Source organism: Pipra filicauda, unplaced genomic scaffold (genome assembly GCF_003945595.2).
Source record: "Pipra filicauda isolate LSUMZ 115617 unplaced genomic scaffold, ASM394559v2 scaffold233_size1220752_pilon, whole genome shotgun sequence".
Classification (NCBI taxonomy): Eukaryota; Metazoa; Chordata; class Aves; order Passeriformes; family Pipridae; genus Pipra; species Pipra filicauda.
In genome coordinates this window covers 1,009,614-1,153,792 of record NW_024104347.1, presented here as the reverse complement: position 1 = coordinate 1,153,792, position 144,179 = coordinate 1,009,614, and the positions used below count along the sequence as shown (strand labels likewise).

The following is a 144,179-nucleotide window of genomic DNA, read 5'->3' as shown; positions in this document are numbered from 1 at the left end:
CTCTCTCTCCTCACTTTCTAATTGCCTGGAGAGCAAGAGCAAGAGCAAGAGCTACTGCCTTCATCTCAAGCAGCCTTGTGCTGTGGGCTCCACCACTGCCATGTCACAGATATTTTGGATATTTTGCAAATTCCTGACTTTAGAAAAATGTGGAAACAAAGTCTCTGGTGAACACATAAGTAGTATTTTTTTTGTACTGGGGATGTGCCTTCGTTAATTTTCAGGTGTCTCTTTATGGCCTGGCAAAAGGAAATTCTTTTTTTCATTGCGCACTGGGAACTTAAAGTGAGAATGAATTTCTTTGAAGAAAAGGTAACAAATTAAGAACACAGAGAATAAGGATGCAAAGTATGATAGTCCAAAGTGGGAGAGATAAATACTTCTTCAAATGCTATTGTAGAACTATTGCAGAACTAGAACATCCTCCTACTGTAAACCGTGAACAACCTCTTTTTATCAGAGATCCTAGTTTAAGGGAAACTAAGAACTTTTGCTAAAATATGAGGCATTGTTTTCCTATTAAAAAAAAAAAAGGGAGGGGAAGGAAGGGTTAGAAGGTGATGTCTTGCCTACTGAGGCTGTGAAGACCCCAGCCATGGAGGTTTTCAAAACCAAAATGGACAAGGCACTGGGCAACCTGCTCAAGCAGATGCTGCTTTGAGCAAGGGTGGTTGATTGTAAACCTCCAGAGGTCCTGTTCAACTTCAACTATCCTTTAATTCTATAATGACATTCACAGTTTTGCCAGTTGTGTGGGATAAAAGAAAGATGACCCCCAGGCAGCATTGAAAACTGTTCCGGATTAGACCAACAGAGATAATATCAGCCTACCTTACTTGCTGGTAGACCTTACCTCTGAGAACTCATGTAATGTGTTATGATAAAGTGGCTGGTCTAAATGCATTTACAACTCTAAGGATAGCATTTCTTTTCAAAATTAGCTTTTTTTCAGTTAAGGCTCTCCTGCCTATTACACAACAAGAAACATACACAAAAACCTCTAATTGTTCAGTCATGGAAAAGTATACAAATTAACCTGAAAAATGTAGAAATAGAGCTCTCTATAAGTACAAGCGTTGTGTGTGTGAAAGCTGTGAAACAGAGCATGAAGAAGATTGAAAATTGGTTAAACATAGGCTTGGCACTGGAGGAAGGTGAAAAAATGAAGGAGGTGAAATATAGTCATCAAGGCACAATACTAATGTTTTACATAGACCACAGTGTTGCTTATCTTTTCAAATGTTAAGGTGTTCTGAAGATTTCTAAAGGCAATCTGTTGAGAAATCATCTGTGTCACTGTTGCTGTGTTCAAAGACCCAAAAGCCACTCAGAAAATGTGCTGTGCATGCATTGATAATGTGTCATCACCCTCAAATGCTGTACAAAGATGACTGAATTTATTGTGAGTGCAGTCCTGTGTTCATTCTCCTTAAATATGGATTTATATTCTGATCACTTTTCTTAGGCTTTAACAAACCACTTTGGGCTACCCTATGCCATGTAGGTACTCTTCTGTGCGAGGCATGCTCAGTATCAACCTGTCTAGACGAGCCCTGTGACTGTCTATGCAGAACACTAGACCCTTCAGGAAGTAACACTTCCTTGGGCCATGCCAGGCTTGGACACCCAATTCCATTACCCCTCTCCAGGCACATAGAAGAGTGTGTAGCTGTGCCTGGAAACTTCTAGCTTAAATCCTATAAATGGATGCTCACAAGACCAGACTTAGAGCTTGTAAAGGAATTTTATTTGTGGAAAGGCATGAAAAATTAACCCACCAATAAACAAATAATACATCTTATCTGAAAAACTGGAACCAAGAAAAAATAGTGATTATGGAAGAATTTTGGAAATTAGGAAGAATAGAAACTTTGGAAAGGAAAAGGATGATCTGGTAATTAATTTATATCTTTAGATTTGCACTTCTACAAGTTTTGGCAGTTATTTCAGCAGAAACAAACACAGAGCAGATATTTATTTATTAATTTTGGGGGGGTTTTTTTGTTTAATATTCTATGGACTTTGAGATGATGTCTGTTAATAGTTATTCAACCTGTGACCATTGTTTCTTTGATCACTTTGTTGTGGGTGGATGGTTTTTTATTTCTTTTGGGTTTTGTTGAAATGTCACATACCTCTGAAAAGCAAAGCTTCAGTGTTTAGAACCAAGCTTTCAAAACTGGAGATAAGATAGCAGGAGCTTCTTTGACTGCTTAGGTTTAGCAGCATCAAATACTTTAATTGTTGCAAATTATTTGCTCAGTTGTCATAATGCGAATAACCTTCATGATCTCTTTCTATGCAAAATGATCAAGACAGATGGTGACATCACCAACAAACTTCTCTCTGAAAGGTTAATCTGCTTCATAACAAGGAAATCTCATTATTCAAGAGCTGTCATTCTAACTCCAAAGCTTGTACCTCTAGTAGGGGAAAATGCCAAGTTACACATAGACTTATAAACTTTAATCACCTTTCAGAAGAATGACTTCTTTCCAACAGGTTCTTGCATTGCTCTTGCCTATCTGTTGCAAAGAATTAGTATTTTAATATTTTCTTGTTGCAACCTAATTAATTCAATAATCTAATTTAACTTCCACACATTTAGACAGAAGTCTAATCTGGGTTATAAAATTCGATCTATCTGTGCAAATAGCTATTTTTCCCCAGATAAACAGAAACACGTACACTATTTCATTGAGAGACTAACAAATTACACTGCAATGGTGTAGGAAGATAAGAATGACCCTCACCGTGACCTGCTTTATTTGAGCAACCTCAGTACTATAAACTATTCCACAATACATTCAGTCTCGGAGATGCATTGCATCGATGCTTATGTCACAAACCCAGATGCACATTTTGCAAGAATTTGGATCTGAATGTAGTTTGTTGTTGTTTATTTACTCTGATCAATAAATCTGTAATAGTTTTACCCTTCTCATTTAGCTTTTAGACTGTTGAAAAGATGGTACCCTCACCACCATTTCTTTTATTGTAAGAGACATGTTTGCAGGTAGTGTCAAGAAGATAGAAAAGCTACTCATAGATACCAGGTGGATGGATGGGCAGACAGGCAGCCTAATCAAGCTGAGATCATAGGCACAAGATACTGCCCTCCTCCACCATTTTCTCACCATGCTATCCCTCATAAAGAACTTCTCAAAATACACAGCATTATAGCAGTGGGCTCTGAAGTCCTAATGTCCAGCTTTAACTTTGTTTGATGATCAGATTAAAACATCTACAAAGACTATTTCTAGAGGTGAAATATCTGTATAAGAATAGGCTGATGAAGTGCTATAATATATATTTACATATTTATGCATTATACACATATATACATGTTAAAATAAAGTTACTCCTGTTAATCTGTCTCAGTTTTATTCTTTAATTACCATCAGATATGCAATATGTACGCACTATGAGATTGTTTACTGAATACTAGGACCTTTGTTTTCCTGGTACACTGTGATCAGGTTTAAGGCAGGGAAATTTTGCGTCATTTTTTTAAGCTCTGCCTGACTGAAATCTCTGTGTTAGCCCATCATTTCTGTCAACATCGAATCAATGTGTATTTGAATTATTTGTGCTTTAGAAACCCTCTACAGTATTAATTAGATACTTTGGCTTCCTTTAGCTGCAGACACTTTAGTACCAAATCAGCCCCTCTCTGCAGTAGATTTTTTTTAAACAGGATTTTATAAGGTAATTAGAGGATCAATTGAGAGAGTTAATTCCTGTCTGTACTTTAGAAATCCATTCTAAAAAAAATCTTCAGTTTCCAATCTACTTTTACTATCTCAAATCAATTTTAAATGGCCAGCCTAAACTCTGCATGAGAAAAGTTCCCTGATCTGAACATGACCTTCAAAGTGAATCATCATAAATTAGTTATTGTACTTCAAATGTTACTGCTGAAAAGATTCTAGATACTGCTTTAACTAGTATTTGTTTGCTTATTTGCTTAAAATTGTTGTATGTTTCAAGGTGAGCTTGGCCTTCTAAGAAGTACTATGCTTAGTACTACCACAACTTTCCAGATAAGGGGCTGGGCTACGGTGTTATTTGAATGATCTATTAAGACAGGAACTGCAAAGGCCAGAATTGCTTGTGAGGGAAGCAAAGGCCAAGTAAAGATTGGAAGGTTGGTCTAGGTTTTGTTTCCTTTCCTTTCTTAAGACAAAATCCTGAAAGACCTGGTGAGAGAGCAAAGACTTGAAAGGACTTGAAGAAGGTGTGTGAGGTAAAGAGAAATAGAAGTTCCCTTTTCCAGCAATAACAGAGCTTATCCCAGAAGATACAGTTCTTCCTTCTTAGCAGAGAGTGGGAGATTCTCTGTTTCATCTAAGTTCTATTTTCTGTTACTAAATTGAATCACAAGAGAGGAAGACCAGAAGAAATTACCTGCTGTGGTGGTCTGATGGGGCAATATAAAAATGCCAGATGCTGTTTTAAAAAATTTCAGTTTGGAAAAATGTTGTGGGGAATGTTTCTTTCAAATAATACATGAAGGCCATAGATTCAAGCATACTTGGTGGTAGTAGGTGGACTGATTGTGAAGGTTGGTAGACAGGTGGCATGACTATTGTGTGTCAGTGTAGGCATATAAACTTCTGGATTTATCAAGAAGCAACCAAATACTTTATTAGATAAATAATTTAAACATAGCTATTTGGTACAATATAATTTTTTTTTAAAGTGGTTGTTGTTGGAGAGTTTTATTTGTGTGAAACAGGGAATGTGTCCTTTTTTGGTTCTTCACCACACCAGATTGAAGAAACAAGTACTTTCATCTCCTGGCCTCATTTTTCTGCTTATGAAATCTCTTAGCAAACCTTGTCCTACACTCCAATTCCCAAGCTGCATCTAAAGCAACATGATTTTAGCAGAACTAGTAGATCCCATTGGATTGTGGTAAATTGTGAATATTTTACCTTTCTAAACATTGTCATATGTTTCAAGCTTAAGGAGCAATTGTCCACATGTGACACAACATAATAATCAATGGGTTTGTATATGTTTGTGGCTGTTTTTTTTGAATAGTTACCTTGATCGTGATTGAATGTCCATGAAAGTAAATGGAAAGCTGTTATTCCTTCTGGGGACTTTTTTTTTTCTCTCCTGGGGCTCCTTTAAAAATACTCATTTAAAATAATTTTCCCCACTGGGTCATAAGGAGAGAGTTATTCAGGGATAAGTTTCTCAACATATTATTTTGGCTAAATGTCTCATGTTTTCTTTTGATTAGATTACAATTTTTGACATGCTTAAAAGCTCCTATTCCACTGCTTAAAGGACTTATAGCAAAAACTTATCTGCTCTTCAGCATGAGCACTGAAGTCGGAAATTCTCATGGGAGCAAATTGATTTCTGAGAGGAGTAACAAGTTCATCCTGAAAAATTTTCAAGAACAATGGACTCATTTGTATAACTACTAGCATCTAAAGAAAACAGTTCTTCCACACCTTCCCATTCCCTAGGTAATAATTTCTGCTTTAAGGGTGTTTAAGTTTCACAGTGTTTTCTTAGGGCTTGGATACAGACGTATAATCTTCACTCACTGCTCACTCACTGGAATTTTCTTTGTAATCTTTTTTTTACTGCTATTTATGAATATCTTGAAAAACACTATTTGCATTATTTCAAATTTGCTTGTCATTCAGAGTGGTGACTACTAGGCCCTGCTCATTTAAGGAGCTGTGTTCACATGGTCAGTTTGACAGCTTCATATTAGCTCTGTCCAGGTCCAGAATCAGTTCTTGTCCTAGTCCCGAGTTCTGATACTTGCAGGCCTTGCCCACACTGTTATCTCCTGCTCCAGGTGGACTTTGCACAAATTGAGGCTAATGCTTGTAAAGTGCAGAGTCTAGATGTCAAACTGGAAAGAAAGCTTATATTTTTGCTTTTTGTCAAGTTGCAAATAACACAGACTTGTTGCAAACTAAGTTTCTGTAAATAGAGTCAACATAGATAGTTTGGGCTTGTTATAGGGAATTGGCAATGATGCACAAATATTTATACTTCCAGCTCAACTGTTCAGTGACTGATACCACTTTGCTTTAATTCTACATGTTGTTAGAAGTCAAAGTGAAGGGAAACCTGAGTTTAAATACTTGTGAATGGATAAAGACAAGTGGAAAGACGCAAATACCACTATTTATAGAGCTGCAGAGCATGAAAGTTAGCTAGGGTTACCTACAGGCAGCATGTGCTAAAAATTTTGTTAGGCTGGTAAGAAATTCAGCAGGTAGATAATTGTAGTTCCCTCTTAACCTTAAACACTGGGTAAAAGCAGAAATATTTTCATTAGGGATGTTATAGACCACCTGTATAGGGATTTTTTCTTCTCATGATACAGTGCCATGGAAAGCATTCAAGGATTTCTTATACTGTTAGGAAAATAAGCATTAACAATCTTTATTACCTTTGATTCATGGAAGTACTATTGCTATAAAGGGACCTCAGAGAGAAAGATTTGCCTCATACCAACCATTTCTCATTTTTATTTTCCACTAAAATTATTTTATGCCATGAAACCTCGAATCCATAATAACAGAATTTAACTTTTCGCTGTGTGTTGTGTGCAGGATGTATTCCACACCTTCCCTATGCTTGTCCCTCAGAAAAATTTTCATAATTACTGTTGCAGGAGGTAGAATTTCATTGTCAATAAAAATTATGTAGTTAAGAAACAGTCACTTAACCGCTATGTTAGATGCCTCATTTCTGAATAGATGTTACCAAAACATAGCTTAAAATATTGTTACATCTGGAAATCTGAATGCCACTGTAGGCATATTTTTCCCCCATCCTAGAAAAACATTTGCCAAAAGATGAAACACGGTACAAAGTGCTGAGTAGACTTGGTGGTGCTGAAAGAAAAGTGAGATGGGTAGTCAGTTTGGCATCTCTGAGTTTACAGATCATCTTTGTCAAAAAAAAATGAGCCACAGTAATATGTATAGGTTGTCTAATTTGACAAAGTAGGTAATTTGAGCAGTTGCCCAGACAAGAAACTATTCCATGATGCTCATCGTGTATCATGCCATCAGGACAGATGATTGAAGGAGCTAGGCTTGACACCACTGATTAAACTCAGGCATGTCCAGTGGGGAATTAATTGCATATTGCCCAGCAGTCTGATGTAGTGAGAGAAACGGGCAAAACTGCTCTGTAAGACCTTCTAGCAGTCCAGTAACACTTATGAATAAGATGCTTAGAATTGTCTGAAATGTGCTAGCTCCAAACTGAAGTGGGCCTTATTTTCCACAAGAAACCAGGTCATTTCTACTCTAAGATCAAAATAAAATGGTACTTGAGATGGTATGTGTACAATATACTAAGTTTGCATACACAGTTTATCACCTTTCTTAAGGTATTCTGGGCTCTGCTAGTGAGCTTTGTGGTAATGTTTCCTTGGCTTCTCATTTGGTTTTCTCACAAGCTGAAGTATTTTACTCCTTCCTTGACAGAAAAGTGCAGAATATGTGCAAACTGTGTATTTTACAACATCCCTACCTTGTCTGTCTGCAATATTGACTTGGTAATAAACCAGTGCATTGGGTTGTCCCTTAGCCATCATCTCAAACCCTGCATTACATCTTCCTCTTAATATAAGCAAAGAACTTCCCAAGACAAAGGTGGCACTTAGATTTCTTGCTAAATGATACTGCATGTCTAATGGGACCATGAGAGATAAGCTACTCTTAACCTGAGCGTAGATTCCTACCTTCTCATTTCTTGCTGCGCTGAACTTTGTCTAAAACAACGTGCACTAAAAATATTTGAATTGCATCACAGAGAGAGCCTATAAAGCCTGAAATAATAAAAGGTAGTGTGTATGTAACAATACACATACACAAAATATAGTTCAGTAATAACTTGGGAGGGGTTCAGCATTAATTTTCTGCCTCATGGAGTGATCTCTGCCTTTTTCTACTTTTTGCCTTTCAGTGTATATATAAGATGCATGTATTGTTGTGGTTTTGCTTTCCTTTCCTTTCTTCCTTTCATTTTTTGCATGGAAACCTGAGGTATCTGGGGTTATGGCAGCAGGCACAAGGTAGCATCTAATTGGTATTCTGCCAGGGCTGGAATAAATATAATCTTGTAACTCATAATTAGCTGTAAGACACTTATAAAACTATACTCATGTTGATGTAAGGATTTTTAATTTTAACTCTTCACAGTGCTTCTACCTTAAATTCTTCTGCTTCAGTATGTGCTGTGGATCTCATACTGGGTTTTCCCATGAACCATTTGGCAGTTTCAGGCCCTTAGGGTGTAATCCAATAAACCTATGCTCTCCTCTTTGTAGTAGGATTTGCATTCCAGTGGTCTGGGCTTATAAGTACAATTGGTCGTTAGATTTCAGCAGAGTTTCAGTAAATTCTTAACAGCACAAGTATATACTCCAATGTATTATACAAAAAAATTTGGTCTTTCTATCAATATGCCTGTGTTTATTAGACCTGTGATTTGTTTAGCTGCTTTGGGGTTTTTTTGTCTGTTTTTTTCTTTTTGGTTTTTTTTTTTACTAATCAGTGGTGCAGTCCCAAGCATGCCTGTAGCAGTATACATACGAAAAAATTTGTAACCTTATATCCTATGCTAGAGATAATGTAGTGAAAAATGTACTTAGATTCATACAGTGTATAGGTAAGGCTTGTATTTTACTTCTAAAGACAAGTAAAGGGAAGCAGGTTTTTAAGTATTTCCTCAGAATCCTATTACGCTGCACTCATTTGTATCACAGTAAAAAAACACCTAAAGCAACCAGCATTACCTGCTAGGCAATTTAGGTTTTTACCCCAGCCACGGCTTGCGTACACGTGGAAAAACATGAAACTGTCTTCTGCTTGGATAACTCTCTTCTAATTACAATATGAAAAGTAAATTGTTGGGTGACTTATTTTGTTTTTCAATGAACCAAGAAGCTTAACATCCTGCTTTGTATTTTGTAGCATGCTTTCTATTATACCTGCCAGATGGGTTCAGATGTCTGTAGGGAGCTTTGGAGAAGCTAAAAACCTTGGCAGTGTGGAAACATAGAAGTAGTAATGTAATGAACTCCTATCATCTATATTTATTTATACTTGAGAGTTTTTTCCAGAATTTTCTCTTGCTTTTTGGTATTCAAGCATTTAAGCATTTGTGTTGTATTTTTCAGAAAGCATTCTGAGTCATCTTCTGTAAATGCTGCTGCGTAAATTATGTCTTTCAATTGATTAACAGTTTAAAGCCTTCTTTCCTTCAAGCAGTTGCTACAATTAGTAACACCACATAAAGACCTTATCTGTAAGCTAGGATAATGTGTTTGAAATAAAACATTAGGTTACTCACTTGGAGTTAAAGTTTATGCAAGCTATTCTGCTTTTGGTCAGAGTACGTTCTCAAGCAGATGAGATCGCATTAGTCTGTAATTAATGAACGTATGGTGCTTTGAGACCTATTGAGGAAAAATAGCTGTAACAACTTCTCGCTATTCCACTTGTTCACAATTAGAAAATCCAGCATCTTAGAATTAGTCTGGATGATTTCACTAGCTATAATCTTGATGTGGAACATTATGAATGAGAGCTCCAATCTGAATGCTTTCAGAGTTCCTACTATAGAGATGATTAAGGAAAGTGTGTCTGTTTTGTAATGACATTTAAAATGCATTTTTCCTTGATTATTTTACAGGCATCAAGAAGAAACACTTCTATTTTCCAAAATTATGCAAAACTCTTCTAAAATCTGCTGTTTCTCTTCTTCTTTCCTCCTTCCTGGTCCCACCACTGAATACATTAAAAGTTAATTTAATGGAAAAAAACCACAAAGAACAACTAAAACTCCAACCTTTCTGAAATTGTATGAATTTTGAAAGTGTTTAAGAAAATAATAAAAATAAAAATTGCATCAATGTAATAAAAATTACATCATGGTTGATAGTCAGAAGAGACAATTATTTGTATCTCACAGTGCAGTTCTAATTTTTTCTCTGCCATAGTTCCTGGTCACATTTAATCTCTGGGGATTTTTATCTTTGCAGTAATGTCTAACATTTTCTAGTAAGTTTAGTCCTGCATTGATAGGTGGAAATTCCTGTTTCTCTAGAACACAATTTGACTTTTTCAATCACTTGCCATTTCTTCTTTGAGTTCAAATATTCAGGGGGCAAGCAGAACTCTTTATTCCTGGTTAAGAAAGTAAAGATACTAAAGAATTAACTGTGCATACCTACTACTGGGTGTTCTTCTGGATCCACTTTCTTTCTGAGCCTAGAGCAGAATTAAAACATCCGTATTTTATTTTCTGAATTAGGCAGCAGGTTAAATACCATCAGCAACTATTTTCAATTCACAGTAATGGGTCCAGACTGAAAAAGGGAAAGACAGCACAGTGGGTAAAAAGACTTTTATGAACAACTCATCTGAAGGGTAAGCTGATATTTCCTGGTGGTAGTGCATATGCTGGGTCTGAGGGAGTGTGGGAAATGTGTGGCTGCCTTGCAGACATTTTGCCATGCTTTGCTTTTCCTTGGCTTTAATGGACTGATCGTCAGCAGGTATTGGGTTGAGCTTTGATGCCTTAAGGATTCCACAACGGAGCAGTTGTCTATTCAAGGTTGAAAAATATATTCCTACCAGTTTTTAGGTGCATTAGAACTGAGAGTGTAGGGTGCAGGTGTGAGAATGCACATCACAACATTCATCATGGCACACTGCATGACTAGAGTCAGCAGCAGCAGGAAGTCATTTTGTGTTACCTCAGCAGGCAGAAGCCACCTGTTCTGCTTGCAGGCTATAGAAAGTTACAAATAGATCCTCCTCAGCTGCTGTAATCTGTTGCAGAAACAACAGTGATGATTTACACTAAAGGCATACTGGGTAAATTCAAGGCCTTAGCATAGAGTGTGATTTCTTCCTTAGAAGAACTGGAATACTCTAACGCTTTCTAGGCTATAAAATTTGTCAGTAGACTTGACCACCATTTGTTGTGAACTGGTGAGCTGTCAGACCAATGAGAAACTACGTTGTTAAATATCAGGTGGTCACATGGCTTGTGTTTATTTTAGCTGGTAAAGCATTTTAACGGCACTGAATTTTCAAGAAAGAGGTCCAGTCTAGTGCAATGCCCATCAAGTCTATCTGTAGCTATAGAAAAAAAAGGTATCAATTGCTTTGCCACAACACAGTATGTTCCTCAAGTTTTCTATGTTTTCTTGGCTCTATCAATTCATACATCCCAAGGTCAGTATCTTCACTCTTTTTCATTATAGATGAATATGTCTGTGACAGTGTCTTCCACTTCTTACCTTTAGACATATTGATTTTTCATGGTGTTAATTTCACAGTCCTATCAGAAGGTATCAGGCACAGATAAACTAATGTAGGGACCCAAGGGAATGACAATGGGAACGTGTTACTTCTCCTGCCCTCCTGGGATTGAAAACTCTGGTCCTGGAGAAGGCAAGATTACACCCTCTTGGCAAAACTCACTTTAAAATTCTTAATAGAGTTATCTCTGCGTCTTCCATGGCTCTAATTCAAGATGGATTTCTTTTTTCCTCCTAGCAACTTTTCAAAATAGTGGAAAGAAATGGCCTTCTCTGGTACTTTTCATTGTACAGCTTATATCATTGGGCTACATATCATGATTTCCAGCTCTGTATATGCTGAAGCGTTTGGAGCTCTGAATGACATAAATATTTAATCTAGAAACAAAAAGCACACTGCTTCCCCATGCATATTTATGGAACTTTTCACCCTGTGAACTCATCTCACAAGACTTTGAAGAACAAAGGAGGACTTTGGTATTGTGACAATAAACTGTGATATAGTTTATAAAACAGAGAGTAATTTTTACTAGTTCAAAGCTCTATCAGACAAAGCATGCCTTTAATTTTAAAGTAGAGGAGGAAATGCTCTTTTTCAAAGAAGAGGAAAATTAATACACATATTCTGCTTTGTATTCATCCTTCTTGTGAATTTGGATTGAATGTAGCCCAAATATCCTAATTTTGATTTCTCTACAGTAAGACGGTCTTTCTTCAGTGCTGAAACGAAGAGGTTAAAGTGTCATAGCACAGTTTCCACTATGTACTATAATGACCAGAACCCAAACCTGTGGAGCATTGCACTTTGTTAGTGTACGTTCAGCCTGTCTTTCTCTCTTGCAATTCAGCCAGACGTGTTTATCAGTGAGATAACTGTTCTCTCAGATATTTGTGCCACGCAAACCACTGTTTATACCTATTTAGCATACTGCTATCTATTGTCATATAGTCCCGAAGGACGTTCCAGTAGAAGCATGTCATTTTGTGCAGTTGGGTGTTGGTAACTGCAAGTACTTTCACCTAAGACTAATAAACTTCATTTCTGTTTAAACCAGAGACTTGAAACTTCAGCGTGGATTTCTTTTGCTCTCTTTTTCCTCTATCCTCTACAGGATTTACTGAATGATTTCATCATGTAAGTGAGTGGAATCTGGCCTTTTCTCCCAGAGCATCTGTGACATCCACAGTAAATGCTGAGTTAGAAACTTTGTAACTTCCTTCCTTTACACTATTCTACAGACTGAATACAGCATGGAAAATTGTTCACAGGTGTGGGTGAGCATAAAACTGGAAACATTAGGAAGCCTTAGGGATTTACACAAATATATACCGTGACTCTGTAATGTAGTACATAGTTTGAATTGGTATGGTAGTTGTCCTGTAATGCTCCAGTACTAATAAATGCCATTCAGGTTCTCCATCATTGTAAAGATGCAAGACAAAGCATGTTTGTTTGAAAAAAAGTGTCAAATATACCTTTTCAGTTACACTGGTGATCACTCTCTTCTTTCCCATCAGAGTGAATTTTCGTAGAATATGTCTACGAAAACAGTCCCTGGAGCAAAGATCCAACTAGACCTTTGACAATGTTAAGAAGCTGATCCTCAGGGAGGTATGGATGTAGAGTAGAAGCATATCATGTTGATTCTCTCAAAGACTCTTTCAGCTTCCAAATAACCTGGGACTCTGTCACAAAGCTGTTTGGTTTTTTAGTGAAGATGATATCTTTTTAATTGCTTCAAATTGGTTCCAGTTCCATGAACCTGTTCAATTAGGCCTTGAGCCTGTGCCAGCTTTCAGCACCCACAATATGCAGCAAGAGGTTTTCAGTTCATTCATGTGATTTGAAGAATTACTTTCTTTCTTTCTTTGTCTTCAGCCTGACTCATGTTAGTTTGGGTCAATGCTTCTGCTCCTGGGAACACTTGATGATCATTCACGTTTTCTCTTCCTGTCCATCTCATTTATCCAGAGGAGCTCTGTGACAGTCTCTTCCTGCCATAGCTCTGCCCGTGTCTCTGAAGTGACCTCCCGGGCTGGGAATTTGAGCTTTGGAAAAATAATAACCATTTCTCACTCTGTCACAATTCTTTTTTATCAGGCAGCATGTTCGCCATAAATGGTGTAGATGTTGAAAATAGTCAATAAGGAAAGGTGGCTAGGAACCCCTAATTCATAACCACCTTCTTAAATTTTCACATCATCCTCTCTATGTTTGTCATCTAATGTCACATAATGTGTGACATAATGTCACTTTGAATGATCATCACTGTACAAAAAAAGCCTCTATCCTTCACTGTTCATACTTTACAAACTGATTTATATGTGTCCCAAGGTTTTTTTTGTATAATCTCGCTCTTTGGACTCTTTTGGTAATGAAGTTGGGTCATGGTATTTGATCAGGGTGACTGGTGTCTTGTGGTTTATGACTGGGAGGAGTGAAATACATCAAATAAAAAGAGAATCCATGAGAAAGATATCAGGCTGGAGTGAGTGGCATGTTGGTTCCTTGTTCCTTTATGTTTGAGTTCTGTCTCCTATGCAGGAACTGTGGGATAGCTCCTTTATCAAAGGGACAGCAGCAACCACTATCATTGCTTCAGGGAAGTGTCTGTCCCCTTTGGTTTACGGTCCTGCTGTCTGCTAGAGTTTGTGTGTACAGAGAAACTCCATTGGTAATGAATTCTGTGTTACTAGTCAATTACTGTCTTTCTAGAGAACTCCTGTTCCTCTACAGATCTTACTTTTAAGAGAAATAATTTGTCAGGAGGAGGAAGAGGGTAAGGAGGAAGAAAGAGAGTCACACCATCATATAGCCAACCATGGGCTGGATAACTTGGTAGCTGTAGACACTTTATCCAGTTAAGTGTTGTCTGACATTATTCTGCCAGATCATTTTCATTTATATTGCAGTATAGCCTCCGATAAAGATGTCCAAGGACTGGGAGTATGCTGCTAGAACGGAGAGCTGATACACTGGTAATAGGTTGTGTGTCAAAAAGAGAATCTTACTGAAATTGTATAAAAACTTTGTAGGTTTGTGGGAAGGAAAGGGGAATAGAGAAAGCCTTTACACTATGAAGCAGCTTCTTTGTAAACCACTTATATATATATATTTATTTGGTTTTTTGCCAGAGGTGCTTTGCAATGCCATGTTCTGTCTCCAAACTCCCTTCAGCATGGAATGTATAAGCTGTAAGGCAGAAGGACATATTTCATATGGTTTTACATTCTTTGATAGGCTGAATCTCCACTGTGCAGTCAGCAGTACCTTTCTTCCTGAGATAAAGAGTAAGATGAAAGGCAAGAAAAGCTCTTGTTCCGATACCTCAATAAAGAGTTTTTAAAATATGAAGAAATACCCTCAGCACCAAAATGTCATATCTTCCTTCCTTTATTAGATGTTTTCCATTTTTAATTAGTAAGTCTCTGTGAAACCCAGTGTCACTTTGAAATTGACCCTGACTGTGCAGTGAGTTTGAACCAGATTGCCTCCAAAGGTTCCTTTCAATCAAAATTATTCTAGTATTCCAAAGCCAAACAAATAAAAGTATTCTGTTATTCTAAAACAAACAAAACCTGACCCAAATGCCTTAGTCATAATCCTATCTAGTAGTAGAAAGCAGATACTTATTCCTCTTTTTGCTTTATGTTATTGTGAAAAAATGAGTGCTTAGCCTAAAATTTTGGATATCTAGAGTGTTTCCAAGGATCAAGAGGCACAAGATGTGAATCTATGAAGAAATCTAAGTCCAGAACCTAGGGTCACTTTAAATCTGGTATTGTAGTGTTATATCTTGTCAAGGACAAGATTCTAGGGAAAGCAGATTATTGTTTGAAATGTATGAAAGCTGTTGATTCTACCTCCTCATACAATTTCTACATTGTGCAAGGGATCAGGTAAGCAAACAGGCAACTTGGATTGCAAGTCTGCTATGTCTTCTCCATGACCCTTTCTGTGAGCTGATATGAGTGTCAGAGGAAGAGGTAAATCTGTAGCTGTATCTTTCAGCATGTGGGACATAAATTACGAGCAGACTTTCGAGCACATTTCTCTAGACTGTATTATTAGTTGATCTGATGATGGAGAGATGTCGGATGGACAGATCTGGAGATGTTACAGTGGATATAATTAGATTTAATGAGCCATGAAGAAGACAAAGGAAATATGGAGAAAGTACTGGGGAAAGCTTATTCTTTATTCAGTACATTACAGCATCCTAGAGAACTTACAGCTTACAGTGGTACTTGAAGAAATGGCAAGGCCAAGAGGTGGGGAGTGAAGCAGAATGACAGTAAATCACTGAGATAATATGCAAGTTAGAAAGGTGGGTGCAAAGTGCACGTAACAAATTAGAAATATCTTGGTTGACTCACTCTTTAATTGGCTACTAGGGAGAAGTGGGACTTTATGGGTGTTCAAAATCAAGCTGAGAAGTATTTGAATCAGTCCTCCAAATACCTCCAGGTGGCTAATACTTCCCAGATTACCTTAGTCTGCTTCTACATTAGCATCTTACATGAAATGATTAATGCCGAGTTGGAATACACATCAACAACAAAGGAACAGTGTTAAAAGTTACGATTATTCTTAACCAGATTGCATTTTGAAGCATCTGGAAAGTGTTCATCAGGCTTACCAATGGCTGCCTTTGCTACTAACTTGACCACTGTGTCATCTGCCTTGCTTCTCAGTAGAAAAAGTGATCATTATGAACCCTACGTATGCACATTTTATGATGATCCTAGAAACTCCTGGTATGTTTTAATTACTTTTATTTCCTGAAGAGGTTAAAGATGTAATTCCAAAAAGCCTATTGGTCCATTGAGAGCATGGTATTTCCAGCCCTGGGCTGCACTGTATAGGCAGCACACTGCACTTCTGGTGTCTACTATATTTGCTTTTAGATCAGTTTTTGAAAATATTTTCAAAAGGGTGCTTCTGCGGTAAGTAGTAGAAAAATGAGGAGTGGGAAGAAGCAGAATTTAACTGTGTTTCTAACACACTAAATTACTTGTCTACAGTTCTGCATTGCTAGGACCTAGTGCTCTCATTTTAGAAGGCAAATGTGAGAATGTCTCTATGCAAGAACAGTAGTACTTAATATCCACTTTGCACAAAGGTGACCAACTGTGTGAAATGAAGCCAAATATAGCCTGAGCATCTGCATGTACAGTTTTTATTTCCTACCCTACCCAAGAAAATCTGACCTGGGAGTGAATAAAGCTGTGCTTTGTGTCTCTAATTCCTTACTTTCTTTTCCTGTAATATATAATTTTTCTTCTGAAAGTTTGTCTGAACTGTTCTTCTGCTTGTGATCCTAATGCTGATGGATGATGACAGAACCATATAAAATTTTGCCCAAACTTTTTAATACATAGTACGTAATCTATTACTAGGGTCTATATGTTCTAGAGTCATTGCCTTTCTTTATTTAAAAATAACATGAAATCATAGCTTTTTGAGAGCTACAAAATACTACCCACGCCTTTTTCAATATCAAAGATGTAGTATGAGTCACCGTTTCATTTAATTCAGCCAGTGACACAGTGCTGTGTTCATGCAGCCTTGAAGCGGGCAGAGTAGTGTTACTCAGTCCTTTAACTAAGTGCGTTGTGAGAAACATGACAGAAAGCCTTTGTAGGGTGACTGGTCAGCTGTCCCGGAGGGCTCTGCTTAGGAAGTGGGAGACAGGCATCAGTTAAAGGAGAGGGTTTGCTCAACTTTGCTACTGCAGCCAGTTGATTTGGTGGAGTAACCAGAGATGAGATTCTGAAAAGGAATTACAAAAATGAAGTTGTAGAGTGATGGTCTGGCCACTGGGATAACCGTGGACAGAGAAGGTCTCACCTGCTGCTAAAAGAAATATTGAGTTCTCAGGTAACATCCCAAAAAGGGCACTAGTGGCTCAAGACAGGTGAGAAGTATTTTCACAGTGTCACTGAAATCACGTGCTGATCAACAGCTACCCTTGATTTTTATCCTTTGGTTCAAGAGCTAGATGCAATCTCCTGCCACTGGTGCTAGCATCAGTAATGCAGATAGTCTGCTATCTGATAATCTAGGCTATGTGCTATCCAGCAATCTACATGAGAGTACAACCCCATCTGATGTACACATCACCTCAGCATTCTGAAGAGAAGTAACATCCAAATGAAAAATGTGACAGTTTGAAGAGCTTTTAATACCTTGCAGGAATAAAAAGGGGAAGCACTGTATATATAACACCAAAAAATGATGGGATTTCCCTCCTGACTTTCTGATCCTTGTGTGAAAGTTTACAATGTATCAAGGTGCATGTCTGCATCCCCTGTGCTCTCCTCTGTAGGTCCTGTTAATATTCAGTGTTGTGGATGATGGGGCCAAATGTCCCATCAGGCAGCTTGCAGATGGCACACAAGTGGGGATGTTAACATGGGAAGCCACCCTGTGCTTCTTCTGGAAGCCATCTGAAAGGTGCATACTTCTGACCTGCAGCTGGAAATGCTCCTGGCTAGGCTAGAAACTTCAAAGCTCACCAGGAGCCCTTGGCATTGCAGGACTTCCTCTGAAGTATCCCCTTCAAGCTCTCATCATGGACTTCCATGAAGACTGGATAGTTTCCTTTAACTGTAGACAATTCAGCATCAAATCAGCCCAGTTCTGCAGTAGATTTTTTTTAAACGGGGTTTTATAAGGTAATTAGAGGATCAATTGAGTCAGTTAATTCCTGTCTGTACTTTAGAAATCCATTCTAAAAAAAATCCTTCAGTTTCCAATCTGCTTTTCCACTTTTAAATCAATTTTAGATGGCCAGCCTAAACTCTGCATGAGAAAAGTTCCCTGATCTGAACATGACCTTCAAAGTGAATCATCATAAATTAGTTATTGTACTTCAAATGTTGCTGCTGAAAAGCTTCTTGATACTGTTTTAATTAGTACTTGTTTGTTTAATTGCTTAAAATTGTTGTATGTTTCAAGGTGAACTTGGCCCTCTAAGCAGTACTAACTTTCCAGGTAAGGGCCCTGGGCTACAGCTTTATTTGAATGACCTATTAAGATAGGAACAGCAAAGGCCATATTTGCCTGAAAGAGGAAGGTCTCATAAAATGCTGTGTTTTCTTGGCAGCTTGTTGTTGCTGGGTTGGGGTCAGATTTCAGGAGAATGGACAGGGAGCTTTCCCTGAGTAGGCTTGGGTGAAACCAGGAGCTGGGAAGCAACGATGTGCTTCCTTCCTCCAGTACAGAAACCCTAACTACTGGCTGAGAACATCAGCAAAGCTGTGCAACACAGCTGCTGGCTATCCCCTGCCTTGTGCCAGTTTTGAGGGCAGCTATGGGCAACATCTGCTTGATGAACATTGCCTTCCTGTTCCCTCAGGGTGTCCAAGAAGTTGCCTTGAGGAAGTTTCAAATCTCCTCCTCGTCAAGCAGCTGCTTATACTGCTCCATCAGCATGTGTCCACCAGCAGAATGACCTCCAGCAACCTGGCCATCTGCCTTGGGCCAAACTTGCTGAACCCACCCACTGAGGACCTGATCCTGCTTGAGGCCGCACTAGTGGTGACTGTGCAGGTAATGCTGTCTTGAGCAGCTGGCTGCAGCCTCCCCAGCCCATCTGAGCTTGGCTGCCCAGAGGTCCCTGGCAACCCCCTCTTTCCAACAAATTCTGGTGTGGTAGCTGCCTGGAAGAGCTGCCCAAAAGAGCTGCCCCAGAGCCACAGTGTTCTGTGCAGAGACAAGGCTCAGGCATGATGGGAAAGGCTCACTGACACGCTTTCAGGCACCTGGACTGAGACCATAGCTTTGACGTGTGCAGGTGAATGTGCTGATGGAGTTTTTCACAGAAAACTTTGAAGGCATCTTTGGGGAGGAGATGGCTGCACTGGAGGAGTCATCAGGGCCCACAGACAGACACACAGGTATGAGCAGGAACTGAGGATTGTCACATCCTGGGACTTGGGAAACCAGAAATCTCAGAAGAAGACAATTGGTGTAGGTTTTGCTTTATGTGTTCTTGTCTTCCAAGAAGTCACTTTGTTGCAGATGCTTTTCCTTTCTAGAGCTGTGTTTGGAAGAGCAAAGTGGCCCTGCAGGCAGAGCAGACAAGGACCAGCAGGCAAAAACGTGTCTGGATGCATCTGCCTCTCTGCCAGACATCCTCAAAGAAGATAGAGGAGACAGTAGTAGAGGTTGAAAGGGCAGAGGTATGTCAGCTCCACAAACTCTGGGACAACATGTCCCAAAGAAGCAGGAAGTTTCTGATGAGGCTAAGTAGCTGCTGTGCCTTCTCTTGACAGTCCATCTCTTGAGCCTCTGGGGTTCCTTGCCCCCTCCTCAATGACACATCGTAATGGAAGCTGGACGGGTTTTTTCTCGAATGCTTTAGGCAAGTGCTTAATCAAAGTACAAAATGTCTACAAATTAAAGATAGAGGGGAGTAGCTGCCAACTTGAGAGGGATTTCGCTCAGATCTTACTTCATCCCAGCTTCCTCAAGTCTATTTTGGGGCAGGTGGACTGTGCAAGATGTGAATGATGCAAAGTAGCATCTTCTCTGTGAAGCTAAGGTGGCAATTTGTCAATCGGTCACTTACTACTCCAAGTTGTCTCTTGCCACTTCTTACCTTCAAAATTTCTGGTTTAGGCACCTCCAGCTTTGCCTCCAAACACCTCCAGGAGCTCAACAGAGTCCCTGGTGCAAAGAGAATCACTGATGATCCTTTGAGAGTCCAGAAGATAAAATGAGCTTGCATTGGTTCAAATAAGAACTGACTCCTGTAGATCATGGCTTTGCCTATCTAATCAAACTTTGGTGGTAAAGGTTTTCAGGTTGCCCTGGGAAATTGAAAACAGAAGAAAAAGACATAAAGAAGATACCTGGCCAGGAGAGAGGGAATGGCAACAAGAAAGAAAGAGGAGGAAGAGAGAAAAAGGAGGACTAGAAAAACACAGGAAGGTCTGGCAAAGCAAGAAGCCCAGGTACATACCAGAATGTGCTGCCCATCATTTCCAACTCCCAACACTGTCCTAAGTCAACCCAAATCACTGACAAGGGTCAGAAGGGATGGTGCTGGGCAGGGCTTGGAAAGAGCTTCATGGCAGCTCCCCAGGGGCTTACCACTAAACCCTTCTGTGTGGCACAGGGGCACTGTGCATCTCTGCGCACTCACAGGTCTCTAAGGGCACCCCCCCATGGGGATAAAGCCCCAGAGCTGGCATAACCAATGCCAGCAAGAGCTCTCTATTGGGCCATAAACAACTCCTTGTCAGCTGTGTTACCCAAAGAGAGGGAAACCAAGCCACACCAATTCCTGACTTTGTGGGTTCATCAGTGCTTTTCCTGTCGCCAGACTAACCCCTGTGACTCCTGGGCCTGCCCCCTCACCCTCACAGTTGATGTTTGCAGTAAAATTATCTTTTTTTTTCTTCTGACTATGTCTGACATAATATGTTTTGGCCTGGGGAGATGTTATTTGGTGATGACTCCAAAGGGAGTGGTTTGGGATCATCCCTTGTCCCATAACCCTTGCCAGCAGGCATTAAGGCTGAGTTCAGGTGCTTTAGAAGTGCAACCAAAGCACAGAACCACACAAAATGGCTGAGATTGGGAGTAATCCATGGAGATACTCTCGTCCAACTCCCCTACTTGAGCTGACTCACCTAGAACAAGTTGCCCAGGACTGTGGGTGCTTCCTTTAGTGCTGTGTCAGCGTAGCAATAGCTGTGAGAAAGACACTAGAGACCATAAGATAGGTAGAATTTGATGGTGGAGATCATCAGGCAGGAGAAGCCCAAGGAAAAAGCTAGGCCTTTGATTGAAATTCAGCAGGAAAGAAACATGCCCTGTAAGCACACACTGAGGCATGAGACCTTGACTAGGGCTGAGAGATATGTCAGAGGACTGATAGGAGACCCAAAGTCCCCAGAGTGGTGGCTGCAGGATGGGTAGGTAGGTCAAAGGAGCCTGATGGCATCCCTGCAAGGCCTTATCCGTCAGTCCAACAGGTTCCTTCCTCTGTCTTACGCACTGGGAAAGATGCTGGAGAGTTCCTGGTCCATTGCTGGACATGAGATTCTCCTCTCCTGTCTCCCAGGACCTTTCTCAGCTCTCGAACACTTCCCAAGGACAGCCCCAGCAGGTGGGTGCATGTCCAGCATGGCAGGACACAGCAGGACACAACAGTTGGCACTGCAGGAAAGCTGGCACCCCAGAGAGCCTCCCAGGTAGGGGCCGTGATGTTTGTTATAAATTCTCATCAGGCTGAACAAAGACACCAGACCACATGTCAGGAAATTCCTGTTCTTTATTGTGTAGTTGCCGTAACTCCGGCAACTAATCCACTATTTGAACTCAAAAGGTGTTGGCTAACGAGCCCTTAAATTTGTACAGTAGAGTTCCACTTCAATAAGCTCTCAGCTCCTGACAAGAACTTTGTCAAAGCTGCTAGCTAACAAGCACCAACACTCTTCCACAAGTACCCCACTGCCACAACAAACTTCAGTATGGAGTATGGAGTAGAATATGGTAGCCATGCAAAGCAAGGGAGGAGAGAAATAAAAGTGGAGAGGGGAGGGAGGGAGAGAGAGAGAGGAGAGAATATCACCAATCTGTAGATCCCACGTTGGTCCTTCCACGTGGATAATGGCTAAAATTCCTTCAAATGTGTATGTGTTATTTATAACCAAGACTTTTTAAACCCCAAAAATTGACATATTTGGCTGCCTAGAGGATGATTCTGCTAAAAGAACAGATTGTGGGATACAAAGATTTGCCTCATTGAATTTATGAATATCAAGTGCAGGAAAATCTGCTTTGCTCAGAATTTGTAATAAATCAGCATATGTTATTTTGTCACATTTGAAAAGAGGAAATTGCTCTTAAACTGTTAGCATGGAGGGCCTATACATATATATATATATATGAGTATCTGTTCAAGAAAGATTTTCTCTTCTTGTATGAGTTTTTTTCCGGTAATGTCTAGGCTTATCTCTTTAAAGTTTTTATTTCTATTACAGAAAATTCTGACAGGATATAATTCTATTATAACTGAATTGTATCATACCTTTCTTGTGGACTTTTTATCAGTGAACCAAATGACTGAAGTTAAGCTTGTTTAATTTTATTCCTTTTTTAATGGAAGCTGAATGTCGGCTGCTCTTATACTGTGTAAGTGTTCACCTACGGGTTTTAAGACTGTGTGGCCAATGAACATCTAAAAATACTACAGATGAACTTTCCTGACTATCCTACATAGATTAACTCTGTCTAAGTTTTTTTTTCCCCATCTAGGAATTTGTGCCAATTGCTTGCATCACATTTGTTGGCTGAACCCATAGCTGCCAATCGCGTACCTCATAGTTCTGCTGTAGTTGTTTTCCAGTCTCTTTAAAATCTAAGTCAAGTTATCACAGACATACTAATTCCATCATTCATTCTGACCAGGCCATCTGACTTAAGAGGGTATATGTGCAAAGGCCTATGGTACAAATGTTTCCAAGTAAGCAAGCTCACAGTGGAATTGTATTGATGTTATGTGGTACACAGCATTGTATGTATAGACTGGCAAACTCTCATAAAGCTGCATATGGACCAGGCCTGGATTCACTGTGTTCTGTTCTTTCAACAGTTCTTGCAGAGCTTTTATATAAATCTTTTCTTCTCTTTTCTCACCCCTTAAATTCTGAATTTTTGCACTCCACAAATATTCCTTTCCACCCCCACTTTCCTCCCCTCCCCAACTCCCAGTGCTGTGGATGGAGCTCAAATTCTCTCTCCTATTTTTATTTGATAACTTGAGGCTGCAGTACATAGCACCTTATTTGACAAAACATCACACTTGAGCACAAGCATCCAGAGTGATACCAGCAGGGATCTGAAAATAATGTATGCTCACTAATTTCTCTATTAGTTGTTAAAATCTCTTCCCATTACCCTGTCCCATCACCCATGGTATTTATTAAGAAAAACTCAAAAGTCTGAAACTTGGAAGCAATCCCTTAATGATTTTACTGCTGGCTTCTTGTGCCAGTTTTAAATAGAGGACAAAGTAAAAAAAAATAGGAAAGAGTGCTCTTTTGCAGGTCAAGGTAGCAGCCTCTCTAACTTTAGACTTCAGTAACTTAATTTTACTTTCCTTAGGTAGATGTAGAAGCTCTGAGTTCTGGCTCATGTGCAGTTTAGTGGTTTCTTTTTATTGTGCAGTTTTTTCATTTAGAAGGTCTTGCATCCCCTATTGCTTGCCACTTTAACTTTGGTACTACTGAATTAAGCAGCAGCCCAGGAAAAGGTCGCATGGATGTCATCATTGCTCCATCCCTGGCTCAGGGGAAAGGAGTGAGAGAGGGAGGATTTAGAAAGTTATCTCAAGGCCAGCCGTGGCCTTGTCTGTATCACTGCTGTGTAAACTGCTCCTAGTCTGTATTAATTTATACTGTAGAGACACAGTCCCAATTGATCTTGGTGCTGCCATAGGTGTGACAAAATCCTCTGCACCATTAAACCTGACACAGGTCCCAGTGGGAAGAGCAGAGTCTCTGACATGGCTTCCCTGTATTTCTAGTGTTTTACTTTCAAGCTGTTTCTCAAATGCTTACAGATCTCTTCCAAAACTGTATCCTACCTCAGCACCATGCTTTGAATCTGGAATGAAAACTGAAAAATATTTTGCAGATTGTTTGAAGGATAAGAACTTGAGAACTAAGGTTCAAATTGCTCTGGGTTTTTTGAGGGGCTTGTTTACAGAAGCTGAGCCATTTGCCATGGCTTTGATGGTAAAAGTCTTTTCAATTTCCAGACTACTCTGTAGCCTATCAATAAATTAATGGGGAAAGAACTGAGAGTAAAAACCCAACAAGCCTGTTGGGTTTTTTAAAGTATTCAAATGAGAAAGTTACAGCATCCACAGTCTTGTGCTAGGCATTCCAGCAATCCATTTCCTGATTCGCAATGACAGAACCCAGCCCTAATAAAGTACTTCCATGCAATTAGAGTAATCTCATGAAGATTAAACTGTTCTTTTCTCTGAAAAACACTGCATTTATCTCATCAAGGATTCTTATCACTTAAATATTATTGAAAGGCAAGAGTTTTGCCTCTTTTGCTGATGGAAAATAACTTGAGAGAAACATAGGCAGTCATCCGCAACATGCCAGACAAAGGCTCACCTGCATTCACAGCGATGCTGGTTACACTGAGCTACCAAAACCTGTGCTGGAGGCAAGGGATTATGAACCTGTGGCTTCCACCAGAGATTTTAAAATATTTTGGCAGAACTGAAATGATAACAACTATAATAAAAAGAATAACTATGAAGAGTTACAATTCAGAAATATGTTTTGTGACCATTTTATCTAAAGTACTCCCTGTCTTCTTTTCACAACATTTTAACTTGCTTTGTGATGAAAGGTATTTAAAAAAAAAAAGTACAATATACAAAATAATGTGCTCCAGTGGCATAAAGTAGTGAGCATGGACTTTGAGACTATGTCCCTTCACTCAGTGAACTGCTAATACTCGTCCATTTTCTTCCTTGGATGCTGTAATCCAAAGCAAGTCTGCACTCATGGTGATTTCACCACAAATTTTTGCTGCACTTGGGTACTAAGTTGCAGCAAAGCACTGGACTTGATCTCTACTAATGACTCCACAGATAGTTGGAACAAGTCACTAAATTTTGTCTTCAGCTTATTTGCTTGTGAAAGGAATATAGTTCTGAGTGGTGAAGAACCACTTTTGATTTGGTAACGCCTGCTGCAAAGCATGAACTTGTTCACGCTAGATGCATAAAGATGCCTTTGCCTGTAACATGCTGTGGTGCAATATGTGACATTGGGAAATAAAGAGGAAAGTAAGGTCTAGAATTGAAAATCCATGTAGTTTATGTAGACTCTCTGATTTAGAACTTGTTAATGACAACTGATGTGTTTCCAGTGATCCATATGATATATAGATGAGAATTCACCTGTGTACTGTGAGGCTTTTGAATCACTTAAATTAAAAAGGTAGCCTTAAAATTAACTGTAGTGTATCTATGTCTCGTAGTATTGGATTTTTATGAGCTTCTTATCCTATTATTCAAATACTCTTAAAAATTTGGTAAAGAGAACATGCATAATAGAGCATATAGTATTGTACTACAGTTCTTATTAATGGTGATCATTTGATTCTTTGAATCTACACATTGCACAGCATTCAGTCACGTGTATGAATATTTTTCAGCTGGGAGAAGGGATTAGGAGCAAATAGAGGGATAAAATTTCTTTATTTTGATATGATTTCAAGAAATTATGTATAGTTTTCCCCTTGTTCCATTTGATCCATCGCGCTAGTGTTTTCTTTGTTGCTAAAACATGAATTAGACCATAGGGACAACATCTTGTTTTCAAAATGCAAATGAATGATGCAAACAGGGCAATGCTGTCCTGGTAAACATCCTGGTGGATATGCAGCCTCTTTCTGGAGATGAGATGTGAAATGTTGCATGACACCTTATGTCTGTGTATGTGTGTGTGTGTGTATGTCTTAGCTGGGGAGGAGAAGGAATTATTGTTCCTCTTCCATGAGGAAATTGGAAGTGTTTTAACAGGCTTTTTTATAATAATTGCAAAAAGAAAAACAAGAACAAAATCCCTACTAAATTGGTGATTTGTCATGGTTCTTAACCCTGGTCTATTTGTTTTCATAGCTCCAAGGAATTTTGCAGAACAAGGCTGGAATGTCCTCTGTGGAAGGGATTAATTAGAAAAATGACATTAGAATGAATCACATGACAAATACTCGAAACACAAAATGCTTATGTCTACAACCATTCATTGTTTGTCAATTCAGATCACATCCTTTCCTTAGATCGTTTCCTTTTCTGCTGGTACTAGATGTATACAAACAATTAGCACTTTGTAATGGCTTTTAGGCCTCTTGGTAACATGCTGAGTTAATTGCTGGTTTGTTTTGATGGCCACCGTGCTGTGCTGCTATCTTTAGATGAAGAATTATGGTTATTTTTAAGTCAGAAGCTTTCCCTCCAAGGAAAATAGTTCAATATTTTTTTTACCATATGTATAGTTAAAACATGTTCCAGCCTTTGATTCTGAAGCTGTAACAATGCTTATTCTCCAGTACCAATTCAGTAGAAGAGCCACAGCTGATAATCAACATGGTCTTTGCATAGTGCCCAGGGAGATCAGCTTTCTGGAACCTTTCAAAGGCACATATTACCTTGGATATTTCTCTGGGCTGAGCTACTCTGAAATCTCTTTCTCTCAATTTTATTCCAGGTGTGAGAGAGGTGGTTCTTTCTCTTATATGTCATGTTCTCTGGCCTTTCTGCACATTTGGATGCTTCCCACAGGAAACCTTCATGAGAGAAATCTTACTGTAGCTGTAGTGAAAGCATTTTAGTTTTTCACTGTTGTTATGCTTGTCTGTGAAGATGGATGTCAGTAAATAACTGGCCCTTTAATTGCTCCTTTGCTCCCCTTAAGTTGAGTAAAGTTAATGACTAAAGGGTTTGGAAAGTTTTGCTTCCAAACTGGCTCTCCATAAATCAGAAATTTTTAGAAATTTCTATTCATGGGTTCATCATTTCAGGGCATTCCTACAGCAGCTCAAGGAGAGTTTTTGCTCATATAAATAGAGTTTCATTATTTTAGAGTTACTTTGCATCTCCTTTTTTTATCTTAGCCATTTCTGCTAATTTCTGGAAATCTTTATCTGAAATAAAACTCATGTCTTGTGTTTGATCTCTTAATGATGCTGTTGTAATGTTGTAGCATCATTGTGGATAGCAACAACTATTTAGAAAGAACAACTTTTATTTCTTCCATGTGTATTTGTTGTTTTTTCACTATTCTGCTAGTATTATCCTCATTCTGTTTCCAGAGAATCATCAGTCTGGGTTAGCTGAAGAAACACTTTACCAGAGCCTCAGTTTTTGAGAACTTGCCAAAGGACTCATCTTAAATGAAAACTGTTTTAAGGTGTTAACAGCAAGCTTTTCAGAAAAACAAAGTTTTTATTTAGATCTATAAATAAGGGCCATGCTTTTAGATTTATTCAGTATCTACCACAATGAGTCCTCTTGAAAAGCTTGCCATCTTTTCTGGCACCTAAATGAATGCTAAATCCTTGAAGAAATTCATCCCCAGTTATGTCTATTAAAATCTTTCCAATTTAGATGATCAATTTAGCAAAGTATGATAAATAGTTAATCAAATTTACGTATTTCACTTCAGTATTGAAATGAAAACGGGAAAACTTTTAGAGAAGATGCATGACTGACTTTTGTTCATGAACAGTATCTCCAAGAGGTGTCCATGAATTAGTGCGGGAGCTAGCCAAAAGAGTTAATAGGGTGATGTCACCAACAGTCACCTATGAGTATAATCTCACACTTGTCTATCACTATTAAACTATGATGTGAACTTACTCATTTTTGTCTTTTACTATTTTGTGATTATACAGGATGCTGTTGGACAACTATGAGATACATGGAAAGCTCAGATTCCAAATGCTTTAAGCACTGTGCAAAAGAGGTTGTTGCAGTTGTTATTTTTAGTGTAGGAAGAGATTTCATTATTAAAGGATAGTGTTTACAAGTACTGATCAAGGTATGGTTTAGGCTCGCTTATATTATATGCTGTATAAAGAGTTAGAAATATTTTTCTCCCAGAATTTAGGGTAGAAATGCAAGAGAGATGACAAGTTTGAAGATGCAAAGAAATGCTTAGATGATGATGATGATGAGTATATTTAGCACATCTGTAATCTAATATTCGTGATTCGCTGTAAAAAGTAAGAGACAAGAGAGGAATGGACACTAACATGTGCCTTTTTGCAACCTTTGAAATGAGAGTTTTAGGGAAGTCATTGGATGTGGATAAGAATGTAATACTCCAGTTATTAATAGGTTGCTCTTTTCAGCCTTCACATGTAGAACGACTGAAACACACAGTAAGATTATTTTCATATTTACTGGGGGAGCAGTAAAAGTCAGCAATGCAGACTCAGAAGTTACATTCTCCTTGCTCTATATGAAATTGGAGATGAAAGGTTGGGCAGGCATAAGTCAGGAAGGAACTGACTGAAAACAAGAGAAATAAGTTTTCCAATTGTCACAAGACCAAACCATAAGGAGTATCACAAAGGTACAGCAGATGACATGCTAAAATAAATAACATAGAAAAATACGGCATTCTTTTGATATTCTCACGAGGAACATGTTAAGACTGTTTCTCTGAGCAAGGGATATGGCTATCTGAATTGCTGATTTAATTGATCATGATTTTTGGGCCTCTATTCTGGCAGCAGGAGTTTCATTTCCTTACAGTCTAGTACTCCAAATAGGCTTAATTTGGGTACAATAAAGTTATAGTTGTACCCTATAATAAAACTTTCCTTTCAATTTATTTTATTAATTTCTAAAAATAATCTCTCTTGCTTACACATAAAGTTCTGAATTCAGCCCACTTGCAAAAGCGACATGGAAACTAGGTAGCTGCTAGGTCATCTTGATAATAAGTCTCATATCTCAATAGACTTAGAACTTCAGCAAAATTTCATTAGCATGTAAAATGTCATTTACGTTCCATATTTCCACAGAAAGCATAACAATTCCCAGTATTCAGATGCCCATTCAGAGCTCATTTGCTGTAGTTTCTCCAGTGCATATATCGTGTTAATATGAAAGAACAAACTGCAGTTTTGAAAAGTGGCACTTACTGTGAGCAATAAGAGTTTGAAAGACAATTAAAGTAGTTACATAAAGTACTATGTGTGACCCTAGGGAAGAGTAAGAATAAGGTTTGGGAGATATATCAGCTACTTTAGAACAATTACTTTAAAAAAATAACTATTTAGAGTGTTCTCATTGACTGCTATGGCTTATTCTAAATTGATGAAATGAACCTGAAATATTTTTGATTTTCTATTATTTTACACCATTATTTAAGTAACCTCTGCAGTCTGATTTGTACCTCAGTTTTACAGTTTCAGCATCTGTTTTTTAAACTTTAAAAAAGTTTAAGTAGTAAAATCATCTCCAGGTACACTATTTCCTTCATTCTTTAGTATCTCACTACAACTACCCCCCTCCCCTCACCCTCAGTTGTTTGGGTTCTTTAAGGTTTTTTTGTTTTTTAATTATTTGAACCAGTTTCTCTGGCATGACCTCAATCTCCTCTGTCAACAAATACAAAAGCAACAGAGGAAATGATGACAGCTCTCTGATTCTCTACTTGGCTGGACACTAATCTTGCCACAGAATAGGCCAATTTCAAGACTTCTCTAAAACTGTTTGTCCAAAATTTGTGTAAAAAAATTTAACGGGAATGGGTCCAGTCTTCCCACTACACCCATCTGTTCATGCTCAATGTGAAGTCCAGATATATAGTAAATCAATCCAAAAGGACCTATACAATCAAATCACCAAACCTTGGGAAAACCAGGAGAAATATTCTGATAATGTTTTGTTCTGTCACTGCTTCATGAACACTTTATTTTTTTTTCATATTTCTAGCCTCTTTTTTTATTATTTTTTATTTTTTATTTTTTTAGTTCAGCTTAAATTCTAAAGTATATTTTAAACTACATGCCTCCACCTGTTTTAATTAAATATATCAGTTTCTCCTAGCTTTTTGAGCCACTTATTCACTGAGAGACCACAACTTGATGACAAGTGTTGCATGCTGTTTTTTCTGTATTGAGGCAATCAGAAGGGGTAGTCCCATAGCTGAAGGCATAGTCTAGAAATGAGACACAAACTCCACTTTCCAGAAATGTTCTTTCAAATTTTTGAACAAGTCTTCTCACCTTTTCCTTGCCCACCCACAAGTTAAGAAAAAAAAAAGGAATAGTGAGGGATTTAATTGCTCACTTCTTTCATTTATCTGAAGTGTCAATTTGATGCATGGGTATTTATAAAGAGTGAGATTTTTGTTGACTTGGGGACCTAGCCGGAGACCATGGAAGGAGCTGGTTTTGAAAAAGCTGAACGTTCAAGCTTTTTATAGAGTGTTGAAGATTAAGTGTGTAAAATGGCTGATTTCTTAATTTTTTTCCAAGACACATTGAGCTGGTTCTGTGGAGGCTATTAAAGAGTAATTGTAAAGTATCATTATTTACAAAGCCAGGCTGGCTTTGTACAAACTATTTGTATTATATCCATGCTCATGTCTGGCTTATATTACCTTTAATAAAAAGACAGACATCCTCAGGATGTAGAACTAGAAACCCATATATTATGCTTAATGCACATATTTTAGAGTCATTATGGTATATAAAGAAATTGCATGGTATATAAGACCTCAAGCAGGGAAGTGATTTCTCAGGAGTATTGCTGGAAAACAGCGTTGACTTAATGTAGGGTATAGAGGAGATATGATATCATACACTAGAAACGCTCTATTCAGTGTTTTACTTACAGTCCCCAAGTAATTCTAGCTTTGGGATCCTGTCCCCTAAATGTCCTATCTAAATTAGATTGTACTTTTGGTAATTAGTTTTCCTAATGCAATATAGCCAGTTCTCTCTGAAATTTTCTTTTGATGCCTAGGGACACATTATGTCAAAACCTGATGAGTGCTCTAAGCTTATGTATGCAAAGACGACTTATAGTCAAGGCTACTCCTCCTCTATACCAACACAGTGAAGAAAGGAAGGACTAGAACTATAATCTTTTTGACATCCCCAGCAGGAATCCAAACTTATTTTTCTGCCATTATAGGATTAATGTCTTGCAATACTATGAACCATGGGCATTTATCCACAGTCATTGAGTATGGCAAGTGTTTTCCATTTCCATCTTTCATTTGTTCTGATGAATCATCAACATCTGCGCTCGGGACTGGATGCATCAGCCATGTGCACCGATCACCAAAAAGTAGCTAGAATAGAAAAGGGAAAAAAATTTTAGGATTATTTTACACCCAAAAATTGTATCTTTGACTTGACGAAATTAATTTTGTTTATTTTGTTGAGCTACTTAGAAAAGCAAAGTGACATTTTCCAAACTGATAATACCTCATGTATATAACATGTGACTAACAAATATTTTGTCTGGGGCTTCTTGCAGTGACATTTTCCAAACTGATAATACCTCATGTATATAACATGTGACTAACATGTTGAAAACAATCAACTTTCTTTGATGAAACCTAGGATTTGGGGTTTTTTAAATTTTTTTGCTCCCTAAGGATCTTCCCATACCCCCTGAAAGGCTGGAAAAGTCTAATTAACCAAAACAGAACTGAAGTTCTGAGTCCATCTCCTGAATATGTTAAATCACTTTGTTAAATTATTTCAGTTGCAGCTTATTTTATTATACTCCTTGAGTATTTATCTAACTTTAAAGCATTACACAGAGGTTAATAAGATATTTCTCTACATGACTTCTGATGACAATGAAATAAAAACCCAAAGGTTTTCTATCTCATAGAAAAGTATAAGTTATTTTGTCAGCTGGTGAAAGTGGTAAAATCAGAATAAAGTCATCCAATTTAGGAATGTTTCAGCAGTTCCAATTAAATTTTCTCGAAGGATGATTTCTTTGAAATTAGACAATACTTTGAGGTAACTTGTTACATGACATTTTCTGATCAGCATGAATTTAAAAAAAAAAATAATGAAAAAATCAGGAATACTGGTAGTTCTGGATCTCCATTCAGGAAGAGCATCCATCCCATGGGATGCACCTCCATAATACTTCCATAACTTGTATATAATGAATCAGCAGTTAGATGGCTGCAGGGACCACTGCACAGGAACAGTCTGAGGATATGCTGCACTTGGGACTAAAGCCAGACAGAGATGCTCTGGTCCTCACATACTCTTTCCACTCTTCTGTGCTGGTGTAGATTTTGAGGGTCACAATGTAAACCAGATTAAAAATAGACCTCCAGTACAAAGTCTTAACCAGCCCAGTGTTCCAGGTTAGAGCATGATCTCCAAGTGAATGGCATGGGAGATGGAGACAGAAACAGGCAGAGGCTGGAACATGTTCAGCAATTTTACTATAGAATGAAGCATGTTGTATAACATTACCCTGAAGGAATTACACTTCTAGGAAATCTGCCACCATGGGGAAAAATCAGACCTTGTACTCATTTTTCTCAAATCTATGCTGTGATATATGGATAATGTTTTATCAAACTGATATGCACTTAATACTTTTGATGAACTGGATAAACTGAAGTATTCTGGGTTGAACAGGCACAAACCACAATAGTTTCTTTTCTTGATGTAAACCAAGCTTTCTTCTGATTGAAAAACCTTCAATGCGCCCCCACCCCCTCCCCAGCTATAATTTCTGTCAAGAACTTATTGAAGTCAAAAATTCCCCACTGGTTCTAATTAAGTAATCTAAATCTAAAATTTAATGGACACATTAAATAAAGCTTTTAGTGTTTGTGGCATCTTTGCCAGATCCAGAGAGTGTGCTCCATTTTAAGTGCAGAGGTAGTGCTAGAACACCCCTAAAATAGTAATGAGCTAAAATGAACTCATTACAACATTGTTTATGGCAGGGAGAAACAAACAAACCACAAGTACATCAGGCAAAATGTTTAGAGTGGGGTTTTTTGTCTGTTTTTGTTGTTGTTGTTGGGATTATTTTTGGTGGAGTCTTGGTAGTGATGGTTTGATTTGGTTTTTGGGGGGTTTTTTGGTTTGGTTTGGGTATTTTTAGGTGTCATTTCTCCTTTGAAAAGGAGAATAAAATGGAAAGAACAATCCCTTTTTTATGGGCATCATATAACATTGTGCCTCAAAAGCAGAAAGCCAAGCAGCACAATTCCTAAAACAGAAAATGAGACTTCAGTACTTAAAAGAGCCCATGAAAAGGGAATATTAAAGCAATTTCTCATTTCATTTGCATAGCACACTTCTGCAGCTGTAGCTCAGCTATATCAAAGCAGGAGTTTGTGGTAAATGTGATACTGAAAGGGAAGGATTAGCAGTTAGAGTGTGGTGGGCTATTTGACTAGTGAGGGGCTGGTGCTCTGCAGTCTGGCTCCCCTTTCCATGGAAGACAGACCAAAGGGACAGAAGACAGAAAAATATCATTTTCTAGCCTAGAGTTAAAATACCACCAGGTTGACCTCTCAGCTCTGGGAAGTGACTTGCAATTGCAGTTTACCTGCGATTTTCTAGCCTCAGCTTGTCTTCTGCACAAAAGCAGGGCAAACACTTCCCTTGACACCCTCTCATGCTGTTTGTGGTTGTATACTGATGATTTTAAGGCAGTCTTCCTTATCTTCATGGCACACAAGTTTCTCAAGGCAGTAAACATTGTCCATTGTCCAGGTGGGTATTTTAAGTGGGTACTTTTATTGTGTGTGATGCTCTTCCACACATTTTTATTCATTGCCTCTCCTGTTCAGGGACATTTTCTCTTGCAGATTTCAAAGGCAAGGAAGCCTGGGAATGAGATGTTTGGTCTAAATTACTGTTGAAGTAGCCAATACAGTTATTGAGCTCAATTTTATGTGTTTAAAGATTGTTACACAATTTACAAAAAAATCCTACTATATTTTTCACCTTCATTCTGTAGGAAAAGGTATGGATTTGGCACAGCTCCATTGCAACACAGGTCCACCTGATCCTTTGTGCCCTTTATACTGCTAAAGAAGGAGTGACCATTTTGCATTGCAAGGATCTCTTGTCTTTAACCAAGACAAAACTTCAACATTGAAGCTCTCTACCTGAGCACAAAAAGGGGGAGGTTTCCTTAGGTAGTTTTTCAATCCTTAGGCAACAAATAAGTTGTCAGATTCTGGACAGTGCTAAAAGAACCAAAATCACGTTTCATACCAAAGAAGAAGCACGTAAAGGGAAGGGGACTAGTTTCACTTAAACCCTTGCCTGGAAATATTGATGGTTAACATAAATAATATTGATCATTAGCTAAGCTAATAAAATCTTTGATGGTTAACATAAATAATATTGATCATTAGCTAAGCTAATAAAATCTTTGTCATTTACACCATTTTAGGCTTAGGGGGAAGAAAGAGCCTTTCCTCTTATTTCCTGGCATTTTCAAATTTGCTCAAAAACTTGGAAAAATTGTGAACAGCTTAGCACCTTAAATTAATAAAGGCTCTGAGAGGAACACTTTGAAGTAAACCCATTCAGCCCTCTCTCTACCAACACTATGATCTCTTTAATTACAGTCACAGTATGTTTTATAAATATTTGCTTACAGTTTCCTGCATGACAGCATGGGGAAAATATGGAAATAAATTTATATAATTACAATTTAATGATCTGTATTTTAATTGAGATTTTTACCAAATAATTTTGGGGGAAGACAGGAATGCTCTAATAAAGCTGATGTATGTTTAGGCACTTAGGGTTTAAATTCTCCTGCTTTGTTATATTAGGACCTATCAGGACATGGAGACAGGGGCATTAAAATATTTCTAAATGTTAGGATTTTTTTTTGTCACTTCTATTTGCAGTATTCTAGAAAAATATGTCTTATTTTCTTATGCCAGTCTGCTTCTGAACAGTCAAAGTCATTATGCAGTGTTTTGAAGAAGCACTTTAATTAAAGTTGATCATGAGGTCTTACACATACTTACAAAACAGCTGGCTCTGCTGCTGTTACTCTCTGAGGCGCCCTCTCCCTAATTCTACTTTACTAAAAACAAAGCCACACTTTCTTTGTTTGGCATTTGCTTTGTTCTCCAGTTTCTGTCCTGTTTTCCCATTTAATGCTTACTTGACAGATAATGTTACAGATATTGTTACTTACCCAATAGAGAGTTAAGAATGAGGTAGTAGATCATGCTGCCAGAACTTCTTCTAAGATAATTTATGATAGTGTGACAGTTGCCATGTTGGCTAAGCAAGCAGGAATTGAACCAAGATGTCTTATGGCCTGTGATACTACTATTTAAGCCTTATTTGGAGATGTGACCGACACCTCTCTGCTGTCACTTTAGTCCAGAGGACAAACATACCCTCAGAAATGCTACAGTTAATGCTTAACTCCGTTGAGTGGTATCAGAGAACAATTTTCCAGGCTTTTTTGCTGTGTTTCCTAGGCCAACAAAATGTTGACAATCACAAAGTCTGGCTACCAATCTCCTCTCCTTCACTTTTATCCATGGAAACTTTGATATCATTAGCCAACCTTGAACAAATTGCCAAACATGGAACTTCTTTTCATGACAACAAGCTGAGCAAGAGCGGGTGACTCAAGCTTGTGTCACTCTGGAAGAGGTGGTAACTTCACTCTCTGTTAGGCACATCTATGCAGGTCCTCACACTTCAGATGTAGATCTGCTAGAAATCAGGTCTTGATAGGTGAGCTATTGACAAAGTAATTATCAATCCATGTTTTGCTGCTTTTGTTGTAACTCTTTGTGTATCCATATTTCAGATTAAAAACTGAGTAAAATACAAAATGAATGCAGCTCCTTGTTTTGAAAGTGGTTCTCTCAAGTAATTCTTGTTTCCCTACCACTGTGTTCAGAGTTCCCAACTTAAATGTATTTCTTTTCTTTGCGATTTTATCTTGCTTCCAACTGCTAACGTCCACTTAACAATTCCTACAAACACGTTTTGTGATTGCTCATTTACTACAGGTGCTGGAATTTTTATTTTTTTTTCTTAGTATAAGAACAGTAAATCCAAATCATAGAATCAGCCAGGTTGGAAAAGACCTCTGAGATCATCAAGTCCAACCCTTGATCCAATACCACCATGGTTACTAGACCATGGCACTAAGTGCTGCATCCAGTCTTGTCTCAAAAACCTCCAGGGATGGAGAATCCACTTCCCTGGGCAGCCCATTCCAATGTCTGATTACTCTCTCTGTAAAATTTTTTTTCCTAATATTCAGCCTAAACCTCTTCTGGCACAGCTTAAGACCGTGTTCTCTTATCCTGCTGCTGGTTGCCTAGGAGAGGAGATCAACACCCACCTGACTACAACCTCCTTTTTGGATAGTTGTAGAGAGTGATGAGGTCTCCCCTGAGCCTCCTCTTCTCCAGGCTAAACAACCCCAGCTCCCTCAGCCTTTCCTCATAGGACCTGTGCTCGAGTCCCTTCACCAGCCTTGTTGCTCTTCTCTGGACCCACTCCAGCACCTCTGAGGGGCCCAGAACTGGACACAGTACTCCAGGTGTGGCCTCACCAGCGCTGAGTACAAGGGAAGAATCACTTCCCTGGTCCTGCTGCCACACTGTTCCCGATCCAGGCCAGGATGCCATTGGCCTTCTTGGCCACCTGGGCACACTGCTGGCTCATGTTCAGCTTCCTGTCAATCCAAACTCCCAGGTCCCTTTCTGCCTGGCTGCTCTCCAGCCACTCTGTCCCCAGCCTGTAGCACTGCATGGGGTTGTTGTGGCCAAAGTGCAGGACTTGGCACTTGGCCTTGTTGAATCTCATCCCATTGGAATCAAACCATCTCTCCAGCTTGTCCAGGTCCCTCTGCAGAGCCCTCCCGCCTTTCAGCAGATCAACACGCCCCCCCAACTTGATGTCATCTGCAATGTTCTTGACAAGTGCACAAAATAAAAATACAGCTCTTCCTATCTTCAGGGATAAAACCATTTGAATATATCTCTTTGGATGTGGTCCTTTCCCAGATGTGCAGAGAGATTGCTACCCTTTTGGATTTGAAAGATCACAACTGTCCACAAGATGCACTGGGAATGCTTTGAAAATTGTGTTTCAATTTGGTTCCTGTAGAGATCAGGTTGCAATGTTGTATCTTTTTATGTGCCACTTTCAGTTTTCCCAGAAACCTTTTGCTTTTCAGTATCTCACCTCCCAGTGTGTGTTACAATGTGCCTTTTTTCTTGTGAACTTTCATCCATTTAAATTAATAACCTTAGAGGACAGAGCCATAAACAGGAAATCAGAGTATTGTCCCTTCTGGGCACTGAGATTTGCAATGTGTGAATATTCACTGAGCTGTACCAAGCCTCACAAATCAGAGAAGACTTTATTTGAGTGCAGACTTGAGTTGCTAGCATGTACTGTTCCCATTTATAGTTACATTTGGAAGAACCACCTGAGTCACATAAAGTACATGATGAGCAGAAAGCTCATGCTCATTTTGCTTCAGGTACTTTTCCAGCTGTGTGCATATGTGAAAATGGGTTATGTACTTACATTATGCATAGAAGTCATCCATAAATAACCTTTTCATTTGCTTAAGATCCCCCATGGAATACACACCTCTCTCTCTTTTGCATATAGCTTTTATAATCCACACCTTGGATATTATCCTATATTTGATTTTAATGAGTATCCTTCAAGTTAAATATCTTCTGTTGCTTCATTATCTTCCTCTGTGTGTTTTTTTTGTTTGTTTGTTTTGGGGGGGGGGGGGGGGATGTTTGATTTTTTTTTTTTTTTGTAAGGTAAGTTTTCCAGGCACAATGTATAGCTATCTCATGTTAGACTGTAGCTGAGAGTCTCTGGCTTTTTCTTGTGATTATCTTTTTTTACCTGCTTTTGGATAATGTATTCTGTGTTTTGTCATATGGTAAGGAGCCAGCCTGATGTAAAACATGCAATCACCAAACAAACTGGTACTTGAAACCAGGAAAATCAATGTTACACTTAGTTATCTGTACTCTCATTTAACTCTATCTGATATTCTGTTAGGTTTTGATTGAAGCTTCCAGCAAGTGTGGACACTTGGAAACAGGAAACAATTAGTGGAGAGTAATGCTGCATTCTTCTCCACAATGAAAATACAATCTCATCACTGCAAAATAATGTTACTTACTATTGGTATTCCACCTCAGCTGACAAAAAGAATGCTCAGTTGCATTAGAGAAAATTAAATGTCATAAAGTTTCTGAAGTTCAGTACCTTAGAAAGGCATTTTTCAAAGGACATCCTAGTCCATAATATATAATTTTTTGTCTTTCTTTATATCAGCCTACTGACCAGTGGTGGAAAAAAGATGATGGCACAGAGTAAATATCACTGTGATATCCTAAAAATAATTTGTGTTTAATCAAATTTAATTTAGGTGTAACGAGTTAAACTCTTCTTCCTGTACTGAAATCAGCAGCAGAGTTTCCAATGTGATCATGGGCAAAGCAGCTGAGTCACTTACTGAAAAACATAATTTTTAGGAAAAAAAGAGAGCTCAGACTATGATATCGGCCCACGACTAAATATAGGGAAAAAATAAGCCTTTCTGTCTTCTTTGTACTATTGCAGAGTGGTGAAATTCTCAGAGTATGAAAGGATAGATCTGAGTGTGAAAGTGCATGATATTTTCTGAGTGAAGTATGCTAGTTTTATGAATCTAAATATAGAGAATGGACAGACTACATAACAGTCACAAACTCCTAAATTCAGTATGAGTGAATTATAATCACCAGGAGTATAAAATTGCTGCTTGTTTAACGTCAAAAGTGTCCTGACCCCTGCAAGAAAGAAACAAATAAGGCATTTTCAGAAAGTCTTGTTATTCACTGACAGGAGCTCCTAATGTAGGCAGAAGGATGTGTCCTGTTGTGTTAGAACAGATTTCCTACATAGAAGGTAGATATGTATAGAAAGTGAGATATTGAGAATATGCAACTTTTTTGAGAAGCCAGGATTCGAAAGATTAGCTGCGGAAACTGAATGTAAACAAAAAACACTCCACTCCAAAATTGTCTTTATACAGGGAGCCAAATTGTATTCCGGAACCCTTCAGACTTTTTTTTTTTCACCTTCCTCCTTGACATGCATTTGCTGATACCAGGAATAATAGAGCAAGTTCATCTTGTTCTTCTCTTCCTCCTTTTCAGAGCAAGAATTAGTCGTCATGAAGTTTTGTTCTTTTATGCTGAGTCCTGCATCTCCTTGGTTGTTATTTGGTTTCACAGTGAGTGTTATTGCAAAGCTTATGTAGGTTACTTGAGAGAGTTTTGTGGGGAGGCATTAGCCTTTTGATTGCAAAGCAGCCTGTAAAGAAGGTACTGTAACTTTGCACACCTTCTTACACAGGGAAAAATATTATGGAGAAGGCCATAAAATCAGAAGTGATGAGTATGAGAAACTCCCTTTCAGTCTAGAGGGAGGGTGGTTACTTCACAAACTAATGGTCTTCCCTTTTGTGGTCTCAACAGCTATTTCTCTTCTAGTGATAAGAGAGAGAAACCAGGACTGCTTCTGGACACTTATTGCTGTCCCTGCTCCTTTTTTTATGCTGTGGGGAATCAGGTGAGAAGCTCTTGTCCTTCCCACTAAGTGCAGAATTTGTCTGCCTGGGGCTGAATGGAGCAATGTTGCACTGAACATACCCCACTGCAACGATCCATTGCACTCAGGGAGGGCTGTGCAATTAAATCTCTTTGAAATAAAAACTTTGTTTCCTCTCTACTGACAGGGGTTTTTTCCAACCCTAACAGCATGGATCACTAGTGGATTTGGGGTGAGCTGCTAGTTAGGAAACAGTTAGAGAGAATTATTTACCTTGAGGGAAACTCAATTAAAAATCCTTTCAAATCAAAAAGCCATGTGTGTTCTCTAGGACTCCAATTTTTTTTAACTTTTAGTCATAAAATAAAAAACAATGATGAAAAGCTAAAGAGGAAATAATGAGATGGTGAAGAAAATCATTCGATGGCCCTAATGAGTCATGTCACTGCTTTGCTTATCATCCTTTCCAATTTCTTATTAGCAGACAAATGAACATACACATGGGAACATTTCCTCACACTGGTTTACAGCAGAGCTCAAGGTTCAGCTCCTTATGATCCCTCAGTCAGTTATCTCCTCTGCCTTGGATAAGTAATTCCTCAGGATGCTATTGCAATGCTTGGATATTTGGCCATTTCCAAAAATAACCTCTTGTGAATGTCCCTTAGTTTTTATATGAATCATTTCAAAATATGAATCAGTGAGATGTGCTACCAGGGGAAAACAATAGCCCCAGTCATGGTTAAATTTATGACTAAAAAGCTATAAACACAAAGCTTGTAGAAACAGAATTCTAATTTGGTGAAATACTCCAAACTCAAAACGGAGAGTGAGGACAAGAGCTGCCTCTGAGCAGCTTCTCATCAAGCTATTCTCTGTGGTTTGGGGTGTTGAGCTGCAAAGCTATCCTGTGCTGCTCTTAGGAAATGCAAATCTTCAGCCTTCTCTCCCATATCCTGTTTAGCAGAGCAAAGATGGGAGACTCACATCTCCTGGGAAGCATTCAGATCTTGTTTATTTCCTAGCAGATGCAACAAGTACCAACACTGATGGCCATAGCTTGGATGTGTTTTTCATGCATGGTCTTATGCTATATCTTCTGCTAGCATTGCCTGCCATATCTGCAGCTTATAATTTACCATAAGTAAGGCCAATGAGAAATTGCCTCTCCAAAATAATATTCTTTCACACTACCTTCATGAGTTGGTAACAACCTAGTAGTATCAGTTTTAATGAGATTGTTGACATCTTCAAATGGACAAGTAAAATGAAATAGCTTTCTTGGGTACAGAAATTGCTATGAATTATGTCAAAGAAGCTCTATAGGCTCCAAGGCCACAGCAGACCATTTGAATTTCTGCTGTGCACCACTGTCCTTCAGCTTCATCAGTGAATTGCAGGTAAAGGCATGGAAATGTAATCCTATTTAATTATTGGTTTATATGTGTATGTGTTTTTCTCAGAAGAAACATATTATGGTGTACTTGCCATACAGCATACAGCCAAGACATAGAGTTTTATAATCCTTTTTATCCTCTCTTCTTTAGATCACAAAAAAATATGCTTGCATTAATTGTCTATTTTGTCTTTCTAATGGTTTTGCATCCCTCCTAGATATAGTGGGACTACCTACTCTGTTCCTAATTCTTTTATTAACCAGTTATATTTTTGTACATTGTTACATACAGGTTGCATTACAGTCTTTTCCAGCACTGCAATTCTGTAGAAGTGGACATTTCTTTCTGTCCTAGTATTCTGTAGACCTTCTTTAAATATCCCTAAATGACATCATCACATTTTTAAAGTGTACAGAATGCTAAATGTGAACATTTGTCTGTAAGCATATTTTAGAAATACATAACTGTGTGTGGAGGAATGTTTTTTTCTTTTATCATTACACATTTTTCATATATGATTCCATATTACATTTAGAGGGACCTGAAGGTCCACTATGTTAATGACTGCTAGTGGGTGCTAGTAAATTCTAGGGAATGTGCAATCAGAAAAGATCAAAGCTTTTAATACACTTTGTATAAATGTGTGATTACTGAAATACATATGATTTAGTTGAATGTTCAATTACTACTTGATTGAATGGCATATCTGATTTTATCTGTCTTTAAGTAAATGTTAAGAAATCTGGAAAGTAACTTAAGAAATGAGGTTAGGATCACTGAACTGTTTTAGACAAAACTGGATGGAATGTTAAAGCAAAAGTTTTCAGTCACATTGTTTACTAGCTGGAAAATCAATTTTCGCATGACCTAAACAATCTCCCAGTGGGGAACTAAGTTCAGAAAAAAAATCCTTCAGTAAAATTGAGGACCTTATAATATTCTTTTTCATATTTCATGCAGCATTTTCAAAGTGAAAACATTTTCTCTTTTCAAATCCACATTTTTGATCATGATAAACAAAATTAAAATTTAAGAAACAGATACCCAGCATCAAGAGAAAAGTGCAGCCTTAAATTCTAAAAAAATGTTTTTACATTTTCTTTAATCTAGTGATGAACTGGAGAAGGAAATAGTATAGTTCAGAGCACCTTATCTGTATTAGGATTCATTTGTTGCTGGCTGGTTTAAGGTTTCAGTCACTACCTCCAAACAATTATTTCTGCAGTTCCATCTTTCCAAGTGCTATGTTGAAAAATAGCTTTACATTTTTGAGATTTTCACTAGTTATTGCTGCAACTCTGGACTTCTGCTTTCATACACAACTTGTAAAACAGCAGAAGGGAAACTGACTGTCTTGCTTTTATGTATGGAACTAGAAGGATGAGTCTGGGAAACTCATGGGATGACCTATTTTTATCAGGTAGAGAGAACTTGTCAAAGCTGCAAGACCTTTAGAGAAGTATTCAAAAGGCCTCATCCTGCTCTGACTGATTCCTGAGCTTCCCACCTGTTAGGATTCTGCCAACCTTTGATGAATATCTTTCATTTAAGCAAAAATAATCTCCTCCCTTCCACCTCTCCTAAAAGAAACTAGCTGTAGTGAAGAATATAAATTGTTAAGTTAGTTTTGGTTTTTTTTCGGCAGAGTGTTCAGATTAATTATTCCATGTGTTTTATCACATTCTTCAGGAAAAGAAAAGCCATTTTAAAAAAGCGTTTTTGATTCTGAAATGATAAAAAAAATTGTTATAACAAGAAGTCTGTTTCTATAATCTTATTTTTGTGGTTTTGTGCTACTAGATATACTGTTTTGGCCACCTGAAAGAAGAGGGAGAGAAAAAAAATCAATAGCAGCAGTTCATCATACAGTTTCCTTTTCAACCTATTTAGAAATTAGCTGTCAACTTAAAAACAAATAAAACAAAACCAAAGAAAAAAAAATCACCAAAAAATACCCCCAACCAGCCAAAACCAATGTACACTCACGCTAGCACAAAAAAATGCAAAAACACTAGAAGAGCTTATCTGGGACTTTGATGTTTATATCCTTGTGGCTGTGAATCTGTAGAAGTGAAAAACATTTTGACATTTCATGTTAGTGATTGTGTCTAAATAGTCCTGTAAAGACATCCCCACCAACATATTCAAGGCCAAAGGCCTCAGACGTCTATCTGTTGTGAAATTCTGTGAACTGTCATGCAAGCACATCACCTGGCATGCTGGGAGTCCACAGAGGATGTTTTTGGTGCACCTTGCCCCCGTTGTGCTGGCAGTAGAAGCTGGTGTGAAGAACATGGCTGAAGCTGGCTGAGAACAGCCCCTACTCCTCCATCCTAGGGCTGTGCACTTCCAGAGCACTGCCACGGCGCACTGATCACAGCCATGGAGCACTGACCATGTCCCTTGTGAAACCTTGAGCTGTACCAACCTTTGCCTTACTGTGAAACCCTAGGGCTGTGGGGACACCAGGATTTCTCCTATAACTGTGCCTTTTGCAGGCATCTTTCCTACTGCCCTCACCACAGAACAAACATGTCCCACCCACATGTAGCTCCAGAACTTGTTTTGCAGCTGCTGCCCATGAGCAGCAATCCACCCTAAAGAGTTCACTGCTTGCAAACATGACTGGCATGCTTCTGAAGGCCTATTTCTTCTATGCAGACTGCCTTTGCACAGAGGTCAGGTTTTCTCAGGGATCAAAATCTCAGTGTGTGATCCCAGGGTTACATAGGCCACCCCCTGTGTCTTTTTGCAGGTGTGCCCATGCACTTTATTGTCTTTGGCCTATTCAGCCTCTTTGCATGGACACGACTGCTGCTGTCTCAGCCTTGCCTCTCTCCTGTCTCATCCTCATCAGCTGACCCCAAATCAGATAGTCTTAATAGTTTCAAGTAGTTTTGTTTCTGGCAAAGAGCTACAGAACCATGATGGTCTTCCCTGACATGCAAGCAGCTCCTCTTTGTTTAAACTGGCAAACTTTTTTTGGTTTTCCTTTTATGGTTTAATGACATTTTATGGTTTAATTGTTTTTACACAAAGGTTTTAAAGTGCCTGTATCTCTTGCCTGGTTTTGTCGGTGGTTCTTAGGCTGTTTATCTTTTTGAATTTAATCTGAGCACAAGTTAGGTGGTCCTCATACTCCAGGCCAGATTCTGCAAATTGGTTTAACTCACAGTAAGTATTTAGGCACAAGGACAAGAGGATGGATTTTCAAAGAGCTCAAGAATTTGGGTTGGGTAGATGTTTAAAATTCCACCACCAATGCTACAGCAACAAGATGTTGAGAGTTCTTTAGTTTTCAAAACAAGACACAAACAAAAAATAAGTTATTTGTCTTGGTAAGGGGAGAGAGAATTTGAAAAATCATTCTATATTTGCAGACACTAGTTCCTAGAAATGGTACTGTAAATACTCTTTGATTGATTGTCCAATATATTCAGTCAAAACTCTGTTTTCTTCCTATCATGAATAGAGAATTGCAAGTCTTGTGTATTCTGCTAACAGAAAAAGTTTATATGCCTTTGTTGGCAAGTTTTATCGGTTTTATTTTTTTGAACTTGAGTAAAACTTCTTTTGCAATCCAAAAAAAGTATTCAGGCCACTTCTAGATTAATTGGAGGGCAGTGTTTCTGGTTAGCTTTGTTTGACGGTTTTTTCCAATTTCTTGATGTTACAGTGGTTTGTGATGTGTTTTGCTTGTAAGTAAAGACATAATCATCATACCAGCTTTTTTCCAGGCCTTGTAATTCTATTATAAAGCTACCATGCTCATAAAGGAGTCAGTGCCTATTGGTAATGAGCACCAATCAGTACTGATTGTTGTAAAATTGTGTAGTAAAATCACCTTCTTCTTCTTCCTATCTTTTTATTTTGTCTTCAAAGTCCCCTTCTCTTTACAAATATTCTTCTTGGACTGAAGAGCTGCTGGGGCTCAGTGAATACCAGAAATAGCGAGGTTGTCTACAAGGTTGGATGGATCTCTAATTTGACCCTGGGAGGGCAAGGCTTTAGTATAAGCCACCCTCAAGGTACAGGATTAGATTTACACTTGGGTTCATAGGCCAAAAATGCCCTGGTAGTGGGCTACATGGTTAAGAAAAAGCTGTGCAAGTACTGATGCTGGCTGGAAAGGATGACTCACTTCTTTCCAAGAATGATGTGCCACAGTCTAATGTTGTTTGCAGCATTTCCTGAGAGACCCCTTGATCTCAGATTTAACTTATAGACTCATGGGTATTATGCCAATCTTAAAACAAATTGAGAGAATGGTTCTTCAGTTCCACTTAGAGAGGGGAAGGTTTCAGTTATATATTGAGGAAATGTATTCTATCCACAAAGTGGTAGCATTAAGAAAATGTCTCCATCAAGCAACTAAAACATCCTGTATGCATCTGGGAAGGAATGAGGACTGAGGGAATGGAGAGGAAATGTAGACAATTGAATCAGAAGACTGTAAGACCAGAACTGAGCACCACTTTTTGTCTCTTTTTGGTAATTTAAAGAGACAATCTTGAAATCTCTAATTCCTTTCCATCTTTCCCCTGTTCCCCTTAGGAAGAATCAGTTCTTCTCACATGCCCTATTAGAGACTTTGTTCTGTTTCTTTGTAGTCTCTGACACATACAGGACCCCTGCTTTTCATTCTTATTAACAGCCATTTTTCAGGAATCTTTCTGTAGAGGCATCCTCACAGAAACCCTCTAAGAAGTCTGCTGCTCAGGAGAGAATTATCAAGTAGCAAGAACAGCATAGAAGGAAAGCATTTCAAAATGGAGTCAAAGCTGTAGTGAAACATTTGCCTCAAGCAAAAGTAAGTCAGGTAGACTAGAACTAAAACAATCACAGGGGTGCAGACACATGCTGAGTAGATGCAGCATTGCTATTTTATCATAAAATCTTCTACACTTCAAAGTGTAATGTAGAAAAAGCCATAAGTTACTCAGCACTACCATTCCCCACTCTCTCATGGCAGATTAACACCACGTGTTGGCCCAGGACTTCCCTGGTGTCATCCAGGTGCACATACATAAAAAACCACCCAGAGTGAACCCAATGCATGCTGGATTTATCAGACATAGGAAGTTGATTCCACAGTGAATGCATCTGTGTTTCTGTCATAATTTAGTCTGATGGACATTTAGGTTTTATACAGTTGTCCTGGGGCAAACCTCTCTCACCCAGAGCATCCAGGCTCTGTAAATGTGTGATGTGCACATGGACGATGCCTGTAGAAGAGTTGTCCAGACCTCTGGATTTTGGGGGAGTCCACTTAGACTTAGTGTTCTAAAATCCCAGAGGAGTAGCTAAATAACTCATCTCTTCCTGAACTGAATGTATGAGGGACAAGAGGTCATGCCAGGAAAATGTGGAATCGTAATAACTTTATACTGGGAGAAAGAGGTTCATCGTTTAATAAACCCACATTTGATATATTCAGTATCAGTCTGATTTCAGAGAGATTTTTAAATTATTTATATATATTTTTTGTATTTTTAAGTTCAATTGCCGCCTTCTGTTCCATACTTGTTTTTAACCAAACCTATTGCTATAAGAATTCTGTGCAGAGTGCCCAGCAAGAAAGCACAGGTGAATCATGCTGAGCTTCAGCTGCAACTAATAAGAGGGCTTTTCACAGCAACAGAAATCCTTGCATGCTTGTGTAGCTCCACTTAGGAGCGTGTTAACTGGATGGTGGCTTTTAAGCCACCTTGTGTAATTCCTCACAGGTAGTGCGAGGGCAATATTTTTATGTCCATTAGAAGTGCCCTCCTTGTTCTGTGTGTGGACCTGTTGTGTGGGTGTTGAAAAGGGAAGAAAGTCTTGTTGCTTCTCCAGACTTCCTTAAGCATCCTACTTTCCCTTTATGGGAGTTAGAGTGAAAGTAGTTTCTGAATGACCTAAAATGCTCTTGTCTGACCTGCTCAACTGGCTGCTTGCAGGGAGGAAAAGTGTGCAACTGAGAGATGTCAGAAGGGTAGATGAGGTGGTTTTTCCTTTTTTAGTTGGCAGTATACAGGCATAATAGCATTTGCACATATATCTTTCTGAATGATCTTTAAAAATGTCATCACCAGCTAGCCCTGGAGAAAAAGACTTGTACAGTTTTACTGAAATGTATATATACAATGTTTTAATTGTGCAGCAAAGGAGGGAAAAGTATTTATTAATACCAACTTTTACCACCTTTAACCCTCCTTAGTATATATAAGGAGATGGTAGCATTTGAGAGCAATTGAACTTATTCTAGTCATACTCAAAATATACAAGAGTAGTAGTTGTTTCAAAGATTCCCATTCTTAAATATTCCAGCAGTACTTGAAATGACTCAAAGTTCAGTGTAAATGTTATGTGCTGGCTGCTCTATGTTGATATAAGTGTGGCATATTTTCCAGTAGCAAAGTAAATAACTAGCACATGGGAAGTAGTTATTTTGTTAGTAAACAGCATACAGTGCCAATTCACCCAATGTAAAACTATTGGGTTTGTATGTCTGGGCAGCACATATACTCCATGGGGTCATGGCCTCATAAATTCTAATAATACAGCTAAGGTAAGGGTAGTTTCAAGTGTCTGGAAACCTGGAACAATGGAGGAAGAGACGTGCTTCTACCTCACATTTGCCAATGATCAAATTAGCTGTAGGTGACATGCTGCCAGATTAATAACGTTGAAAACAAAGGCTCTGATGAACAACATAGTCTCATACACTTTGCCGTGAGAGTGGAGTTTCCTATCCAACCTAGTAAGGATAATTGTATTGCCTGTGGAACATGATACAATGAATCTGTCTGTGTAAATTGGTGCAGACCAACTTGTCACATAAGAAAAGGTAATTTAGTTTAGCAGCATCCTAATTTTCCTAGCAAACCCTGTAGTACAGCTGGATTTGGCTGAACAGTTGGTCTCTAACCTTCTTCCAACCTCCTTGAGAAGTGAAGATCTGATTTTCATAGGGGTGTATGAATTCCTGAGAGGAGGAGATGGAGACTGGAGCCTACCTGCCTGGCAGATCACCAGTCAAGTGCACTCTGTGAGTGCGAGGAGGGAGACCTGACTATTGAGAGTAGGATGATGAGCCCTTTTAAATTAATTCAGAGTGTTCCAGATAACATTAACAGAGGTGTTTCAGCCCCCAAACTTCTTGCTACTTAATGCCAAAAGGATCGAAAGCACCAGCAAATTTGAAGAGCACCCAGAGTCCAAAGAGTCACTCGTATTGAGATGGCATTAGCCCAAATATGAGACATAAGGACAGAGGAAGGGTGTAATGGAATAGCAGTGAGGTTCCAAAGAAATACATCAATTAAGATGTCTCCTTTCCTAATAGGACCAATGGGGGTGAATTTTCTTTTTCTTGAAGATGCAGCTTTCCAGAAACTGTGACACACTCTTAACGGTTGGACTGGATGCTCTTAGAGGTCCTTTCCAACTTAGACAGTTCTAAGATTCTTAGGCTGTGACTTTTTAGGACTGTTTCTTTTTCCTTCCATCTGTCATGCAGGCATCAGATGAAAGTGTAGTTGCTGTGAGCTTGAAAGTGAAGATTCCTTTACCTTTAAAAGTACTGTTTCTCACTCCCCTTGCCACTTTTTGAATCACTGCAACACACAAAACTGCTAACCTTAACTCTCCTCCTCCTAATTAGGCAACAGCATTAAAACTCTTTATTAATGCCACCCCTCCCAGGTGGCTGCAGATATATATACTTTCACAGAGTAATTGCTTTCTGGCCCTCATTTTAATTGGAGTCCGTGGGGGGCCTGCGGAATTCCGCTGCCTTCATCTCCCACTGGCTCATTGTGCCCATGACACAAATTTAGACACAGGGAACTACTTTCCAGATCTGCATCTGAAAGAAAATCTCCATGAGGGGAAAAATACCCAACAATATAGCTGAGATGTAAGAGGAATTAGACTGGAAGAAAACTAAGTCTTTCACTTCGGTTCCTTGTTTTACTGGGAGAAAAAAAGCAAAAACCAAATTAATGAAAAAGCTTTCCAACATTTCTGTTGTCTAACTTGTAACTAGGTTAACCAGATCCTGAAGGAACTTAAACATCATTTAAGGCTAGGCTTAAATAACACCTATTTTGCAGACATGACAGTTTTGTGGGTCCTTGGAGTCTCAGACAAAGAGTGTAACCCAAATATGAAAGGAACTGCATCTCCCAATTCAGATTTTGTCAACTTAACTTCAGAAAATTTAGTTTTATTGAAAGTTCATAATTAGTTGTAAATGGACCCTTTTAAAGGAGCCAAAAGAGACCATTTGCCAAAAGAAAACATTTCAGTCAGAGGAACTTCAACGAACCAACCTGTTGGAAGAAGAATATCTGCTCAAGCTCGATTACACAGAATATAGTTAGGAGGGTTTTATGCTTAGAGAGTGCTTGGTTTTATGCTTAGAGTTTTTGAGATATGTGCTTTAGCTAGATATTTCAAATTAAATGAATAGTAGTAAAATGGTAATAGTATTGTTTTTATATGCCTTCAGAGTTAATATATGCTAAGGTGGATGAACTAATTCATATGCATCCAAGCTATTGTTTCAGGCAGTAACTGCAGACATTTCTGCTCTGTATAGTGTTCCAATTAACATTTTCTAAATTATAGTCATAATCATAAGGACTGGAAACTGTAATTTTTCAAAAAAGTGTGCAGATACAACAGCATGAAAAGAAATTCTGTCTCATTTCGACATTTTAAAACAAGTTTTATTAAATTCTTTTTGTATTAAAACAGAAATAACGTCATAAAATTGCAGGTATATAATTGACTTTTTGGAGCTTTTTTCAACATCTCACAGTTTTGACAGTTTTCAGTTAATTTCTCTAGAACTGAATATCCATCCTTAATTTTTCTTATTCTTTTTTCTTGGTAAGTCTAGATACTGGAGCAGAGTTTCACCGCAACCTAAAAATTCCCCAGTGCCATACAAACACAGATAGAAAAGGCTCTGCCCCTGAGTGTCAGTCCGTGGTAATTGTGGCACTAATGTTTTGCTTCTTGTCTCAGACAAAAGGCTGATTACTGTTGCCAGCTCTGTGCACAGTTGGGTGTTTGTAGAGAGGACAGTATCTCCTCATCACATCTGTCTAATTAGGCTGATTGATTCACAGCGATGAGACTACTGGATTGAGAGGTGTGCCTGGCTCAGTGTCCTTATTTCTAACTGCTTTTGCTTTGTGTTAAATGAGCCTTCACTGAGGCCGTTTGTGAGCCACTCTTCCAGATAGAAGCAAAGATGCATGACCAACGTAATGCTGAAGAAGTGAAACCTGTCCTGCTGACATGCTGCGGATAAGCTATGCCACAGATATACTGAGGTCTTACTTTTACCTTGTGGCTGCACTGAGAGAAAAAAAAGGCCATGGAGTTCACAGATCAAGGATTTGGACAGACCTTCACATAATAGTGATCTAAACATGGAGATTAGTGCAGGTTGATTAAACTCATTGTCTATGTAAATGTAGTTTGAACATCCCAGATTGCTTTAAATCTGTATCGTAGAAGGTATAAAAAAAAAAAGCAGAACTTGTTTCAGAGGCTGTGAGCCTACAGCAGATGTAGTTTTAGGCCCCAGTTCTTGTAGCCCTTTCGTAACTCAGTGATCCCATTCAATTCTCCTCCAGGGACTGAGACATTTTCTTAAGACCATTGACCTCAGAAATGCAGCATTCAGAGTTGCATGAAAAATAGATATTTGTAGTAGAAGCAGCATGAAAACATGAGGAGGGTGATGATGAGCTACACTGGAGCAGCAAGAAGGATGAGACAGGGTTGTACCTGGAACGAGCTGTCTAGCTTCTGGGCTAAAAGATCAAGAGGAGAACAGGAGAGAGAAGGAGGTTGCATGGTGTGAACCAAAATTCAGATGTTGGTTGGTCTTTTACATCTGAAATTTAGAGATCTTTAGATTCATGAGATTTATTCACTCTATAGCAGTGGCCCAGGAGCTAATTCTCTGCTGGCTGTAATTTTTGTAATCAAAACAATTATTTCAGCACACCATGCCTAGAAAAGCATTTGCAACATTCATATATATACGTGTTTGTGCGTGTGTGCATATTTGTATATATGTAAAATTGAATTTTGAACTCTCTGCTAAATGTGCAATTGCTCTACTCTCAAAGAAACCATAGCTTTTACATTACAGCCTTCAAATTATGCATTGAATTTTACAGTGGCAGCAGTCACAGGAATGCTGCGATGTTTAATATGGGCTGTGAATTTAATATGGGCAAATTTTTGGTTTTTGTTGACCCTTGTAAGGAAAATGTCTCTAAGTGTCTGGAAACCTCAAACTATCAGGCACACTACTGGGTTCAATTTCTGTTACAGTTAAATAACGGTTAATGTCAAGTGCATCAAAATTTGCAGAAATCATGTTCCTCTAAAACAGATGAACCACCTGACAGATTTACATCAAAATCACAGACACTTTTTGCGGTTTCATTTGATTGCATGTGAGAGTGTTTCATAACCTGATGTTCTGCTGTGCAAATTTAGAGTTGCTGCCACTAGCTTTGAAAGCATTGTAGTAAATCCACCATCCGTGTATCTGACCCAGCAAAACTAAACCCCACATTCCTTGTCAAGATCTGAGTTCTTAATATTCTGGTTTTTTACCTTTCTTTATTCATAAGGGATAAAAAAAAAAATAAAATTGTTTCATTTTGAAAGACAAGGAAGATGTTACAGCTGCAGCATTGTGCAACATATGATCCATTTTCCATTTCAAATATGCACCGGTATGTACAGCTGACATCCAAGAAGAATTTTGCATTCAGAATTAAAAGCTCATTTAAACACAGTATATTCAGCGCATTCGCTGTAGAAAGACCATTGCTTATGAGTAGTTGTCTAGAAAAAGTCTTACTTCAGACACAATGGATAAAAAAGCAAAGCATTTCCACAAGCACTCTCCTTCCTCCTTTCATATATACTCATGGCTGGATCGAGTCGTAATGACTCACAGGTTTGAAAGGCTTTGTCCCCATCACAAATGATAAACACTAGAGAGATTTGTCTGAAGAGATGAGATAGACTTTGCACAACTATTGCAGTCAAAGGCCAAGGTGGGTGGGAAAGGATAGTTTGCACTGATCTAAGAGTGAAGGAGTTAGGAGAAACGTTTGGTGTTTCAATGAGTAATACAGGTATAAGCCTTCAGAGTGTATTACCTAATGTCTTCATGCCTACATGACTTAAGGCATTACAACTGAAAAGCTGGGCTTAGTAAAGGCTCAACAGTCTTTGATAGGATACTTTACATTGTTGAATTAGAATTTCAGGGAGTAAAAAGCTACTTGTTTCTCTTCAGTTTGAATAACAGACCTTCAGGCCAAAGCAGCCAATGAGTTTTTGGTGGATAGGTGTTCATTTCTAATAAACAGGAAGCAGTTTTTCCTCTCACCTCCATCAGCTATTCACTGGCCAAACCCCAGCTTTCTCCTAAACAGGTTCTGAAATCTGCTTGCAGTCTATTCCTGAGTCCCCATGATGTGAACACAGGCACACAGGTTTTGTGCAGACAAATCACCCTATAACTCTATGCACTTTCCTTCCCCACCTGGGGAACAACGGAAGATCCTCTGGCCATAGCTCAAAGGAGCATGTTCACATACATTCAGAACCTGTCTCCCAAGAAGCCTTACTGCTGATGACTCTCTTCCAGATCTGCAATGAGTCTTTAATAAATGCCAAGGCACAAGCAATGCTCTCGCTGAGCAGCAATTCACCTCCTCCACATTGGGAAAACTTATCCAGCTGGTTACAATACTACCTAAACTGGCAACCATGGTTATTTATATCTGTCAATAAATTCCAATAGAGGTTATAGTGTTGTAGTATAATCTGACTGAAAAAAATATTAGGTTAAATTTGTTGAAGAGTCCTGAAAACCCATTTGTTAGATAAGGCCCCCAATATCAAAGCTACTCTTATGGGGAATATATAAATCATTTACATGGGACTGATAGTGGAATAAGAGCTGATAACTAAGGTGACAAATTAAATCAGAAAATCCTTGTTTCCTGAATTAACATATAACATTTGAAGGAAATTAATAGGAATCCCTGAGGCTGAAATAGGGACATGGCTTTTAAACTGTGCTGAAATGCATTGGAATAGTTACAGTTCTTTACGAGACAGACTACACAGAAAAATAGAGAAAATAGGAATGTGTGTGCTAAAAACAGGGACTGTCCTTTGTGCATCGGAATGTCTGACAGCTTAGACAAAATGGTTCAGCTTTGTCGTTTAAAATAGTGACTGATATTTTGTCAAGTTGTTCCCTCATGGGTAGAGTCTTACAAAATGAGAGCGATGATTCCATTAATTTGTGTCTGCTCTGTGGTCCCAGGTGATGTAGTTAATATAGTTTCTGTAATGTCAAGTTAATACTTGTTCCTCCTTTTGGTGAATTCTCTATAAACTTGCCCTCAGCTCATATTATACCTTCTGGTAGCAGAGAAGTTGAAGGTTGGGAAAAGAGACTTTAGGCTTGATCAAAAAAAAAAAGTTATAAGATCTACAAAATGAAACTTCCACATTTGTCTTCAGATGCAACTTGAGTTATGGCTCACTTGCTTTCCAATGGGGACCAACCCAGTATCTTGGTTCACAGAATTTCCCCTCTTCTTCCATTCACATTTGTTTCCACCTTCTGTGTGGAGAGCACAGTCCCACAGCATCTCAACTCAAGAGGATGACAAGATATTTCAACTGGAAACAGTGGGACAAAGTTGTCAAATGCAAATGTGCTGTTGACTTGGACAGTGCTTCCCAAGAGGCCTGGTCCTCAGTCCAGGGAACCTCTAGGTGGAAGATGGAAAGAAACCTTGTGATATTGCTCATCAGAATTTTTTGAATTAGATGAAACAAGCTGGACATATACGCAGAGAAAGCATATTTTCAGGAAGAAATTTCACTTAAAATTTAATTTCTGTTTTAAATATTAATCACAATTGATAAGCTTAACTAGTCAACAGAGCAGTTATTTATATTCCTCCATGCCTTATGGAATTTGTGAGTCGTATTCTCAAAGTTAAAATGAATACTGGTGTAAAACTCTATTTCACAAAATAATTTTGTATGTTTCCAGGGGTGCTTGTCTCATAGTGACCAAAAGATAAAATAATCAGGGTAATTTGATACACTCCGATGGTGCAAAAAGTACCGGAAAAAGGTAAAGACTTGAAAGTAATAAATCCAAGGATTATTTTTTTCTATTTTTTTTATTCCACTTGGAAAAAATCCCAAAACAATGTTAAAACAAGGTTAAAACATAGTAAGAATTGATGCTTATGTCTCCAGCTAACATTTCAATGAGTGAAAACTTCAGGGAAGTTTGGCTGTATTCCAGTTTTTTTCAGCTCTGTGCTCTTTTAGGAATTTTAATTTTTTCTTGGATAATTAGATCTCTGACATTAGATGCATATAATTAACAGGGAAAATGGCTTGCATGCTGACTATAATAGGACTGTCTGATCTGTTTGCCAGATAACTGTTACGACCTGGATTTTTGGAATCATTTTATTCCCACAGATAGCAGCCTAACTGGTTTGCAGGGATGAAATTCTGGGACTTTTCACTGATTTCAGTGGTCCCAGGATTTTGCATGCATCCTCAAAATTTCCCTTTAAGATAATCGTCTTTCAAAATATTTATTCTTTTGATAGTTGAATGTGAATGATTCCGCCTTGTCAATGGAATAACAGGACCAAAACTTCATGTGCAAAGCTATATTGTTCAGAGAAATGTTTCTTAGAATTGGCAGAGAAGCTTTTACTGTAATTTTAAAAATGTGCCTCTCTGGGTGGGAGGAAGATGTGTTCTCTTTAAACTAAAATACTAGCTTTATCTGTCTGTTGTTAACCAAAGTTCAACACTTGGATGTCATTCATGTCTTTTGGAAAATTGTCCCAAGTCTTTCTTAATAGCCTATTTACCAGCTGCTAAGCAAACACCACCTAACAATAAAGGACCAGAAAAAATTGTTTGCAGCTGCTTGCTACCATGATTTTATGCTACTTACAACTTACTTTTTACATTTAGATCTCAGATAATATTTTGGTTCGCTAAAAAACACTTTCAATCCTGATTTTTTAAAGAGTAAGAAATATGTACATGAGGTGACTGAAGCTAGTACAATATTACTTCTTATTTTTGTTTCTGAGCATGGGGTCCAGAAGTAATTTTTAGGTGCCTAATAATAATTAAAAAATAGCATCATAAAATAATAATAATAATTAAAAAAAGGAAAATAGAACTAAACTTTTTTGGACCAAAGTTATGTTAGGATTTTCAGCTAAGTGCTTGAGTATGGTCCAAGTTTTTGGTCCAGGTCAAAGAAAGGCAGCTTTCACATCTGTAGCAGAACAGAAAGGTCCATTAAGCACTTCTGAAAAATCCCATGATGATCTTGGAACAGTGTATTACTCTTCATGGAGAAATGGCTTTTAAGACATATTGCAAGCATCCTTAAAATTTCACTGGGTGCAACGGATTAAAAAAATAGATCCCAAAGAAGTGAAAACCTTTACCAACTATCTGCAGTTAAAGCATATCATCCACAGCTCTCCACATTCTTTGCTTTTCTGTGTGGAAGATAAAAATAGATTTCCTACACAAAGCTCACATTATAGGGTCACTCAAATACACAGCAGACATTTTTATCTAAATCGGAACATTCTCTACACTACTACTTTTGATGCATGGAGTCCTTCCTGCAGTGATTTTCCCCCTATCTTTTCTGAGTGTTACTCCCTATCATTGCCTATAATTCATCATGGTTATGATACATGAAGCCATTACTGTGCTACATATGCAGTATATGAACGTGTGCGTATGTGCTTGTATACATAACTACTGTTTACATTCCACCTTTTTATTTCAGTGTCTTTGCTTAGGCTTTCAGTGTTGAAAGCCACTATGTGACCTTACCATTGTGCCTTTTTTTTTTTTTAAAAATGGTTTTATACTTCCTCCAGTTTCTACTAATCAGTGCAGAACAGCATTCTGTTTATCATAACGGAACGATAGGAGTGGAGCAGCAAAGGGAAAATTTTCATGACGAAAATTTTGAACACAGTCAAATATTGCACACATTAGATTTACAGTGCCACTGGGATTGAGTAGACACATATTCACTGTTTAAAATGATGGTTTGTTTTACTGTAATACCTAAGACCAAACAGAATCCCAACCTATCTGCTAAATCCTGTGCAAACTCAAAATAGAAAACCAATAACTAGCTCAAAGAGCTCACAATTCTCATACAAATTTTCTGTGTTTGCAGGAGTTCATATCAGAGGGTTGATCACAGCCCTTTGTGAAGACAACCTCCTCTGTATTCCAGCTTGATTACTAGTGGTTTCCTTTTCATATTTTCCCATGAATCAAAGCCTTTTTCCTAATGTCTCATCTCTTGAATATTGAATGATTGTGTGGATTGCAAAGTCTGCTGGATTTCCTTGTGTTTGGCCTTCCAGAGGGATGCCCTAGTTTGAAACAATCCCTTACATTAGGAGATGATGGCTATACCTTCTGTTATAAACTTCTACTGTCTTTAATTTTTGGTCTGTTGAGTTTACATATGGCCAACTACCTGTGCTCAGTTCTGTTAGTTCTGTTTTTGGCTAAATTTTAACCATCATGATGCTCATTGATCAGTAGTCTTTTCTTTCCTCACGGTCCAGGTAAAGAGGTTAATAAGATACAGAACTATTATGGACTACAAAATGAAAACACAATTTTGAAACTATAGAGAGATATATGAGCTAAATCATCATTCATGTAACTTTGAGTATCTCAGTTATTTTATCAATATCAATGGATTTACATAAATCTACAGCATACTTCACTACTCTGCTTATTCAAAGTCTGAAATCATAGAGCTCAGTTATTAGGCATGTGAATTTGAGATAACCCTTTCCATGGAAACAGCAGGAGAGATTCAGCTCTTACTGGGTCTGGTGTGCAATCCCATTCTGCCTGAACACTTCAGACAGTCTGAGACATCAGAATGACAATTATTGAGTGGTATTACAGCAGGTGGTATGACTAACAAACATAAGGAAACCTTGAGTGATTTTTTTTCTTGATTCCAATGAAGAACATAAATAGTTATGGATGTGGAAGGTAAAGACACTCATACTTCAGACAATTCTCCCTCATTCTCCTTTTATTTCTCCCTTTTCTGACATTTGTACTTCTAAAATCTTGACTATCTTTGCTAGCGAAATCATTTGTTCTTGCAGCTGAACTTGACTCCTTTGAATAATAAGAGGATGTGATATGTAACTACCAAAAGAAGCAGTGACTCCAGGATGCTCTGTGTTGAGATTTCAAATGGATGTAAGCGATCAAATTCTCTCCTACTGCTTTAAGCAATGAGATAAAACAACTGTATGTAATGGAGCACAATAAAAAGTAGGTGTTATTTCTCTGAGGAAATAGGTTTTCAAGGTTCTCAACTACAGTGCTTAGTGGTTTAAACACTGCTTGTAGAGTTAATAGTAAAAACTGATTTTTTTTCTACGTAAATTGACCTGAATACCTTAAAAATGGTATATTTCATAGGCTCATGGGATAGTGATAATCTTGTCTTTACCAAGAAGGTAAATTTATCTTCCTATTATCATTTTACACTGAACTCTAAGACTTTTTATTGTTTTAAATAAAACAACACAAATCATTACAGATAACCTGTTGTAGTGTTTTTACAGTTTACTTTTTGCTCAATTAAAATTTTATTTTCATTTCTATTTTGAATTGGTAACTGTGTAGAGACAACTGTGTACAGACAGTAACAACTCAGCTACCATCAGTATCTTTCAAATTTTGCATTTTATCAATATTTCAGAAACAAACCCAATATATTTGGTCTGCAAGATAGTCACTTTCTCATCAGATTTATAACAGGCTGAACATTTACTTTCTTTATTCTTGTTTGAGAGCTGTGATAGATCATTATACTAAGTTACATAATTGTGGGCAACCCTCATATACACACTTCTATTCCAGTTGACACATGCACTAATCTGATAGAGTGAAATCTTAATCTTGATAATAATAATTTCTGCTATTTCTACAAAGCCTTTCATCCTATAGTGTCCAAAGGCATTTAAAAGATTTGCTGTACATTATTGAATTCTACCAAAAGCCCCCTTTCCTGAACAAGGTCATTAGTACACTGAGAAATCCTTTTGTCTTCCAATGCAAAATATGTCAGTATAACAGTTGCAGGTTTGCAGTTGACAGTGAGGTTCATTTTGCATTCAACATGCATGTTTGTACCCAAATATTACAGTGACAAGCATGCTGTAACCACCTAAGACAGGAAATACTGTGCATGCACAGCCTTTTAAAAATTGTTGCATACCCAAAGGATATCTGCAGCAACCCTCCCCATATATATATATATATATATATATATATACACACATATATATATACATATATATGTATATATACACATATATATACATATATATGTATATACACTTGTGTTCACCACCAGCTATGGTGGGAATGTTTGCCAGATCTTATTTTGAATTCTATTTACAGTCTAAGCAAAACATTTCTCTCAATGCATTTTCCCTGACATTAGTTAAGAAATAGCTCATGATGACGGTATTCAATACCAGAGTAAATGGAAAAAACAGGAACCTGAAACAAATCCAATAAAGCTCTGCAAGCTGTAATACCCAACTCACGCCTGGACAGGCTATCAACCAGACAAAGGAATTTAATTGGCAATTCAGGTCAAGGAAGGTCTTGGGCAGAAAGAAGTGATTGAAGCCCTCTTCTACCAAAAACCTTTCAGAAAAAAACAAATAAGCCCAAGATCCAGCTTATTTACCCTGTGGGGGATTCCTCCCACCACATCCTGGAAAATGCTGGGACCTGACTGAGATGGTGTGATTATATGAGACCCTTCTGAGTGGTACTAAAAGTGACAAGGAAGACTCTTAACAACTATGCAAGGAAACAGAAGTGAGTAAAACAGAGTCTAGAAAGAGTACAGGAGATTATGTTAATTATCGTAACTGTATTATCTCTTTAAATATTTGTTGATGGATATCCTGAAAGGATTTAGTACATGGCTAAGTCACCATGCCAGCAACCCACTGAACCAGTTCAGGTCATTCCTGTTACAGTCATATTGGACCAAATCAATAAATGGCTATTAAAAGGTAGGAATTTCTAGGAGCATCTGTGAGTCGCAGGAAATGGTGCTTCTGGTTCTATGGGCCTCTTCTTTTTATATCTCATTCCTATAAAAAGTGAGAAGGAATCTTATTGCCAGCAGAGATGTAAAATCAGGTCAGGACTGTCACTGGTTATTTAAAGATATTGCAATGCTTTTTGTAAGACTGAACATATTACATGCTCTATCTTGGCTAAATTCCATCTTTTATAATTACATCCTCTTCTCCCCTTCTCAAACATTTCTTGCTGTCACAAGAGGATGCAGCATTCTTCTTTTTCCTAGTCTAGATATCTGTGTAACAGTATTTCAGTCTCATCATGATCTCTCTGAAAGACAGATTCAAGTTGCCCAAGATGCAGCGTGATCTCTGCATCATTCCCTGTGGCATTGTTGCGGATAGAGGGAAAGGCGGTTTTGAAATTAATACTCAGGCAGAGGTTATGGTTTTTTCCCCACTTAAGTACAAGCACAAATCTGATGGTTTGGCTCCCTCCATGGTTACTCATTTGCTACGCTCCCTGAAGCAGTGGGATGCTTAATACTTTAACTCTAAAAAGTACTTCAACATAATTTTAGTCAAAATGCAAAACACCAGTATTCCCTTAGTTCTGGGAATGCTTTCAGAGCATTGATCAGCTTGTGCTTCCAGTTTCATGCCTGATGAGCTGATGATTGTGGCCCTTAGGCGGCATTTAGATAAGCAGAATCCACAGAGGTTTGTTAGTGTGTTAGCTGCTCAATGGACTGCCAAGATTGTACTGAAAGCAAACAAGGGATGTGTGACTATAAACAAAAAACCCCAGCCACTTGATACTATTTTAATATAATTTTCTCTGTGGGTACAATGTTTGCTGGAGAGAAGAGCCCGCATGCCTGTCACTTGGAAACACAGAATACTCTACTACAGCAATGGTCCTTATAGCCTAGTAGCCAGCTGTGGGTGAAGCAGATGTTTGAGAGAAAACCCCAGTGAAGACATCCACCATACCAAAAGTAAAAGTCTCATCACAGATGGCACTAAGTACATATCCTATTGCCAGTTTGCACAATGGCAAAATCTAATCAACAAAGGAACACAAAACTAATTCTCACCTGGAACACTCACAAACTGGGTTGAGGGACTTGGGGTGAGGCTGATCAAGTTTCGCTGCAAGTGGCAGAACTGCAACCTTTTCTCTGTGTCTAATAGTTATCTATGGCTCTCAGTCTGCATCCTCTTAGTAATTGGACTCTGTTGACTTAATCCCTCTTTCCTTCAAGATTCTGCTTTAGAGGCAACCAAGCTGCAGTAACTAGACTGATTCCTCACTGCTTTGTACGTTTCTAGAGAACAGTACATAGTAATTTAAACCAGTGTCATCTCACAGCAGTGTCATCTCTATACATACCCTTACACCCTCTTTGCTCAGGAGCATGCTCACATGAGCAGTGAATAATGATACCTATATCTTCCTTTTTCCTTTTGACTTTTTATTTTTGCTCTAGTAAATGTGTGGGATTCTAAACAGGAATAACATATTTGATAAGTACTGATTTCATATGTTTCCTTTAGTGAAATCCTGCCCTATGCATGTACATCTTTGGTGCAAAGGCTCTCAAATATTTCAGAGGAATGTCTGTACCAAAAAAAAAAAAAAAAAAAAAAAAAACCCAAAAAAACCCAACCAAACAAACAAAAACCCAAACAAACAACAACAACAAAATAAAAACAAAAACAAACAAACAAACCCCCCAAAACCAACCAAACAGCCAAAAACAAACAAACAAACAAAACCAAAAACACAAAAGGAAGTAAAAAACATGGCATGAGTCAGATTCCCTACATCAGCTTAATCTTGCCACTGTAGAGCTCTAGAGCAGGTAGGTCTGGGCAGTACAGCAGGTGTGTATTTGTGTATTTATATTTTTCTGTCGTCAGGAGCGTCTGGGATGCTCTTATGATGCTGGCTTCAGCCAGAGTTCAGGAAGAACTGCTAGAACGCCAGCACAGAGGGCTGCTCTATACCACACCCCATCACCTTTGTGTGTGGGACCTGAGAGCGGGAGGGAAGGAGGGCAAACAAGGCATGGAACCTGTGCAGTCAGCATCAGACCACCCAGCAGTGTAATACTTGGCAGTGACTCCAAGCAATATACAAGTGCCTTTACAGAGTGAAACAATTTCAGCTGGGGGCTGAGAATCAGCACTCATGTTTTATTCATCCAAATTGCTTTTCCCCACTGCAGAAATCTACACTCATCTCTACACTACAGAAGCTGTTCAATTTCCTCTTGTTTAGCACTGTGCTGGAGTGCTCACATTTCCACCAAGTACCTTCACTTAGAGACTGATCAGCAGTAATCACAAGTCCAACTTCTCAGGAGTGAAGCGTGGGAGAGAGTTGTAGGCTCATCTAATTTGATCAGTCTGTTTTGTTATACTGAATAGTTGATCTTCAACAGCCAGCTCCCGTGGAAGGAAATAAAAATATGAGAAAGTCAGTTTCTTTTTCTTTTTGCTTTTTTGGTAAAATTTTAGGTTTGAGTCATCTTTCCCAGGCTAATTGTCAAGAAACTGACAGATCCGTTGTGGTTGACAAGTGAGTAATGGGGAGAAGAGAGGGAGTACAGCAGGTGTCAGTACTAATTTGGTAAAACAACTAAAAAAAATGAGTAAAGGGTGGCATGATAGTCACTTACATAGTCATGACGTTACAAGCTCTTCGTACACAATGTGTGCAGAATTTTACAACACTTGGAACATTAACTATTAACCAGCCATTCCACGTTCCATTTCAAAGGTAACCTACAAGTTCACCATAAGAAGATGTTTTTGAGCCTCTTAACAGGAAAGACAGGTTCACAGCACTGCTGGGGGACCAAACAGAATGTAGTTTCATGATTCTCATCTGTCAGATTGCTGGGAGCACAGAACAGTCCTTGCAGGGGGCAAACCCCATGTTCTGGCCATGGCTTGGCTCTTCCAGGCTGGATCATCAGGGAAAGATACCCCTGACAGACCTGGAGTATTTAATTGTTGTTGCCCTACCAAGATCTCCATTGCCCACAGCTGCCCTAATTCTCCCAAACTGTGATTCTGATCAATCCCTGCTCATTGTTAAGGGGATGATTTCACAGCAAAGCCCAAATCTTACTTGCTGAGTGGAAGAAATGAGCTTTGCTCCAGGATAATTCCTCTGGCTCTGAAGAGAATACTCTAAGACTGCTGTATTTTAGAAAGCAAACCCTTGGAAATACATTCTTTTACTTACCTGCCAAATCTGCCCCTCTGAGCTCTGTATTTCCTTGCTTCAATCTCAGTTGTCACTGCCATTGCATTAATAAGCAAGTAGTGTTCTCATTTTGATCCCTGTAATGTTGTTAGTGACTACAGGTCAAATAATAGGTTCTGCTGGCAGACCCCTAGGACACTCTTTTGCTCTGAAGTAGCTGTACAAATAGCATTGCAGAATTTCATCTTTATTGTCTGCTAAAGAATTTGGTATCTTATATGCTCTGTTTCAAAAACATAAAGATTTTTCCACATCTAAGTATCAGTCCTGAAAATTCACCGGGTATTCAAAGAAAAGCTGATTTTTTTTCCTGGCTTTTGAATAGTTATTAAGAATACAGAGGCTGCAGGGCAATTTCTACTCTGGCTTTCATCTGTATAACCCCCACTATCTTGTAAACTTGCCTTCACTTTCACACACATTATTTGAGTTGGAGGGGTCTGCAAGGTAGCTCAAAGCAGTAGTTGTGTTTCTAGGGGGTGGGGCTGGAAGGGAATCTGGTGTCCTCTCCCAGAGCTACAAGGTAATAAAGCTCATTTCTAACTCAGATCTCAGCAAATCAGCTCCCAACATCTGTACAGATTAACTAAGCAATTATTTTTTTTCTTCTCACTTTCCAGGATGAAAGTATTGCTACTAGAAACATATTTGGGTTGTTTTTTTCTGTTTTCTTTAAATGAAGGAGTCATCTCCACCAGCCATATGGAATGGCTCCCGCTCAGCAAAGCATATCTGGTAGGAAGAAGATCCACTCAACCTTTCACAATACAGACCTCAATTCAGCAAGGAAGAGAGCTGACAGGCACCTTTGCAGCAGATTTAAATCAGAAGAAAAACCTCAAGCAACATAAGCAATCTGAGCCAGCCAGCAAAGTCATGCTGACCTTCTGCTGGTAGTACCGCAGACCCACCCGTGACTTCGGGTGCTGCATCCTCGGGAATGACAGCACTGTGGGAAGCCACAGGCTCTTCCCAATGGCTGCCTCTGCTCTGTTGCTGCCTGATGGAGTATTATCACTATGACAACCTACAGGTATAGGATGTGTGAGATAGTGGAAGCTCCAGATGACCCAGATTGCATGTGCATGGCTCAGAACTGGGCTTCCCTGCCTGGGAGAGGAGCAAGGAACATGTGGATCCACAGGTAACTCTCCCCTGACTCTGTCCTGTCATTTTCTAGCAAGTTTGGGATGTAAGGCAAGGTGAGAGCTTTAGAGACACTGGATATCTAGAATTTTAAATAAACTTCATTGGGACAAGGAAAGGGAAGATTCATTTTTCTCCTCTGTTTCTAGAGCCCTTCTTCAGGGCTTCTTTTTCTTCAGGAAAAGACTTGTAGAGAATATAACAGTGCCCTTCAACTTTATCTTCTCCAGCCTGTTAAAAGGTAAAATGCTTCAAAACCTCATATAAATTGCCTGTCTCTGTGTCTGTGTGTGTGTGTGTGTGTGTATGTGCATGCGTGCATTACTTTCTTTCACTACTATGACAGCACATGCTCCTCCAAAGCTATTCACAGCATTAGAAATACAACTCCTCCCTCCAGTGCCCCGTGTGTGTGTGTGCGTGGCTTGGGCTTTCTGCTTCAAATCACTCCCTTCCGATTCTGGGGCTGACGGTCACGACTCTGCTCCACACCTCCAGGCTTCCTATGGAGGGGAGGAGTATCGGGGAAAAGCAGGCACTTAACTGACCTACAGAGCCATCGATAACTTACTCCCTCGCAGCAGAATTACATAGGAAAGGGGAGGGAGGAAGGAGGGGGAGGAGGAGGAGAAGGAAAAAAGAGAAAATCCAGAGAATTCTAGTCTTGCAAATATAGTGAAACCAAGCAGTTGGAGTTCATTTGCTCTAGAAAAGCAGAGAAGGAAGGGGACGTTAAATGAAAAACAGCAAGAACAGTCTGTAGCTTTTTTTCCTTGTAGTGACAGTGTTTTAGAGGTAAAATGATTCCTCCGAGCAGCACGACTGAAGTCAGCATGGACAGTGTGGAGAAAGAGAATGAAGTGGAGAGCCCAGAGCAACCCCCCTCTCCAGCATCAACTACCAGCCAGGAATCAAAGGTACTCAGAATATGAGATTTTATTTTTTTTTCACTCTTTCTTTGTTTTGAAAAGAGATGTGTTGCTTTGATTTTTATTTGGAGCCTATGCCAGCACTGCCCAGCAGTAGAGGTGCTATGAGCCACCTCTGAGTGCAGTGCCTGCTCTGACACTCCTACTTCTGAATTCTCCCTGTCACCTCAGGAATCTGAGCTGGGAAAATACCTGCCTTTTGACATGTTTGGGTTTGGGGACTTTTGCTTGTGTTTCCTCCTCCTTATTACAGTAAGGTCCTGGAGTAATGATGGGGCTCAGGGAGGTGATCACTGCCGATGGATGCTGTTAGCTGTTTTCACACCAAGCATCAGATCACTTAAAGGGTTTGGTTGGAAAAATTGATTTTCTCAAAGGTTCAGAGAAGAGAATTTTTTCTGAGGGCTTGGAGTATTTCACCTGACTTACCTTCTCTGGCAGACCCATCAATGAACTTTCACTGTTTAATGAGGCAGCAGTTGAAACAGTATGTAAGTGACAGTTTTATCACAATGAACCTTATGTACACTTCCCAGAAAAGGATTTTTTTTTTCACAGCCTTTTTTTGGTTTATGAATATCTTAATGTGGTTCAATTTACCTTATTGAAAACTAACTTTCAGCTCAAATGGCATGGCCTCTGAATTTTTAATCGACTTTTATATTAAAAGTTTTTCTGACTGCCAGTATGTTACTTGAAAGATAGAGAGGTAAAGGGTAAAGTAGTAACCTTACATAGTGAAAGTTCTTTACAGCTTACTTGGATGATGTGCTTTTGTTGATCCTCTATTACTAACTTATGATTGATACCATGGTAGCACCTGACAGATCTTTCTGTGAACTTCACAGTGATGCTGTGTGCTGTGTAAACATGTAAAAATAGGGAGGTCTTTGTAACTAACAGCTTACAGGTGGGTAGAGCTTTAGGAGGTACTGTGAGAGCAAAACAGCTGCTTCACAGGAAAGGTTTGTGCTGGCCAGAATATAAAAGCAGTGGCTGACTGCATCTAACATAGAAAGCTTGCTACATTATTCTGTAATTATAGCTAGATTTCTGGAGAGTGAATCAAAATTATCTGTCTGTGTGGGTAGAGTTCTGATGTGGGCTTTGGACTTTTATTTTTAATATATTTATTTAGATGCTATACTTCAAGGAAAGAGCTGAGGCATTCCCTATGTAATACAACCTCTTTAAAAGAAAAGAGCTCTTCCAGTAGCAATAGCATAGAATATTCACTATACACATTCAGCACTACTGAGACAATGCTGGAGTCTTCCTGGTTAATGGGAAATGAAAATTAAATGGGTAATTGGTTTAACCACAAGCTCCAAAAGGATATGGTTGATCCGTGCATAAATCCCAGCCCCTGAGACCACTTCTCTGGAATTGCTGAATTGTTATTTGGGCAGTGGGAAGCTCAGCCCCCAGTGAGGTCCCAAAAGTAACTGCAGCCTTCACTGCACTGCCAGCACCAGCTCACCAAGTGTGCTGGGCTGTGCACAGGGCCTGGTGGGCTGTGTGCTCGATATGTTCCCAGCTATGGTCCTCTCTCAGTGCCGGAATGGTTAAGGAGCTCCATGTGCCACTTGATAATAGTGATGCTGGAGGGAATTACCCACTGGATCACAGAATGCTGTTCCCAAAACAAACTGATCGGCATGGATCCAAACCTGAGAGAAAGTGAAGAGCTGCACTGAGGGTTCCTTCTTGCCATTTGTGCACCTATGTGTTTCCAAGGATGACAATAGGATTAAGGTACATCTGGCCAGAGAACAAATAGGCTACAAAACAGTTTATAAACAAACATTATTATCATTAATTTTTTCAATCTTGTGAGCATTTGAAGTGGTACACTGGAAGAGGCAAAAGCTATGACCATGCAGTTGATGCCATTACTTGTACACAGATATTTTTAGTAAACAAATAATCTGTGTATTCACATTTTAGAGCTGCAGATATGGTCAGATAACATGCTGTATTGTCATTTCAGTAGATGGAGTCAATAGAATCTTCTGATCACTGAGGTAATAAGATTTCTTTCTTTGGTCCTACTAAATAGCAGGATGGAAAAATTCTGTGATTTCATTTTTTATTTTTTTAAGAGAATTGATATACTTCAAAAACTAGAGCTTGACAGAGGCATAAGTCAGTGCTTTTATTCTGTGATGTCCCCTGCTGAGGGAGTTATCCTGTGGTTCACAGAAAACTAAGCTTTTCTCAGGTACTCTCTGCTACCTAGGTTAACAAGTTCATGCCTGCTGCATTTATTGCAGAACAGTTTGTGCAGTATTTAATTACCTCACAATGACTTGTTTCTGTAGCACAACACTATTATGCCTCCAAATATGGGAACAGAAACAACATGGATAATAGCAACCTTCAAAATGCATTTGAAAACACTTCAGCAGAAGAGCAATTTTGAAAAAATAATGTAGAACTAATAGCAACAAGCTTGCTTCCAGTCCAGTGTAATCACAGACAACTGTGGCAGATAGCCCCATGTAGTACCAAACTCCAGAAAAAAGTTTTATCTAGCACCCTCTAGACTGTACTCAGAAGATGACAGGAAGGAGATACAGCAAATTCTGACTAACATGAGTTTGAGACACAGAATTTCTGACTGCTACCAAGTTGCTGAAATTTGGAAGGATGACTCTCATGTGTTAGTCACATACCTCTGTCACAGGAAAGCAACTCACTCTTTAACATACACTGAAACCTCCCACCACCTTTTCCTATGGATTAAGAAATAATTGCACGTGAGCACACCTGGCTGCTGAAAGCTGAAGGACTGTACTCTGTTGCATGTCCTCCTCCTCATGAGCACTGTAACACCTGAATAACTGCTTCGAATGGGGAAATTCAAATATACTTTCAATTCACCAAATTTCCTGGGTCATAAAAGCAAACCGATTTGCATATTCTAAGTATATGTTTACCTTATAGTATAGATATTGCTACATAACGTGATTGAGTCTTTTGGATTGTGTGCCCTCAGGTACTTCACATATAACACCTCCAGTGTACTGTCTCGCTGTTCAAATAGGTGTCTGAAGAGTAACAGGCATGCTGTAACTGAGCCATCCTGTAGCAATATGTATACTGCTACTGTGCTAAAAACCCTACAGCTTGAATAGTTAAGGATGTTGCAAAACTAATACTTAATTTATTAAATTAATTTATTGACTCTTGAAAACATTTACTTCACACTTAAGTGTGACTTGAGTGGGTACTTAAAGTTTACTAAGAGAATAACTTTAGGGGGTACCATTCAAATACATATAATTGCTAATTTTATTACTTTCGTATGTTTGCAGTTATGGCTCCCACCTGTTTGGGTCCTTTGCATCTTATTTCCAAGAAAGCAAATTACCAGTTTGCCAGAGACTTTTGTAGACTTACAGCTCAGCAAGGGAGGCAGTCATTAGTTAATAAATCCCAAGGGAAAATTTCTTCATGATGGTAGCAAAGACACACTGAACACTTGTTCAACCACTAACTTAGCAATATAAGCAGAAATCTAGTGGCAGCAATCAGAGGTCATATTTCTGATGTCTCTTATGTAAATATACCTTGGAACTTGGTAAAAAAACCTAAAATTTTTGTCTAAAACTAAATTTGTGTCTAAAACTAAAATTTGTGTCTAAAACTAAAATATGTGTCTAAAGAAGAGTCCTACGCATGACATTATTTCTTTATGTTTTGACAGAGTTGGCACATAACTCTGTTAACTTTACCCTTCTTTTATTTAATTGACATTTCTATGTGAAGAGGAAAAAGCCCATCTGTTGGTTTCTTTAGGTGTGAGTCAAGTCTTTATTGCTCCACTGTGAATAGTGGCTGGGGTTATTCATAGCCAATAGAGTATATCTGAAAATTCCCTTACCATTTTTAAGTTTTAGGGGAGGTTTGAGCATCTATTATGTTTGAACTAGGATCAGTAGAGTTTATTAGCACTGCTGATCTTCAAGGTATTAGTGCTCCATGTCAAGTATGTTAAACATTTTTCAGGCTTTCTGATACACCCCAAAAGGGCTGTCAAGTCCTGCCCCTGCCGTTGCAGGCAATCTGTCATGTTAAAAGTTACTTTTTTGTAGACAGTAGTGGATTTCTATGAAAAGCAAATTTTTTTCCATAGCTCTGCCCATGTCCATCTATTTTATTTTATAAAATCTAACTATAATTGTGATGTACTGAAGTCATGCATCTTTGGAGTGATTCAAAATTTTCCCCTGAACCACAAACTCATGGGCTTGATAAATTGTTTACAGTGAGGTGAGTTAGGTAAGTTGAATAGCTAAAAAATAAAGGAAAAAAGATAAATTGGATTTCCAAATACATATGGCATCTGGACTATGTATTTCACAAAATAAATGAGTCAGTCTCAGTCTGACACTTTTGTACACTGTCTACTATCTAGTGGCTGATATTCAGGGAAATGCAGACCGTTATCTTCAAATTCAGGTATGGCAATTCAGGAGATGTAACATGATTGTTCAAATATGAGCTAACCTGGTATGCAATACATAAAATGGAAGTTGCTAGAGTAGCAAGCCAATAAAAGGATTAAGCATTGAAGTTCAAGATGTAGACTTCATTTATGAATATTCCTCTATCAATCAAGGTTGAACTTATATTCCTGTCCTGCTAGACCAATAGACCAATACTGTTTCCATGAGGCTTCAAAACCAGGTGTTAATATTAGATATTGAACTAATAGTAACACCTTGAAACTCTTTGGATTTTAACAGGATTGTGTGGGATTTAAATCTTGTAGGATTTGTGCTATGCTGCTAAGCAGATATCTTCCCCATTTAAAGAGTTAATACTTTATGAGGCTCCATAGATGGTTACTAATCAATTAATATTTTAAAAGGGCAGGGACTACGGTGTACAGTTAGTGTTTCACCCTCCACACCAGTGATAAATATCCAGTACTACTGCTGTAGTCTTCAAAGGAATACCAAACAGCTTAAAAACATCCCGTGAAAGAGGAAGAAAAAATCAGTTCTCCTTCTTAATCTTACCTCCATGCCCCTGTGTGAAATGGTGAGTACATGCCATGAAGGTAAGATAAAGGGAAAGAAATTAGACTAAGTATTTTTATGCGCTTTGATTAAGTGTTATAGCAAAAATATATAGAGGAAGATTTTATTAAAGCAGGAAAGTAATACTCTACCCTATCAATAATTTCTTCAGCAGACTCATTCTTATGCTTACATTTATTTTGACTTCTCTCCCTTTCTTACTCTTGTTCTGATTAAAACACTCTGGTATTGTTTTCACTTTGATATATATGTCAGATCAGTTCCCAGGCGCATCAAGATATCTAAGGCAAAATAGAAATGTGATCAGTTCATTCTCTTCTATCCACACTTTCAATAGCATCAAAATGAAGAAGACATCTATTAACTTTCAGCAACTAAAGATGACTTGACTGAACTCTGGTGTGGCAAAAAAATGCATTTACTAAAAAGTGCAAATTTTCACTGAAGCAAAACAAGTTGTTTTAATGGTTGGAAGAGAGGCCAGTTGTACTATCCCTGTCTCTTATGCTGTATTCTTTTTCATAAAGTAATTCTCTTGAATTCAGGTTTTACCACTACTTTTAAAAACTCTTCCAACATCTGTATGCTCTAATGGTTAAGAGATGCTATCTACCCTTCACCCTCTTCTAATTCCAGTGGAAGTTTAATTTTTGCTAGCTTGTGTGGAATTGTAATTTCGAAAATGTTACTTTAGCTTAGACATCTCTTTTCCATTCTTGGTGCCTGTTTCCATCATGTAAGAATAGACTCTTATGTCTGTTACCAGCATTTTATTTTCTATACCAAATAATCCTGACTGACATAAGATAAACTCTCGGTTCTTCACCTCATTCTAGTAGCAGATCCGTGAATCTGTTTCGGTATTGAATAATCCTTCTTGAAAAAGGATGACTGAATTTTTGCATGGTATTCTGTCTGAGATCTCATACAGTATCACTATTGCTTTACTAACTTTCCTGGAAACCTTGGTGTTTGTGTCTCCTAGTCAGCCCTTCGTGAGCCAGAGGTCTCCGTTCTATTATTCTGTAATTTCCTGTGGATCCAGGATGCATTTGTCTGTCCTCACCTAGAGCGCTTTGAATCAGGTCTCAGGTACACAAGCTTGCATTTCCACGGCTGAACTTCATCACATTTCCCTAAGTCCATCCCTCAAGGTCCAGGCCTCTTCATATGTGGCAATGCCCCCCACAGAATGTTGTTAAAGAAACTTTCTTGCCTGACCATCCAGAAGCCACTCTGGTTGTCACTCTCGTGCCACTTGAGCTGGGGCCAAGGCCCCTTCGCCGCTGTACACACTCACACAGTCAGACCAGGTTTCCTTACTGACTCAACCTCAGGTTTCCCATAGCAGAGTCTCAGGTGTCTTGATCCTTAAATCACTTTAATCATGGTACAGTAACAAAATAACAGCTTGAGCTGGGTGTCTCCAAGGAGGAACCCCGAAGAAAGGAAACCCTGGGATTTTATACCCTCACAGTCTCAGGGTGCAAAAGTCTGAAGTCCTCGTCCTCACCTGGTTGGACCAGAGGACCCTGTGCCCTTTGTTGTGCAAAGCATCTGCAGTTCACAGCCTCTTGCCTGATGTCCCAATATGCAGCTGCACACCAAGCTGTCTGCACCAGAGGTATGTCAAGAATGTCGGAGGGAAATGGTCTTATGACATGAACAATCTTTGTATCATATCCAGTAATAAAAGTAGAGAGCAATATTGACCCTAAGACTAGGTTGGTGTTGTTCTTTGATGAACTCCACCAATGACCAACCCTCAACTTCTCCTTTCAACAGTAACCATTTCCCATAGAACTTTCCATAGAACTTATTTACAACTTTCCCTCTTTTCTATCTTGGCTAGTAGATTCCCTTTCAGTAACATATTCAATAATTTTAACAAAATCCAAATAGACACAATCTACCTTTGACCTAAAACATTTTCTGTGTCTAGAAAATTGTTCATAATTGCAACTGGTCTAGGGGGATTTAACTTTTTTTGGGTTTGTTTTGCTTTTTTTCAGATTCTCTTGAGGTCAGATCTACACATCTGTGTTTGCTGGGATCACATTACCTGCTTCTTGACAGAGACCTCTATTTCACTTTGTATCATTTCTGTCTTGACAAAGTTTAAGAAAACTTGTTTCTAGACTTCCAAAGTAAAATTTTATAATAGAGTTTAACTGCTTTCTTTTCTCCCTTTTACCTCAACAGACACATTAATCTGCTTTTTTGATGTAATACCATAAATTTCTGCAACTTCTTTCCTATTATACCTATTATTTTCCCCAGGATCATGGTTCTGGGAAGAAAATAAGCTGAAGTATTTGTTGAAGTTCTGAGCCAACCTTTTATCCCATCCTGACTGTACCACAGCCTTTTTCTTTCCCTACCTTGAATCAACCCATTGACATTTCCTTCAATACTTTTTGGAAGGATTCATTCAGCTTTTCTTGCAATTAATATCCTTAGACCTAAGGATAGTGCTTGAAAGATCCAATTTTATTTGCATACAATTTTTTTCCTTTTTTTTCTTTCTCTTGTTCTCCTCCCCACCATTCAATGTGGACTCTGCTTATTCCAAATTTCTTTTTTGAAGTAACTATTTTCATGCAGTTTTCCAGGTCTACAAAGGCCAAGGCTGTTGCATAACAAGTGGTCATCTGGGTTCATCAGCACTCAGTACTTGCCGAGAGCCAGCACTTTTTATCAGATGCAATGGCCTGTTTACACAGCTCTGCTGCTTTCCAGACCACTGCTAAAACATCCATACCTTCATACAGATACTAGTTCAGGTCCTTCTGCGTCACACTCCAAAGCGTGATGTGGTCTAAAATATATCCCTAGTTATCTGAGAGTGCCAAAGGCTTGGAATTTCTTCAAGAGAACGGAGCACATCAAGGGCTATACTTTTGAAATCCAAAATATGTCTTGGAGGTTCTTTTTTCCCATACCCCTTATTTAATTTAAATGAAAGTAAATCATAATCACTTGATAGAAAACTATAATTCTTTGTATGACAAACATTTCTCCTATTGCCTACCCAAGCCACTGCTGGATACTCCCAATGGGTAGAAGATTGCATATTTGATAAATTTATTCTCATGTTTTCCAGGTAGAGAATTAGTCTTTCAGAGGTGAGCATGAGTTGTGTATTCTTAACACAGTACTCAGTCCTACACAACTTCCAGTTGCATAGGCAAGTAGTCATTCAATGTTAAATGAGCACTGCCTTTCTCAGGCAAGTGCTGAAGCATAAGCAAATTTTGCATGTTCATTAACAAAGAGGACCATCTGTGAAAATGAGAGGTCTGTGTGTGAATGACTGAAATAATTTGATTTTGTTTTCCTTCAGCATATGCCTCTACTTGAGGAAACACCCTTGATTCAGTAGATCAAATGATAAAATAAATGCTTCTTGTCAGGGAATTAAACTCATGGACCCTGGAAAACATATTTACAGTAGATATCTGAAAAGCAGACTTCTCGTGTCTTTGACATCAGCAGTTAAATATGACATATGGCTTGCATATCTTCTTATTTATCAAAACAAAATTTAGTTTCATGTCTGTAGTCTCACATAAATGTGCTAGAGGCTCATGAAATTTTCTCATTAACAGGTCAACATTTCTTAGTTGACTTGTTTTTAAGTGATGAGAGTAGTTTGCTAAGCACTGTCAAATGGAAGCCTTACAGTTTTAGGGGCTGCAGCAGTGTTAAAAATATCACGGCATGAATAATTGCAAGAGAGAGGTATTTCCCAGCCAGAGGAGGCTGTAAGTTCAATATGAAATTGCAGTCCTCTGTGAGGAACAGTGAAAATTTCAATGCTTTTCTTTTCTGTAGACATAATATGCTCCAATTCTGAGTGCCATTTAAAAGCTTGATTAAAATGCCACACATGCAATGTTTTATTAATAAAGATCATTTTAACAGTCTAATGTTCTGAATAGAAAAGGAAAATACAGCTGATCTATAGTAACTGATGATTAGGCTTAATTAAGAAAGAAGCAAAATACTATAAACTGGTATTCACAGAGCTATTAAAATCTGCACTTAAAATATTTCTTTTTAGCTTATTCATCAGAGTAAGACAAAGAAATGTCTACTTTGAAGGCACACCTCAGGTGAAAGAATGAATTCAACCTGACAGGATGTTATAGCAAATACTGTTGAATATTATCTTAGAGACAGACTTGCATCACCATCATCCTAGTATTTAACTTCTTTTTTTTTTTTTTTTACAAAAGTTGCTTATTCATAGTGAAGGGAGACATCAGCTTTTGTTGGCCAAGGGTCAGTTTCCTGGCATGATGCAAAAAAGTCACTTCCCAAAACACCACTAATATAGGTGTACCATTCATCTTTATTTACCAGTTTTTCCCTGCCAGTTTAAATGCTGTGGTAGTGATTTTCAAAATCAAAATACCTTGAGATTGAAATGAGCGGCTAAAAGCCTTGACCCAACCTCAATTGCCTTTGTGCATACCCAGGCTGAGAAATGGTCTTGGACTAGGCATCTCTATCCTCACAAGTAAATAAAACATGCTAGGCAAAATTCAATATGGTAAACTTGTCAGACTGTCCATGACTTTTGCACAGCTAAACTAAGAATCCAGTTGTTAAAATGTTTTGGGTTCATATGAGGTTTTAAAATGCACCTACTCTTAAGTTATCAACCAGTATGAGTCAACCCAAGGATCCAGCATATACAATTTTTGTTGTACATCTTAGTGTACTTACATATATTATTTATAAGATTAGCTCATTTCTCGTATATGTTCACACATCCTTTTTTAATTTAAATCATCTAATTAAGGAGTTATTTACAAATAAAATGTAAGGTGACTTAAATGACCTGCCAGACTTTTCTGGTAATGAGCCTTCCAGTGAAATATGTGCTTGTTGAGTGCTTTGTTTTGCTTATTTTTCAGTGTCAAAACATCTGGTTATGAGGAATTGATTGAGTAAAATTTTGTCAGGGAGATTTCCTTGGTTGCAGGTGAAATTTACAATCAAAAGAGGAGAAAAAAATGCATCCTAGATACACATATAGCCCCATTTGTGTTTAGAGAGCAACTGTGAGCAGATAAGTTAGTTGTTCAGACTCCCTATATTATAAAATGGAACACAGACCTAAGCTGTTTTGTCAAACATTTATTTAGAGGAAAAGCCTGCTTTATGTGGTCTAAATTAGCTTCTCTGAGGAGAAATCTCTTTCCACTGACCATAGTAGGCAGCTACAGCTGAGTTAAAAGTTCAAATTTGAGTAAGGTGAACATCACTTTGATTCTGTCAAAGAGAGGTCTTGAACCTTGCCTGCAAAGACTGGTCAGCATCTGTTCCCCTGGCTGGCTAGTCTGTCTGATTTTCCACTTTTCTGCCCTCAGCTCTCTCAAAGACATTCTGAGAACCTGCAGCTGTTTTTTATGCCAACGTGGAACAAAATCACTCAAACTTTGAAAATTTTTGCTAAGTGGAACTGCTGTTTTCCAGCCGGTCCTATAATGGAAAGTTATGCACCGATGACAAAAAGGGAGTGAAATGTGAGACTATCCAGGCTTCAAAACGTGAAGTGCTGCTATTAAACTGCAGCCGCAAGATGAATCATGTACCTGTTTCATGAAGTATGGGCACATAGGAGTCTTTGGCAGGTTCACAGCAGTTAGATCTGTCTCCTGTAGTTAGTCATAATGACAAATGGACTTCATCCTCCTCACCGTTAAGGATCCAGGCAAACAGTTAACTTTTTTGCTAGCTTACCCACTCGCTCTCTGCCTTTCAGTGTTTTCCTCTTTCTTTCCTCTCTGTTCCTATTCTCACACAAATGCTTTAATCTATGACCAGGCTCTCTGATACAATGAGTCTTTGCAGGAAAAATTCCCAGGTTTCCAAGCTTAGCCAAGTTTAAAGATTCCTGTTAAGAAAATAGATGGTGGTTCTTCAGTTAGGGGGAGGGACCTTTTATAAACACTGTGTGGATGCTGGTGCTCATGCCATAAGAACACTTGAAAAAAAGCAAACCCAACAGTTTGCACTTTCACCTATACCCAAGCCACACCTGCTTTATTAACAAATAAATTACTTAAGTTTCATTTAATTTCCTCATACTATCTGGTTTTACGTGGTCTGTTCCTTGTATGTGGATGCCTAATTATCTCTTGATGTAACCTTATGGTGTCTTTATATGTATATGCAGAAAACTATATATAAATTTGTAACCTGGGCAATGAAGTAATAGAAAACATTCTTTATGGAGAGGAAATGAGGCTGACTTCCTAGTCTTCCAATCTTGTCCCCTCCTTTCTGGGTAGGTAGCTGAAGGCCAATTCAACTCAGAAGATCAGTTTTCAACTGCACTGCCAGTGGAGGGCTTTTTAGCTCCTGCCTCCCCCCAGCAGCTTAGGCTCTCACAGACTTCCCCAGGCTGCAGTTCTGCGCTTCAACAGCACTGACTTTTTTAGCAGTTCCTGCCTGGCATCCAATAAAAATGCTCTGGGCATCTTCCTTAGAGGTTTTCAAAGCTAAAATGAATGCCAACATCTGTAATAGACCTGTGTGAATCCTGCTAGAATGTAGACAAATTAAAAGCTTTTTACAAAGGTCAAAAAAAAAAAAAAAAGAGACAGTCAAACCTTACACCAAAAATCTTAACAGAGTGATTTTCGTCTGAGGAGAATGTAGCTATGACTAGATGCTGGCCATAAGAACTAACCACTCAGTCTGGTAAAAAAAAATATCAGTTCTTTTTTAAACAGAAAGCTAGCCTACTTTTTTTCTAGCACTATAGGAAATACACTGTAATAAATACAATATTCCCACAGTAGCAATAGAGGTAATGTCATTTGGCCTCTACTACCATCTGCTGAATTCCAGAAAAGAACCTCTCCTTTCCTTAAGCTAACATCTCTCCAGTACAGTCACACTCACAGCCACTGCTTCATGTAAAAAAAAAAAAAATGATGGGAGAAAATTGATATATATCTCAGAAGTTAGCATTGTGTTTGCTCTTTAGTACAGCAGTAGACAGTAGCTGTTTCTGCTATAATATTTCACATGTCTTCTAGGCCAGTGCTATTTGGCTGATATCACAACTTGCACCTCCTCTGACAGTAGAATAGACTAGACAAAGCGAAGCTCTTCATGGAAATCCCCCCTCTTACACAAGATTCATATTCATATTCTTTAAAGCTCTCTCTGTTCTAATATGACTTTCCTTTCCTCTTCCTTCTATTTCTCTGCTTTCCTGTCTGCCTGAATCCCTCATGCAGCCCCATGCAATATGTTGCTCCTGTTGAAGTCACTGATACTATTTTTTTCAGACAAGGCTTCGCAGTTTTACTGGAAGTCCTTGACTTCCCTACCGAATCAGTAACACCTATTAAATCTGTTGGTAACTTATGTCAATGCCAACAGCTCTTTTCTCTCTCAACACCAAAATTATGAAGCTTCATTTATTAGGTGAGCACAACATCATGACAGCATTATAGGCTTTTTTTTCAAAATCATTATTGCTATTATTAGATGTTCATGTGCAGGATTTCATTAGCAGCAGTTTAACTTTAGAGAATTCTGAGGAATTTTAAAAAAATTCTTAATATTCAGAAAAAAAATTTAGTTCTTCAGAAAGAGTTATAAATTCTCTGCCATACTATTTGTGGTATTCTCTGTGAACTATCTTCTTACACAAAACCAGCTATCTCAGTATCAAACCACATTTTTGCAGTTCAAACAGTCATAATCTTGAAATTTGATAGAGGTAATTTGAGAAGGAAAGTTGTGCAGCTGGTGAGGATAAAAATAAAATGTTTTTGTTTTGCAGGGTTGATCTTGGAACAATAGCTGGCTAAAGATATGTTGAGCAGCTTGGAGGTTTAGGAAAAAATATAAAAGAAATGGATTAGCCTGAGGCAAAAGGAGTCAAAGATTTATGATAGATCTCATGCATAACAGCTCTTGTTAGTTAATATCTCCAAATATATGTATTTACATTGTCAACTTCTTGAAGCAATATTTAGGCCTTCAAGCATCTCCATAAAGTGCCAAGTAACTGTGTGCCATATATATGACAATATCATCATCAAATTAAACAGATTTTCCATGTGGAGAGTTGGCCTATCCTTTATGCAGGACATTGAATGACTTTTTGCTGGGCATGACTAATGTGTAATAACAAGAAGACTAAAGACAGACTGAGATAGAAAATTTCTGTACCAGTAACAGATTCCTTGGAAACTGTATTACAAGGATGATTTTTCAAAAAATTTTGGAAATACTTTTTGAAAATTAGAAAGCTACTAGAGTAGATGTGTTGAAAAGGATAAATGCATGTCATAAGTTACACTTTGAGAAGAGCTTTAATGGAGAATGTACCAGATCTGGACTGCATCTGGAAATAAACAGACTTTTGTCATGGTGGACAGTAAGATAACTGGATGCACAACAAATAACAAGGGAGATGTTATCAAGGTAGGAAAAAATTTTAATCGGCACGGCATTTGTTATGTATGTGGTAGCTTATAGGACTTTAGAACTGAAAATACGACATGAAGGAAACTCTGTGGATACCCAGGCGAAGCCTTGAGAAGCCCAGAAGATTTAACTAGCCTTGCTCTACCTGTGCTGTCAGCTCTTCCTCCAGATCAAGGGCTTCACGCCAGAGTGGTGCCAGGGCAGCGATGTGCATCAGAACCATATGGGTCCTGTTAGACTTGTGGTGTTAGAACAGGGGTGGCTACATGCCCTGGCCTCCAGAGTAGCTGGCAAGAAGCAGTGTTCACATGACAGGACAGTGTTAGTTTTCAGGAGGGATAAGAGGAAGATGAAAGGCAGCAAATTTGCTACCAGATTGCAAAAATATGCACAAGAAGAGGAAGGGAACCATGAAAAAGAAAAACTGGAAGGGAACCAACAATCACTGCTAGTATTCTGTAAGGCATAAATTCGTATACCATCTTCCACTGAGAATTATTTGAAATGGAAACATGGAAACAAGCTGTAAAATTTGAATCTGAATCTCTGTTTAATCTCTGTTTGTGGACAGGCAGCAAAAAAGGAAGTGCAGAAACCTGTGGGATCAAGTAAGCCAAAATATCTGTGTGGGGGCTTCTTTTAAGCCAATAGGCCATACAACACACAAATTCTGGCATTGTGCCCTCATTTTCTCTTTGAAAAGCGAAGTAATATCATCTCAAAGCATATTAGCTAAACAAGAATAGGACAGAATTAATTCACACAAAGTATGAGTTGAAACAAGTGTCTAGGAAAGACAAAAGAAGCAGGAGCATATGTGTCCACTGGATCTATCTATATTTGGTTGTGGAGGAGCAGAGATTGAAAAAGATGGTTTAAGAAAAAGAGAAGGGAATTAAAAAGTTGAATAAAGTCGGCCATGTAACAGAATATCCAATGTGGCCAGGTGTTTTTTCAAGCTCTGCATTCAGAAAGCCTTTGTTTTTAATGCACAGTGTAAAACATTGAAAAAAATTTATTTTGAAAACATACAAGCAAAAAACCTCAACGACCCAGGAAAACCCTGAGCTTCACTCTGGAAACATGCTCTCTGGAGTCAGCGGGAGTTAGAAGTAAGCAAAGACTTTAGGATTTGGCCCAATGACAACTACTTTGTTGTAGAGCTGAGCACTTGCATGTTTTCATTGCAAAGCATTTTAACAGTGTAAGTTTTGAACCCCAGAAGTAAGAGTGGAAACACTGACAGAATATTAACTATAACAACTCCTGGTAGATCTCAGTCTTCCTTTTTGTTTTAAGATGATACAAATGTGATAATACAGTATGTGGGTTGTGGTGTTCATGTTAATTTGCCCTGAGTTAGTATCAGCCTCCCTGCCAGATGTATTTCCATATTTGCTTCAAGAGACATACTACCATTTAAAGTATTATAAAAGAGCTAAGCTTAAAAAAAAATAAAATAAAAAGAAGGGGAAAAAAAGAAAAAAAAAAAGGAAAGAACAACAAGTTGGTAAAATAAATTAGTAGAAACTATTGCTATAGGTAGCCCAGCATTTTTAAGCAGGACATTGTTGTGTTTGGTCTTTTTTAAAGGTCAAGTGTGTCATATTAAGCCATAAGATCAATAGTGGAGATGCACACTTCATAGATGGACAGATATGAGATACGGTCAAGGATGATTAATCTTACATTCACAATCACATTCATTCCAGATTATTCATGAGAAGGAAAAGAAGCAAAACTCAGGTCCTATTATTATCATTCTTGAAGGCTCTCAGCAGGCATACACCAGTGTAGCTTCTTTCACCTCAGCAGGGCCTCCTGGCTTTACATCACTCTGAACCCTAGCCTTTTAACCTCCAAATTTCATCATGCCGCTTCCACAACAGCAAAGATTAGTAAATGACTGAATCAGGAGTTAGCAAAGGGAAATTGGTGTTCCATTCAGAAGCTGATATGGAAAAGAGCTGTTCAAAAAGAGCTGCAAAATGTGGGATTCCCAGAAGTGATCTCAGAGATAACACTCCAAATGCCTTCTACATCAAGAGGCAAGAGATAACAACATTGTGATGGGGACAAAGTATGGACATGACCAGCTGCTTAGCAACCAGGTGCCTGAGGTGAACTCCAAAGTACAAAACAAGATGTTGTAAACACCTACCTGTCTTGAAATTGAAAATACAGGCTGATTTAAAAAGAACATGGAAGGACTGTTCTTAAATATCTCTTGTTTCCTTCATGAGCTTTCCTTTTGATTTCAGGAGAAATGACTGGAGGCAGCTCAATTGTCAGATAATGAAAGGGAGACACGAGGCACACAGAGGTCTACACCAGGTACATTTCATAACCTGAATTATAAAGGACCTCCTGCAGCTGGTGCCACCCATTTTGGAATAGCTATTTAGCAGCAGGGAGAATATAATCCTGCATACAGATAGAGGATTTGTGATCTTTCTCTCTGTTCCTGACAAAAGCAGCTCTTTTTTTACTAGGTGAAGCAGGAGAGGAGATGAAAGGGATAAAACATTTCGCAACCCCGATATAAAACAAGCAGCAGGCTTTCCTTACATCTGAACTGTTCCTTTGTTCAATTTGTAAAGTGTTTTTATTTATGCACATGTTGGCAAAGAAGGAAGAACTGATGATCTTTCAGCTCAACACGGTGAACCCAGTAGACCTTACTTTGGGACTGTTAATCTGATCTTCATTACTCAGATAATAAACTTTGGAAAGCTACAGTACAGCTTCTCTGAAAGATATTGTGAGTTGTTAGCTTGAAACACTGCAAAATTGAGAAAGATCCTCTGCAGAAGCAGGCTGAACACGAGCCATGGTTAAGTGATATTGCAAGCATTTTCCCCAAAATAAACTTGAATCAAACCTGTTAGGAAGTTTGAAGAAATATTGATAGGGAACAGATCTCTCAGGAAGATGATGTAATACACACTCTTTTCTTTCTAGATTATCCTTTCTAATACAGTGTGATTAAAAGAAATCAAAGGAATACACCAAAATAGGGCTGTTCAAAAACAGAGCAGCAAAAATGCTGTTAGGTACAAAATTTGAGAGTTTATGTGTGGATTTTACTTAGATTTTTTATAAAAAAGCCTTACATTTTTCTGCATTTTCATGCATACAAGTATCATTGCATTTATTTTATGTGTTTTGTCCTTTTTATAAGCTGTTTTAAACTGTTTAAATTACTGTGAGACTTTTGAAGTTACTATGAAAATATAATTTAACAGGGAAGTTAATGTGAGCTCTGCAAGTCACAGTTGCAGAATATCTACTAGAGTGTTTACTCTTTTTACGCCTTAGGACTAAGTAGAATGTTCTGAACACAACAGAGGCAGAAAAGGAGTTCCCTGAGATTTGTTGGCAATTGGTCTAGTTAATAAATTCTGTTTCCTCAAACCTATTACTCCCTGGACTGCATTAGTTTATCCTGTCACATCTTATGCTGAATTTGAAGGAATATATGAAGGAATTTGGAGCACAAAGGAGAATTTTTCATATTTTCAGGACTTAAAACTTTTAGCACTTTATTTCACATTTCTCTCATATATTTGCTAATTCTGGTTTCTTGCAATATTAGAAGACTACTCACCCTAAAACGTAGGATAAATTCCAATCAACTGCAGGAGCAGTTATTGAGAACTAGATGAATTTTTCAGCTTGGTTCAAACCAAACCAGGAAGTCATACAGAATGAACAGGTCTACTAAGCAAACACGCTGTTTGGCTACACGTGCAAGCTGACCTCTTGATAATTTAGAGTTCTGCTAATTAGAGATGCATACACACAGCTGGCAAGGATGCAGTACATCAGGAAAGGGCTGAGGATATGGGATTCACAGTGACACCTGAGCATCCCTTCAGACTTCATGCTTTCAAACCCAGAATCTCTTTCAAGGATTTTTGCTGCTATGGTCTGGCATGTCAATCAGAGAATTTCCTTGTACTTTAGAACTCCATGAGTGAAATAAAAGCATAGAAAGAGCCCTGTCTGAAAAGGGTCATATCCTAAATCAGTTTGAGAATCAGTGAGTGGGTTTAAAAAATAATGTAGGACAGGGAGGAGAGGCTGAGGATGATGATCAGAGCAGCAAGAGCCAGCCAGAGTAGTTGTAGGTACTCAATGAATCACTAACAATATTATTGTTAGGTATTATGAAAAATGTCTCCTCTTTGACAATTTCGATACAATATTAAAGCAGACAGTTTGATTTGTTTACTTTTTACAATGGTAACAAATATATTTGTTCTAACGCCAGCTATGCAATCTGTTTGAGAAAACACACAAATATAGTACGTAGCAGACTATGCAATAATAAACACTCCGTCTTTGTCTATGGTGGATTAAAAGGATACAGATTCCAAGAAAGCTGGCTAGAGCAGACACAACTACATGGTAGGGCCAGATTCTCAGACTGTATAAATCAGCTACAATTGAAGTCAACTTAGCTAATTCAGATTGTACTAGTAGGGTATTTGGACTATTTATTATTTAGAAAGAATGTAGAAAAAGAATCAGCTTTGCTTACAAAATTTATCATGGGTGCTTTGGCAATAAACAATACCAACTCCTTAAGTATTAAAAATATCCTTTCATCTTGGTAACGCTATAAGACATGGTGCTTCTCTCATCAGCAGGCAAATATATATATTGTTTATGAAATTGCATACTGCCTTTAGGTATGTTATAATCTTATTTTTGCCCATTAAAATGCCAAGGCAGCGGATTTTCAGATCAAATCCAGTAAAAAAACCACCCTTGTCTGTCCTCAAAAATCACTTACTTTTGTATCCCTCAGTTTTAAGAAGAAAATCATTAGCCCGTGAATCAGCAGGGCTAGCTGAAGCTTAGCAATGCCGCCTGGCTAGCTTACACCCTGGTAACATCCAATCCTTCAACAAAGCTAGTAAACAACTGAAGTATATTCTGAGAGCTGCTAACACAAATTGAATGTTCCTTGACCCAGAAAATAGACTGTACTCAGTAGAGGAGATACCATTCATCAAGACTTTTGTTCTCTCCCTTATTTGAAAGGCTTTTGGTCTGCATCCATTTTGGTAATAGCCTGGGTACCTGACGTGCTCTCTAGCAAATCTACACAACATCATCTGAGCTTTCTGTGTTGAAGTCCTTCTTTTATAACAAAGTGAGTCAAATAATCTGCAAATTTGCTCTAAAAAACTGCAAGGAAGAAGTGGTTCCTTACAGAAGGTGGATGTTTATCTCATAGCAGAGTGAAATCTGCTGACAGAGCATTTTTAGTCTGCATACTAAACAAAATAGCTATGTTTTATAAGAACTGCAGGATTCAAACTGGCTTGATGGTTCATTCCAACTCTGTTAATACCCTGTATTACTTGTAATGGATCTAATGATATTGTTAACGGCAGTGTAAAGAAAGGGATAGAGAAGAGCAAGCAATATTTTTTGTTTATTGCTAGCACAGTAACAATACAACAGACAGCTGATGTCTGAAAATGAGGGCTTGGTTTTATGGTCAGTCAGTAAAGTTCAGTTGATGTGTGGCTCATTTGTTCATTTCTCCTGGAAGATAGTTAACAGTGGAAATGTATAAAAATAATCTCCTCATTGGTCCACGCTGCACAGGAACCTCTGCTGCTGGCAGGGATGTTAGCAGTTATTGAGAAGGCAACAAGACCAAGCATGCTGGGAAATAAGCTGATGTGGGCAGATCCCACGAGGGTTGCCCTGAATGCCAAAGCTCATGGCCCAAGCAAACATAATAATATAAAGTAATGCAATATACACTTTGACCTCCTAGTAACCATCATTCACTGAGATCACTAGGGACAGAGTTTCAGGAAGGGGAATGAAGCATTTGTGCGTAGGACGTGGTGGGAGTGAGGTTTTCTCTGAGTTTTGAATGATGAGAAGGTGTGACAAAGAAGTTGCGTTGAGAAATGGTGAAGGCATAAGGGACACCCATTGTATCATTTTAGTTTGATTTGGGAGTGTGTTTTCAGAGTAAATCTCCCAGTGTTGAGATTGTTGCTGCTCACCTCACTGTGGTTCTTGTGCTCTATGCACAGGCTGCATCACTTGGAGGTTTGCTTGTGCTCCAGGTGTGCACAGAATGTATGCCAGTACTGATGGGCTGGGAAGGTTCAGAGCAGAGTACTCTGTGTCCTGAAATGAATACAGTGGGCATGCTGGGTCCTCAACAGTCCCTGTTTCTTTCTCCAATCTGCTTCTACAGAGCCACACTGACTGTCAATGTAAACAAGCTGGAGAATCAAAGGAAAAAAAGTTTCTAGATATCAGGGAGCAATTAAGAGCCTGAACGAAGAACTCTGCAGGGTGGACAAATATCCTTGTAACTGCAAAGCTATAAACCAGTTCAAATCATTGGTATCTTTCCAACTTCAATGGGAATTTCTTAAATGAAAATTGTAGAAAAGTGTTGCATGCTTCTAACTATTACATAAAATGAAGTCTCAGTGAGCTCAAGTGCAATGCCCATTCACAGCAAAAGCGGTTGGCACCTAGCTAATACTAGGAATGAATTTGAATAGCTGTTCTTTTGCTGCCTCCTCTTTTCTGCTTATAACAGTTGAAGAGTTGTAGTATAGGGGAATTAGGAACAGAGGAGGTGCTGATAAGCTGTGGTTTGTCAGAGTTTCCTGATCCCTTGAAGCTTGAACATTCAGGGACTCGGAAAATTTGAGATTTTGCTGCAAGATACAGGAAAAAAAAAGCTCAATTAAGCTCTGAGGCTGAGCTACTGCACTTATCTACACCTTGCCTGTGGGGTTAGTATGTGCAGTCACTGGGAGCCTGTGTGACTGATAAAAAGCTTTTAACTAGAGACAAACTTTTTTCCTTTACTCTAATTTCAAACTACAGGAACATCCTGGACTTAATGGCAAGGGTTCATGTTTCTGAACTCTCAAAGTTGTGAAGTCTTCTGATGCTACCCCAAGTCTAGAAAAACTCCTGTGCTTCTGGGAATTTTATTTTTATTTCAATGAAAGCTAATTTGTAGCCTTGCTTGCAGAAGAGAAAATGTGAAAGCATTGGGAGACTTATTTCAAATACATTTCTTAGACCTGTTTTGTGCTTGGTTTAAGGTTTTATTTCATTCTGAGTACATGATTTTTCACTGAAGTGTTGAAGTAAGTACTGAGTGTAGAACAACCCTAGCCACAGGTTTTTTCAAAATTTTGGTAGCGATTCTTCCTAAGATTTGACTTTGAACTCATTCACTCTGCAGAAAGAAAGTAAAAATAATAAAATTTGCATACATTCGTCTCTACTGAGAGATTTGAGTCCTGCCTCAGGAGAACACTATAGCAACTCTATTAGAAGCGGGTGGCATTACAAGTGCTTTAAATCAGTTTACAGCAGACCAAAATCAGGCATATCTTACATGCCCGTATTTAATTACTTTTGAAATCTTGCAATAAAAGAACAGCAAATTTTGAAATAAGGAGATTGCCATATTTAAGTAAGGGAAGTAATGTTCACTTGACTGTGGCATAATAATCACTTAAGCTTTTATGGTTTCATAGTTTATTCTAACTGTATAACAACCTGCCCTTGTCCTTGCTTGAGCCAACTTTTCCTGAGTAAACAATCACATACCAGTACCCTATTTCAAATTCTCTCATGGGCCTAATATGAGAAAGGAAAATTGGATCTAATTTTAAAACCCGTTGCCAATCTTCTATTGCTCTGTATACTCTCACTCATGCATGAGGGTTATAAAACATGCTGATCTGAGGGGTACTTTTTAACAGTACTGATGAAAGTATATCATTAAGTGTGCAAAATGCTAAACGTTGCCAACATTCTTCATTCTTGCATAGTCACTTCTGCACACATATAACCTATTTGGGATATAATAGTCCCAGACTTCCACTGATGTTTTAGGTAGGCAATGTAAGCCAAACATGTAGGTGTCTTCCAGTCTAAATGCAAATGAGAATAAAATTCTGTATTTGGCTAATGACAAGGATGCCCATCTTGTCTGGGAATTATTTAAGCACATGAACACAGTACAGTGCTCAGGGAACCTCAGAGAGGACTATTAGCTTGTGCAGAGATATCTGTCAAATCTGTGAAGGTAACTTGGTCAACTCATTCTTGAATACGTGTCCTCTGAACATTCTGGATGGGGATGCATGCAGTTTCATGCTCACCTTAGTGTATTTGTATTTCTTTGGGCATGCATAGCCTGAAAGCTGAACTACCCTTCTTTGGAAAATTGTTGACTTTTCTGCCTGGGGGAGGAAAGGCCATTGGTACATCCCTTGACTGGCAAATGACTGTGCACAGCAGAATGAAATAAGGATAGTAAATGCAGAGCTTCTTCAAATATACTGCCTACATTGTCCAAACTAGTAGGATAGTTGTTTCATTATAAAACCAATACTGTATTTCACAGCTTAGTTTTCTTTCTCTGGCAGAAGCAGTGTTTTGAAATTTAATTAGCTTCATGTGGCACTGTAGAAATGGATGGCAAATCAATAATGGATGCCATTTCAGTCACCTTGTGGTGTTGTAATTCTCTGTGTTTTGCTACACTAATTAGGTCTGACTTCAGTGAGAAGTGTTTCAGGAGCAAGGGGGTGAATTATTGCTGACTTCCTGGCTGTCACAGGGGAGATGAAGTAATCTCAGAACAGAATAACCTCGGTGATTTCAAGAGGTGGTAACTTAACATTCAAGAAGAAGAGAGAAGATCTCACATTCTGATGGTGCAGTTGTACAGTGATTTTTGGGCTCAGTCAGCCCATAGCTTAGGCTTCAGCTGAAAGAGCTTCAGAAACCATAAACAGGATTTAACTCATAGTTGGCATCTAATGACTTAATTGCTCTTATTTTCATATTCCCCTAGAGACTGAGAGTTTCTTGCAAATAGGTATTTCCTTCATTTGAACCCAGGGCTCCTCCTCTGCAACCTGAGTGAGTTGCGGGTGAGAGTTGTACATGTGGGATGGGCCCCAGGTTCTGACCCCTCACTACTCCCAAAGTCACTGTGGAGGAACAGTTCAGGAAGCAGAATGCAGTTTGCTTCTGTGTAGCAAACACAAACACTGTTAACTGGAGGCAATGGCTGCTCCTTGTCCATTCATCTGATTCAAGGAGTTTATTGAGACACACTGGGAAGAAAGCTGGTGTCTCCCTCTCCGGGAACAAGCTGTTTTTGAAGGTGGAAGAGAGGCATCCTCCCAGGATGTCTTGCCTCTCCTCTCCAACAGCGTGCTTTCAGCTGCATCATAAAGAAAATGGGTAGAACGGGAATAGAATTTAGGGAGAGCAAGTGCTCTGAGGCCAGTAAGTCAGTGTGACGGACCAGAACCATGCTTTTTTGGGAAAGCATGTGAACTCCTTCCCTCTATATTAGTGTGAATTATGGTTCCCAATCATCATTGCTTCTAACATAAACAGTTTCTAATATAAACCATTCTGGCTGCTTACCACAGACAGCCTGAGCAACATGGAAAATTTCAGTTGTTACCTCACAGTCACCCAGAGAAGAGCAGCAGTGATTGAAATTATTTTGCAGTGGTTAGAATAATGCTGAGTGAAATGTGATACAGGGTTATTGCACTTCAGAGAAGGTAAATATGAAGTAGATGCAGAGCTGGCTTTCCTTTTACCTGGCCTCTACTTGTGGGCTCTTGGAGTTGTCAAACCCATAAATTTGTGTGGCTGATAGCTTGATAGCTTCTGTGCCTCACCTAGTGCCCTTCTCAACCTTATATAAAATTGGGAGATGGAGGGGAGGGTTGAAGGATGAGAGGATTGCTGATATGGCACAAGACAGAAGTCAAAACTGCATATAAACTCTTTTTCTGCCAAATTCGAGAAATTTAAGTATATTAAATATATTTACTGAGTTCACTAGTCTTGTACTGCCATTTAACAGCTGTTCCTGTAATGGCTTAACAGGCTGCTTAAATACTATTAGAGTATGAATAATACTCTAAGTTCCCTCATGCTTGAATACAAAGGATATATTCTCCAATGCATACAACTTTCAACAGCAGCTCTACGCTGTCCTACCTGAAAGTGAAGACCAATAGAAGCATTCATTAGGGCTATCAAGTTTATTGTCTGTCAGAAAGCATCTGTAGTGTAGTTTGTTTTCTGGTTAGGATCTGCTTTCTTTGCTCAAAAATTGCCATTTAAACACTAAAGTCAATTTTATTGTTCAGGTGGTTCAAGGTCGGCCAGTGGCTTCCAGGTTCACTTTGCAACAGCACACCCCAAAACTAGGAGCCTTGCATCATTTTTTAAGTAGAAAAAGTAGTAATTATAATTGGCTTATCTATTGCAGCTGCAGAAACTGAAGCGATCACTCTCCTTCAAGACGAAAAGCTTGCGGAGTAAAAGTGCAGACAATTTCTTCCAGAGGACTAATAGTGATGTGAAACTGCAAGTAGACTTGATGCCTGAGGTGAGCACAAGCACTGGACAGCTCCCCAACTCAGAGAGCCAAGCATCTTCTCCCACCAGAGCCCAGCAACTGTCAGAAAACAACAAGACTCACATCTTCCAGGAGCACATCTTCAAAAAACCCACCTTCTGCGATGTCTGCAACCATATGATTGTTGGTAAGAAAAAATATTTTAAATCTGTGTGGGTGTCCATGCTAGAACTTGCAGGATGACCTTTCCATAGCTTCTGTGAGCCCAGGTGTCTACTTGAGAATATTCATACATAGAGACTTATGTCACATCTGCCACAGGTTAACACAAGTTCTATATTTGTTGACAGATATCTTGCCTTGTAGACACATACTGTTGTCACAAATTACAGGTGAGGGATTGAACTGCAGTCAAATTTCTCTGTCATTCAGGTTATATTGAGTACCAAGCACAAGCTCTCTTGTATGTTACACTAGAAGCAGCAGAAATCCATCTCGCAAATTTGTGTCTGCTATCCTCATTTTTTTCCACAGCAGTAATTCTAACTCTCCTACTCCTTGTGTCTGCTGTATTGCCCCCAGTTCCCTTTCACTGTGGTGACCATGCCTACCTCCTCCAGCTATCTCACTGTCATCTAACTGACAAGAAGTAGCATCTGCTGGGTGAGAGGCTTTGATCTGATTGTGTGTGTGTGTGTGTCTAGGACACATGTTTTGGGAGACCAGGTCAACAGAACAAATATAACAGCTGAATTTACACTGCAGATTTTCTTGGGATCCTTCTGCCTGATACTTGTGCACAAAATCTCACACTAACTTTATACCTTTGAAAGATAGGCCTGTCTGCTCTCTGAAACTCTCCATGAGTATGTAAGTTCCTGCCAGGGACTGACTAAGTGACACAGAAGAACTAATTTTATTATTCTCTCTAGTGTGCAGAGAAAAACTCCATACTGTGCCCTGCTTGTAAGGTAATTTTCAGTGCAGTGTGAAGACTTAAAAAGCCAGCTTCATTCAGTTCATCTGTGGGGCTGTACAAGGACAGATCAGGAAAGAAGTGCAAGTGGCTGGAGATGTAGAACATGCATGGTCACCACTGTGGGAAGCTGCAGGAGTTGCTAATCAGAAATCTGATCCTAGAAATTCACATCCTTGTGGCTAGGGTGTTGTACATATGGTTTGGTTTTCTTGCCTACTTATTATCTAGTTGTCCCAGAACAGTAGATCAGGAATGAATTCAGTGGCAGTTTACACTTGTGAAAGTGAGTGACACAATTTCCAAGTTTTAAGGCAGGACAGGAAGTTAAAAACTGGTTTAGCTTCATGTAGAAGCAGTGTAGATCTTTTAGTACAAAATATTGTCTGTAATTTGCCTAGCTTACTGTAAGAAATTTGTATCCCTTGGCATGGAAGTCACTGCCTTTCAGCTAACAGTATGGTAAGTTCTTGATGGGATTGCTCAACATTTTTCAGATGAGGGTGCTCGGTGGAACACTCCCCATTTTGTGTGAGGAACTCATGTTCTTTGGAAAAGGCAGCTGTCTGCAGAACATTAAATCTGATGCAAGACAATCATGCTTCCATAAATTAAATCATATCCTCTCTGCACCACAGCTCTACTAAATCCAAGGAAATTGAGGAATTTTCATCTTAAGTTTTTGGTATTATTTTCCAGTCTTTTAAGTTTTTTTCTACTTGAAGTGGTAAAATAAATAAAAGAGAGAAGGAGGAAAGCATTGGTATCAGGGAACTTCACAGTCCAGAGATTGAAAGGAGTCTGGAAGACTAGTTACTTGAAATAACTTTATAAATGGAAACATGCCCAGAACTTGTCTCCTGTTGTAATGTGGATGGATGTTCTATCAAAGCTTAGTTTCACAAATACATACTGCAAATATAAGTTCTTTGCATTTCTGGCAGCTTCTTGTGAAGTTGTATGGAGATTAGTATCGTCACAAATCTGCACAACTCCGCAATAGTGTTTCAAAATACTTCTGCTCAAGATGGATTATTACTGGCAGCAAACTTTGCAGGGAGTAAATCCAGTTCATAAACACCCATGCCCCTCTCCTTTGCTGGGCAATCTGTGTCTGCCTGGAATAGGAAAGTCCTGAAGCATAGCTCCAAGCTTCAAAACATCAGCTTTAACCCCACCTGCCTTCTGAACTTTTTCTTCTATCCTCTGAGGGTTTTGTTTTTCTGTTCTGTATCTCAACCACTTCATTAGCTAAAGAAGTCTTTTGTAATTGCTGAAGAAGCTAATGCGACCTATTTTGTATGGTGGCAGTCTGAGTCAGGTGAATTGTTCTGACCTCCTCCAGCTCATCTTTGCTTGGAGGTAAGGCAGGAAAGATGTTAGGAGTTTTACCTTATAATGCCTTAAAGTCTAGATGCCCTGATTCTCATAGACAAACGTCTTCTCTATTCCTGTGCTCTTCTCTTTGATCCTTACTGCAGTCATGCCTGGTTTTGTTGTATTGTATTTTAAACAGCATGGGAGATCTAGATGTTACTGACTGCAGTTCAATTAATCCATATAAGTTATGCAGTTGTTGGTTATGGGAAGGTGAAGCGAAGCAGGCAGCTTTTCAGGAAACCCTGTCAAAGCATGCTCCCAAAGGCAGACTGAAAAAACTTCACTTCTGTTCTGGGACTCTGAATTTACACTTGTAACATGGAGCCTATTTGTCCTCTCTATGTGCATTTTTCGTGGGCAGTGACATTTAAGAGTAATGAGTCTATGGCTTTAAATTCCTTATTGATGAGAATAAAGGCAAAGACAGACACATGTTTTGAAGACTGGAGGAAAGAGTCCAGCAAAATCCAGTTTTGACTTTAGATGGTTTTAATTTTGCCACCAAGAATGATGCCAGGTTCACCTTAAATGGCTCTCTGATCTATGAACTAAGCAGCTCTGGTACAGGGCAGCGTGATGAACTGTGCATAGCATGAACTTGCAGTGCACGCTTCAATCTCACTAACATGGCAGAATCTGTCTGTAGCTTCAGAGTGAACAGGACACTGGGAGCAGAGGCAGCAGGCTCCCCATGCCGCTCTTTTCACAGTGAAATTGAAGTCTGCGACGCTTTATCTTCCTACAAAAAAATATGTTCATCATCTCTCCTTGACTGTTGGGCAGTATGAGCCAAATATTGCCTTTGGGATGCAGCCCGTATGTCTGTTTGTTCATTTGACAGAAGTACAGTCAGAAGATAAAGGCCAAATACATGTAATTGTTTTCAGCATTCAGAGGATGATGTTTACTATGATCAGTATAATGTAAACCTGCTCTTTCAAACGCTTTTTATGCATCCCAGAGTGCGGTGCAACATATTCAAAAGAAACCCTGTTTATTGATTTGATTTCAAAAAAGAAAGAAACAGTATTAATAGTATGCTTCATACCTCATGTTGAAGGCAGAAGTCAAAGTGTAACTGCTATCTGTACAAGACTGGGACTCAATTTCCACTTGAAAAATTTGATATAGAAGCAGTAATTTTCTCTCAAATGAAATAAGGAAGGAAAGTTCAAATTCAAGGGATGTTTGAAGAGTGCACAAAGGATCCATTTTATGATAATGGGGGCTTCTTACGGTGTCAAATACTCCAACAAAATCATCAGTTCTAATAATTAATTCAACAGTAATAATTCACATAATTTCAGAAGCAAATCAATAGTGTCTTGGAGCAGACTCTGTACTCCTTTCTCCCACTCAGTTTTGCTCCTGTGAGTGCTTAGTGTTCATTAGTTTAGGACTGAGGTTTCAGCTCCATGGTGGATTATATATTTTCCTAAACATATCCACCCTCGAACATCCTCTCACAGCATGTTTCTTAGAAAACTATTAATTTACTGTTCCTAGTAGTAATATTTATTGCTATTTTAATATCTAACCTCAGCAAGGGAAAATTTTGAAAATCAAAGGACCTATGGAATGTATCACTAGGTCATAATTTAGAAGACACTGTTTTTTTTTGTTTGTTTTTTTTTTTTTTTTTATTTTACATCACAGTGAAAAGAAAATCAGGTCAGAATACCTCTGAGTTGATTCATGTTTCTGCCATTTTCTGTGTTGAGCAAGAATGTGGTAAGCTTTGGCAATGGCAAATAAAGGGAGGCAAAACTGCCTAGCACCAGCAAAGGTAGATACTATTAAATTAATGTTGCATCAGATTATAGTCTAAAACTATGCTGATCAGAAGTAAGTTCTTAGTTGTCTTCAGTCTCTGATGTGTCATCAAGCATCTCTGTGATACTTTACTATTGAACAAAATATGATGTCAGTACTCTACAGTTGAAAAACATTGTGGTTTTTTTTAAAAAAACCTCCATCTGTAGACTTCTCAACATTTTACTCATTTGCAGATCATTTCCTGTGCTGATTCACATGGAAAAAATGTTATTTTCCACACATTCCAAGCATATGACATGAAATTAATGTATTCCCATCTAAGTCAAATATAAGTAATGCAGCAAAAAAATAAGGCACTTTGCTTTTGAAAATAGACTACTTTAAAGTCAATCCTTTAAAGCTGTGTTTTAAAGAAGTAGCTGCTCATTTATGACAACATCATTGTATGTTTATTTGTGTGTCAAAAGTGTACTTAGCTATTTCATTCCATTCTTAACCTTAGCTCTGGCACAGGATTTTATCCAAACACCTGTTTTATTGACACCTGTTAGAGTATGTTTGACTGGAAAGACATGTTAGAGGGCCACAAACTTTCAGAAAGACCAGACAAAATTGTGTTCTGCAGTATCCAATAATTGTCAAAACCAGGTCCTTCTGGATCATGCCATCACTGGCTTAGGTACCTGAGATGTATGCACTTACAGATGCTCTCAGGGCAACCAGTTTTCTGGTTTGGATGCAGATTCTCTAGACCTTTGCAACTTTGGAGGTAAATAGCTCAGTAGCTGTCTTATCAAGGAACTAACCAGATTAGTTAGAGAAACCTGTAGAAAATAAACAAGCAAGTAAAAAAATAAAACCAAAATATAACTCTAGCATAGACTTTCAGTCTATTAATCAATAGACTTAAGCAGTGAAATTGTGCTATCCCTTCATCATTGACTCACTCCTACCACCGTCTGTTCTGGTTTAGCCAGTCATTCTGGAGTTTCAAACAACCAAAGAAGTACCATGAATAATTCTTTCTCAGCACGTCTTTTAAAAACAGCCTGTATTTCTTTATTTCACTGTGCAGTTGTGGCTACTAGAACTTTCAACCACTTTTATCCCCAAAGCTATGCTGGAACATCCTCCATAAAATTAAGCTCAAGGCTGATAATTTGGCCCAGCTTTTCAAGTGCTGGAATAAAGGAAAAAAAGAGGTCTAGATTGGAGCCTTGGTCCCCCTTTTGCATTAGTTGCTGTATCCGAACCTCTCCTCTTAGACTATCAGAAAGTGTGACTAATAAGTACTGGAAAAACTCCATGGTTTGAGGAAGTGTTTATATAACTGTAATTTATGTGGATGTTTATTAAATATAGCAAAATTTCACAGGAACTATGACACAGTACTTTCTGCCTCCAGTCTGATCAGCTCCCTCATAAAGAATATGCTTGACTTTTTTTAAGCTTGCTGCCTCACTTCATTAAGTAGGAATTCTGTTTTGATCCAAGCCTGCCTGTATTCAGTATTACCCAGGTAGACAGAGATGCCATAAACATTCACAGATTGATCACCACTGCTTGGCAGCTAGACAGTGTAGAAACACTCTCAGAAGCATGGCTATAACTGAAGCTGTTTTTCCAAGGCTATGGTTTGGAGGACTCTTTGGACAAAGCTCTTAAAAAAAAAAACAAACCCGAAAAAAACCCAAAAACCAAAATGAAAATAAATGCATTTTTATTGATCTTGGAGGATGAAGGACAAAAATAATGTTGTTCATTCAGTCTTCACCCTGCCCTCCACTCTTCCCAGTCTCTCTAGCATGTTCCAACCCACATGACCTTGGGGGAAGAGACTTGTGTTGCCACTGCATCAGTATGGGAGTTGTCCCCTCTAGAGAAGGGTAAAGAGCCACCAGTGAGGAGGAGAAACCTGTGGAGCAGCTTGTGGCAGCAGCTTCATGTCCATCTCTCCAATGGGCTTGTGCAGTCACAGCTGAGCCTTCCCACATCTACTTTCCAGATGATGCGCTGTTACTATTATGGTATAAAATTGTGAGTCTGAATGTTGTTTATTATTAAGAGTTTCCCTATGAAGAGAAGTTTTCCAAAGCAGCTGAATCCAGCCTCCTTTTGTTTTGATTGTGAGGAAAAATCATGAAATCATGCCTAACCAATCTAAAGCCTTCTACTCGGGCTGAGTAGGTGAGGGGAGAGCAGTGAATGTTTTCTACCTTGACTTCAGCAAGGCTTTTGACACTGTCTCCCATAACATCCTCATAGGCAAACTCGAGAAGTATGGGTTAGATGAGTGGATGTTGATATGGATCGAGAGCTGGCTGAATGGCAGGTCTCAGAGGGTTGTGATCAGTGACACAGAGTCTAGTTGGAGGCACGTAGCTAGCAGTGTTCTCCAGAGATGGGTACTAGGTCCAGTCTTGTGCAACTTATTCATCAATGACCTAGATGAAGGGACAGAATGCATCCTCAGCAAGATAGTTGACAATACAAACCTAGGAGGAATGGCTGATACCCCAGAGTGCTGTGCTGCCATCCAGAGAGTCCTGGACAGGCTGAAGACTTGTGTGGAGGGGAGGCTCATGACACTGAACAAAGGCAAGTGCAGGGAAAGAATAACTCCCTACACCAGTACAGACTGCGGGTTGATCTGATGGAAAGCAGCTCTGCGGAGAAGGACCTGGGGGTCCTGGTGGACAACAAACCATCCATGAGCCAGCAGTGTGCCCCTGTGGCCAAGAAGGCCAGTGGTATCCTGGGGTGCTTTAGGAAGAGCACTGCCAGCAGGTTGAGGGATATGATCCTGCCTCTCTATTCAGACCTGACGAGGCCTCACCTGGAGTGCTGTGTCCAGTTCTGGGCTCCAGGAGACAAGAGAGACATGGAGCTCCTGGAGTGGGACCAGCAGAGGGCAAAAAGGTGACTAAGGAACTGGAGCATTTCCTTTACAAGGAAAGGCAGAGAGAGCTGGGCCTGTTAAGCCTGGATAAGAGATGACAGAGGACACAACATCAATCTATGGGAGTATCTGGAGTGAGATTTTCAAGAAGATGAAGCCAGGCCCAGTGAAATGACAAGGGCCAATGGGCATAAACTGAAACATAGAAAGATAAGGAAGAACTGCAGATAAGGAAGAACTTCTTTACTGTGAGGTTGACAGCACTGTAACAGTTGCCCAGAGAAGATGTGGAGCTTCCTATTATGAAGGTATTCAAAGCCCATCTGGCCATAATCCCGTGCAACCTGCTCTAGGCGAACCTACTTTACCAGGGTATTGGACTAGATTATCTCCAGATGTTCCTGCCAATCCCAGTCATTCTGTGATTCTTCGAAAAAGGGCTGTTGTGTAAACTTTTCAATGACAGGTACCAGTATATATTACTAAGTGATCCATAGTCTCTGTCTCTCCCTCCTCCTTTCCTTCACTAAATTTACTCCTGGATTTAGGAGACTTAGGTTCTTGCTTCAGTTGATGATGACAAACGGCTCTGGCACCTAAATTTTCTAGTATTTTGAGAATCAGTGTAAGAATTGCTTGTCATCTCTGACCTGCTGTACTAGAGTGTAGGACAAACAAAAATGTTATATTTTGTTAATATGCATCCGCAAAAAATTGGTGCAAAATAATAATTTTACCCTATTAGCTTGAAATTGAACTTGGCTTCTCCTACAATATATTTCCTGAGTTAATAAGTCTCCCTAAGTGTCAACCTTCCCACTTTTGAGGAAAACCCTGTAAGAAGGTAGCAAAAGCCTTCTGGAAATATGAATTTAAGTTCACCAAACTGTACAGTGACTAAACCATTAGTTATGGACTAGTCAGGTATAGGTAATATCATCTGGACTCTCCAAAATTTCCAAACTGATGAACAGATGGAAAGAGGTAGAAACATGTATGGTATATGCAGTATAGGTGTGCTTCATTTGCTGATACTCCTATTTTTGATAAACATGACAAAAAGTATCCAATTCATACTGCCCCACATTTCTAGAGAAGCTACAGAGTACCACACATTATCCTTTCTTTACATTATTATTTTTCTTTGGTAACAAAGAGTTAAACATACTTTAAAGCAAATATTGAAAAGTAAATGTTTAGTTTGTTTACCCTCTGGGAGGGCTTCCTCCTCTGAGATGAGGCAAGAATGTTATCAGTAAATTGGATAATCAGGAACTGCTTAGCTGAGAAAAGAAGATGGAAATATATTTTAAATTCTAATTTGTCCTTGAACAGCATCAAACATGTTTCACACTTGTTACTAGATAATTTTCAAGCTTACTGTAATTTTAGGGAAATTGCTATTAATATGATACTGCAATTAATCCTCAGTCAAAAGAGACTTTAAAAATGTTGACCAACATTTGCTGTTTAATTAGATGAAAAACAATAAAAATTTCCAGCACATCTACAATCAGTATTTTACTGTGATATTAGCCATGATGATTTTTAACCAAAAACTACATGAAAACCCACTAAATATTCTAGTGAGTAGTGGCCATCACTCTTGAAATCAGCCCTAGTGAAGAAAATAATTGTAAGCTTAAGGTTTTTTTGAAGGCCTCTGGATGAAGCAGAATACAAGGGTTTTTTATGTCCTTCTACATACTTTTCCTGAGCTCATATGGGACATCAGATAAGTAAATCAAATGCATCTTCATTAAAGCTGACCTTCTTGTAAAAACATTATTTTTTTATTTAGAGTCTTTGTCTACCAGAGTGCCACTGTTATGTGTATAATTACATTGCCACATAGTGACAAAAGCATTAACTGGTAGCAAAATTACTAGAAGCTTCACCTTACCGTGAGTTGCAGAAGCCTTAAAATGAGGCAATTAGCAGAAATGCTTTTGCAAGAAATAGAGCACTGCCATCATGTAGAGTAAAATACCTACCCACAGTTGCTTGTTGATGTCCTTAATATAGAAGGATGTTTCAGAGAGCAATGATCCTGGTGGCTCACATGGAGCATCGTGTGTTTTCCTGCTTTGGTAATAGGAATGTAAGTAACTGCAACTTCACGAACTACCTTCTCTAAACTGCCAAATTTTTAGTTTTCCAGGTATACATAACACTGTTTTGCTCTTTGACATAAGTTTATCTTACATACTGAAGGATGCTGTACACACCTGGATCCTGACTTCTAATTCTGAAGACTTGCTCAGTTGAAAATTACATTGTTGTGGTTTGCATGCAATTACATGCAATTGAAAATTGTGATTACATTGCAGTTTCCTTTATAACAAGGAGGGAGTGATCTTGAAAATCTTGGAATAGTTTGTTTTGACCACTAGATTATTTCCTGTTTAATAGAAGGGTTGGAAGCAAGAAAGAAAGCAGGGGGTGAGGGGGAGGGAAGAAAAAAAAAGAGTAGTTATGTCTTCCCTCCACTTCCTGCAGCAATTTCATTTTCACAGCCAAGAGAGGAAGTGGCATACAGCTGGTATAATCACTGAACCAACACTAACTACAGTATCATAGTCAGTATGTTCCTGTTTGGCTTCCTGGAAATCACAAAAGAAAGGCTATAGATTTGATGCACACAGGACCATCCCTCCAAATGACGATTGGGTGTATTTATGGGGGGACTTTTATTTGCAGTGCTAATATTGCCTGTTTTTCTAGCTGCACCTCTCAGAAGTGTAGTAATCTTTCATATCCTAAGATCTGTGGCATATCAAACTCTCCAGACAGAGTTTATTCTGTCCCAGGTATTTTTTTTTTTTTTTGTGAAGCATGGGGAAGAATTCTTAACACTGCTGATTGCTTACAGTGCTCCATCATCAATGAGCTTGACTAGGCTTCTTAGGAGTGTTCTCCAAGGGCAACAAACTCTTCATTAGCTGAAAAAAACACTTAAGACATTGATGGGATTTGAGCGTGTCTATCACAGATGCTATTTCAAAATGCCCCATCTGAAAATTTAGACTGATTCTTAATCAAAGAATCCAAAATTATGTTGAGCTCTTGCTAAGGGAGAGATAACATAAAATCCAGTGTGCAGAGGATCTGGATACCAGATTTTATTGAAGAAACAATGACAATACAGATTTTATCCTGTTTAATTTTTCTCACTCTCCTTCCCTCCCCACCAGCATTTCATTCCTGAAGTCTCCTTTTCCCTGCAGAGGGGTCACTACTAGCCTATGCAAGTTGGGCAGGAGGGTGTTGTTCCTGCTGTGATGCTCCTTGCAATTACTCTTCTCAGGTGCCACTGGCCAGAGTCCCTGGCTTTGATGTCCATGGCTTCCTTATCTCCAGGATCTTCCCCGTTTCCCAGACCTCACCCCAGGGCAGGATCTTCAACTTCTTTCTGGGCCCCCTTCTGCTTTCTGAGACTACTTCTTCCTTTCAAGAACTCACCTCTTGGCACCAGTTCTTCTTTCTGGAAACTATGTTCCCAGTTCCTAAAGTCTAAATAATGTATGTGCATAAGAACAGCACATGACCAGCCTTTTAACAAGTGGGTTGGTCTCCTGTCTCTCTCTTAGTTGGAGGCTTTGGGATGCATCACTTTTGTTTAGTCCAAGTGTTATCAACATTTCCAAGCAGCCAATAGTGGTTGCAGCTTGCAGGTAGCAGTCTCCTGCCTCAAAGTTTGGGAGTTCAATTTCACCCATGCAGTTATACACAATTATCTGCTGCCTGTTTGTGTTCATAATTTCAGCTCTTTTTTGCCTGTGACAGCTCCTAAATCTTAGTATCTGTTAGTAACATCCAGCTGTGTGCCAGTACCTTCAGACACATTAATCTGGTTTTTTTCTCTTCTCCCCTCCAAATCACGCCTTTAGACATCCCAACAAGAGCTCCTCTTGCACTGGAAGCCATTTTGCTAAAAGCAAGGTTGTCTCATGGGTTTTGCTGGACTTTTGTTATATGTTATATCATTATACACAGTACAACAGATAGATATAGCTGCCAAACCTATTGCTACCCCTTATTGGTTTGCTTATCTCTGATAGTGGTAGCACATTTATGGTCAATGTTAATTAAGGTTTTTGGACAGCAAAAAACATAATCATGCTGGTACAAACCACATGTGTAGATGAGAAAAGCTATGGCTTGAATTGGCTTTGCTTGTTCCTACTAGAATCGAGGGTGAAGTCAGATTATGCAAATACTTTCTAACCATGGACAATTTATGAGTTATGCATTGAATTATTCCTGTTGATAGACAAAATCTTAGAAAGCAAATTTTTCGTGCATTTGATTTAATGATTTAAATATTTAGAAATAGATATTCCAGCTTAATATCTGTATTTTTTCACTCCTCAGATTGATCCTGAGGCAGATAATGTTCTTTTTGCTTTGCTGAACTACATAAACTTCTGTACAACAATTTGACAGAAGTTTTCATATTCATTTCAACAATAATTGGTGTCACATGGAAATGTATCTGTAGGTGCTTTCTAAACTGCTCTGTGTCAAATAATAAATTCTCCCAGGCTGTAACAGTGAAGGCTGAGATTGCCTCTTTGAGCAGATGACAGTACTAAATAAAGCATTTTTACTGCCCAGCCTCTGTGATTTCACTGGGGGAAAAAATTAAAACAAACCAAAAAGAAACATACCTGCATTTGGTGAGAAAGGTTTCATTTGAATGTTTTTCCATTGGTTGGACATTAGGAAGAATTTCTTCACAGAAACAGTGATTAGATACTGGAATGGGCTGACCAGGGAAGTTGTGGGTGGAGTCACTATGCCTGGAGGTGTTTAAGGAAAGACCGGATGTGGCACTTAGTGCCGTGGTTGAGTTAACAAAGTGGTGTTCGGTCTTGGGTTGAACTCAAGAATCTTAGAGTTCTTTTCCAACCTAATTAATTCTATGATTCTATGATTCCGTATTTCCCACGTGGAAAAGAAACTGAAACACGCTTAGTTATAAAATGCAATCGTAAAATTCTGAAAGGAAAAAACACATTATGACTTAATGTAGAAATAAATTCTCTGAAAACTGATCCCAACAAACTGTTATAACTACCCAGTTACTTATGATGAATTATCTCTATTTCAAGCAAATCATGGTGTCAATTACCCTGTAGCTTCTGATGAAATCCTCCTCAGCTACGTGTGATCCAAGGTAAGAAATGGCTTTGGAGCAGAAACCTCTGTGTGTGGCCAGATCCTGACGAGCCACTAGATTTAGGTGGAAGCTCCAATTCCCATCTCCATCACTAGTTACTGTGAAATGGGCAAAAGAGGGAGAGAGAGGAATTATGGTCACAATAAGTCACACTTCAGCATTTCGTGTGCAAGCCCCATTGCCACAGACACTGCCAGTCAGTTCGTGCTAACACAGACCGGGAACAACACTGAGGCACTGCACTGATGAGGGAGTGTTTTTGGTGCAGGAAGGAAGAGCCTAAACCCTCAGTAAGCTTGAAATAGCAAAGGCCAGAGAGCAACGGGTATCTATATATCAGGGGCGTTTTTTTTTTTCTGTTTGTTTCTTTTTTCTTTTTTTTTTTTTAACTAAACCTTTCATAGTTCTAATTGATTGTCCTGATCTTCTGGCAAATAGAAGCCTCTCATTTCAAGCCCACTGATGATGATGAAGCCATGTAAGCAATAGGCAATATTAAAAATCCATTAAGAGACCAGTGAGGATATTAAATCCCTTTGCTGAGGACAGACTGTTCTTTTGTTTGCTGTGTAATTCTTTTCCCATATTTTCAGCAAGCTCATAGCCCTGCTCTTCATTTCACATCATAATTTTTGTTCAGATATTGGGTTTGTGTTTTCCAGCTCCTCTATAATGGTACAAGGCCCTTGAAAGACAAAAGTTTTGGCATATATAAGTGGCCCTACAAAATTCAACTGCTCTTTCAAACCATTTCAAAACACAGAAAAAAATGTCTGCACCTGGATGACTTTGCATTTCAACATATGTAAGAACACAGGTGCAAATAACCTGAGCCTGCCAACAGAGATCATTTGAAATCTTTCATCATCTTCATCTCAAGAGTTTACTAATATTACTGAGATCAAGTAATATTGGTCTGGTTTACTAATATTACTAACACCAAGCCATTGATCTCTGCTTGTCCTCAACTGGGACAACATACCAAGTTTAATTGCTCCATGTTCCCTTGTCCTGTTCAGCTCTGCTACCATCATCATCTCTGAAGCAGTTCAGCATCACCTCCCATAGGCAAGTCTATGCCCAACTGTTCTAAGCTATTTGCCTTCTCAGCAAAGCAACCCAGTGCAAAGACCTACAAGCACAGGCTCATTGGTCCAGAAAATTGTCCAGGAAAGTAGGCATTGATATATCAGTGCCAGTTTGCTCAGAGTAAAGAAGGTTAGATAAGACTGATCATGATCAGTGTCTAGAGAACTGGGACTTTTTCTTTCAGTAATAGCTGTTAGTTTATTTACCATGGCGTTCTAGCATCTTAATTAACATTTAGATGATCAAAAACCTGAGATGATATTTTAAGAAGTATGGAGGTGGATATTTCCTTTCAGGGACAGACTTTTATAGCAAAGCTGCTGAATATGTGAAAAGTGCTTTGCAAAGAAAAAACCTCTTGTGGCCAAATTTTTAAAAGACTTTATTTTAGCAGGGATATTTTTCATCTCTGTAACAGTCTTGCAGAAAAACCTGCCTATTACTGCCTCATTTTTTTCTCAGCATGTCATTTCTAAAGAAAACTATGTCACTAGGAAGTCAGTTCTAATTTTATGCACTGTTTTGTTGCCTGCCTACATGCAAGGCAACTTTTATTGCTATTTGAACATTGGATATTGTTATGGAGAAACTGGGGTAGGCATTCAAATGGACCCGTACCTCTCAGTGACATATAATCTAAAATTTATTAATTTGAAAGGATAGGTACCATGACTGGATATCAAGTCCTATTCTACAGAACATAAATATATAAGTTCCAGCTTCTCTCTACACCCCATTTGGTTTAGATTGACATAAGGTGGACTCAGGGGAACAGGACACTTCAGCCAATCAAGGTATCAGGTTCAGACCTGGCAGCTTGGTCCCAAATGCAGGTATTCCTCCTCTAGTTCCAACATGTTGTTGGAGATCCCTGGACAGTGTACTCCCATCCCAAGAAACTATTGACTTAACCCACCCAAAACTCTGTACATTTTAAACTGGTACATTTAACTGTAAAAAACCCCAAACCCACAACCTAATTAAAAAAAAATCCATTACTAAACAGTAAAACCTTTGAAGTCAATCCCATGCTGCTATTATTTATAAAAAATTGCTTAAGCAAGATTTTTGCCTAGTTTTCTCTTTGTTTTTTAAATATTTTTGTTCTATACATCTGTTATTCATGCATAGAGTGCCTTTGCCATAGTGTTTGAATGAGAGAAGACTATCTAGTCAGGTCAAAAGAGAAGAGTACTCGTAAGTTCAATTTCATCTTCTTACAAAAGAAAAATTAATACTTTTGGATAGTCAAAATGACAATGCCAAGAACTACCATAATATATTTTCTGTGGCTCAGTTAGGAACAATATGCAGCTGACCAAAAAATTATTATGTCCTCTTTTTGTTGCTTTTTTAAACAATCCATCTAGTCCTGTATTTAACAGTGGAAAGTGCAGTGGTAGGATTGTTAATAGTACTGGTAATTTTATGTGAGATGAATATTTGTGTGTAAGTCAGTGTACCTGGCAACTCTGTGCCTATCAGTTTGAATTATCAGTCCGGCATCAGACAGCTGTAACTTCCAGCGCTCAGCCATCTAGGCTGCAGGAATCTGGGTTCAGGCTTTGGTCTATAGCTCACCTGATGACCAGATGAGGATCTGTGCCTCTCTCCTCTCCACAATGTCATCTGAGGCAAGTGATGGGGCAGCATCAGTTAAGAAAAAGAAGCAGAAGGGTGCCAGGTATTAGGACAGAGAAAAGGGGTAGTTCCCAAGGTGTGCAGGAGGCACTCAGGGAGGTTAAAGGAAGAAAAGTATTGCCCAGCTCATCCTTATAAACCTAATGATTTGGGGGAATTAGGGTCAAGATTTTCAACTTTAAAGATGTGGATGTCCTGTGTAGAAAATGCCATTCTCTCATCTACTCACAGTTCTTGACTGAGAGAGAACAGGGGAAGGAGGAGGGCAAACGTTTGTCCAGCAGCAGCCAGCCACAGTGGCAGGAAGTAGCCATAGGGGAATTTTTAAAAATACTCATCCCTTTCAGCATCAGAGCTTTTACAAAAAAACAATTAATTAAAAATGGAGAAGGGGGCATGAGAGGAGGGTGCACAAAGGCTTAGAGATGACCGCAGGGGCACCAGTGCCATTTCAGGGATTTCCTCCTTCTAAGGTGACATTCTAAACTCTTCACTGCTACAAGACTGGCTCAGCTTGCTTAAAATTCTCCATTTCCCATAAATTTTGGCATGGATGCAGCTTCCTGGTGACAATTGTAAATACATTTGTGGAGAAAGGGGCAAGGCACTCATTATTTTTATCATTCTCCCACAGCAGAAGTTGAAGTATTATAGAAAATATGTAATTTTAAATGTATTTATTTTTGTAAGTTTTAAATAAAAACAATTTCTGACTGGCATGTTCTTCTCAGCTGGAATGATAAAAAATAATGGTTGGGTCATAGCTAGATTAGCTGGAGGTGACAGTCTCTCTGTGTCTCTTTCCCTTCCTCTTTCTTTTATAGACCTGAATCTTTTTATACTCTCTTTTTTTTTTCTCCACTTTAGCATAAGTGCCTAGTATAGTTACCTTTATACAGTCAGCGTAACATCATGTTGTTACCGACATATGCAGTTTTCTTTGAAATTTCTCCAGACTGTAGAGCTTGTTCTCCCTCTCTACCTATTAATCCTATGTTGAGTCTTGGAACAACAGGCAAAAAGCATCAGCCAGTAGTGATGTGACCATAGCTGTGCTGGCCCAGAGGATGATACAGGTCGGCTTCACATGTGTGTGACAAGCAAATTCTCATTTGCATTCCTTGGAATAAATGTCACTTTCCTGAAACGCACAGTAGTTATAGGAGACACAAAGAGTTGGAATCAAATTCTACCCTGTTTCCTCTGCCCGTCTCTGCCTCCAAATATTTCCATTCAGGCTGACTCCAAAAAAGGCTTAGATTTAGAAAAGTGATGCAGTGTGTCCTTTTAGTTGTATTTAAGGTCATATTATCAGAACAGTTTAAGTTTCAGTTTTCCATGACTGTTCTGGAAAACCTAGCCACTGGCTTAGCTATTCAAATGGGAGCTGACCCAGTCATAGAGTATTTCTATCAAGGTGTTATTAAACATGACCTGATTCTGAAAACGCATTCTCAAAATGCATCCTTCCAGTGCTACATGCCTGGATACATTAGCTGGTGTCTGAGGAAAATGACTCATTTGTAAGTTTATTTAAGAGCTACCCAAGTATTCTGACATGAAATTTCCTCATTTGCTTTACGTGAAATATAGTTTCTTTTACCAGTTTTGGGTTTTTTTGTTTGCAAAAGGAATACCAGCCTTTACAGACTATGAGGTAATTGATACATTAATTAATAGGACACAGAGGACATTTGTGCATATGTCTTTGTATTTTTTCCCTATATGACTTTCATGACTACATTTACAGTTATGTTCATGAACACTGTAAGCCAGCTAAACATATGTAGTACTTTCCATTCTAAACCCCCAGTTTTAGAGTTTGCAATTTTTACAACTTAAACATCATCATCTGGACCAAAATAGTATTAGTGAAACCTCTGACAGTTTTACTCCTTAGTCTCTCAAATGAGAGACTTCCCATACAAGTTGTGGCAACAGACAAAGACAGTGAGCCCATTGGAAAGCTCGTGGGGCTAATAATCACTTTGCATTTGGAATAAGGCTAGTGTAGTACTCAGGAGATGTTGCTTATGGAAAGTATACTGACCAAGGAAAGTAAAAAAGAAATATTGAATAGAGTTGCCTATTCATCAAGTGTTGTCTGCCCTGTTCAGTGAATGAAATAGTGTTCCTTGAATAAAAATAGTGGCAACCACATCCCTAGATTGTAATCAAAAAGTGACTGAGCAGAACGTTGTTCTAGCCTGCTCCGTATTTAACAATTGCCTTAAGTCACCACAGCAGGGGTCTTTGGAGAAGAGGGTAGGAGGGATGATTACTATTTGAAGGTAATAGCAAAGAATCCATCAAAGCTCTTAGCCTACTTCCCCGTTGAATGAAAACCAGAGAAAAAGTAGCTAGGTTGCTCCAAGTTTATTTAATTGCTAAGCCTTTACTTCCTGTATTTCTGATCCACCACAAACTAAAATTATTCCAGGTGGGCTAAGACATATCAGTGAGTACTATACCAGTATCTTCCAGCTTTCCTTTAAGGTTGGCATAGGGGAATATCTACTGCTTGGAATAAACTATAGGCTGCAATCAAGCTGTCAGCTGTTTAGGGAGGTAGGATGGAGATTGATGGTCAGGCTTGCAGGTCATCAGAGTGTGTTCAGCCGAAGTCCCTGAGGAGAGTGTTTTAGTATCCTAGACTTCACTAGCTGGAACACTGCACCTTCCAGACATTGCTGTAACCATCTCAAATGTGAATTCTCTCCTTATGCTTCCCCTTCCCCATGCTTCAATCTACAGAAAGATTAAACCGGTGGGGATAAGCACACCACAGAGAGGTTTTCAACTGGTCCCCTATGGCAGTGCAGTGAAATTATACAAATTCTCCTTAAATAGTCTGCCGTATTGTGTTGTTGTTGCTATTGCTATAATTATTGCTATCTTTGTCAGTGTCAAAATTTTTTTACTTTTATGAGTCATAAATACCAGTTATTTTCTACTATTTAATGTATGTTCAGGCAAAATCCCTAACTTTCTTATTCCCTCTGGGGGAGTTTATTGGCAAATAATGTTTCAACATATTGCTATATCCTATGCCACTACTTTAGGTATAATGAAATAACTCTCTTATGCTGGTGCATGACCATAGAACTCTCACTGTACTTACTCAGCTTTAAATAACTTCCTTGCAAAATCCATGTTCTGCCTTCTTTTTCACTATTTCAAACTACCAGGATGCCTTCCAAAACCAGCTCTATTCAGGCTTGTGCAAAGCCAACAAGCTTACTTAAATGGGAGGCCAGAAATAGATGCAACAGATCAAACCCTGGTCTCATTTGCACCTATATCAAATATGACCTCTTCTCCTAGATGTGAGCTGTGATTGTGCCTCAGTTCTAAAGCTCAGGAACTTTTGGATCAGATACACTACTAATATATAGTTGTCTAATCCCTGGCATGCAGTTTTGAAATAGCTTGGCCACAGTTCTCTGATGTGGTTTGATTTAGTGTAATGGGGATAAAACTGAAGAAGAAAGAATTATCATGTAGAAAAAAGATGTGTATTGTAAAAATGCCATTTTCAGAGCTTGAGATATGGTGGTTAAGCATAAGTACAGAATAAATGACTCTATGCCCCTTAGTTATTCCTCAGTGGCAGGCAGGGAGATACATGAAAATTCTTTTCCAAGCTAGTCGCACAGCAAACCAAGAAGTTAGAAATGAGAATTAGTTGAAGATCAAAATTTTGGTAGTTATAGGCAATTTCATTTTGATTTACAAAGACTTCTTCTAGACCTAAGTGTGTGACTGAAATGCTTTTCCTCTCTTTGAAGCCACTACTTAGCTGCCCACATGTAAAATGTGGCATTCAACAACAGAGATATAGTGTTGTTCTTTTCTAATCGTTTTACAGAGTTTCACATGACCACCAATTTCTGTTCTGGAAAATGTTGGGGTTTGATTTTTGAAAGCAGCACAGATATTTTACATTCATTTTGCACATCATTTGGGTGCACAATTGTATTGACAAATGTGTATCTTCTCTGATCACATGGTTATAACATGTAAGGAGCAATATCCACCCTGTAATATTAACACTAAAATGGCTAGAAGAGCATAACAGGAGAAAGAACTGTCTGCCTTTTCACAATTGAATCTTAGGAGTAACTTGGTAGAGCAGACAAGAGTTATGCCAGTATAGACCAGTGTGAGAGGAGAATTAGACCCAGTGTAAGCACTGATGTGTTGCTAGGCAAGTATGATTTCTTTTTTCATTCTGCCTTATAAATACAATAAAAAATTGTGGAGGAAGTACTCTTTCCTCAATGCAAATTGTTGATCATCAGGAAGGGTGATTCAGTATTTCATCATCAGCAATAAAAGCACAAAGCTGCTGAAGTCAATATTGGTTTGAGCATGTCTAATTGAGAAAAAACTATAACTGAAAAAGTCCCCCCAGCACACTAATCCAAGTGCAACCACACAGGAAAAAGAAACAAAACAAACAGGGATGTGTTCTTCTAGTAAATTCTGTGTTTGCTAGGAAAAAAAGACCCCAGAAAAGAGGTTAGATATCTGCACGTACCGTGAGAGGGCTAAAAGGGACCGGGCGGGCAAGAAGCAGGGAGCAGTCAGTGACCCCACTCCACGGAAGTCCCTGGGGCACACCCTACACTCAACCCCATTCACTCTCCATCTCTCCAGTAGTCTCAATAAGAAGGCGGGGAGGTTCCCTATCCTACAAGAAGCACAGAAGTGAAACATCTGAGCCTGGCTCACTGCAACCACGCACAGCTACTTCAGCCTGCCTTATCTGGCTTGGAAGTGCTTCAGGCACCTCTTCCCCTGAAAGTGGTCCTGTCAAACCTGAGATTTTGGCACCAACTTGATGAAACCTTCCCTGAAGTGCTTCTTTCAGACATAGTGTTTCACCGGGTGAATCCAGCAACATGTACACAGCACTGACTACTCAAATAACCAAGAGCTACATGAGTACTTTCAGATGTAGGATCCTTCTGACTAATATTCCTATCATGTCTGACTAATGAAGGCTGGTTAAAATGTCAAGAGTTTTTTAGGGTTTTTTTTACTACCTTATTTCTTACTCACTCCCACAGTGGATGATAATGAACTGACATGTTGTTTATTCATTTCATTTATACGGTCCTGTGGGGATAAAAGAGTTGCTGCAGCATCACTTCTTCTGCATAGTTTAGGAAGTGTTACGGTTGTATGAATAAGAGTGACTGTTCCTGCCTGGAAGCAAACACACTTGGGTCTGTCATTTAAGAGTAGGTTCACACTGAAGATAATGCAGAAATACTGTTGGTCAAGTAGGAGAAGTCTGCTTCTGTTAGGCAAAATTTCTCCTGTAGCTCCCCTACCTGTAACACAGAACTTTTCCGCTGCCAGTGAAGGAGGGCAAGATCAGACTCGTGGCATCCTCACTGCTCCACTTAGGGACATAAAAGGAGCCCTTTCTGCACCTCCTGAGCACTGGCCCAGGATGGTGAAAGCAACAATCCCTGGGCACAATTGTCAATATTGGTTTGAGCATCTGTAATTGAAAAGAAACTGTAATCGAAAAAATCCTCATAGTGTACTAATCCAAGTGCAACCATGCAGGAAAAAGAAACCAAACAAACAGGGATATGTTTGCCCATGGGTGGACAATGGCAAAGGAGCTGGTTTAGCCCTTGCTGCCCCTGGAGCTACCTCTCACCCATGAAACCTGGCCTCCACTGATGGCCAAACTCCCCAGGGCAGCTCCAGAGCCTGGGTGCTCCTTCACAGGAGCACAGCCTTGCACAACTCTCATATCAAGCCCTTTCAAATTAGCAAAGGGATTTTGCTTGATGTTCACGAAGCAGAGACATCACTGATAAGACTATCATATAGCAGAGCATGATCCAATATATGTGTCTAAAGGCAGTAATAGCATGGGAAAGAGCCTGGGGGAAAAATGCCTAAAATGGAGAGGCTGTAAAGAAAATGTGTATATAAATGGGAATTTTAAAAAGTAGGTAAGGCAAAGAAAACTGTCAATATTTGCTCTACGGCAACTGACCCCATCAGTTCTTTCAGGTCATTTGTTTAAATGCATGGAAACTATTGATTGTGTCTAATTAAATCATTTCCATGCATTTCACAGGGATAAATGCTAAGCATGGATTGCGCTGTAAGGCTTGTAAGATGAGCATCCATCACAAGTGTGCAGACAGTATCGGACAGCAGCGCTGCATGGGCAAGCTGGTAAGTGAGCAGCTCAAGGCAGAAAGAGAAGTGGAAGGCACCAGCTTGTGCTGGAGCCACTTACTTTGTGTGCCTGACCCCCAGCTGGCATTTAGCTGGTGCCTTAACAGAACTGACACCAGATCACTTTACTGAGGTAGGAAACATAAAGTCAGGTTATCAATTTGGTCAATTGCTACTACTCAAGAACCCAAACAAAACCAAAACACAAATCTGGTCTGCTTTGTGGATGTGAAAATGCAGTTATAGAATCCAAACTTAGCTAAATAACAGAATTGATTGCTTTGATTTAAACTGCACTTGCTGCAGTGTAAATTTCTCAAGGTATACTATAAATTAATCAAAATATTTCAATGGAGTTTAACAAATGAAAAATCCTTCAAATTAATTTTTATTGGTTTTTCCACTGTTAGGACTTGATGAAAAAATATAATTCATCTAAAAAGTAAACCAAAGGGTATTTCACAGTATGATGACAAAGAGTTTGAAGCAATCTCTAAGCTGGCGGCTGAGAAGAGCAGGAGCCTGCTTCTGGATGGGCACAGCACCTTAGTTCCTGGGTTATCTTCTGAGCAGCAAAATCTCATGACTGACAATGGCAGTACACTGTGTCTGAGACAATTCTAACTTATCTGATTGACTTTTATGGGAATATGGGTCTTTTGGTCACTATTGGAAAAAAGACCATTTGGAATATGAAAACTGAATACATATATTCATGTTTCAGATGTTCTCAGACTTGTTGCAACTGGAAGGCACTTGGACAAATATGAGCTAAAAGCAAACAGTTTCACTGTGTTAAATGATGGAAAAAATGCAGGCATTGACTTGAAAAGCGCTACAAAACCCACCTTTCACTGGAAAAATCTTTTCTCTCCAAGAGTGTTCAGTGAAAGCTATTGTTGTTTATATCCCTGAGGCAAGTCTTTATGTACTTAAACCATAATCATAGTTCTAGCATGAGGCATTCTGGTACTGGAAGCTGATCTGTGAAGAGCTGAACGACCTCATTGCAAGCCTTGGACAAGCCGAATATTACATCAAGTTAATTGATTCATGCATTTCTTGATTCTGGCCTCAGATCTTGCGGTCACTAGTTTACAAAAACAGAAAAATAAAGACCAAATTTACATCAGGAAGTTGTCAGCAAAGTCATAGGAATTTTGTGAGCTCATGCTGCATCTGAATCTAGCTTGGAGGTAAACCAAGGCTGAAGAATCTGGAATGTATTCCTCTAAGAAACCAAGTTTAGCAGTCCACTCACTCCTTCTCAGCCTATACTGCAGCTCATTAGCTGAAGAACTAGTTGTCTATCAGGTATTGAACATAGGATATGGAAAATATGCATATCTCTGTTAATCTTTTCCACTTTTCACTGTGACTAGAAATTCTCGCAGCCTGGAGACATTAGAAATCTGAGACCATTTGTGAATCTTTAATGCCTTGAAAGGCATTTGCAAAGATGCTAGCACCTTCATTTTGAGTACTAATCAAATGATTAGTACTGAGTTAAGATATTAAATGGAGAGTCAACAGGAAATGTTTAACCTTCTAAGAATGTTTTTTAGAGTGGTATAGGGCACCATTATTTGCCATATTGTGGTATTCTTTAATGGTATAGCTTGAATTGTTATGGTACATTTCTCTACAAGTGTACATTGAGGGGATATCTGGTGACAACTTGGAGAGTTTTTTGAACTTACAAGACAAAAAGCAGTAAAAGCTGCAGACAGTATGCAGCAAAACTTAGAAAAATCTATAGAAAGGCTCTAAATTTTTGGGGTTTCACAAGTGTATATATGAGAACGTGAGGATTTGGAGGTAGGGTGGGGAAGGGTAGTCAGATGTATAACAAATACAAAACAATGCCAATTCATGTTATATAAGAAGATAGGGAGAGGGAAACTTCCCAGAACCTCTGATGATTCAGCACTTCTGCTGCAATTGATTAGTGCTGCTTTTGTGTAAGACAAAAAAAAAAAAGGTAGCTGAAAATTAGCCCTCCTTCCACATAAATACAGAAAATTGTTTTTTTCCAGGAGAAAAATCAAATAGACCCCTATCTCTAAACCCTACACTGACTGAACAACAGGAGGCAAATTTCCAGGCTCGTCACACTGTTGCACAAAAGCTGAGGCTATTTCTATTAAATCAATCAAAGCAGCAATGCCCTTCACTTGTTTTTGCTTTTTCTCCCTCCAGCCAAAGGGATTTCGACGGTACTACAGCTCACCACTACTCATTCATGAACAGTTTGGCTGCATCAAAGAAGTGATGCCGATTGGTAGGTTTTGATTGCTTTTCCATTCAGTCTTCCTTTGGCAGTGCTCTGCAACAGCAGCGGCAGATTTCCAGCCATGGTATTTACCCTCAGCAGCCTTCCAGCTCCTTTCGGTGACTGCATGTCCTTCTGCCATCTCAGGAAAGGACCACTTCAAAGATACAAAGCTGGAAGAGGAGAGGGTGTGTTTATTGTGTGTTTCACTCAATACATATACCCCATATACATACCTCTTAGCAATTACCCTGTTTATAGTAATAACTACCTGAAATCAAGGTAGGAACTTAGAAGTGAAGAAACACTTGAATATAGAGGTGAAGGTCTGAGCTGGGAAGAAATAGAGAAAAGACAGAGAGATCAAAACAGTGGGAGACATTCAAATTACTGGTTTGTCTTTTGAGGGATGTCGCTAGGTTACTGTCTTTTTTCATGCACACTTCTTACTTTCCTCATATTTTTCCTTATTGATCATCTCTACAGATTTTCTGAGTATTTAAAAGACCATTTTCTGCTCACTGTAATATCATATTCCTGAAAAAAAAAAATTGAAATGGAGAATTTAAATTTATTCAGGAAAATATTTTTCCCTGCTGGTACTCTAACCAGACAGATCTGGAAGTGTAAAAAAATGAAAACCAAAAGTAGGCAGTCAGTTTAAAATTACTTGTCTGAGGACATCTGCATTGTTATTTTCAGCAGTTAAAAAAAATGAGTTGTAAGGATTTCATCAAAGCTTCTCTTTCCAAAAAATATTCATTATTTTTATCAGAAGAAACATTTTGAACAAACTCTAGCTAACAAATGAGAAGCACTTTGCTCTACTCAAAACCCAAAATATCTTGTATTTTCTCAGTTCTTTGGCTAAAACTTCCCTCCTTCTGCATAATGCTTCCAATGTACTGTATTTTACATGTCTACTACCTTGTATCACAAGGGAGGTTGAGGGCTAATAATGCAGTACGTAAAAGAGAGTCTGAACTGAGATTGCTTCTGCCCATTGAAGACATCCATTTTTTTCCATGGGAGATGACTTTTGTGGCTAGCTATGAGGAAGAATGGGAGTGAGAACTGAACAGATATATGCCCGTGGGGTGCTGGCCTTTCTGGCAACACCTAGACTGAGCTGAAAAACCTACAGCACACCCTCAAAATCAGGTATCTTCTCATGCCTGCCTCCAGAGCCCATAAAGCTCCACAGTGGGGATGTCAGGACCTTTCAGGGAAGGTCCAGACCATCCTGTTTACATGCAATAGCCAAGCAGGAGCACTGGGAGGGTAGATGGATAAAGACAACAACCCACTCATACGACAAGGATGCTCAGGTACAATACAGAGCTTTTTCCTTCAAGTTTCTACTGTTGAGAGCAACCCAAGAGGTCAATGGTAGAAACAAACATGAACTAAAAACTCCTGGTACTTTGTCTTCCTTACCTCAGCATAGGCAGCACCAGTGATGACTAGAAAAGAATGGCAGATGAAGAGAGACAAGACAATGGCCAAGAACTGAAAAGCCTGTATGAGGGGAGAATAATCTTTATTGGAGTAGAGAGGCAGCAGAAAATTGCTAGGAAAGGTCAGTTCCATTAAGTTTATCAAACACTTTTTATCAGGATAGTCTTTCAACTTGTGTCTAAGCACACATCCCAACATGCTGGTAGAGGGAGATGTTCCTCCAAGTGAAGCAGGAACATGATCAGAAATATCTTCAAGGTACTGATGCATGTTTTGCTCCTTCTGTTGCAGCCTGTGGAAATAAGGTTGACCCTGTGTATGAAACTCTCCGTTTTGGGACTTCTTTAGCCCAGAAAACCAAAAAGGGAAGTTCTGGGAGCGGGTCTGACTCTCCCAACAGAAACTCTGTAAGTATACCACATCTTTCTTCTATTATCTTTCTAGAGGAGCAACAGACATTCATTCGCATGAGCTCGTATCAGAGCTCCCAAAACTTTCAGAGTTTCAATATTTCAAACAGAACTAAAAATACTGTAAAAAAAAATTTTAAAACTCTTACTCTCCGCTCCCAAATTGAGACCAGAAAATACATTATTTTTGCAAACTCGAATTTTAAGAATCTTTTAGATGACTCTTGAGAAAAAGAGAAAAATAATAATTAAATGAATAAACAATTTTTATTGGATTGGAAAAGGAAATATTATTCTTTTTATTTTGCAAATCCATGTAGATGTGTAACAGACATATTTAACTGTCATGCTGGAGTAGATGCATACTGCCTTTTGCTGATGGTGGGCATTTACCCTTCATACAGGTGAAAGCAATGGGTTGAAGTCCTCAGAATATAGATTTAAAAGTGCAAGATCCAGAGCACAAGTTTTTCCCACATTACCTGACAATCTCTTCTGCATTCACCTAAGAATAAAAATCACCAGGCACAGAGACAGGATAAGACTTTGTCTCCAGGCCTTAAAACATACTTATATGTTTAATTCCAAGTTGTGCTAATATCTGTATATGTTTGGTACACAACATTTCCCTGGCATTTAAATGTATGCTAACTTATATGGCTGAACTGTAAGGTGGTAAAAGTGGACTCTAAACAGACATCAATTCATGTCAGATGGGAAAGAAGACAGAAAAATTTAAGCAAGAACTAATGAAGTCTGCAAGGGATGTATTAAGGGACATGTCCTCTATCTACTTCTGTTTATGGCTTAAAAGACATTTGGTAATTTCCGCTCATTTTTAAAACCCAAAGTGACTCTACCACCTGTCGCATTGTGATCACATTTCTTTCTTTCTTTCATTTATTTAATTTACTTTGAAATAGTAGTTCTACAAATGTAATTATTGCTTTCTAAATCAATAAGCATTATGTTGAATTATAAATGACAGCTCAAGCATAGAAACCATGAATGCTGTGTCAGCTTACCCAAGGGAGCTGATCATAACTAGGTGGGGTGTGGGTGTAGAATGAGGAATGCAAGTTCATTACAGGAATTTCCCCAGGGTATTGAAGCTGAGAGAGAATATAACATGTGTCAGCATACAGGAAATAGAAAACGTTAGAGAATTGAATAAACAGACTTTGGAAACCATAAATTTTGCCAATGCAAGCCTGTGGATTGAGACAAGGATAAAACCAGGGCAGACACAACCCTGAAACAAATGATGGGGCCATGGAGCTTTAAAACTGGTGGTGACCTGAGAGTAGGCACTGACCAGTGAGTGACCAGAACTTGTCTAGTTAATAAAACACAGTGACTAAGATCTTTCACAAGTGATTCTCACTTCTGTGCTGCTCTGCTCCTCTCAATGCAGCTGTGAGGCACACAGCAGCAACGGGGCTCTGCAGCTATGCCATGTCCCAGCCCTGGGAGCTGGAATGTACTTCAGGGTTCTGCCATGTCACCAAACTAGGGATCATGGTGACACCTAGGATATTACTTTGCCTCACAGGTGATGTCCAAGCTGTTAAAGGTCTAGCTCTAGGTCAGTGTAGCGTAGCTGCTCCTGCTGAAGGTAGTTAAAAGCAAAGGTGACTAGCCTAGGATCTGTGCCTTGCCCCTACAGCCATGAAGCTTCCAGACTGCATGGAATTCATGTCTCTGCGCAGAGTAGAGATAACCGTCTTCCTCTGAACTAGCCAAGGTATTTTTAACATGACTGAGCAGTGTGGACGTACCCACTGTGATTTTTCAGCCCAGATTCTGCATCTCCCATAAAAGAAAAGGGCCATATGCTCCAGATTTACTACCTACTGCTTGCTTCAAAACTCTGCTTCTGCAACCCACATTTATACAGAAAGGCACTTGAGGTAATGTAAATGTGAATCCGGTTCTTGTTATTTTTTTTGTACATCAGCTCCTATCAAAAGCAGCTTTGTAGCTCTACCATTTCTATTAGAGCATTTGTCATGTAACTCTTGATTAAAAAATAATTAAAGGTAACTGAGGTTACTTCAGGAAGTTTTGGATGAGGTATATCTTGAAATAACAGTCACTACACATCACATATGCAGTAAGTACCCAACAAAATATGAAGCTAATCAGCAATTATGAAGCTAGTTACGAAGACTGAGGAACATGTTATAGCAATGAGCTGAAAAATATCTGGGACTTACTATTTCAACAAAGCCAGTCTTTCTTTTCTCCATTCAGCAACTAGAAATCCATAGATATGCTCTATACTGACTCCATGTTAACATTGCTATAGCAGTACCTTCTCATCCTTGGAAGACCCATTTGGGCAGGGCGCAAGGCAAGCATGACCTGCTGCAAAAAGCTGAGTCTAAAAAAAAAGGAGTAACGGAGCAGTAAAGCAGAAGGTTCTTAAAATAACAAATGAAACAAGATAGCCACAACATACCTGTGGCACAAATCTACTTTCAACCTCTTTGTTCAATCGTTTCCTGGAATGGAGAAGTATCTAGGAAAATAGTAGATAGGAGAAATAAAATGGTGAAAGTACTTTCTAAAAAAAGCTTTGTTGCCAACACTAGTAAAAGCAAAAAAACCCAACATATAAAATCTATAACGCAATTCAGATTGTGCTCCCTGAAGGAAAACAGTGAATGTTCCTTGTCTTGCTTTTCTTTCTGTGATGCAGGCAAAGGTCTGCAAAGCAATAGAGAGAGCTATGTGCACAGTACAATTGTAAAATGTCATGGAATAATGAAGTTAAATCCTTCGTGTGTCTTAAAATCTGTTAACAAGAAATAAATAAAGCTTAGGACCATGTCAGGATTAATAGTTATTCAGATTAGAGCAAGCACCTGACTCAAGTTCAACATTTGGGTTTTTTATGGTTATCAAAGATGTGGAGAGTTCAGTAACAGGTTTCGTTAAGGTCAGATTCGGGTAGAGCTGTTTGGAGCAGCTCTTGGCTCCTGTTGGGCTATACAGGGATAAGCTGACTACCCCACCAAGGAATTTGGTGCCTTATGCAGAGTATACTTCCGAGGCTTAAGATTATGTCATCCCATGTTTTTCTACACCCTAGAACATTGGGTCCCTAATCATGATTGACATTAATGTGGTACAAGTAAGAAATCATAGTAATTCTAACAACAACATTTGGGTTTCATTTTTCCCTAACCATACCAGCCAGATGACTGTTTAAAAAGAAAGTGAGGGCAGACATTTAAAGACCGAGTTCATCAACTCCATGGCACTCCAGCCCTTCCTCTTACAGGATTTTAGCAGAATTTAAACCACCCTTATATTACAGTTATTTTACTGAATAATATATTCAGGGCTAATATATTAATAGTCAGTAGTTTCAACTAATGTCCAGTCTCCTTGGTAGATAACTATTTAGTATACCTTCAGAATCTGCAAATTCCCTCAAGCCCTTTCTATTTTACACAGAGAACCACATTGCTTAACACAATCCTTTGTTCCTTAACTTTCACTTCATTTTATACTGCAGAAATCTTTTACTCCAGATTGCAAATTTGGTCTGGAGTTTTTTTCTGGGCTTTTACTGCTCCCTGTGAAGTAGATATGTGTTGCGCATCACCAGATCCAATGTTTTCTGTGATCCCTTTAGACTAACTTGCTCTGCTCTGATAGCAGCCAAGTACTGCATTTCCCAAAGACTCTTGCTGTGATTTTATTTCACTTCATTGGTCACTTTTTCTGGCTCATCCCATCTCATTTGCTCTTTCTGTCCCTGCAGACAGCTGACCTGGTAGAGGTTCCGGAGGAAGGCAATAGCTCTGCAGGCACCCTTGACATAAGCAGGAAACGCAGCAACAGTGGTGAGTGCAACCAGACCAGGACAACATCTCCTGGTTTATAGGCCTTTGTACAAACTATTTCAGATGGGAGGTTGTGGCATGTCCATGTTTTAGCAGCATTCAGGTTTTCAAAGCAGGAGCTGAGCTGATGCAAGCATTTGGGGAATGCTTTTTGCCATTGAGATGAAATTCAAGTCCCGGTTTTCTCAATTTTGTGTGTCCAGAGCTGAAACTGAACAAGGTTCAGTCCCTATTTTCTATTTTCACTTCATGAACATGACTGTAGACTAACCGCTTAGCATGCTTCAGTTCCACATTGGCAAAGTGGAACAAAAATAATATTTTCTTTCTTTTCCATATATTTGATTTTTCTGCATGATTTTGTATACCATAACCTCTTTGGGACAGAAAATTAATCATAAAATATCCACATGTCCATATGTTGTAAAATATGAAACACGATTAATTTTGATTATAACTGCAACTTCTCCATACAACTATAGTGTGTGCCCACTAATATTAATGGCCCAATTCCTTTGTTTGACTTGAAGTACAAAGTAATGTTTTTACAACCTTAGCATGATGGGATTTAAAGACCATCATAGCAATCGAGAGCTTAGTAACGAAATCTTAGCCACCAGAAGCTGGTGTTTTTGATCCCATTCTTGAATTTGGTCATGGTGAGGGAAGTCATAAACACAAAGGGTTATTGCTAAGTAAAACTTCAAGCCCAAACCATCAGAGTAACTTCTCTAGCAGCAACTGAAGTCTGTTTTGCTGAATCTCACAAGATGTACACTACATAAACAAATCACAGTGAGTATAGCTTTTTCTTCATAGCACCCCCGGTGCTACTTACGTGCGGCTACCAGTTGATGTAGGTGAAATGCCAGCTTCAGCTGTCCATTCCCGTATTATGCTACCTTCTTATTCCTTTCCTCCCTTCTTGGTCCTATCACCTCTCCTCACTGTGTTCAGTTATTTCCTTCCTCTCATTTTGTGAACACCTCCTCTATGTTATCTGATTTCTCCTGAGAAGTCTTTTAGGTTTTCTCTCTTGCAACTGCAAGTTGACCTAACCTGGTTAAAGATAAAGAATTCAGTCTCCATCACATTGTTTAATCTTGCCCACCTGAGATTAAATTGACCCTGTTTGAGTTTTCAGAAAAATTTTTTATTTCTCTGTTAGTCAGTAGTTTCATTTCTGAAACCCAAAGAAACTTTTTTTCTCTGAGATCTGTATTCACTGAATGCACTGAAAGGCATTCAAGGAACTTACTTAAAGAGATTAGTTTAAAAACTCAGCATGTGTCAAATCTCCAAATAACTTCCGCGGCACATTAACGATTCCTTTGATCAGCACTGCCTTTTTTACAATCCATCCTTCAGAGGCTCAGGGTATAAATTATGCATCAGTCACTCCAAAAATTTCCTCATGGTAGATTTTTAATAAACTGCCTGCACTGTTTGCACAAGCTATGGAAATGGTAAAATCCTTTTCAGAATGTAAAAAACCCTGGTTTTTTTCTTTTTTTTGTCTGCTGCTGCTAGGGCAAACAAATATGAAAATAGATGGATTTCTGTTGTGTGGAGATATGAACTACATGCCTCTATGGCTTTCAGATTCGAGTGCCTCTTATTAATATCCAGAGATCATGAGCTAAACATAGATTAAAAATTTAACAGACTAAATTCAAAATGCTGTTACAGGGTGATTCATGACTCCTTTTCTCTCAGTTGTCCACTGCCTCTTTATCAGGCAGTTCCACATTAATATCTTGATGACTCAGGTCCATTCCAGTTGGGTTTTTCTGTGTTGGGGTTTTTTTCGTTGGGTTTTTCCCCTCCCCAATTAAAATACTGTCCTCTACAAATAAGTATTTAGAAAAATGTACATTTTATACCCTTTGGTAAAAGGAAACAGCAGAAGAGACGCAGCCTGCAGAAGGGTGAAAGGACCCAGTATACATGCGGCCATGTAATCGCTCCCGTAGACTCCCATGACAACAGCTTCAAGGGGAGATTCTTTCCTTTGGGACCTGGCATGCATCCTATGAAGCAAAGCTTCCCAGTTTACAACTGTGAGATGGCATACCTAATTTCTAGCCCTTCAGCCTCCTCTAAACCAGTTACACTCTTTCACTGCCATGAATTGCCATCTGTAACAGAAGCCCCGCAAGCCAAAATGTATTTTAGGTGACATTTATGAGCCTGTGATCAACAGGGATTTGAGCACTTTCCCCTTGAGTCAAAGGGTTTGCCCCTCCTGCAAACCCAGTTTTGGTGAGCATGAGCACTTCTCAACAAACACAATGATACAGTTCAGCTCCTTCCCCACCTGCTGGGTCAGCTCCACGGTTCACAAGGCTGTCCATAAGTAACTTGGCTTTATTTTCTGTCACTAAGCAGAAATTACTCCAATTACATCCAATTACAATGCTGAAATACTTCCACTTAATTTCCCCCAGTCCAAAACGCTGCTAGTTACCCAACTCAGTATTCATCAGAACACCTTTAATTTGCCTCCCTAACTCCATTTCCTTTGGATGTGATAAACAAAGCACAGTAATTTGAGAAGGATTTAAATACTGCCAAATTGTAACAGAAGAAGTTTACACCCCTTCATACAGATGTCAGGCATACATATACCCCTATATTAAAGAGAGAGGAAATTAGATTTGTTTGTAAGGTTTTCCTCTGGTATTTGTGACAGTCTGCAGGGTCAGAGTGCCTTTGCAATAGGACTTGGTGAGAAGCATATTGAGGCCCAGCTCAGCTGCAGTCAGGCCACCTGGACACAAATTGTGGCATTTTCAGATTAAATGTGTCAGGTATCAGCTCACATGCTGTCTTCATATTCATGCATTGGACTTTATGATTACAACATTGTCTTACATTTTATCAGAGAATATGTGCTTCTGTGTGCTCATGGACGCATGTCACTTGGTACAAAATATTTCTTATGCATGCTGTGGCTGCCATTTTACTCATCTTCAATCTATTACAAGAACACTGTCTTGTTTGTCAATGTTGAAGTACAACTCTCTACTATCAAAGAACCCTACTATTTCCCTCATAAAGCTTCTTCACAGAATCTCTGTTAGGTTGTCACTTACAGTGTAGAATAGTCACAGAAATATGTGTTCATAGAAGAAAGGGTGAGCAAGTGAAAGAGCAGAGGAGAAGAATTCAGTGGTTTGGTGTCCCTTGGACCTTCTTTTCCCCGGATGCATGCAACTGTATGACAGAGAAACAAAAAGAAAATGTGCTCAGTTAGCCTGATACTTATTACCACTTTGGTTATTTTTTCCAAATTGTTGGAGACTATAAAATGGTGGGAGAAGACACTGGCGGTTCTAGATGCTCAAAAACTCCAGCTAGTAAAGTCGTATTCAGACTTTATGCAGAAGCAAGAAACACCAGGCAATTCTTGAAATGTGAAGGTGGAATTCAGTCAATATGATAAAGACACTGTGGTTTTTCTAGTGAGATAATTGAGCACAGCTCATGAATCAATTACAACAGAGAGTAACTGATTAGATATGAGGTATGTTAGGTGCTGTGACTGTTACCTTATTCTAAGAGATTCTGGTTTAGAAACTTAGAAGAAAATTTTCACATGTACAGGCCTGCGTTTCAGTTTACGCTTCCTGATCTGAAAACAAATCAGGTACCTCCTGTAAAATCAGAGAGATGCAGTATATCCAGTGTAGCCCAGGCATAGACTACTGGAGAGAGGGATCGAAGAAGACAATCAAATATTTAGAGAAAGAGGACAAAGACAGGAAAGAAAGGAGTTTGCATACAAACCTACCTCAATACTACTCATATATGATCATCAGGTTTCGTAGGTGCTTTTAAATAGAAATACTGGTTATCTGATAATGGAAATGCAGTATTCAATGCAAGAAAAAGGCTGTTGGACTTTAAATAGTAATGCATCTGTAGTACCAAGCTTCTATTCCTGGTGCTGTACTTGTGTATATTCATCTGATCAAAATGGTTTATTTGTTACAATTATAAATTCTTGAGGACATTGTGTCATATGCCAGCAAGATACGTGGTTTTGTTAGGAGTGTAGAAGGGTTCAGAGGAGAGCACAAAGAATCAAAGAAAATAAGGGAGAAAGCAAAGAGATCAAAAAAATCAAGGTAATACTGTTGAGGTGAAGAGTCTGAAACTACTCCTAATATGTCATGTGTTTGCTTTATTTCAGTGTTTACATACTCTGAAAATGGCACAGAACACTTTGGAGAAGAACCAAAAAGTATACATTCCCCGGTATGAGCATAAATTTTGTGCAAATGCAATGGGAATGGGAAGTCATAAAAAAGTCTTGGTTTTATAGCTGTCTGAGGACTTTGAGTAGGTCTGATGGGGCACTGATATCTTACTGTCATGTTCTTATACCATTTCTGGGCCACTGGCCACAGCTGGAAGCAATACACAGTACTGGATGGCTTTTCAGTTTACCCTTTGTGGTCACTTTCATGTTTTCCTGTTTATTGCAAGCTGATATTGTGAATACAAAAGATCCAGCATGTAGGCTGTGTAATTACAATAGAAGTGATGTAACATAAAAACCACGGATTTGATTTTGAAAATTATTAGTGTTTATTTTAGCTACCTTTTTTTTTTCCCCCACCAGATTAACAATGGAAAAAGTGAGCAGAAAGAGTAGCCTGTCTTCTCTGTGGAAAGCCCAGCACAGAAAGCTTTCACACATCAAAATCACTTTAAGGAAGTGATTTTCATACTCTGACTTTTGGATCTGTATACTGTATGATTCTAGCTCCATCCTTAATGAGAACTGTATAATAGACACCTTATGTAATGCCAATAATACACTATTGGGCTCATAAGAGTCATACACTACAGAGAGCAAAAGGCAGAGTCATTTTTAAGATCTCACCCCAGAGACCCACTTGTGCAGATTTTTGCTTATGTTCTTTGGAAGCCTGGAATTTGATCTTGGGGTTCAAATAATCTTATTTCTAAATGAAGATTTTTACTGCCTTAATGGCCTGCAATGTATCTGGTCTATAGCCCTCCATGCTGTGAAAGGAGTGAGATGGTTGTGGCTAATTTATTGTAAGATCAGGTCTTGGTTCCTCTGTGTCTAACAAAGTGAATCAAACTCCTGTACAGAACAGATATTTAAATTTTCTCTTTCTCTCTTTTCTTGAAGGGACCATTTTATAAAAGCACGTTACAAATGAACACCTATGTTGCCTTGTACAAATTTGTACCACAAGAAAATGAAGACTTGGAGATGAGGTAAACCCCAAAATACTTGTTTGTTGATTTGACCCATGAAAACTCATGGTCATATGGTTACGTATTACTTTGGGGAAGGAAGAGTTTGTTCTGATATTTTTAATAAACATTTTTATAGAGCTATCCACTTGTAGATATAAAGATATTCTCACATTTAGAAAAACTGGTGACCAACTGTTTTGGCAAGGACTTAAAACACTGATGTCACCTCAGGAGAAAGATGACTTTCAGGTGTAAAATGCTCTGGTTTCTGTTGCTTTGTTTTTCAATCAGAAGTTTTCAAATAGGAATTCATCATCAGTTCTCATGCTAATGCTGACACATTTTACCAGTCCTGTTTGATGCTCCCTCACATTCAGGTTATGTCTGAGAAAAGGGAATGATGTCCAGCTGCTGAACGGCAGTGTTTTCACACAAGGAAGATGTATTCTGAGCTTAGTAAAATAACCTTGTTTATTTTTATTTTTAGCACTTTGTTTCTCAGTTCTGCATCAGTTGCTAGCACTACAAGATCTAATCCAAGCCCATTGAAAGGAAGGGACATCTTTTTTTTTAATGAAATTAGTTTGCTCATGCTACTCACGTTTTGCGTGGTCTTACTAGAGATCTTGTCATGAAACATGTCAGCTCTCTTCAATGCATACACTATATCAAAATAATGATGCACATGCCAGAGAACTTTGGGAATTGCCAGACAAATGCCCCTCATCAGCATCTCCTTCACTGAAAGCCTTTTTCCTGTTCCCAGCTCTGCCTTCTCATCACTCCAGAACTAAGTGTGGGATGTAGGGAAGAAATTACCAGCTTTTCTATTATTCTGCTTTGCTGGCATTTCCTGCTTGTTAGTTTAGGAATGTTGGCTCTTCAAGAAATAACCACAGTGTACGGTAACCTTTAGTGCAACTTGACAGCTATTCTACTTGAGGGATTCCACTTTGCATCCTGCTCCTTTAGGAGCGTATTCTAGCTTGTGCGTTTCTTCCATGAAGTAGAACACCACTCGGACAACCCTGCACTGGACTACCATCCTCATCCAGACACAGAAATCCAGAAAACACATCATCCTTGAAAATTCCCCTGTCCCTCATTTTAGGGGAAAAAGGAACCTGTGATCTGCAGCCTGGACTGTTGCGACTAACAGGCTATGTCTAGAGACACCAGCCAGATTTTAGACTAGCGTTACTCAGCTACAGCAGCATGGTTTGTACCACGGTCAGAAATTCAGAAATTCATGTGTTAACACTGTTTCACAAGGAATGCCAAATACCTGGTAGTGTTGTTTGGTTTTTGCTAAGCCAGGCAGGATTCATCTCAATTGCATGAATTTCCATTTGTCAAACACAGTTGAGGTGCTGGAGGTGGATTTGGCATAGCAATCTTGTCAAGACTGACAAGCACTGTTCTGCGAACCCAACTCAGTAACCAGCCAGGTACTGATCGGCCCTAACACAACAAAGGCAAGTAGCAGGGGAAGGACCTGAGATGGGAAGAAGAGTTGGGACAGATTTCTGGAGAGCCCAGCTCTGAGGGGATGCAATGAGTGGCAGATTACTGCAGTGGAGATGTGAAGCCCAGATTTCAGTAGCAATAAGTACTTAGCACAACCCTGATTTCTTCCTCAACAGAAGGAGCACCCATTAAGGCTTTCCAGTTCTCTGGAATAAGTATAGTGGGACTTTGCAGTAATACACTTGTAGAACAGGACAGAATAGAATAGAATAGAATAGAATAGAATAGAATAGAATAGAATAGAATAGAATAGAATAGAATAGAATAGAATAGTTGGAAGGAACCTACATGACAGCCTATCTTGACACCTCCTGAAATATAGATCACTGAGGTAGAGCAGATAACTTATCCAGGGTTGTAATTTACAGAAGAAAACTATGAGACCTGAGGGTGATTTCAACCAGTAGTAAGCACCAAGCAGGTTACCCCCTTTCAGGGACTAGCAGCCTAAATCTAGGCAGCAACAGTAATATAGGTCCAGCTGGGATTTCTATTTTGAATCCTTTTTTGGAGTTTAGAGACATCTACATTAGCTCTCTCCTCAAAAAAAGTTGGAAAGCAAAATCAGCAGGTCTGCAATCTAAAAATCTCAGTGCTCAGACCAGTGACATGGAGAGATTTGAGGTTCAGTTACCATCTTTCTCTGACAGTCAAATACCTTTATATTTTCTAGGTCATTTTTCTAACAACCAGGCTGAAGAGTACTGGGTGGATGGGACTCTCTAAATCTTAAATGTGTACTTCCTTGCAGTGTAAGAGCTCCAATGGTGTTACAGTCTATTCACTTTGAAGTCATGGGTTCCCTTAAAACTTCTTTGAGTGTTTTGTATTAAATATTAACTGTGATAAAAGATTCATGTCCTTTCCCATAGCAAAAAAAAAAAATTCACCATTGGGATACCAAGTTATCCATTTTCCCTAACTTCCTTTCTCACCTCAACAACATTTAATTGTTCCAAACACATTGAAACAGGTTCTCGAAGAGGGCTTGAGGAAAATCTTCAGGTACCTTTTGGTGAAAGTTGAAAAACTCTGTTTCAGATTGCACGGTGTTAGAATACTAAATGCCCACTTCTCCAGTTGTAGCAGCAATGATAACCCCTTGGGAAGCGGATCAAAGAGGCCTACCACTGACCCCACCTCCAGCTGCATTCTGGACAGATCCACATTTTCTACGCATGCTCTGAAATAACCTGTTAAATTGGACCTGTTACCCATCATATGCTCCAGATGTGTTTGCAGGCTCTCATGCTGATACCTCAACAATACAGTAAGCCTAAGAGGGAATGCAAGGAGGGCTGAATAATTAGGGGTCAATCATTATTTTATCAAAATCAAAGAAGTTATCAGGCAGACAGAGTGTTCTGAGGTTAATCCATTTGGAAAAGAGCTGCCACTTTCTTTCTACAACACATCGCTATTATAATTACATAATAATGATGAAGTTCCACCAATGGGGGGAAAGAGGTCAAATAACTGTTCAACTACCTGCACAAAGTCAGCTCAGCACATTTTGCTATTAGCATTTCCAGTCAAATTATTCTTCTAGATCTGCTTTGGAACTAGTCAGCTGGATGCTGATACTTAGCAATTACGACCCAGCACCACACATTATAAAGGTAAATATGTCCCATTCAAATAAAAAAGACATTCTTGGGCAGAATTATATCCCTGCTGACTAATTGCCTTTGTCAGCTAAATAGAACTATTTTCCTGCTGCCTTCCTTCTGCAATCACAGCTTGAAAACACAGATGATGAAGTAGTGTATCCCAACAAATGCCTTAAAGTAAAAAGATAATGCCTGTAACAAATAGGGACAGTTTCTTATTAAGCAGGAAGCAAAACTTCCAGTTCACAGATGTTGTCTCAAAACAGATCTAGCCCCAAAATACAGAGACTCTTATTCTACATTACCGTGTACGACTGAAGAAAACCTTGCCACCTCATTGAGTCAACCTGCAATGAATGCTCAGAAAAAATAACCATTAAAGGACTACCTTTCTATTAGAAGGGAATTGTGAAAGCTGATTCAACATGACAATTAAGAGTCAACTACTATTCCTCTTCTAATTATAGGCCAGGGGACATGATCACTCTTCTGGAAGACTCTAATGAAGACTGGTGGAAGGTATGTGCTAATTATTAAATACCTGTTTTCTTTCCAAAGGGAAAAATATCTTCTTTTCAATTGTGAACTTGCATTAAAGCTGCTAGTGTTAACAATCTTCTTCTATTAATACGTTCTCTCCATAGGGAAGAATTGATGACAGAACTGGATTTTTTCCTGCTAACTTTGTTCAAAGAGTGCAGCAAAATGAGAAGATTTACAGGTGTATCAGGACATTCATTGGCTGCAAGGAACAGGGACAGATAACTCTGAAAGAAAACCAGGTAAGATCCCCTTTGCTGGACCCTCAGCGAACTAGAGCATCCAGCAGTCTTACTAATGACTGGAGGAAAAATTGTGCAAGATGAGGACAGGTAGATTCTTTTCACTGCAGTTTTACTGGTAGAGTTATTATTTGCATGGCAATCGGGTCTAGTAACCAGTTAAGAGCAGTGTTTGCCTTGTGCAAACACATACTCCCTGCCTAAGTAGCCTAAATTTTCAGTCTCACAAACATTTATAATGATACTTTGTATATTATGTACTCTCTTACTGACTTCTGAGCGACAGCTTGATAAGCACACAGTCTTAGTGGTAGACCTTGTGCACCTGAAAAATGCTCTGTTTTTCTCCTCATTATTGGAGCTAATCTAATAAAAGACAGGGGCTCCCTCCCCAGTCTTTAACTTACCTAAAAATCTAAACACAGCTCATGGTTTTGGCTTCGGCAGGAACAGAATTAAGACAGCATCACACAAGCCCATGAATCTTAAATTTAACTCTTGTTCGCCAGCTCCAAACTCTATTTAATCATTAATTTTTTGTGTCATCACTTACATACCCTCTCTACAGGCCACAATATATTCTAAACTATAAGTGTTGCTATGAGCTACCCCACATACAGTGAGGTCTTGCAGGGTCCCTTCAGCCTGATGTACTTTCAGCTGCTCCTTCTACTTTGTGTCCTTCAGGTGGGTTCACTAGGCAAAAGCCATGACCCAAAATCTGCATTAAACAGGTCTTTTGCATAAGCTCATGTAAATAGGAGGATGGCTGACTAAGGGTGACACACAGCTCAAGTTCTTTGACACCTGGATGTAATAAAAAGCTAGATTTTTCTCACTGCACCTTGTGAAGCCTAACGTTCTTCCACCTGATTGAGTCTTTCTTTTCCTTTGGCAACTGACATCACCTCACCAGTAATTGTTTGCCTGATTTTAATAAAGTAGAGCAGGAATCAGAATCAGTGTGGACTTCAGGGCCATAGATTTTCCATGAAGAACTTCTGTACTACTTCGCTCCACTGGTAGATAAGATTAACTTATATCTTTGCTGCTGCTGTCTTGTGGCATAGCAAAACATACAGGTGCTAACAATCCTTGGATTTACACAGCTTTTTAAGGAAGGTACAGCAACGCAGTGACCAGAACACATTTTGACTGCCCCTATATGCATAGTACTTTGGTCAGCCCTGAAGCTGCTAGAAAGAGAGAAAGTTCTTAAACTCTTTTTACCCAAAATCTCTTTTGAAGTATATGTATATATATACGCACACAGACAAAAAAACCCAAATATTACCAAATCAGAACAAGAGCTTCTGCAGGCTTTGTGCTCTAGAATAAGCAATACAGAAGGGCAAAGCTTAGGGAAATGGTAGTGTTGGAATATGGCATGTCAACGTGAGGGAATGGTCAAGATCTGTGTCCCTTCTCGTTAGTGGGCACACTAGATCATCTCTGTTAGTGTGGCTGCTGCTGCAAGCAGTGAGAGTCCAGTTTCTTTCCTCAGTTGTCACAAAATCACAGTTTCCAAGCAGCAAGTCTGACAGCTTCATCTAAACACAAGGACCTTCCTATTGTCCCTATTTCATAATAGGCTCACAAGGGAGCTTGAGGTCAGGGGTACCTCATCATCTCTGGCAGGGCAGGAGGTAAAGAAAGGGATGAATCCATCTTGTCTGTCTACTACCTCCTCATTTGTTGTAAACTTTTTTAGCTCTATTGCAAGCCCAAACAAATTCTGAGGTTGAACTTGTGTATCGTCAGGTGCTCTCTCCAAATGAGAGAGGTTTCAGAGGAAACTCTGTTGTGAAATATAGGGCAGAGATCAGACTGCACAAACACATGAATGCAGGGACATGAGAGGAAAGGAATGCAGCAAACTAATTCCTCTCCACTCTCACACAGGTTATGCAAAACGGATACATTTAAGTAGCTTGAAAGCCATTTTGAGTAATTTCCAGGCAGGATAGTCACAGCGAGGCCACGGGCACTCATCTGCTTCCTGCTGTCCCTCAACACAGTGTATGATTTTTGTCTTTTTTTTTTTTTTTTTAACAGAGCAATTCTGCCTTCACTGTGGAAAAACTCTTATTGTGAAAAACATTTTTAATTGTTACTGGGAATTTTTTACTTTAAAAATTTATTTTATATTTCCAAAGTCAAATTTCTTTTCTTCTTTCTTCAGTCATTTCTCTTATTTCCTGTCTTTTATTTCTCCATGTGAAGCAGAGATAAAAGTGCAATAGGGGAAGGTAAAACCTTGGAAAAATTTTTTTTGTTCATTTTTGTTCTATTGAGAATTTCTATGGGATGTCATCATCCATTTTACCTGACTCTGGGCAGAGTCCAGAGTGCTATGAATGCAATATATCTACTATGCGCAAAGCACCAACTTCTTCCAGATTAGCAAGAAGGGGAGATTTATTCGTTGCTACTAATTCCTGTCAAATCTCACTTTACCTAGAAAAACTCATTAAGTGGTCTAATAAATTCTTGTAACTAGAGTATGGTAAATTGTCCCAATTTTATTGTTAATTCATTGAGTCAACTTGTATGTGGTTTAAAAGAGTCTAGAGCCATTCTGACAACAAAGGCAAGTAGGATATGCCAACAGAAAAAATTATCCAGAGAAAATAACGTGAATTTTTGTTATATTGCTTGATACCTTCCATGGTTTATACTGCAGGTCTCTATTCCCTTTTACCTTATATGAATGTTCCCAGATACGCAGTCTGTTCTTGTTAGGCTAAAGCAATATATTCACATCAACAAAGCCACATGACTACCTTAAGAAAAGCTATTTTAGGCAAGTAGAGATATTTTCAAAGTTTGAGGCACAGTGAGACTTTCTCTGAAATCACTTAGCAGTTTCCTGCCTTGGAAATAAAATTTTGAATTTCAGCTTCATACAAGCCTTTCCGGTAAAGCCAATACTCAATGGAGGACTGAAGAAAAAACACAATTTACTCACCTATCTTGAGCAATATGCACAAGCTAGTCTTCACAAAGGATCCCTTGAAAATTTCACTAAGAAATATGAGAAAAAGTACTGCTTCAGAGACCCCAATATCTTGGATTTCAGGATTCACTGACAGATTTGTGACTTCTAAAATCAATTCAGAAGATGACTGGACACCACAGTGCTCAATCAGTAATCTGTGGGAGGGAGGTAGACATAGCCCCTGACATCATTAAAACAAGACTATTAACAGGGAAACCAAATCTAGCCAATTTCTGTGGCTTTCCACTCTTTTAAGCTGTCTCACAAACACAATATCCAATATATAATAAATACTTGGAAAAGCACCTCTTAAAATATTTTTAACATTTTGGTCATCCTTATTTGTAATGAAGTGAAAATAATCTACTGTTTGAATGTCTGCTTTTACTTCTCTTAGCCTACTTAAAGAAAGGAAATAATCTTTCAAAAAAACCTACTCACACCCTTTTCTGGCTGCCTCTGACACCTACAGTCACACTAATACAAACGACTTTAGAGTTGGGCTTTTTGTGATTAAATAACACAGCTGATTTTAATTTGCACGAGTGATCTTGTGCAATAGAAATTACCCCAAATTGTAACGTTTGTAACAAGTCTGAGAATCAGAAACTCTTTGCTTCATCCAGGTGTGCGCTGTGAGTTTACATAAAAGTCAGTGCAACAGACCCATTTTCTGATGGATATTTATAAATCTCACTGATGTAAACTAGTCCTGCTGGTGAAAGCATGTCCCAGTCAGTTTCTGCAGTGACACCAAACAGGCCATTACTCTTGTGATGGCTACAATCTCCAAACCAGGCCTGTCAGTCTTGCTGTCCCCTTGGCACCACAGTTCAGGGGGCAAACTTCCCTCCTACCCCACCACCTCAACACAGGAATTTCAGAAAGAGTGCTCTTAGGCACATTTATATTAGCAGCTATGTGCAGATATGATGCAGCCACCAGGAGAGCCTGGGAATTGGCCTAAACATACCCACAAGGCTAGGCTTAACAAGGCAGGATTCCAGGCCGGGTTTACAGACCTGGGGAAAAAGTCTGGATGCTTTCTTGCTACCTGGCTTTTCACCTCATTGTCTAGCAGGTACCTTATGTACCCACATTCTTGGGATATTCTAATAGAAGCTGCACTTCTAAGAGCGTGAGTCAGCTGCCTCTGAAAATCAGTTTCATCACAGTGACTTATGCATTAGGCTTAAATTACTTAAACTTGGCACTGAAAGTGATGTTGCAGTTCTCTGTGTTCTCCCCAGCTGTAACTGCTGCACTTCAAAGCTAAGCTAAAAGGGAACAGGGTCTTTTTCCAGCTATCTGTGATTTCCATCGACATCAGTCTTGCTGGCAGGGATGGGTGTTCCCACTCATTCTGAGATACTGAGTGGCACACAAAATTTGCAAGAGTTAAAACAAGTGCACAGGCCATTACGCGTCTGGTTTAGTCCTGGTCTTTAAAAACAAAGTCTAATGAAACATGTCATTAAAGTCTAATAAAACCTGTCATCATCATTTACACTAGGACTGAATGGGTATGAAAACTGAAGTGTTTATCATTTCCATCCACAAAGTTCATATAGGCAAGAACTTCAGTGCACTGGCAGCAGTAGATGTAGAAACTCACAGTGTCCCTGTGCCATCATTCTCACAAAGAGAAGATTTGAACTTACAAATGTCTTGACCTGGCACTTTGTGTAGGCTGCAGGACAGCTCTTGAAACTGTACTGTCCTCATAATCAAGTTCCTACTTCATCAGAACCAGTCTATGGCTGACAGATAGCTTAAGTATATGGAAGAAAGAAGAGAAGACAGCTGCAGAAAATTAGGGCAAGTTCAAAATTACCCCTAGACAAAGAGAACTGGCCACTTGAGCCCAAATTCAAAACACAGGCCTTAAAAGAACAGGAAAGTATTAATGACCATGCAACTTAAAGAATCATTTCTTAATTGTTCATGTGCCCCACCTGCTCAGGCTGACTGATAAAAAATTCTTGGGACAGATGTTGAAAAGTTCAGACAACAGTCATGATCTGAACAGTTGTTTTGTTTGTTTTGAGTGTTTTAGGTATTTTTTAAGCAAAATGAGATGAAAGAATGGGGAAGTGACTTTATAATATTAGATCCCACTTTCAAATAGTTCCAAAGATCACTTATTGAGTGAGAAATAGGCCGAGCTCTAGTTTCTTACTCTGTGGCTTATTCCACTACTAATCTCTTGAGCCAGAGTGCAACAGTTTGTCTCCATTTGTGTTCCTACTAAATTCACTGGAGAGCGGCTGCTCTGGCTCACTTTTCTTGTCAGGCTAGCAGCCTTCCCCCCAAAACATGTCAGCCTGAGTAGGTGCCATTTTAAGCAGTTTCCAATTTTATGCAGAAAACCATGGTCACCTGACAGTAGCTGTGGTACCTCGTGCCTTCACAACCATCATCTTTGCCATCTGTCATCAGGGCTAATCCTCAACAACAGCTGGTTCATCATGTGGAATCCAAAACTCTGGATACTACCAGGCACTTATCTGGGGTTGCGTTACTCATGTAAGAAAGTCAAGAGCCAGATCCCCAGGCTACAACTTGAGAGTGAAATCCTTGGCAGCATTCATAAAAGAGGATGAGAGCAAAAGCGGTCAAAGATGGTGTTGTGTTCACTCTTTTCTGAAACTGTAGAATTCGGAGCAGGTCCAGGTCTTTGCAAAGCTCCAGCAGCTGTCACAGGCCCAGGAGACCTCCTGAGCTGCACAGGATTATGACAGTGTGGCATATTGTGTCCAAACTCACTCTGCCCCTGAAACTTCCCCTTCCTTGGAAAGTAGTGGGAAAAAACTCTGCTGTCTGGGGTCTGGCACATACAGAGGTTAGTATCTTAGTGTGAGAGAATTTCATCTGGTATTTGGGAGAATTCAGATCTATGTATTAGTATGTAGAGTGAGAGAAGTTCTTACAGAAAGGCATTGTACTCCTCATGCCCAGTGAAGATCTAAAGTTTTTACTGTAGCTGAACACTCTCACTGATATCAAGGAGCTCTCAAACCAGCAGCAGAACAAGGGGAAAAAAAAGAATGAAAAAAAAAAAAAGAATAAAAACCACTGGAAAAAGAATGAAACTGCCATAATTTTTCACTCCAAAAATACAAAAATAAAGAAAATCAGTGTTTGGAAAGATCAGCACTCTGTCCTTGCAATATGTTCTGCACAGCACAAAAGAGGTTAAACAAGAAAATGCAGCGTGGTTAGTGAGCACTGTAGACCTTCTGGAGATATGATTATTTTGGGGATTCTAGCAAAAAGCTAGATGTCTTTCAGACATTTTCAATTAGGAGAAAAGAACAATGGTGGAGTGAGGTATTTCTTTTTACCAGTCAGATCTAGTTATGGAGAAGTTGCAAAAGCTCACAGCAGTAGGGATCATCTGAGAGGGGCATCTTTCAACTAATGCTCTTTCCCACACTTAGATAGTCTGCCATACTTGACCATCCTTAGTCTTGTGCTTCTTTGCCAGCTTTTTCTCTCATTGTTGCAGTTTTCATAGTCTTTCTCAGAGACAGAGAACAATACATAGCAGTAATCAGAAACTCCTTTTTGTGTTCAGTGCTTTACACCTCTGCTTTGAATGGCAATGTGACTCCAAGGGAAGCAGATGCTATGCTGGGGATTCATGACATAAATAAGCTTTGCTGTTTTGAAACAGAACCTAAACTAAACAGCATCCATTCTATACCTCTCCCACGCTTTCCATGTGATTTAGCCCAAACAATACATTATTCTTTTTAATTGCATGTCAGCTCTGTTGGTGTGCTCAGTCATTCTGCCCCAGGGACCTAATTCAGCTAGTGTTGAGTAGGTAGATTAAGTAAGAAAATTAATGAGTCCATTTATTTTCCAAAATGTTGTCTGCAGGTACAGAGATGCACCTCACTATTTCCAAGTACTGGAGGTGGCAAATATGAAGCAGCTTCACCTCCTTCTTATGACCTTTCATTTCTCTCTGGCAGCATCAGTGTTGTTAATAAATTTTATGTACGTAACAACAGGACAACCTGGCCCAGAGTTCAAATGAGGTATTTAGGTGTCACACATAGCAGTCATGCTGAAATGGATTTACCCAGGAACATTTCAGAGCTATTTTTGTTAATTTCATGCCCTCTGAATTATTCTAAATAAACACTGTAAATACTTACCAGACAGAGAACAGTGGTCATCCAGATAGAGAGGTGACACTGACATCATGAGAAATCATTGAGTTGAGCGGTCTCAACAGGACCATTGGTTTTCTAATTATATTTTAACCTTGTTTGACTAGTAGGAAATATATAGTTATTTGGCACAGATGTTTGAAAACAACTCTTTATTTTGTGTGGCACTGTGTTCAAGTCCCCAGTTTAAAGTACCTGTGCCACTACGCTTTCAAATGGCTTGGCCATTACCAGATGTCTCAGGAAGGGCATTAAGGTGGAAATGCCTTCAGAAAATGAAAACCTTTAGCACAATGTAATATTTGTGCTATTGGAAAGACCACATGATTTAGTAACAACTGCCTCCGTTTGGAGTGGGTGTCATACAAACACGCTCACAGAGTTGGATTTGGGTCACACATTTTGATATCCAGAACAGGCATCTGTAAGTGCAAGGCCTGAATAAGTAACATTATCCACTGCTCATCTGAGAAGTACCTGAGCTTCTTAAACTTGCAAAAGGAGAATATGTTTGCATTCAGGTCAGTTGCTACAAGTGACCCACCTTGGCATCATGATTACTTATCACCACCAATTCCTCTCCCATCACCCATTTCTCTCATACACAGACAACTAAAGCAGAAGGATTGCAGTAGGCTGAAGTCATAATTCAAGTTTCAAAATCTTTTATCAACCACAAGTTCTTGATTATATTAATGTCTCTGATATATATGTGCACTTCAGGGAGACGGGAGAAAGTTAACTCTCTAAATATATGCGTCTGAGATTCTTATCAAAGCAGAGTCCAAAAGGGATTGTTCCGCTTATAGAAGTAACTAGCGGGATGTCTAACCTACCTGATAAATAGCCTGGAATAATTTGTCTCTTTGATCACAGCAAAGAGTTTAATATTTTCATACCTTCTTTGTATTCAGATTTGTGTGACTTCTGAAAAGGAACAGGATGGCTTTATCAAAGTATACAGCGGGAAGAAGAAAGGCTTTGTCCCCATAGATGTCTTAGAAAACATCTGATTTCAGCAGCCTACTCACTGCAGTAGGAGCCCTTTGTTGGCAATGCCTGTCTGCCTCATCTCACACTGTGTCAACCCAGCTGGGCTGTCTTGCAGATGTTCAGGGAAATAGTGAGAAAACTGCAACAACAAGAAGAAAAAGACATTAGACTGCCACAGCAACACTAAGAAATAGAAAAGTTGAATGTTTGAAAGAAAATATAGTCAGAAACCACCACGGAAATGAGAGGTCCTTGGATACTAACAGAAGTAAGGTAACGAAAAAAAAAAGCCCCGGGCTGATTTCTGGTGCAAGATGGCTGCTACAACCCTGATGGAGACAGACAGCTTGTTCTGAAGGACTAAACTTGTGTCCTGTTCTTGTGTCTTAGAAAATTTTTGGACTGCTTTCTTGTTTGAAGTGTGTATTTTTGGGAGGGGGGGGGGAAGTACCATTCAAACTGTCCTCGTACTACAGTCCAATGCTTGTAGTAAAGTGTGGCTGTAGTTCTACAGTTTTGTCCCCAGTATCAATTAATGAGTTTAAGCGTTTAGTCCTGGTATTCAGTCTCGCAACCAATCAGTTTGGAGACACCATGTGAATGTCAGTTCAAGAAATGCACTGTGCCCTGGAAGTTGGCAATTTTCTCTTTCTGTGCAATCTTCCTATATGAAAGAGTAGCGAATCTGTGTGTCCTTTGTTTTCTCTGTATATGAACAAAAGCTCTCAGCTTATGTGGGTGTGGTGGCTGCTCTCATAGCTCACGAAAATAGCCAGTCCTCCAATTCACAAGCCTGCTTGGAAGCATCCCTCTGTGTTTCCTTCATCTGGTGAAGTGAGTAAAATGCTGGGAGAGAGCCACAGGCTTGAAACATTTTATATTTTTCTGAGTTTATTGCACTTAAGAAGATTTTATATATTAATCCTATTTATAAAAAATAAAACAACTAACCCCTGGAAGACTGAAAGTGCTAGTAAAAGGACAGGCTGCACATAGGAGTGAAGTCTGTAATTATCAAAACGCAGAACTCATGACAGAAAGGCACTGAGTATCTTAGTTGTGTTCACACACTAAAGCTGTCCTCTTTATTTGCTAAATAGAAGGTTTGCAAATTCATCAGTAAACAGACTGACATGAATTTCTCCTTGGCATAAACCACTGTGACCATCCCATGAGTCTTCTCCATCCTAGTGAGACTGTGCAGACATCTCTGTTTTGTCCGTATAAAAGTCCATCTTGAAACAGGTTTTGGGCACATGAACCTTTTGGTACCTGGATAGCAGTCTGTGAGACCTGTGGGTCTTGACTGAATTCCACAAGTCAGTCAGTGCCAATCCTGTTGTAGAGCAGGGGTCCTATGATGTTTGAAGACAGGGAACCTAATTTCCAACTACTTAATTGGATGTAATTGCACCAAATACACTTAAGCAGCTTAGCATGTATTATGATGTAGAGATTAAGTCCTATTCTAAAGCTCCCTGCTGAATTCATGCCTTCTTTGACTAGCTTGAAACTGAATGCCTGTCTTTTCTGTGATTAATCCCAAATTGACGTCCTAAATCCTGATACTGTAAGCCAGGCTAGTATAGGCCTTTGCAAAGTCAACACTATTTCTAAAAAGGAAGTTACTAGTCCTACTCCCATACATTGAGGCAGTTTGAATCTGTGATGCACAGCCCAGGTCTCAGTGGCTGAGTTGCCCTATTTGAATAGCTGATCTTGTTCTAAGGCTCATGAAATCCAGGACAACTCTACACTTGGCCAGAATTTCACAGAGCAGTTCAGTCTTCAACCTTTTGCAGATATATTTTGGAGCTCCTATGTACCATTTAATTGCAGAGGAGAAAGTTGCAAGGCTGCTGACTGGGGAAACATGGCCCTTTGTAATGTAAGCGGTCCATACTGATTATTAACAACCTACTGACTGATCAAAAGTATCTGATTCCATATCTTCTGTGGGAATATTAGCAATTTTTTTTTCATTTCAAACAACATTCACTCAGCTAATTTTCCTAAGTAACCAATAAACTCAGTGGGAGAAGATTCTGATAAGCCTTAAAGATCAAGAGAAAAAGCAGAAGAGACACATTAATCCACTCTGATTTATAAGATTTTCTTTTATATTCACCCTTTCAAAGGAAAAATTCAAGTGTTTGTTACAGTTACAATATTTGCTACTTTTGATTAGGCCTGTCAAGTGCACAAAAGGAAATCTGTATTAATCTGTACATATGTGCTATTGTTTACATGATTGCATCATACTGTGATTCCCTCCTATTTTGGTCTTCTATGACTTTGATTTATCCCTACAATGTGCATCATACTATTCAAAGAATTATATGAATAATACTTACAAATCACAATGGCCTTTAATCAGTGTCAATTTGATTCCTTTTGATACTGAGCAATAAATAATAAAGTGACTGAGTAAAAACAAAACAAGCCTTATGTGGACTGCATTACATCTGAGAAACTATTGCTTCTGAACCAAAGCTTTCATGGTTATCTTTAATTCGTGGAGGTGTTTTTGTTTTCCTGATTTTTTTTTTTTGGTTGGTTGGGGTTTTTTCCTTTGTTTTGTCTTTTTACTGGACTTTTGTTGCCATTTGATATGTAGATGTAATTTATACCTAATTTAGCAAGAAGCACATACCATACATGAGTCTTACTTTAAGCATGTGATTCATTGTCTACTTGCATGCTTGAGGATGAAACACTTTGTTGAATTAAGGTCATTTTACTCAAATTTATTTTGGATGCCTTACTCTGAGTCCAGAAAAGTATCTTATCTTTTTTTTTCCTACCATATGCAGTTGCAATAGGTATTGCTTTAACAAGCAGTTAAAAATCCGACAGAAGATGGAATGGACTTTATCTGACATATGCTCAGAAATTTGAATTTTAGGAGATAAATGCTGTTCATATTTAATTTAATATTCTGCTTAATAAAGACTATGTGATGGTTGAAAGGAGAATAGATGTGTATGTTTCTTGTATTCTTTGTATCAGATTATATAAATTTTCAGGTATCCACCTTCAATAACAGTCACTAAACCCATCAGCCACAGGTGTTACTGAGCATTCCATTTAAAATCTACAGCACTTGCATTTGCCACGATTAGCAAAGCATTTCTAAAGTAGTTCTTTTGTGATGTATGTAGCATGTGTAGACTCAGAGTGAAGTTTAGTTGTCGGGCATCCTGAACATTTGTTTATGAGAGATCAGAATGTCTTTTCGGCCATTCAGCCTCTCATCACAGCATAAAACTGGCTGCAGAATGTTTCCATAAGTGCTAGGAGCAGTTGCTCAACGTAAGTTGAGTACAAGCTGCATGAATCATGATCTCCTCCCAATGGTAAATAACACAGCATCCCAGTTTACCACCATCTTTTTCTACACTTGTCCATTTTGACTCAGTGACTTCTTCTGGAGATGGGTGCTGAAGTGCAACGCACAGCATCTGTGGATTCATTGCCCCAGGGGAACTAACACACTTATTCTTACAAACATTGTATATGTTTAGAATTGCTTACAGGCCTTTTTTTCTAATTATTTGTTGAGATTCAGTTGACTAAATATAGCACTCAGTGCCATCAGAGAAACCTGCACCAGGTCAGCAGACAGTGACATGAGAGATTTAGAAGAACTGTGACCTTCTAAAGAAGACACTGGAGACCATGTAAGTTGTCTAAAATGGAACTAGACAGATACCTTTGGAAAATGAACCCAGCTCATTTAGTTTAAATATGTGCAGACAAGTCTGATTTATTGAGCACTTAAATTACATCTTTTCATAAAGGATGTTGAATAAATGCAATATGGCATATCAATCTTATCCCATTTAAATACACAGTAAAAAGCATAATTGACTGCCACAGGGACTAGAGGTCATTATCCTGCAAAAGGCTAGTCAATGTTACTGTTCTCCCAAAAACCTATGATGTAATTTGTCTGATCTAACTGTAAATGTCTACAATTAAACGAGTAAATTAATTTGCTTTCTCCTTTCCCTGGAAAAGAGAGTAACAGGCACTTCAGTACTATGGTTCATCTGACTGACTGAAGTCTTCTGCTTTTGCATGAGCTAGATTGTGCCTCACAAATGCCTGTTTCTACCCATCAACAACCATGGTAGTGTTGGATAGCTGGGACAGATGTAGACCTTCACACACATAACATCTGTATCACGGCAGAAGAATTCCTAGCCCTAATTTCTGGATATGTTGGTGTAACATATATATATGTGTGTGTGTATCAGATACACCTGACTACCATGTATCTTGCACTTTTTACACTGTCTGTGAAATTATTGGTTATGGTTATTATTAGAAACGAGAAAAGAGGTGCATTTTTTTCTATTTTTCTTTCTATAGAATTTTCTTTACTGGTTGGTGGGTAGAGGTGGCTTCCTAAATAGAACATTTGAAATATAAGGAGGGAGGAGTGTGAATGATATTCCCATGCATATTCCTTCTGTATTTTGCTTTATTACAAATAGGATCAGACCAACACTAGTGTTTAATTTCATATTTGAGACATTTCATAATAAATGTAGTCCCAAATTATCATCCAGATTTTGCACACTACATTTTGTAAAGCAAGGAGAATAAATATTTCTCCCAGTGGGAATATCTGTCACCACAACGTTGAGTTTTCCATGGCTAAATAGAGCATCTGGATCTAAGAAGTACACGAGAGCTATTTTTAAAACCATTCTTTATATAGAAACCTGTTATGTGCCTGGAGAATGAACACTTGGCAGGGTATGTAAAAAAGAGGCCCAGAAAAGCTATAGTGGAACTGCTGCAGGTCAGCATGTATGTCCAACTCCTGAGTGGCCCAAGGAGCTCTATGAAGCACTTACCTAAATTAATGTCATTTGTTCAATCAAGTAAGCTTAAATTAATTTCTTATTTTATTCATGTACATACAAGCAACACATAAACATATGCAAATATGTAGGTATATCTTACATTCATCAACATCCACCCAATTGCAAGAGCACATCTTATCTTATTGTGCTCATAACCTCGTTACAGTTGTAATTGGTGCCCAATATGTACTGAGATAGGAACCTAAATGGACAAAGTAGTCTAGAAGTTTTATCTGCGTTAGACATCATCATGGCTAGGCTTCGCGAACGAAGATGTTAGACAATGGATATAACATATAAAGCCAGAGTGAAAGCAGTTGAACTGGAGATAATGCAATACATTGAGCACAGTCAAAATGCTCACTGCTCTGAAATGCACGTCACTCATCAGGCAAAGATAGAACGGCATGCCACATACAAAGTGGCAGCCCGAAAGCATTGTCAGAACATCATGTAAATCATACGGCTTTGACCTGGGTGCCTCACAATAATGAGATATGGAAAATAAAGAACAGCTTATCTTGAGAGACCTGAAAAAGAAGAAGCCAAGGGGCTTTAAAAAATGCTAGTCAGTTCCACATGCACACCATGAGAAAGGCACATAAATTTACCTTCAATTTAAGGAAGTAAATCAACATCTGAGTAATTACTATGCTACCAGTGGTTTGCCAGCTGACAGGGTCAGGGACTGACAACACAAAACTGAAAGACCATGAGACTTGTTTCAGCTTTACATCACGAACAGTAAAAAATGACAGATAGCAGTGGATAAAATTCACTGTTTAAAAGAAGCAGTGTGCTGTGGCACTAAAGCAAACCATTTAATGTGTGCTGTCTGTTCCATGTAGCCCTCTGTCCTTGGCAAGGCCAGTCTGGGTGGCCATGGCAGCAGGTCCAACATCATGCTCTCTTCCGAAGGCGGCACTGAAGGTGCATGGGCACAATTGCAAAGCAGACCTCTGGGGTCTTCCCAGACTGCCAACCCTATGCCAGCAGAGCCCCTTTCCAGATGCTCTTCCTTCCAGGAGTCATATCGCTTTGGTTGCTGGCTGGCAACTGCTTGCCCTTATGAGTGGCAGAAGAAAATAACCAAAATAATCCCAAGCAAACGGCAGCTGAACAAAGCAGCCAGTGTGTCAGCAGCAGTCCCCAAAACCTTGGAGTTGAGTCTAGCTGTCCTGCACACCCCTATGGCATTACAAACTGCACTGTGAAAAGTGGTGAGGTTTTGTGCATCCTTTGCTCCTGGTCCTTCTCTGATTAGGCAGGCTGCAGCACCTTTCTCACCAGCTATCCTTGTTTTACACTCACTGAGTCCCACACTCTGTCCTGCCAGGAAAAACCTTTCAGGCCCATCCAATGCAGTTACTCTGTTAAATGTTTGCTGTCAAGCAGTTGCCCCAAAAAAGGCAAGGCTGGCATTGACCCTGGCTCAGCAGCCTTCCCACATGGACATCTATGTACTGTTCGGAAAAACCTCTTTCGAAGGTAAATGAGGCTGCTGTGAGCCACATCCCCACCAGCACTGGGGATGGAGAGGGTCCACTCCCACATGATCAAGGATGGAAGGGGAAAACTACTTTATTTCGAGCCTTTGGAAGAAGTCTGTGTATCTAAGGCCGTAGTATTACATGAATCATATTAAACATGGGAGAACAACTTTTGGCTTTAGTTCACTCACATTATTCATAACCCCATGTCTCCATATTTTGGCTCAAGAAATGCCAAATGAATGCAAATCTCTCCTGCTTTCTCTTTCACTCCACATCCTAATCAGCTGCTGCCATGTATCTTTATGCTCAGCCTTACAAAGGTCTCCCCTCCCTGGCTTTTCTCCTCCTGCCACAGGCAATGCTTCCTGTATATATTATCCAAAGTACAGTCAGAAATTCCCCCCTACAGGATGTTGTTGCCAGACTTTTTTAATGTTAACAGTGTTCCCTGGTAAACAGCAGTTCCCTGCAGACACCCTTTTTCATGCCATGGACACCAACACCCAAGCAGAAGGAAGAGAGGGAGGGCAAAGGTCTTCATTAGCATTTTTGTGGAATGACTTCAACGTAAAAACCCTGATCTCCAGCTGGACAGCATCCAGCCCCATTGGTGTACCCGTACCTCTGTCAGAACCAAAGGTAGACAGCACAGCTATCAGGTTTGCAATTCATCCTGCTGCAAGGAAGCATAGGGTCATATGTTTTTTTAAAAATCCTTAGTAGACCACTTAACCAGAAGTCACTAGCCCCAGATTGGTACTGGGAAGCTGAATTATTTGATTAGTGGGATTGAGTGTGATAAGGCTCCTAGTCAAACACAGCAAACTTGCTTGCTACTCTTCCCTGCTTGCAGGCAGGGCTAAAGTACATCATCCTTCTTTAGTAGGCACAGGGGAGACTAAGCTGACAGTACATGTGATATGTTTTACTGAAATACAGCTATCCACATTGGCTTAATTGACTAAACCATTTGAAGTTCAGTTCTTCCAGGAATGAGGTATCAGCTGCACAGGCAAGAAGCTCAGACCACTATGGTTACCCCATAAAAATAGTACCCAGATCCCATATGTTCAGTTTCTTGCTTTACCATGGACAAAGTAATTAATCTAATGGAAATGGAGCTACAATGATAGCTAATACTGTGATGGGACAGTTTAGAAAAGCCTATTGGAGCAAATACATGGAGTTTTTTGTATTTATACAGTTTGCAGCATTTTATCACGTAAATAAAATGGTAAATACACACAAATAATCCAAGACAAAAATAATAGCTTACTCTTAACCTTCATCTTATACATGCAGCTTTTAAACTGCTGTAGTTTTCCTGTAGAGGTGTGAACAGTCCTGTGACTTCTAGAAGTTATGTAATACAGATTATTAGTACAAATGGCAGGCAAATCTGCTTTACTGACATCCTGAAACTAACTCACAGGTGCTTTATGGAAGGAACAGAAAATCAGTTTAATTCCTGTACATAAATGTTCATTGGACATTGAGGCATTTCTTACATTTCCTTAGAAGAGCAAAAGCTCCCACATGGCCAGATTGGAAGAAACAGATTTCTTCCTGAAGACTGTAGCACCAAGACCATTGCTATCCTCCACATTGCTTGCAAGGCACTGTCCTTTGAAGACCCCAGAGACACCACAAAGAACCTGTTCTGACCCTCCATCTGAGTACCAGGAGTGTGATGGGACATGCAAGCCTGCATGCAGTGTTAACTGGGACAATTTCTGTATCCTGAACACTTATATGGGTTTTGTGCAAATAACAGGTGGCAGGTGGGGCATCCCTGTACCTACAACACACTTCATGAAGACATAATGATGTCCTGTTTGTAAGCTAGGTCGCAGATGCCCTGCAGCAGGGGTGGTGAATGCTACCTGTACAGAAAGCACCACTTCCCAGTCTGAGGTCAGGCAGCATCTGCCCAGGGGTGGCCATACTGCATTCACAGGTCATGATGCTCTAGCTTGGTTTCTCAAAAATCCCAGTGACCTTTGCGTTGGCTCATGTGACATTAGTAGAAGTTGTAAAAATGAAGTCCGCTTCTCTGGATAACGCACACCCTCCCAATACACAAACCCAATTACCATAGTGCATCAGCTGAGACATCAGATGCTGGAGCAGATATACAGTTCTTCATCTGTCTGCACTGTACTCACTCCTCAGAATTCAGTTACGCAAAGTCTGCTAACTGAGAAGGAAGTTCCTTAATTTCTTGAGTTTTAAGAGCTCTTTAAGAAGTCTTCCTGCTTCAGTGCCCCAATTAAGCCCCTCATAGATTTAGCTCACTAGTCGCATTTAATGCTAGCAATTAATGAAACAATCTGCACTAGGCCATAGGCATCAAAGGAACCTCTTGCCTGAAGTACTATCTCTGTGACTGAACTCCTCTGCCTGCCAGATCAATGCAGCACTGGGTGGTGAAGGTAATAGGAATGATCACTTTTTCTCTCGTTCCTGTAAGTTTTTTCCACTTCCAGACTAAACCATATCATCTCGAGCCCCAAAGAGTCCTTTTTGCAGGCAGGCATCACAAGATAGTGATCTTGGCATGTTTTAACTAAAAAATCAGTATGACTTGCAGAGTAATACCACTTTCATAGCCAAGTTTCAAAGATGTTGCCCTCTTGTAAGTAAGATTTCACGCTCTTTTAAGCAACATCACCATAGCTTTAGTCTCAGACCAGTCAAGGAAAGACCTGAAAAGTGGATGGAGGCAGTATCTAATGTAATGATGTAGTCTCTGAGTCTCTCCATGAAAAGATGAAGATTCAGCACCCACTGAGTGGAAATCCAAGCACAGATGGGGTAAGCGCCATCCCCTCCACTGTCTTGGGAGCAAAGGAAGGAAGAGCTGCCAGTGCTAATGAGATATATAACAGGCGATGCAATTATTATCTGAAAGCCTGAGTGGGATGAGACAGATGTTACTTTTAGGGTTCATTGCTTTATTAGTGACACTCGCTAACCAGCTTATGTGATAACCCCATAGGCACAC

General features: G+C 39.0%; 1 protein-coding gene across 1 annotated transcript; it reads left to right on the top strand.

Moving 5' to 3' along the window:
- The first annotated feature begins 63,954 nt into the window (after positions 1-63,954).
- On the top strand, positions 63,955-137,181 carry STAC (SH3 and cysteine rich domain). Its single transcript, XM_027729175.2, has 11 exons — positions 63,955-64,404; positions 88,243-88,519; positions 109,382-109,482; positions 111,685-111,766; positions 113,507-113,622; positions 117,398-117,479; positions 121,675-121,739; positions 122,647-122,735; positions 126,322-126,373; positions 126,499-126,636; positions 134,730-137,181. Exons 1-11 carry the CDS (start codon positions 64,288-64,290, stop codon positions 134,826-134,828), a joined length of 1,218 nt encoding a protein of 405 aa, XP_027584976.1. The 5' UTR covers positions 63,955-64,287; the 3' UTR covers positions 134,829-137,181.
- Positions 137,182-144,179: the final 6,998 nt, after the last annotated feature.

Bases quoted from the DNA above. Each gene is read 5' to 3' on its own strand.
- STAC (XM_027729175.2), top strand. From the start codon at position 64,288: ATGATTCCTCCGAGCAGCACGACTGAAGTCAGCATGGACAGTGTGGAG. The intron at 117,480-121,674 runs GTGAGTGCAACC...GCTTTATTTCAG, and splicing joins CAGGAAACGCAGCAACAGTG to TGTTTACATACTCTGAAAAT. The intron at 121,740-122,646 runs GTATGAGCATAA...CTTTTCTTGAAG, and splicing joins CAAAAAGTATACATTCCCCG to GGACCATTTTATAAAAGCAC.